The following is a 107,811-nucleotide window of genomic DNA, read 5'->3' on the forward strand; positions in this document are numbered from 1 at the left end:
CTGTGCGCCAGGCCCACCCTGAGCCTCTGACATCGCTGAATGCATTTACAGTCTTGGGATCCTTGCGGGGAAGGTGTTCTTCTGACTCTAGTCTTACAGATGAGGAAACGGAAGCACAGTTAAACAGAGGAGAGGTGATCAGCTCAACACAGTCAGCTGTTAACGGGTAACCCCACCATCCATCCCAGGCCGGCTGGCTCCAGAGTCCACACCCCAAATCACGGCTCTCTCCTGCCTTTTCCTATTAATATAATCACTGTACAAGAGACGAGTTGGAGGGGAGGGACAGGGGCATCCAGACCGAGGGCAGAGGCTGGGTAGAGGCCCGGAGGTAGGAAGCGGGCAGAAAGACTGGGGAACAGTGGTCGCCTTGTCTCCTAGCGGGGGTGGGGGTGGGGCTGGGGGCGCTCCAGGAGGGGGCCTGGAGGGGCTTCGTAGGAGTTGCAGCGGAGACCAAGGAGCAGTGGCCGCGGCCTGCAGGAGTCTTGGCCACCTCGCTGGAAATTTGGAGCTCATCCCGCAGGCTGGGGCCTCCGCAGAAGCCTCAGAGCCAATGGGCAGGTCATGCCTGGGTGGCAGAGTGGCTTGATCGGCCAGCAGCGGGGTGGGGTCCTGCAGACTGAGAGGCCAGGGGGCCAGGTCGGGGAGGGGAGGTGGTGAAGTCTCGAGTCCTTGGGCCCTGAAGGTGGGCAGGTTCCCCAGTCCAGCAGGGGCCGGGGGCCAGTGGGGGAGGGGCGCTACCTGCCCAGGCTTTGCTTGGGGAGGGTCCTAGCCTCTCCCAGGAGCAGGCCAGGGTTCAGTCCACAGCCCAGTATGAAGGAAGCCAGGACTGGAACGGGGACCCCAGTGTCCATCCTGGCCTGTGACCGGCCAGGTGACATCAGGACCTGGGGCCCCCACGTCCACTGTGGTGCGGGAATCAGACCACCCTGCTGGCAGAGAATCAGGTCCCCAGCTGGGGACCGTGGGCCAGCCCGGGTGGGGCCAGCCCTCGGTAAGGGGTCCCTGTTGCTGGAAGGGTGGGGGGCTCCCCTTCACACCTCCCAGCGAATCTCAGCAGCAGCTTCTCCTGCATTAAATGTATCACCTGGTGGACGGAGCCACGTCCTCCAGAAGCAGGAGGATGGTGGCTGGGGCGGATCCCCCCTCCCCTGGGAGCGAGGCCTTAGATTCAGCAGAGTCCAGCTGACCCACCGTCATTGCCTCCTCACTGGGCTCTGTGAGCTTCGTTTACAAAGTCAAGGACGCAGGCTCTCCCCCCGCCACTGACCTTCATCACCCCTGGAACCAGTCATTCTTGGAAGAAGTAAGTGAAAAGACCCTTCCAGAGCCCCCGTCCCCCCCAAACCCTGGTCCACAATCGCAGGCTCCTCTCCTGGGCTTCCCATCGTCAGTCTGAACTCTGGTTGCCCGTGCAGTCCTTGCTCTTTCCAAGGATTCTTCTAAGAAAAGGCTGCTGGCCAGGAAAGTGCCTGGGGAGGAGAGAAAACTGGACATCAAGCCCAGTCCACCCAGCTCTGCCCAGTGTGGCCCCGGTCCACCTGGCTGCACAGTGGGGATGCGGCTCGGAGCTGCATTTATCTGGGTTGGGAAAGGCAGAGCAGACACCCGCTCTGTGGGCATTCGGGGGCCACGATGCTTTGGCCAGAAGTTACCTGTCGCCTCCGGTCTCCTAGAGTCTGAGTGCCTCTGTTAGAGAAGCCGGGAGTAGGGGACGAACGCGTCTCCGCTTTGCTGGGCGTTGGGGCCCGACCTTGCCACATTTGGCTGTGAGGTTTCCTGGACGTAGAGGTCAAAGCCGGGGTCTGGGTGGGCCGGGGTGCAGGCTCTGTCTGGAGAAGGTGATGCCCTGGTGTCTCGGGGCTGCCTTCATCAGTTGCCACAGACTGAAATTGACTTTCTTATAGTTTTGGAGGCTCATTCAACCCTCCCAGGGACAGCCCGAGACTTGGGGGCATAGGGGCTTGCAGGGGAGGCGGCTGAGTGGGGAGCAGAGCCAGTCTGGAGGACCGGGAAGCCTGGAATCTCTCCTGCTTTACCACACGGACCTACCTATAGACCAGAATCAGGGTTCCACAAAAAAACCAAAGCTCCAATACTTTGGCCACCTGACGCGAAGAGCCCACTCATTGGAAAAGGCCCTGATGCTGGGAAAGATGGAGGGCAAAAGGAGCAGGGGGCAGCAGAGGATGAGATAGTTGGATGGCATCACCGACTCAACAGACAGGAGTTTGAGCAAACTCCGAGAGATACTGAAGGCCAGGAAAGCCTGGCGCTGCAGTCCTTGGGGTTGCAAAGAGTTCTACACGACTGAGCGACTGAATAACGACAAGGGTTGCACAACACTCTCCCGGGAGAGACCTTGAGAACCAATTGTTGAAGATGGGAAACTGAGGCTTGCCAGAGTCTCTAGTGGATGCCGGTTTGGGATCTAAGAACAGGGACGTCTCCTGGTCAGAACACCCACCCCCACCCCACCCCAGGCCTGGGATCCAGATCCAGAAGGAGGAGGGGAGGGTTCTGAGAGCAGAGGAGAGAGGCCGCTAGTCTGGGGAAGGGGGCCCCAGGTGGGTCCTGGTGGCAGCGGGGTGGGGGCAGGAGCTCTGCTGGTAGGGAGAAGGCTTGAGGGAACTGTGAACATGTCAGGAGATGTCAGATGGCAGAGCTCGATGGGATGGTGAGCACCCCCTGACAGCAGAGACCCTGGCTTTTTTGTCCCCTGCTGTGTTTCCAACACCTAATGCCAGGCATGCAGTAGGTGCTCAATAAATGTCTCCAGCATTTATTAAAGCACTGGGGAGGTGGGCTTTGTCTCCCCAGCAGTACAGCATCCCTGCCCCCATGCTTCTTAGCTGACAGCTTACGCAGGCAGCTCACCCCCACTCACCTTCACTGTCTCCATCTCTGAAACAGGGGTAATAATAGTTGGTACTGACTCTGAAACCACCAGAAGGGACACTTTTCCCTGGAGTATCTTGGACTGCAAGGAGATGCAACCAGTCCATCCTAAAGGAAATCAACCCTGAATATTCATTGGAAGGACTGAAGCGGAAGCTCCAATACTTCGGCCACCTGATGTGAAGAGCCCACTCATTGGAGAAGACTCTAATGCTGGGAAAGATTGAAGGCAGGAGGGGAAGGGGGCGACAGAGGATGAAATGGTTGGATGGCATCAGCTCAATGGACATGAGTTTGAGGAAGTTCTGGGAGATGGTGAATTACAGGAAAGCCTGGAGTGCTGCAGTCCATGGGGCCGCAAAGAACTGGACACAACTGAGCTACTGAACAGCAACAGCGATGAAGCCAGAGAGAAAAGCTCCCCAAGTCTGAAGACTGAAGGCAAAAGGAGAAGCAGGCGGCACAGGCTGAGATGGTTGGATCGCATCACCGATTCAGTGAACACGAATTTGAGCAAACGCCAGGAGATAGTGAAGGGGAGCCTGGCATGCTGCAGTCCGTGGAGTCGCAAAGAGTGGGGCATGACTCAGTGACTGAACAACAACCTCGAGGGCAGGACCCACCCACCTCTGCTGGTGGTGCCCCCACCCCAGGCTTGGCACAGGGGCGCCTCTGAAAGTCCCCCCACTCATGAACTATACACATTCTGCTTCTGATGGCCTGGTGCTCATCCAGCCTGAGGACTGGTTGTCCAGCCTTGGGACAGTCACTGAGAACCATCGCATTGCAAAGCCTTCGGAGATGACCAGTCTAATTGCCAGGTGATGCTGGTGTCACCGTGGGTGATGGGGGCTCAGGCCTGACTCCGGTCTCCTTCTGCGACTGTCAGCCAACAGTAAGCCACCCTTTGGCGTGCATTGCACAACCATGTGAATGGTCTCGTCCCACCTCCCCTCAGCACGGGGGTCTTGCCCATCTCAGAGAAAGGAGACACGGGCCAGGCACTCCCCTCAGGGCTCTCAGTGCCTGGGTGAGGCCCCTCCCAGGTGTCCAGGCCCCCAGAGTGCAGAGCCACTGGCCGGTGGGATTCCTCAGCGAACTGGAGGGATAGTCCCAGCCTGCTGTGGGGAGCACCAGCCTTTGCCACCAGGGGGCGGAAGTGCCCCTCCAAGCGGGCAGGGTGCAGCCGGCTGAGGTCAGCGCCAGCAAGAGGTCCACGGAGCTGGCGGCTGGCTGCCTCTTCTCCACTCCTGTCCTACCCCTGGTGGCCTAGAAGCCTGGAGGCCTGGGTTCCAAGGCCACACGGACTTCCTGGCATCCTGCTCCCAGGTGTCAGGCTGTCCATCTGTAAAGTGGGCACATGACTGAGCCATGCCCAGGGGTTTGCAGAGTCCCTGAGATACTTCCAAGCAACCCCAGGCGTCACCCTCAAAGATCCTGGCCGGGGTACCCAGCCCCGAAGGACTTTCTGATGCCAAGTCCCAGTGCCTTGAGCCCATCCTAAAGGTCATTGCCAGTCCTCGCACCTTGACCATGAAGACAAAACCTCCGGACCAGCCCCTCAGCACAGTCACCTCAAGGATCAAAGACACCTGGGTCGCCATCTCCTGCCACAGCTACAGGGAGCACGTGGCCCCTGAAGGGCTTTGTCGTTGTTCAGTCACTAAGTCGTGTCCAGCTCTTGGCCACTCCGTGGACTGCAGCACGCCAGGCTTCCCTGTCCTTTACCATCTCATGGAGGTGGCTCAAACCCATGTCCATTGAGTTGCTGATGCCATCCAGCCATCTCATCCTCTGTTGTCCCCTTCTCCCTCTGCCCCTAATCCTTCCTAGCCTTAGGTTCTTTTTCAATGAGTTGGCTCTTCACATCAGGTGGTCAAGGTATTGTAGCTTCAGTATCAGTCCTAATGAATAGTCAGGGTTGATTTCCTTTAGGACTGACTGGTTTGATCTCCTTGCAGGAGAAGGGTTTTATGGGATCTCAGTCCCATGTCCCTCAACCCCATCCATCTTACTGATGGGCAGACCAAGATCCGAGAGGTCACCAGACTTGATGGCAGGTCCAGTGGACCCCCGTTCTGCCCAGGGCTCCCTCCCCCAACAGAAAGAAAAGCCCTGTGGGTCCCCCTTAGTGACCAGGGTCCTGCACCAGGTACTGACCTCCCGCTGGTGGGGGAGGGGCTCGGATGAAGTTTCGCTCCTGAAGGAGGAGAGGATGTGGTTGATGCCATCAGGCCTGGCACAGCTTTTGCAGCACGGTTACTCTGGCAGCCTCAGGGGTGCATGAATGGGTACCCCTGTCTCCCATTCCCTTGAACAGAGGGCATTCCCTTCCCCGCGTCCCAGGCACACACGGGCCCAACCCAGCCCCACCCTGCCGTACGGTTGCTCAGTCCCCAACCCCTTACCTGGTGCAGAAGCCTCCATGAGTGAGTGGAGGACCCAGTGGGCACTGAGAGACCTCCTGCCTGCCTGCGGGGGCAGCATCCCAGTCAGAGTGGTCATGTGGGGCCTCAGGCCCGGGAGGCCCGGTCATCTGACATTTCCCAGGAAGCCAGAAATCAGGGCTTCCGTGTCAGTGCTCCGTTGTGAAACCCTGGCTGTGGGCAGTTTGGGTGTTTTGTTTTTCTCCCCCGCACCGCGAGCTGTGCGGAACACGTTTAGGGGCCGGACTTGGTCTTTGGCCTCCCCGTTGCCCTCTGCTTTGGGGGCTGGGATGGTTTGTCTCCTCCCAGCCTCTGCCTCAGATTCTGGCCCTGGGGGCTGCCTGCTCCCCTGCCTGTCCAGCCCCCACCCACCCCGGCCCCCTCCCTGCCCGTCACTAGCCCAAACACAGAAGACCCCTGGGTCTCCACTACACCCCCAGCACTGGGCCGTTGGTTGCAGATGGATCGTACAGAGGTCTGCTGCTGGGCTTAGGGGGTGCAGTTAAAGCATTTAGCACTGACGGGGCATGGCTTTTAAATCCTTGAGCCAGCCAGCCCCACCTCCGGCATTTCTGGCTGGCCACTTCTCCCAGCCCCTCCTCTTCTAGCCCCGCTCCTGCCCTGCTCCTTGGACTGCCCTTACCCCCCAACATCCAGAACAGTCCAGCCTCCCTCTGCACTGAGTTGGCCCCTCGTGCCAGCCAGGCCCTGCCAATGGCTGAGTTCTTCCCACCTGAGTGCGCCGAGTGCAGGAAGCCAGCGCCCTCCCCCGAGAGCCTGCCTCCAGCTCGGGAGCCCGCCCTGCACCCTGTCCACCGGGATGTGAACAGGCCCTGGTGGCTCTCTGCTACATTTACACCAGGGGCAGTGACAGCAGTTCTGCCTCTGTCCAGGGCGGCAACTCTTTTTCTATATATAATTTTATTCATTCATTGACTCTGCTGGGTCTCCTCTGCTGCAAGGGCCCTTCTCCAGTTGCTGCCAGCAGGGCCTCTTCTCCCGCTGCGCACACAGCCTTCTCATTGCCGTGGCTTCTCTTGTTGCAGAGCCACGCTGTGGAGCGTGCAGGCTTCAGTAGTTGCGGCCCGTGGGCTCAGTAGTCGCAGTTCCCCGGTTCTAGAGCACAGGCTTAATAGTTGTGACGCAGGGGCTTAGTTGCTCCGAGGCGTGTGGAATCTTCCCAAACCAGGGATCTACGTTGGCAGACACATTCCTTACCACTGAGCCACCAGGAAAGCCTCAGTGTGGCAATATTCACAGTGCATTGAATCCCTTCCCACCTGTGAGACAGATATTTATCCATCCATTTAACCAAATATTTCCCACATACCTATTGTGTACTGAGCTCAAGAATGCCGTGGTGAACTATATCACAGTCCTGGACCCCCTGGCTTAAGGCATCGCATGGAGAAGCCATCAGATGACCACAGGGAACCCTGAGCCTAACCAAGGTGAAGGCAGTCAGAAGGGGGGGCGAGGAGAGGCGGGACGGTCCTCCAAGGATTCCAGGCTCTGGACTTCATCCCCAGGGCAGTGGGAACCAGCAGGAGCTCCAAGCGCAGGAGGACGCATGGTATGCCGAGGATCACCCTGGTCACCACCTGGAGGACGGGCTTGTCCCGTGACCTGGGTGGCCCCAGGCAGACCAGTCGGGGTGTCTGTTGCCCTGGGCTGGGGAGGTGACAGTGGAGGTGGAAGGAGCAGACAGGGTCCACAGTTGTTTCTACAAGGGCGTGGAAACCACCAGGTCCCTCCTGGCCTGTCATTCACGCTGGGTCATGCAGGTCTCAGCCTTGGGGGTGATGTCCTCTGGGGGAGTCAGAGGTCTCTGACCCCTTGATTCTGAGCTCAGAGTCAGGGGGCTTGCTGGGCAGGACTCTGCCTCCCAAGGGTGAGGGTAATGCCTGGTGTGCAGTACGTGCTTGCAAAACGTCGGTTGATTTTCTCTGGACAGTGTCTCCTCCCCAGTCCATACACCTCACATGAGGCTCTCCTTGCTCCTGGAGCCACAAAAGACGCTCATTGGTTGCTCAGCCTGCACTTGGCAAATCATCCCACCTGGGGCATTCAGCAGAAAGAGCCCCAGCCTTGAGGGGGCAGGGGGTTGAGCCAGACCTCTCCTGCACCATCACCACCTCCTCCACACTGAGGTGCAGATTCCAGCCTCTGAGTGGGGACGGTAATGTGGACCTACACTGTGTCGGGCTGAATTACCAAGACCAGTGGAGTCGGGGAGGAGTGGTGGCAGGTGCTTTGGCTCTGTCATTGACAGGGGGAGGGGGGCAGGTATCTCATACAGAGAGCCTGGATGGGGGCCTGGGAGGCCCCCGGGGCTCAGTTCCATCTTCTGTACAGCGTTGGGGAAAGGGGGTCTGAGCACCCTTCCTTCGCATGCTGAAACTCTAGGCTCTGCTCCTCCTCTCCTCCAGTGATGCACACGGGACATATTTACAGGAAGACGTGAGGCCAGGCCTCTGGTGATAAAGGCCTTGCTTCGGGAAAGGCCATGGGAACGCAGGAGGGGAGCGACACTGTCTTGCCCTGCCTGATGGAGAGGGCAAGGGCCAGGGAGCCCCATGGGCATCCCAGAAGCTGGAGGGATGTTTTGCCATGGGCTCAGGAGGCCTGAGTTAGGTCCAGCTTTGCCGTTTGTTCATTGTATGGCGTTGGGCAGGTTCTTTCACCTTCTGAGCCTTGGTTTTTTTCAACTGGAAAATAGGCTGAAGACCTCGACCTAGTTAACCTTCATGAGAACCAGGGAGAAGCCTGTGTCCACATGGCGGGGTCTTGATAAATCTGTCTGGGCGAGGCCTTTAGTGGGGAGGGATGGCGAGGTAGGGGGCACTTGGTACACCAACCGCAGCAGGGGTCCTGGGCCGGGCACGAAGCAGAGCACCGTCGGCGTGTGGCCGCAGGGCCTATATCGGGGTGGGCGATTGGGGTCGGATTGTGCAGTCGTGCGTGTTGGTTTCTGGTGGGCACTCGTGGCCCTTGGAAGAACAGAGGGAACCCAAAGCGCGACTCCAGGAGGGCGGACTCAGACGCTAAAGCCTTTTACCGCTAAGGCTGCCGTGGAGGAGCCGGCCCCGCCCCCAGCTCGTGGCCCCGCCCCCAGCTCGTGGCCCCGCCTCTGCACACGCCCTCTCTGGATGCCCCGCCCCCAGCTCGAGGCCCCGCCTCTGTACACGCCCTCTCCAGAGGCCACGCCCACTCCCCGCCCCGGCCCTGCACCCCGCCCCCTCAGTCCGGCCCCGCCCCCGGGCCCCTTTTGCGCCGGGTCCGCGCGGTATCAGCCGAGCTCCGGGCGCTGCGCGCCGCGGCCGTTCGGAGCAATGATTAACCCGGCGCGGCGGCCGGCGTGGGGCCCGGGGCGGAGGCGCGGGGCCGGGGCGGGCCCCGGGAGGGCCGCCCGGCTTCCTGCTTTCGCCCAAGTTTCCTCGTAGAGGGCGCAGCGCCGGCTGGGGCCCGCGGCGCGGCGTGGCGCAGGGCGCGGCGCGGAGCGCGCGTGGGCGCGGAGCCCGCCGCCAAGGGAGGTCACCATGAGGACTCTCCGCAGGTTGAAGTTCATGAGTTCGCCCAGCCTCAGTGACCTGGGCAAGAGAGAGCCGGCCGCCGCCGCCGCCGCGGACGAGCGGGGCACGCAGCAGCGCCGGGCCTGCGCCAACGCCACCTGGAACAGGTAAGGCCGCGCCCTCGCGGCCGGCCCCCGCGGATCCCAGAGCCGGGGGGCGGAGGGGGCGCCTGGAGCGAAGGACTGTGCCCGGGGGGCAGCTCTGCGCCTCCTAGGGTGCGGAGAACTCGCTCCGCCGGAGTTATGCGGGCGGGGAGGGAAGTTTAGTGCAACGTGTTTCTAGAACGGAGGGACGAGACCGCGGGCCCAGGGCTGGTCCCAGGGACACCCCTACCCCACCCCGCAGCTGGTGGGTGGCGGGGTGGGCCCGAATCCCGCAAGCCTGCCTTCCTCCGGGGGTCTTCCCACGTCTTCGCCCCCCACGCCCCTGCTCATGGCAACCTGGGAGGTAAATAGAGCAGGAAGTATTTATCCCATTTCGCAGATGAGCTTCGCGGGCGCAGTCGATGGGTTGCTCCGCTTCCTGTTTCTGCGTTTAGGTCCCTTTGGTCGGGAGTGGGGGCGGCCGGCTTTCCCTTGAGCGCGGGGGGAGGGCCCCTGCCCTCCCAGCTGTCAGCAGGGGTGCAGCAGCAGCAGCTGCCTGGCATTCCTGAGACGACCCTCCCCCAGCGAGCCCTTCCCAGACAAGCAGGGGCCGTGGGAAGTCCCACCCCCACCCCACCAGCTTTGTTTGAAGAGCGAGGCTGAGGGAATCCGGAAAAAGAGACGATTTGTTTAGTGGGGTTTCCCACCGTGTTTGCTCAGGAGCCCTTTTCAAAAACAGATAATTTCCACCGAAAGGAAAGTGGGAGGGGAGGAGAAGAGAGGGGCGCAGGCTGTCCAGGGGGGCTGTGGATGTGAGCCGCCCCCACCACTGCACACGCCCTGCCAGATGCTCCACCGTCTGTGGTCTGGGCCACCAGGAAACCAACTGTCAGCGTGGACACTCACCTATTCCTGAGCACGACGGGAAGCACGGGGCTGCCAGCCTGAGACCATCCTCTGCGCCCTTCGCTTCTGTCTACCAGGTTGCGAGCGGCTTGAGAGTTAGGGACCGTTCGGCCTCAGTTTCCCCATGGGTCAGCGTTCCTTCTTACAGGACTGGTGTGGGGATAGGGAGGGAAGGACTCGCCTTGGGGCATCTCCTGGGCCCAGTGCCCGCGTGCAGCCTTAAGAGGCAGTTCCTCCACGCGCAGCATTGAGAGAGAAGCAGTCCCCCTCCTCGACTCTCTGACCTGATCCAGCCGGAGGAGACAGACAGAGCTAATTCACGTTCCAAGTCTGCCTCTTCCCTGCTTGAGAGAGTCACTGAGGCTCCCTGGTCCTCAGTTTCCTTGTCCTTAAAATGCCCACCTCCTAGGCTGTTGTAGGGATTAAAGGTGAAGATCTATACTCAAGCCCTCAGCGTGTGTCTAGCACGTAATAGGTGTTTGGTAACTCATGACTCAAGCTCAAATTCACTCTGGGGACATGTCAGGGTGGGCCTTGTAGGGATAGGTTTTGGGGGGCGGGGGCCTCTCATGGGTTCCCAGGTGGCACTGCTAATTAAGAACCTGCCTGGCAGTGCAGGAGACCTAAGAGACGCGGGTTCAGTCCCTCAGTCAGGAAGACCCCCTGGAGAAGGGAATGGCTACCCACTCCAGCATTCTTGCCTGGAGAAGCCCATGGACAGAGGAGCCTGGCTCCCGTCCGCAGGGTCACGGAGAGTCCAACACGACTGGAGCAGCTGAGCACACGTGCGTGCTAGAAGTCTACGTTCCTGAGCTTTCACCGACAGCAGCTTTCTCCTGCAGTGCTCACCGCTACTCGGGGGTCTCCAGGCAGAGGTGGGGGCACCCGAGGATCGGCTCTGAGTCTTCCGGAGCCCAGGGGGGGTGCCTGTAGGGAGAGGCCACATGGGGCCCCCCCCACTGTTTTTTTTTCTTAACCTAAAGGAACTTTAGGACCTCAGAGCCATTCTGTGCCCCATCCCTGGCGGACTGTAGGGTGTGGCCCGGCCGGCAGCCAGCTCCCCCAAGGCTCCTAACCACCTGGCCTTGGACCCATTGCAGCTGGACCTGCCCGGCCACACTCCTGCACCTGAGCCCCTGCAAGGGGCCCCTGGCTCACTTTGCCTGCTGCCAGCATAACCTGGGGAGGGAGATACGATTACCCCCATTTAGAGGGGAAGAACAAGAGGACCAGGAGGCCTGCCCGCACTGATGCCGCACAGCACAGTGCCTGCTGTCCTCCCCCTGGCAGAGAGAGCCCTGAGTCAGGGAGGGACAGGGTCTTCCCCACCGGTGCTCCACGGGTATCACCAGGGGGCCGGGGCCTCTTCTAGCTGCAGCCTGCCTGCTGGTCCACCCCGACTCCTTGCAGTTTTCCCCAGGACAACAGCCTCGGGGCGCAGGGCAGTGCGGGACCTGCCTTGCTGAGCTGTGGATGCCTCATTTTGAGTCCAAAGTGAACCCCCTTTCTCTGTGTGGCCATGTTAGTTTCCCAGGGCAACTGTAAAAAAATTGGCACAAACTTGGTCCCTCTAGTCAAGGCTGTGGTTTTTCCAGTGGTCACATATGGATGTGAGATGAGAGTTGGACTATAAAGAAAGCTGAGCGCCGAAGAATTGATGCTTTTGAACTGTGGTGTTGGAGGAGACTCTTGAGAGTCCCTTGGACTGCGAGGAGGTCCAACCAGTCCATCCTCAAGGAGATCAGTCCTGGGTGTTCACTGGAAGGACTGATGCTAAAGCTGAAACTCCAATACTTTGGCCACCTCATGCGAAGAGTTGACTCGTTGGAAAAGACCCTGATGCTGGGAGGGATTGAGGGCGGCTGGAGAAGGGGACGACAGAGGATGAGATGGCTGGATGTCATCACCAACTCAATGGACATGAGTCTGAGTGAACTCCGGGAGTTAGTGATGCACAGGGAGGCCTGGCGTGCTGCGATTCATGGGGTCGCAAAGAGTCGGACACGACTGAGCGACTGACCTGAACTGAACTGAACTGGTGGGTCAAAATAACAAATTCCTTCTCTCCCAGTCTGGAGCGCAGGAGTCCAAAATCAGGTGTCCACGGGGCCTCGCTCCCTCTGGAGGCTGCAGGGGAGGGAGTGTCCTTCCTGCCTCTTACAGTTCCCCTTGGCTCCTTGGCCTCCGACCACGCCGCTCCATTCTCTGTGTCTGTCTCCACCTGTGTCTTGTCCTCCCTCTCTTTCCTCTTATACAGACACCAGTCGTTGGATGTAGCGCCCAGCCTAAATCCAGACTGGTTTTGTCTCAGAGTCCTTTACTAATTACGTCTGCAAAGGCTCTGTTGACAAATAAGATCTAGGGCGTTGGGAGGACATGAATTTCTCGGAGACCCGCTGCAGTGACCTGGCCCAGTCCTCTGACCTCCCTGGGCCTCTGTTCCCTCATCTGGATGTGGGACAAAACACAGAGCATGTGCCCGTGACGGGGGCACCCACGCGCCAACTGGCCATTCCTTCCTTTGTCCACTCATTCACCCACTGGCGCTGTCCCAGCCCCAGGCATGGAGTCGGGAGTCGAGGAAGGGAGTCAGGAGGTAAACAGGGCCGCAGATAAACCCATGAGGCCTGAGCAGGTGGTAGTCAGTGCTAGGAAGGACACAATCATGGGGGAGTGTGAACACTGGCCACACGCGGCGGGGGACTGTGCTCCCTTCTCCCATGGGTGCGCAGGGGAGCTCTGGGTGCAGGGCTGGCCCACCGGGCCGCACTCATGAACCAGACACTAGAGCAGAACCGTTCGAGGCTGTTTCCTAAGCCCCTGCGGCTGCTTTCCAGGGTGGGCTTGTGCCCCGGGCCCGGCCCAGGGCTGGCCCTGCAGAGGGCTGGGCGCCTCACCTGTCACCCCACCCACAGCCCCTCGTCCCCTCCCCAGGGGCTCGGAGGTGGCATGCTCTGTCCCAGTCTGTCCTTGTGCTGGCCCCAGGTAGCACCTCGCTCGGTCTGGACCCTTCTGTGTGTGAGGGGCCGGCCGGGGGCCAGGCAGAGCCCCCCAAACCCTGGCCTGAGTCCTGCATTTGGGCCACAGGTATAGACTATTAGGGAGCCCTACTCGTCGCCCAAATGCCTGAGCCAGTCGCCTGCCTGCCTTCCAGCTGTGGGTGCCCATGCAATGCAGGGGTGGGGCCCTCTCATTCCTGCAGCCTATCTCCAAGGCTGCAATGGCGGCCTGCAGAGAAACCGAGGCCAGAGAAGCAGAGGGACTTGACCAAGAGCCCCTGCTAACGCTGGGTCTGAACCCTGGTCTGACTTGAAGACACAGCCCAGGGCTCGTGTCCACTGGGGCCAGGCCGGGCGGGGGTTGGCAGTGGGAGCCCAGAGGCTGCAGCCCGCCCTGCTTGTCCGCCCATTCCTGGTCCTGGAGGGGCAAAGCGGGGGGTGGAGAGTGTCCTGTGCCCAGCTCTCCTCCTGGGCCCTGAACGCCACATCCCTCCGATGGGGGTGCCCACCCCCAACTGGTATTGGGCCCTGTCCCAACACTGGGCATGGAAGAGGCTGCCTTCCTTCCCTGCAGCAGCCTGCAGGATGGGACTCCTGTCCCCACCTTGCAGATGAGGACACTGAGGCTCGGAGGCGAGGGGACCTGTCCAGTTCTAAGTCCAGAGCTCCTGCCACCGCTTCATGGGGGTCTCTGGGTGGCCGAAGGAGGCTGGCTGAAGCCTCCAGGGTGACGGGTGTTTGGGAGCGGGAAGGGGAGGCCAGTGGGAGCCTGTGCTTGGCATCCCCACTGCCCCCACCTACTCAGTCTGGGGCACCAGGCAGTTAAGAGGGTGAGGGGCACACCTGGCGGAGGCCTGCACTCCTCGCTTGTTTCCTGAGGCTCCAGAGGCAGGTCCGGAGCAGAGCAGGCCTCCACCTCCAGGCCTCGCCCGTGGCCCCAGCCTTCCCAGGATCCGCTGGAGACGTGTTGTGTGACCTGCCAGGGCTTTGTTGCCTGCTCACTGTCTGCCAGGGTTTCCTACACGGACAGATGAGTGACAGGGAGAGGTGTGGCCAGGGTCCTGCCCTGCTGGGCTCCCACCTGCTGGCAGCCCCACGCCAGGGCAGCCAAGGCAGGTCCCCCCGGAGCCCCACAGTCAGCCCTGACTCCCCCCGCCTGAGCACGGGGACCCCGGCCAGCCCTGAGGGCAGCAGGTCTGGGCCCCATCGTGGGGGCTGTGGAGCCTCACTCAGGGGTCCTGGGCTTCTCTCCTCGCCCTGTGCTCGCGTGACAGGTGCTGAGACTGGTTCCTGCTGTCCTGTCTCCCTAGGTGGGCGGGAGGTCTGGAGAGGGCCTCCCAGCAAGAAGAGGTGATGGGTCGGCCTCCACTCGGGCCCCTGGCCGCCTGCAGTTTCCACTGGGCCACTGCCCGTGTCCCAGCTGGGCCTGCCCGCCTTGCTCGGGGAGGCCACGGGCTGGGGTTTCACTTCTGTTTGAGGGGAGAAGTCCCACATGGGCCTTGCCTCTCCACTCCCGTCCTCCCTCCGCCACCCCACCCCCGCCCTGGTCTCCTCTCTATCCCAGCAGGGCTTTATTCTTGACCCAACTCAAAACCGTAGAAACTGCGTGGAACGTCAGCTGCAGAGAAATGGGAAGCGGCAGGACCTTGCCTGGCCGCCACCCCCATTTGGAGCAGCCACATGGGGTGGGAGGACGGTGGGCCCCGGGCTCCTTTCTGGCCCCACCAAGCATCAAGTTGTATGTCGCTGGGCGTGCCCTGGCTTCTCTGAGCCTCACCTTCCTTCTGCGGCTTCGGCTGTCGTAGTCCCCACCTCATGCCATGGCTAGAAGGAGATGGAGAAAACCCCGAGGCAGATGGTAGAGCCGTGGGGGATGCTTCTAGGGGCACCCCCTGCCCCCACCCACCCCCGCAGTCAACTCTGATGCTGTGTGTGTGACACACGTAACCCCACAGGGCGCTGTCTGTTTCCCAGTGTCTCCTACAGTGGCTGTGATTATATGAGTCCCATTGTATGGATGGGGAAACTGAGGCACGAGCGGTCCAGTCTTGGCAGAGGTGTGCAGCCGGGAAACCCAGGGCTGGGATGCAAACTGAGACCAGCCTTGGGGCTGGAGGTGGGCGGAGCAGGATCGGGGTCCACAGAGCAGGAGGCCAGGATGGCTGGGGAACTCAAGGGGGACCCCAGGGCTGGGCAGGGCGCTGCTCACATACGCATAGAGCGGTGTGAGGCCTGGGCTGCCAGAGGCAGGCAATGATCCAGACAGACCTCTCCTCTTGCAAAAGAAGATAGGGTCAAATACACTCCCCACACAGGTGGGAGGGGAGGGGGTCCTGACTTCATGGTGAGCCTGCAGGAGAGGGGACAGCAAGGATGAAGGCCTGAGGTGGGGTGGGGGGCGGTGCAGGTGATCCAGTGGGTGCTGGACCCCCAAGGGCCTCTGGAAGGCTTCCCCGAAAAGCCGGTCTTCCCATCCAAAGCCACGTGGTTAGGGTGGCCTCTGGGTGGCGGACCAGAGCGGACTGGGGTTCCTCCAGAACGTTCATTGGAGGCAGGAGGAAGGATTTGAAGAGGCTGCTGAGAACGGCAGGACCAGGCCCGGGAGGCTGATGAGGCCTTCCCTCAGGCCGTCCCCTCAGCCTGACGGAGGCCTGGGCCCCAGGGAGGACTCAGCTAGGCCCCTCTGAGCCTCCGGAGTGGCCAGGCCCCACGGGGCCCCACGTGCCAGCGCCCTGAGCTCCCGCCTCTGGCAGGATTGGGAGGGGCTGACCCCCTACAACCCCACCAGGCGCAAGTCCTGTTCGGCTGTTCAGATTTCAGGGTGGCAGCTGCTGTCCGGCTTCCTGCCGCCGTTTGACTTCCCAACAGACTCTTACTTTTTTTAGCCTGTAAATGGGGAACAGCCTGCCTGTGTCAGAGCTGTAGGCCGGGTCCACACAGGCCTCCTGCTGGAGGCGTGCGTGATCCCAGCCAGGACCACACTGAGGCTCGGGCCTGGCCAGGCTTTCATCCTCCCGGCCCTGGGGGCAGGCACGCTTGTGACCCCTATTTCTCAGCCGGGAAACGAGTGGGAGAGCATGTGGCCCTGGCCACGTGAATAAGCAGCACTCCAGCAGCCCGCCCCTGGGTGGTCGGGCCTCAGGTCAGGGGACGAGGCACCTGGCCTGGTCCCCAGGCGTGTCCCTGCACTGCTCAGAGCTGCCTTCACCCACCCGGGGCGTGGGGGCCCTGCCCCTGCCCTGCCCCTTCTAGGGTGCGAGCCGGAAGCCCTGCCCACTGCTGGCTCCACAGAAAGTAGGGGCAGCTGTTGGGTGCGCTCGGTGGCCTCCTGGAACCTAGCCGCTCTGAACCTCAGTTTCCTCATCTGCAAAGTGGGTGGCCAGTCCACGTTACTAGGAATGGTGGGGCTGGGGAGAGCAGACAAGGGCTCTGGGAGCTTGGTAGCTGCCGTCTCCTCCATGGTGTGCACAGCAACAGGTGTCCAGCTCTCCCTAAACACCAGGAAGCAGTCTATGGTGCTGAGCCTTACAGCAGCAACCGGGTCCTAAGTGGAGGGCGGTGGAGCCACCAGCCCTGGTTCTCACTCATGGGAGCTTATGGCCGGTGGCAGGAACTAACATGGAAGTAAACGGCAAAGTGCCAGGACGTGAGTCTGCAGGACATGAGGGAAAGAGAGGATGTCAGGAGGGCTTATTGGTGGCCCCTGAGCCAAAGCTCCAGCATGAATAGTTACTTGCCTAACCCCATGGACAGAGGAGCCTGGTGGGCTACAGTCCACTGGGTCGCAAAGAGTTGGACACGACTGAGCGACTTCACTTTCGCTTTCACTTTCACTTTAGTAGATAGCATAAGGACCACCCGCCCCCATAGGAGAAATGAATACAAAGACCCTAAGGTATGGCACCAGTACTCTGCTTGGTTGGGAGGAACCATTCCAGACAAGCCTTGAATGCCACATTCAGGCTTTAGGCTGTATCTGCAGGGCCCTGGGTGGAGGCGGGTGCAGTGAGGAGGCCGGCTGTGCAGTCAGAAGTCAGGTGAGTGTGAAGGAAAGACACGGTGCCGCGGAGATCTCGGGGGTAGAGATGGGCAGGGCTCCAGGGCCAGCTGGATGTGGAGGGCCAGGGAGAGTCAGGATGAATGTCACTAGCCAACTCATGGAAAAGACCCTGACGCTGGGAAAGATTAAAGGCCAAAGGAGAAGGGAGCAGCAGAGGATGAGGAGGCTGGATGGCATCACCAGCTCAGTGGACTTGAATCTGAACAAATTTCTGGAGATGGTAAAGGACAGAGGAGCCTGGCACACTGCAGTCCATGGGGTCACAAAGAGTGGGCCACGACTCAAGGACCGAACAGCATTTACCAGGCTCGCCTTTGAGCCAGGCGAGAGCACGCAGCCACTAATGGCACAAGGGCCTTGTGCTCTGAGGTTTATAGATAGTGGTGGGAACCAGTCGATGAAACAAGTCACCTATAAACACGTAGCTGCGCACTGATGGAAGGTAGACACAGACCACCTGGGACCTGAAGGAAGGACGTATGCAAAGGCCCTGCGGTGAGGGCAGCTTCCCCAGTGGGGCCAGGTGCAGACAACACAGATTCCCAGTTCAGGCGGTCAGGGGCCGGCTCAAGGGCACCTGGAAGCACAAGGTGGTTATCTTTGGGGGTGCAGGAGGCCATCAGAGGGTGTTCCCTAGTTTCTGGCCTGGGCGCAGAGTGTGTGGAAGGTACCTGGGAGCTCGGTGACTGGTGACAGGGCTGGAGCTCGAGATGGGATCTGAGGCTCTGGGGCCGATGGGGTCCCGTGGGGCAGCCGGTCTGTGTGCTCCAGGCCTGCCTTCTCTGCGAGAGGCCGTTGCCCAGCTTTGAGCCGAGCAGGCGGGGGCTCAGGACCTCTGGTCGGCAACCCTTTTCTCCCCCTCCAACCTCCCCCTTCAGCATCCACAACGGGGTGATCGCCGTCTTCCAGCGCAAGGGGCTGCCGGACCAGGAACTTTTCAGCCTGAATGAAGGTGTCCGGTGAGTGGCCGTCTGTCCTATCATGCGGGCCCGGGTCTGGGAGCAGTAGGAGGGCCGTGCTAGGAAGGGGGCACCCCAGGCAGGCCCCCCTGTCCTCTAGCCCCAGGTTCCACCCTTAGAGCTGAGGTGGGCGGTGACCGCTCTGTGACCCTTGACCCCAGCTGTGTCCCATGGCCTTCACACCCCACTCTCTGGTCCAGGACCGCTTTGCAGGGGAAACGGGGAGGGACTTGGGCAGTGGCTCAAGATGACGCCCACATTCCCAGCTGCCGTTGAGCATCGCGAAGGATATTTATTCTGTTACAAGAGGAAGGACCCACTTGCCTAATGATGGGAGTTTTGTTCCCAGAAAGGCCATTACAGCCCAGTTGAACGCCCCTTATTTCCTGCCAACGGTTGAGAACTGAACTCGGCTGCGGGAGCTGGGACAGACCAGCGTCGAGGGCATCTGAGAAGGCCGAGGCATTAGTCCTATGTTGTAGCGGAGGAGGCTGAAGCTCAGAGGTCGAGAGACTTGCCCAGGGTGTCACAGCTACCTTGTGCAAGGAGGCATTTCCCACCTCCGTGCTCTTTCTCCCTCACGCCCCAGCCGGTGCCACCCTGTCCCTGCACCCTGGGGTAAACAGGCAGCAAACTTCTTCGTCAGCTCAGGGCAGGAGTAAACGAGGGACTGGGACAAGGTCACCCCACCCCCACCCTGAAGGCCTAAGATGGCCCTTCAAAGTGTGAGTCGCTCAGTCGTGTCTGACTCTGCAACCCCATGGGCTGTAGCCCACCAGGCTCCTCTGTCCATGGGATTTCCCAGACAAGAATACTGGAGTGGGTGGCCATTTCCTTCTCCAGGGGATCTTCCTGACCCAGGGATCAAACCTAGGTCTCCTTGATTGCAGGCAGATTATTTACTGTCTGAGGTACCAGGGAAGCCCATATATGTTTGTTTTTTTTAAGATACAATTTATCCTTTTACAATGTACAGATGAGTGGTTTTTAGTGAAGTCAGGTGGGCCTTGGAAAGCATCACTACAAACAAAGCTAGTGGAGGTGATGGAATTCCAGTTGAGCTGTTTCAAATCCTGAGAGATGATGCTGTGAAAGTGCTGCACTCAATATGCCAGCAAATTGGGAAAACTCAGCAGTGGCCACAGGACTGGAAAAGGTTGGTTTTCATTCCAATCCCAAAGAAAGGCAATGCCAAAGAATGCTCAAACTACCGCACAATTGCACTCATCTCACATGCTAGTGAAGTAATGCTCAAAATTCTCCAAGCCAGGCTTCAGCAATACGTGAACCGTGAACTCCCTGATGTTCAAGCTGGTTTTAGAAAAGGCAGAGGAACCAGAGATCAAATTGCCAACATCCACTGGATGATGGAAAAAGCAAGAGAGTTCCAGAAAAACATCTATTTCTGCTTTATTGACTATGCCAAAGCCTTTGACTGTGTGGATCACAATAAACTGTGGAAAATTCTTGAAGAGATGGGAATACCAGACCATCTAACCTGCCTCTTGAGAAATCTGTATGCAGGCCAGGAAGCAACAGTTAGAACTGGACATGGAACCACAGACTTGTTCCAAATAGGAAAAGGAGTGCGTCAGGGCTGTATATTGCCACCCTGCTTATATAACTTCTATGCAGAGTATATCATGAGAAACGCTGGACTGGAAGAAACACAAGCTGGAATCAAGATTGCCGGGAGAAATATCAATCACCTAAGATATGCAGATGACACCACCCTTATGGCAGAAAGTGAAGAGGAGCTAAAAAGCCTCTTGATGAAAGTGAAAGAGGAGAGCAAAAAAGTTGGCTTAAAGCTCAACATTCAGAAAACGAAGATCATGGCATCCGGTCCCATCACTTTATGGGAAATAGATGGGGAAACAGTGGAGACAGTGTCAGACTTTATTTTTGGGGGCTCCAAAATCACTGCAGATGGTGATTGCAGCCATGAAATTAAAAGACGCTTACTCCTTGGAAGAAAAGTGATGACCAACCTAGATAGTATATTCAAAAGCAGAGACATTACTTTGCCGACTAAGGTCCGTCTAGTCAAGGCTATGGTTTTTCCTGTGGTCGTGTATGGATGTGAGAGTTGGACTGTGAAGAAGGCTGAGTGCCGAAGAATTGATGCTTTTGAAGTGTGGTGTTGGAGAAGACTCTTGAGAGTCCCTTGGACTGCAAGGAGATCCAACCAGTCCATTCTGAAGGAGATCAGCCCTGGGATTTTTTTGGAAAGAATGATGCTAAAGCTGAAGCTCCAGTACTTTGGCCACTTCATGCGAAGTGTTGACTCATTGGAAAAGACTCTGATGCTGGGAGGGATTGGGGGCAGCAGGAGAAGGGGATGACCAAGGATGAGATGGCTGGATGGCATCACTGACTCGATGGGCGTGAGTCTGAGTGAACTCCGGGAGTTGGTGATGGAGAGGGAGGCCTGGCATGCTGCGATTCATGGGGTTGCAAAGAGTTGGACACGACTGAGCGACTGAACTGAACTGGACTGAACTGAACTGAACAGCTTGTACCACTATCACCACTATCTAATTCCAGGACGTTTTCATCACCTCCCACCCCTCCCTCCCCGCCCAGACCCCTTAACAGTCACTCCCTATCACCCCCCCACCACCGCCGCGGGCCTCTGGGAGGTTCAGCCCACCTCATCTGCATGGGTTTGCCCAGATGTTCCCTAGAAGTGGAGTCATAGGATAATGCGCATGGCCTTGGCGCCTGCTTCTTACCCTCAGCCCGGTGCGCCTCCACGCCCGGGGCTTGACTGGGCTGGAGCGGGTATCAGCGCCTCACTTCTTTTTATGCCTGGATAATACCCCATTGTATGAAAACGCGCCCTTTTGTTTCCCCAGTCCTGTGCTGACAGATGTTTGGGTGGTGTGCACCTTTCGGCTGTTGGGAGCATCCGTGCAGGAGACCTCGCGTGGACCTCTGTTCCCGCTGCTCCAGGGTCTGCACCTAAGGGTGGGGTTCAGGGGTCCACACCGAACCTCAGGTCTACACTGAACCTTTTGAGGAGCTGCCCAGCCATTGTCCGCAGAGGCCACGCCGCCTTGTGTTCCTTCTCACCGAGTGTGAGGGGTCGGTTTCCCCAGCTTCTCCCCGGCAGGTGTTACAGCCTGGGACCTTGATTCTAACAGTGCCGGGGTGGGTATCGGGGTCTGGGTTTGGTTCCAATGGTGACTGGCAGTGGTCAGCCTTCCCCTGACCTGACTGATAACGTCTTCCCCCGCATTACTGGCCACTCGTCTATCTTGGAGAAGCATCTGGCCACATCCTCCGGTTTCCGGGCCGAGGGGGTTGGTCTCCCGCTGCAGGCGACCCCCACCCCACCCCCACCCTCACCAGCACCGTGGGTTCTCTGACTCCTTCTCCCCCACCCCCACAGGCAGCTGCTGAAGACGGAGCTGGGGTCCTTCTTCACGGAGTACCTACAGGTGGGTGTGCTCTGCTCCCCGTCCGGCCCGGGGTTGCTTCCTGAGTCGGCCTGAAAGGACGGGGTAGGAAGAGGGTGCCTGCTCCTGGTGGGCGCGTGGCGCGCTGGGCTCGAGGTGTCTTCCTGGGCGTGACTCAGTTTCCCCAGCCAGCCAGCTTGGGTTGTTGGGGCGCTTATGCGATCAGAGGCAGGTGAGGACTCAGAACCCTGCCTGGCACGGGGCTCGAGGTCACTTTTGTGACTGGTTGTCCGCCTCTTCCTGGAAGATCAGGGTTGGTTTCCAGAGTCCCAGTGTTCTTCATCTACAAGCCCTGGGCCGTGTCGCCCTGAGCCGTGTGGTGACAGTGTTAGCGTGGCACCGAGGTCACGCTTTCCCAGGTGCTGCAGAAGCCACAGGCCTGCAAACAGAATGAACACACTGGGCCCCGGGGCCCCCGAGGTCGCACAGGCAGGAAGGCCAAGGTGGTGCATGCAGGGGTGTCCTCATGCAGGCTCCCCAACACCCCCCGGGAGAGGGGAGGTGAAAACCAGCCTGGGGCTCCTCCCCATCCTGTGGGTGTAGGGTTGGTTTTTCACTTAACAGCTTTATTGAGGTGTGAACTGATACATTGCATGGCCTGTCCTCTGAACAGTGCGCAGTGCGGTGGTGTTCAGCATACTCACAGCTCTTCTCGGGGGCACAGACAGCTGTCCCCACTGTCCGATCCCAGGGCTTTTCCGTCACCCCGAAGGGAGACCCTGTCCTCGACCCCTTTCCCTTCTCCCCGCAGCCCCAGGCCACCACTGATCTGTTTTCTGTCTGGACCCGCCTGTGTGGACATTTCACGTCGGTGGGACTGCATAGCCGTGGCCTTTTAGCCTGGCCTCTCTCACTGAGCACGGCGTTTTCGAGGCTCCTCCACGTCGTGCCTGTGTCAGAGCCCCGTCCCTTTCTGCAGCTGAGTGACGTGCCCTCGTGGGCCGGGGCTGCTCCCGGGTCCTCGGCCCCCGGACTGTTCCCGCCCTCTGGCTGCTCCAGCTGTTGCGAAGGCCACCCGGTGTTGCTCGAGGGGTGGTCCCGGGGGCTGCCGTTTGAGCCTCAGGTGGACCATGGCCACGCTCACGCCATCCTTCGGTCACGGAGCCCCTCTTGCCTGAAAGACCCTCCTTCCACGTGGGGTTCAGGGGCGGCTACCTGCCCACCCGCTCAGCCTGGAGCGAGAGACCCCGGCCTGGCCTGTCTCTGGGGGGCAGGTTGGGGGTTCCTTACCCACTTCTGTCTCAGAACAACCTGGTTGGGTCAGTCGCCCGTGTCCACTAGGGGAGCTGAGATCCCAGCTCTGGGGCAGGCGGGCTGCGGGTCGTCAGTGGGCCCCTCCCCCTCGGGGCCTCGGCTGCCTGCTGGGAAGTGTTGGGGGCCCTGGGTCCCCCCACCCCGGGGCGGTGACGGCATCTCCACGTGTGCCTTGCAGAACCAGCTGCTGACGAAAGGCATGGTGATCCTGCGAGACAAGATCCGCTTCTACGAGGGTGAGTGTGGCGGCTCGGGGCCAGGAATGGGTGCCGGCTGCTTGAGGGCGTGGCGCCTGGGCACCCTGGCTTCACCTGGGCTCCACCTAGGGCTCTGGGGAGGTGGGGTGGCCCTCCCAGGCGAGGGGGCTCAGAGGGGCAGGAGTGATGCCTCAAGGGCAGCGGGGCCAAGATCTGATCTTGGGAAGGGACCTTGATGGGGCCCTGGAGGGCCGAGGGATGTCAGGGAGAAGCCCTCTGCTTCACCTCACTGCCCACGAGGCTCTCTGGCCCCCAGGGACCCCGTCCCAGCAGCCTGGGAGAACCGCCATCAGGATCTTTGAGGACCAGACGGGGAGTGGTCTAGACCCAGGACATGGCAGAGCGGGTCGTCCCCAGCCAGAGGAGCAGCTGACCTGGGCTCCCGGCCGATGTTTGGGGCCCTGTGAGGCCTCTGGGTCATCGTACCCATTTCATAGCTGGGGACAGGGCAGCGGTGGCCCTCAATTCATCCAGAACCATGGTGTGTGTAAGAGGTGGAGGTGGGATTGGAACCCAGGGCATCCGGGTCCAGAGCATATCTCCTTTGCCCTTCTAGGGACCGGGCCAGGAGTCACAGCTGGCCTCTCCACCCATGGCGGCCATCAGCGAGGAGAGGGGGGCTCCTGACCGGGCTCAGAGCTCTGGAAGGACAGGCCAGGTCCCAGAAACCTTGGGTTCCCCATGTTTGTGGGCTAGAGGGTGATAAATGCAGGGTGTTCGCCTCCTGGTAGGGGTGACTTGGCATAGAGATGAATCGAGTTATGCAGAGAACCCAGCTCAGGCTGACTACGTGCTGTTGCGGGCCTGCTGTGTGCCCCGCCCCATGTGGGACAGGCCCCTCTGTGCCAGAGCCAAGCCCCACACACGCCCCCCTGTGCTGAACTCATCCCAGCAGTTTCCATCGCCCAACTCACCCGACAGACCCGTGCAGAAGGTTCCATCGTTGTAGCCAGTGAACGCTGGGGACACTGAGGCACAGGGGGGCTGAGTCACTCACCCAGGCTACACGGCCCCTCCCTGGCAGCCCGGTGCCCGAATCTGCACTCCTCTCTCTGCTGCTCCAGGTTCCCACTCGCATCCTCACTGACCCTGGAAAGCAAGGGCCTCAGCCCATTTCACAGAGATGGAGACTGAGGCCTGGGGCACTCAGCATTAACTCAGAGCTGTGTCCTCTGTCCCTTCTGCACCAGCTCTGCGTCTGTTGGGTGGAAGCGGCCAAGGCAGGAGCCTGAGAAGGGCCGTGAGAATCACAGATGTGGGGACAGGAGGCACAGGCCACTGGGGATCTGGGCGGCCTTCCTGGAGGAGGTGCCACCTGAGCCGGCAGGAGGATTTCCTGGTGGAGGGGCCCTCCCACACCCCTCTCCTGACTCGGCACATTCCAGCAATGCCTGCCCTCCCACCAGCTCCGGCCCAAGGGAGCTAGGCCCTTTGGAGAAGAGGCGCTTTGTGCAGCTTGGTGGAGTCTTGCCCATGGTGGCTGTGGCCACCAGGCCACCCATCAGGGAGCACTAGCCCCATCTAACCTCCCCTGGCCTCGGGGACCGGCACGGAGCTCCAGGCTGGGGGCCAGAGGGCCGGGCCTCCAATCCCCAGCTAGCCACAGACACGTCATTTCCCTGTGTCCCCACCTCGGTGCTGGGGATCAGATGGGCTCCATCAGCGCACTCACTACAGGTCAGGCCCCGGGGGGAACCTCTGGGGAGCTGGAGGTGGACCTGGGCCTTGCCTGGCAGGGGCTAACAGCCCAGCTGGGCACACAGACATGGAGCAGACAGCAACAGTCCAGTGTGATCGGTGTCAGGAGGAAGGGAGGCCCTGGGGAAGGGAGGGTTGGCTCTACCTGGCAGTCAGGGAGGGCTGCATGGAGTCAGGCCTTGAAACGTGGTCTTTTCAGGAGGACATGTGGCCTCCTTCAGCCCATGCGGTGGGGACAGGGGCCAGCCACACCCTGAGAGGCAGCCTTGGGAGCCCACCCCACCCCACTGCCTTCTACCCCAGTTTAAGTCCCAAAGACTGCTCCCTGTGGCCAGCCATGTCCTCAGCCCATGCCTCTGCTGGGAGGCAGGTGGCCCCACACGGGGCAGCCCCAGGATCTTGCCACCTGCCCACTCCAGCCTCCAGTGAGGCCTTGAACGTTGCTCCTGAGCAGACTGATTCCTGGAAATGTGGGAAGCTCCAAGGGGCCTTGAAATGGCAGCCTCCCTCCAGGGAACACATTCAAGGTGACAGTTCCAAGGACTCAGCTACAGCTGGGGTCATTTCTCAGCAGGCAGACACTCAGGGTCTCAGGGGGACCCAAGGGTCTTGCGTAGGCTCCAGGCCTTGGACTCGGCCTTGTCCTGCAGGAATCCCGGCCTGTTAGAGGTCAGGCCACCCACCTCTGCTACAATGACCCTCACACGCTCACCTCTGAGCCCCTGCAGTGGCCTTTCCAGCTGCCCTGGGGTCACTGCTGTCCCCGGGCTGCCTCGGACTGAGACCTGAGCAGAGGTCAGCCTGGCACATCTCTGTCTCCGAGGCCTGCATGATCAAACCAAAGGAAGGTAAACAGGCTGACCAGACCCCCATCCCAGAACCGGCTCAAGGGCTGTCCAACCCCTGGGCAGTCCAGGTCCTGCTGGGTTGGTTGCGAACCACAGAGGTCCACCGGTCAGCGTCAGGCTAACAGCGAGTGCCTGCTACGTGGCAGCGCTCAGCCTACTGAGCGTGGACACGCGGATCATGCCCATTTCACAAAGGACCATACTGAGGCTTGGGCTGATGGGGGCTTCCCGGGGCCAGGCTTTAACGCCACGTGCCTGCCTCACCGCTGACAACCCCAGCGCCCCCCCGCCCCCAGTCCCCGGGCGGCAGAGCGCCCAGCCAAGAGACGGGGCCGAGCCTCCTGACCCCTGGTCTGCGTGCTGCTCTGCCTGGGCCCGTGCTCAGTTTTACAAGGTCTCCTTTTCCCCTGCATTTCCGCCAGACGCGGGCCTGGCGCGCGCCCAGAGCCGCCCCACGGCCACCTGGGAACTGAGCTGCCTTTCTTCTCGCCTGCGACGGCGGGGACCTCAAGGGACCTTTGTGTGCAGGCCAGGCTCCTCAAGGGGTGGGCACCCACCGTCCTGGGTTCCATGCAGCCCGCCGTGGAGCCCCCGGGGAAGACCAGGAGCTGGCCACCAGGCAGACGGGTCATATGCAGAGACCCCCTCCTCCCCACGGTCACCCTCCCCCTGCCAGGCTGCCCTCTCCGAGCCTGGCACCTCCACAGACCAGGGGACTTTACAGGTGGGGGGGGCACCCCCAGAACGCAGGGAAAGGGAACTGAAAAGGAAGGGCCCTTCACCATCCTGGTTCCCAGGGAAACCTCCAGGAGCCAGGTGTGGGTGGTGTGGTCTAGGAGGCTGGCCAACCTGCAGTCTGCGGCCCTGGCCACTCGGCTCCCAGGGACACTGACCCACCACGCCCATTGTGTCCCCAGCCAACAGCTGGTCTGGCTTCCCGCTGGGGGTCCCGGCCAGCAGCAGAGGCCTCAGCGACACACCCTGGCAGCCTGCTCGTCCTGAGCCGGCAGCCTTCACCCCAGCTGTCCGCTTGTTCCAGGCAGGAGGGCTAAGGGTTCAGCACTTGGCATTTCCTGGGGATGCCCAGAGCCAGCGCAGGACTACCTCAAAATGTCCCTCCCCTGAGGGTCTGTCCACCCTGTGGCTGGTGTCGCTCCTTCCTGTTGTCCAGATGCCTGCTTCCCATGTGTCTGCCTCTGCGGTTTCTGTGCCGAGGGTGTCAGCTCACCAGGCAAACCCTCGGCTAGCACCTCCTCCAGGAAGCCCTCCCTGCCTGACTCCCTCCTGCCTGGGACGGGTTTCAGCTGTTGAAGGCCGTCATCCTGGCTCCCCAGGGCCCACCCTAGGCAGCCCCAGGTGGTGGGGACAAGGGCCCTGAAGCAAGAGACCCTCTCCGAAGCCCAGCTCTTCATCTGCCTGGTGGGGTCACTCCCCGCCCCCCACCACTCCCAGCCCCGATTGCTGCTGTCTGTCAGCGTGGTGGGACTCGGGCAGTTCAGGCTTAGCTGGGTCCCTGGTGCCAGGCCTGGCACAGTGTAGGTGCCCTGCGAGTGTCTGTTGGGGGAGACAGACAGACAGGGTGGCGGGGGGCAGTGGATGAGACGAGGTGTGAGTGGAGCACCCGGGGGCTTGTGTGTGGTGCAAACAGGAACACACACACCCATACCCTCTCTGCCCCAGGCCCTGCTTTGTCCAGTTTCCTTCTGTCAGCTCTGGGAGAGGAGTATTAACAGCGGCGCCCGCCCCCCGCACCGCACAGTTTGCAGATTTTAGTTCCCCAACCAGGGATAAAACCCACGCCCCCTGCAGTGGGAGCACGGAACCCCATCCCCTGGGCCACAGGGCAGCACCCCCCACACAAACCCCATTGTTTTTGTGGGGAAACTGAGGCACCAGGAGGAGAAGCAAGGGGTCCCGGTCTATCGACCCTGCCAGTCCGGGGGTACCTCCAGGGCCCCGCGTCAGCTTCGGGGACCGAACCCTCCCCGGGTGCGAGGAGGTGATGCGTGGCTTGGGAAGACAGAAAGTATCTGCCTTTGCCCCTGGGGTGGTGGTGACGGTCCCTGTGCCCACAGGACAGAAGCTGCTGGACTCGCTGGCGGAGACCTGGGACTTCTTTTTCAGCGACGTGCTGCCCACCCTGCAGGCGGTCTTCTACCCGGTGCAGGTGAGCGGCCCGGACCTGGGGGTGGGCGCGCCTCCACTCTCCGTGGGCCGTCTGCGCCTGCGCATGCTGCCCCCTGCCGAGATGGACGGAAGGCAGCCCCCTCCCCAGGACCCCAGGAAGACCTGAGCAATGCTCGGTACCCCACACAGGAGGGTCTTTGTGTGTGACAGTCACCCCTCCCTCTCCCAAGGAAGCTGCGTGGGGCCCTCTCTCCTCGGAACAAGGGTCGTCTGGGGAGGAGGGCAGGGTGGCCGGGGGCCTGGGGGTCAGCGGGTTTGTCCCGGTGTCTTGGGGGCTCTCGGTGACAGAGGTGGCCGCGTGTCTGCAGGGCAAGGAGCCGTCGGTGCGCCAGCTGGCCCTGCTGCACTTTCGGAATACCATCACCCTGGGCGTGAAGCTGGAGGACGCGCTGGCCCGGGCCCATGCTCGTGTGCCCCCCGCCATCGTGCAGATGCTGCTGGTGCTGCAGGTGGGTGGGGCCCCAGGCACGGGGGCAGGCTCCCTGGGGACAGAGCCTGGTTCTTGTCCATGTGAGACCCATCAAGCAGGGACCCTCGGGAAGAACCTGGGAGGGGGAGGAAGCTGCCGGAACAGAGGAGGAGGCTGGCCTGGAACCCTGCGGGAAGCCGGGGTGTGTGGACAGAGTGTCCCCGGGGCTGGGCCCCAACATGCCCCCATCCAGCGGTGGGGCTGGCGACCACCGCTTCCCACTCCCTACAGCAATTCTAGACCTTCCTGTTGGACCTTTCTGCAAACCACCACACCCTGTCATGAGCACGGCACCCTACAGTAAGCCAGCTTACCTTGCTGTCACAGCTTGGGGGGAGCACCGTCAACCACCCCACCTCACAGGCTCACAGGGAAAAGAAGAGTCCTTGCTTGCCCGAGGCAGACAGGCTCCAAACCCAGTTCACTGTCCTGAACCCAGACTTGCATGTGCGAGTCCTCCTAAATTAGGGTCTGTGAGGTTGGTCAGCGGGGAGACCCAGGGCAGCTGGTTGAAGATTGCAGAGCAAGGAAGGGGCCGATGAACCTTGAGGGCTGAAGGGTCCAGAGGCTACTCTCGGTGGGAGCTGGTTGTCCTGGCAGTGAAGCAGGGTGCCAGGCCTGCAGTGGACATTTCAGAGGGATTTAAGTCCCGACCTGGCTGGGTTTCTGTTGATGGACAGGGCTGTTGATCCAAGGGGACAACAGAGGATGAGATGGTTGGATGGCATCACTGACTGGATGGACATGAGTTTGAGCAAGCCTCGGGAGTTGGTGATGGACAGGGAGGCCTAGCATGCTGCAGTCCGTGGGGTCGCAGAGTTGGACCCGACTGAGCGACTGAACTGAACTGGCTGGGTTGCCCTAGGTCAGGGAGGGGCAGGGAGCAGCTGGAGGGACTTTGCATCTCGGCCTGCCTCCTCATCTGTGTGATGGAGTAGGACCACCTCCCTGGGGGCAAGTTCAAGGATGATGGGAAGAAACCAGTGCCGAGTCCTCCATGGTGCTTGCTCTTGGGGGCAGGAAGTGACAACACTGGGATTTCTAACTGAGGAATAAGGTGTCACCTTGATCCCAGGCTTCCCTGGTGGCTCAGTTGGTAAAGAATCTGCTTGCAATGCAGGAGACCCAGGTTCGATCCCTGGGTTGGGAAGATCCCCTGGAGAAGGAAGTAGCAACCCACTCCAGTATTCTTGCCTGGAAAATCCCATGGACAAAGGAGCCAGGCTGGTGGTAGTCCATGGGATCTCAAAGAGTCAGACGTGACTGTGGGACTAACTTTTACTCTTTTTTCTTTTTGATCCCAGGAGGGCTTCCCTGGTGGTTCTGACAGTAAAGAGGTCTGCCTGCCTGCAGTGCGGGAGACCCGGGTTCAATCCCTGGGTCGGGAAGATCCCCTGGAGAAGGAAATGGCAACCCACTCCAGTTTTCTTGCCTGGAGAATCCCATGGATGGAGGAGCCTGGTGGGCTACAGTCCACGGGGTGGTAGAGTCGGACACAACTGAGCGACTCCGCTTTGATCCCAGAGCAGCTCCTGGGTGGGGGCCAAGCCAGGGCAGTGCTGACTCCTGGTGGTCCCTGTGCCTCGTGCAGCTTCTGGGCTTGGGCCCGTTTTCCCCCAGCATCGTCCTGCCCCGCCTGGCTGCCATCTGCACACCAGCCTCGGCGCTTTGCCCTTGCCTTGGCCTCCACTTTGCGTGGCCTTGTCCCAGCCCCGCGATGAACTTGACCCCAGTTTTCAAGCCCCAGCTGGACCCGGTCAGCGTGTGTTGAGGGCCTGCTGTGTTCTCCAAGCGCACTGAGTTCCCCAGCCTGCTGAGTTCCACCTGTGGAGTCACAGTTCCTTTTCATGGGGTCCTGGAAGCTGAATAGCAATCATGTCCGACTCTTTGCAGCCCCACAGACTGTAGCCTGCCAGGCTTCTCTGTCCATGGGGATTCTCCAGGCAAGAATACTGGAGTGAGTTGCCATGCCCTTCTCCAGGGGATCTTCCCAACCCAGGGATTGAACCCAGGTCTCCCACATGGCAGCAGATTCTTTACTCTCTGAGCCACCGGGGAAGAAGCCCTGCATCTGAGCTCACCCAAATAACCCAGCCCCGGGGCCCCGTTTCCTCACTGTGCAGTGGGGAGCAGAGACCAGGCTTCATAAACAAGTCCTGGGAATGAAGGGACATACGGTTTGTGCACTGGCCAGCGCAGCTCAGCAGTAACATCCTCACAGTGCTGCCGTTGGGGGCGGGGGCGGTTCCTCCGTGCTCATCTGGATGACTTCTGGGGGCATCCATAGGGCTTCCCAGCTGGCCCCGTGGTGAAGAATCCTCCCAAAGCAGGTTCCATCCCCGAGTCGGGACTGTAGCCTGCCAGGCTCCTCTGTCCATGGGGTCGCAGAGAGTCGGACAGGACTGAGCGCAGTCCCTCTGGGGTCTGTAATAAGATGTTCCTTCTTTCATTTCTTTGTTTTGTCTGTTTATTTGTGGGGGTTTCTGTTCGTTTGCTTTGGGTTGGGTTTTGGCATGCAGAACCTTAGTTCCCCAACCAAGGACTGAACCCATGCCTCCTGCCTTGAGAGCACAGAGTCTTAACCACCGGACCCACCCGGGAAGTCCTCCCCTCTTTCATTTCTGATATTAGTCATGTTTATCTTCTCTTTTGTTCTTCAGTAGCTTGGCTAGAGGCTTGTGGATTTTTTGATCTTTTCAGAGCTTTTGGTTTTGTTGGTTTTCTCTACCCATTTTTGTTTTCCATTTCACTGACTTGTGCTCTGTTTCTTTTTTCCTGCTTACCTTGGATTGAGCTTCTGCTTCTGCTTCTAGTTTCCTAAGGTGGAAGCTTAGACAATCAATTTTAGACTTTTTTTATTTTCTAATGTATCCATTCAGTACTTTAAATTTCCCTCTAAGCACTGCTTTTGATGCAGCCCATAAGTTTGAATGTTACATTTTCATTTAACTCAAAATATTTAAAAATAGGTCTTGAGATTTCTTCTTTGACTCATGTGTTAACCAGAAGTGAGTTGTTTAAGCTCCGTGTATTTGGAGATGATCGGTTATTCTGTTTCTGGTTTAGTTCTTCTGTGGTCTGAGAGTAGACATTGATTTCTGTCCTTACAAATGTGTCGAGCTGTGTTTTACGGCCTAGAATATGGTCTGTTTTAGAGAATGTCCCATGTGAGCTTGAGAAAAATGTGGATTCTGTTGTTGGACGAAGTTGTCCATAGATGTCGATTGTATCGGTTGATTGATGGTGTTGTTGAGTCCGTCTGAGTCCTTTCTGGTTTTCTCTGCTGGATCTATTTCCGAGACCAGTGCTGGAGCCGCTAGCTGTGGGAATGGATTTCTCTGTTGCTCCTTGCAGCCCCATCACTTTTGGCCTCCGTAGTTTCCTGTTCTGTTGTTAGGTGTGTGCACATTAGAGATTGTTGTATCAACTTGGAGAATCAATCTCTTTATTGATAGCTAATGATTTTCCTTACTCCTGCCAAATTTCTTTGGTCTGAAGTCGGTCCAGTCTGAAATTGACATGGCTTTTCCTGCCGTGGTGGGTGAGCTGTGATCTGTTAACACATTTAATCTCTTGCCTTCCCTCACTTCTCCTGTGCGTGCGTTTGTGCCCTTTAAGTGGCTTTCCCATAGGCAGCATAGAGCTGTATTCTGTTCCTGTTCTGAACTATCATTTAACATTAACTTGGGTGTGTCTTGTTTCTTAACTGCTGGTAGTCCTTTGAGAATGATCCATTCATTCGGAAACATTCTTCATTCAGCAGCGCTCACTAAATCCTGCTGTGTGCCCAGCCCTCTGCCGGGGCTCACAGCTGGGTGGGCAAGACCAAGGCTGTCCCGTGAGCAGCCTCGTTCCTCAGGCCTTGGTTCCAATGAAATGGGAGCAGGTGGAAAGCCCTTCAAAGCTCCGGGTGAGGGGAAGTGTTGGGAGGAGCTGGACAGCACCTGGCAGCGTGGGAGGGTGATGGATGGTGCTAACAGATGGGAGGGGCTTGACCGCCCAGCTTAGATGCTGACCTGGACCTAGGCCCCGCCCCTGGGGGCAGCCTTGCCTGCCTGCAGTGCTCCGTGGGACAAGTGAGTGAGGTAGGGGGCCCCGGCAATGAGCTTGGCCCCAGTGACTGCCCAGAGCCTCTGGGAAGCCAGCTCACAGCTGTCCGGGTCGGGGTTCAGGGTACCTGGCCTGATTTGGCCTCAGAGCCTTCTCCATGGACATCGCAGCCTCCCAGCCACGCCGGCTGCTGTGGGCAGCGGGCCCCCACGAGAGCGTTGAAGCAGGAAGAGGCTCAGAGGTTCCAACCGGAGAGACGCCTGGAAAGGGAGGGTGCAGTAGCCCCTGCCATGGGGGCCAAGACCGAAGAGAGGGGGTGGGTCGGGCCATTTGTGGTGGCCTCTGAGCTGCACCCGGCTGGGCTGGGAGGCAGGGGATAGGCTGACCAGTGACCTTCCTGCCCTCTCCCTCTCGCAGGGGGTGCATGAGTCCCGGGGCGTGACGAAGGACTACCTGCGCCTGGAGACGCTGATCCAGAAGGTGGTGTCGCCCTATCTGGGCACCTACGGCCTCTACTCTGGCGAGGGGGCCTTCACACACTCCTGCATCCTGGGTAGGGGTCGCCTGGGCCTGGGGTGGAGGGCGGGGTGGCCCCTGGCCCCATCCACACCTCTGCCTGGGAACCCCAGCCTCCAGTGAAAGGCCACACCAAACCAGAGGTGCAGACGCAGCAGGTCTGCCCCGAGTACCCACTGGCCATGTGGCGTGCGGATCACTGGGAACACAGGGTGGGTCACCTGGGGGTCCCTCCTTTAAGGGCTGCCCTGGTGGGCAGACAGCATTAGTGGTGTTGCTTGTGGCTCCTCTGAGAGCCCCCCAGAGGCCCCTGCATCCGCCACAGAAGTCACGTCCGTGCTCAGTCCTGGGGTCGGGGTTTTGCTAGGACCTAGCACGTGCAATGACCCAGAGCCCAAGAAATTCAGGCTTATTTGGGGGCTCCTGAGGTGTGTGGAGGGATTATGGGGTGGGCGTGCCTGGGCGTCCTGGGGCTGCTGGCCCCCTTGGTTCAGTCAGCAGTGTCAGCTGAGCACCTGCTGGGTGCCAGCTTCTGCTGTTGGTCCTGGGGTTCAGGGGGGACCACACCCCACTGTCAAGGGTTCTTGCCACCAGGGGAGGCAGACAAGTGAATAAACCATCCCCAGATGAGTGCCCAAGGTGACCCCTGCCAGGTGACATGAAGTGACCCACGCCATGGGTGAGGCGCTCAGGGAAGGCCAGGCCGGGGGCTCAAGGGCAGGGAGGACCTGGGCCTGGGACGAGGTACGTGAAGAGGACCCGGGGGCCAGCTGTACATTGTATGTCCAGAGGGCCCATCCACCTGCAGGTCTGAAACCTGCCCAGCAGCATGCCTCCGCTCAAGTGGGCCCCAGCAGCTTGAGGAAAGCTTTGAGCCGCCCCGGCTCCTGCGGCCCTGGACCCCGAGACCCCTGCCAGGCCAAGAGGGAGCCTGTCTCCCGTGGTCCAGGAATGGCCCCTGGGCCGCTGGCCACGCTCATCCCTGCCACCTGGTGGTCGCTGCATGGAACCGCAGGTCATGAGCTGGGGAGCCTGCGGCCCGCCCCCATGGCCGTCCTCTCCCCGGGGTTAAGAATAAACCCCAGCCCTGCCCTCATCCTCTGCCCCATTTCAGCGCTTGCCACTGCCTGAGCTGTGGCCCCCAAAAGGGGTTTCTAGTCTCCCCCGACACACACACACAGTAGGACCGCAGCTCTGAGGGTAGGGACTCTGTCCACCTAGGTAGGTGCCGGCATGTAGCAAGTGCTTGGGCCTGGTGACTTCCCGCGGGTCGGAACAAGGAGGCCCGTGCACCAGGTGCTCGTGTGCGAACGGGCGATTCCGTCGAGCCCCACCCCGCCCAGGCTGAGGGGGTGGGCCGCGGAGAGGAGGAGGGACCCCCGCCCCCGGGATGGCCGCAGGATCCGTGGGTGCGGGGCCCGGACTCCCTTCCCTGGAGCGGCCGCTCGGTGCAGAGCCGGGCGCGTGGTGGCTGCAGGAACCGGGGTTGCTCCACGCCCGGCCGGCCGTGCCTGCTGACGCCCTCTCCGCCTGTCTCTCCGCAGAGAAGCACTACCTGCGGCGCTCCCGCTCGGGGGACGTCCTGGCCAAGAACCCGGTGGTGCGCTCCAAGAGCTACAACACGCCGCTGCTGAACCCCGTGGCGGAGCACGAGGCCGAGGGCGCGGCGGCGGGCGGCGCGGGCATCCGGCGGCACTCGGTCTCCGAGATGACGTCCTGCCCCGAGCCCCAGGGCTTCACCGACACGCCGGGCCCGGGGCCCGCTGGTGCCTTTGGCACCTCCCCGTCGTCGCCCCCGTCGGGACCCTGCCCCAACAGACTGTACCCGCCGGCCCAGCCCCCCAATCCTGGCCCGGGCGCGGCCCGCGGCTCCCCGGCCTCTTCCAGCCCCGAGAACCTGGTCGACCAGATCCTGGAGTCGGTCGACTCGGATTCGGAGGGGATCTTCATTGACTTTGGCCGGGGCGGAGGCTCAGGCACGTCCGAGTTTGAGGGGGCGGGGGGCCGGCAGAGCGTCGTGTGACTCCAGCCTCACGATTCTACCGAATCCGCGTGTGTGTGCAGTGCGTGAGCGCGAGCGTTTTCTACTCTCCCGTCCGGACCCCTGTCGACCTCGGCCACTTTGGCATTCCTGTCTTTGTCAGAAAGACTGTTGCCAGATTCCCCCACCCACCCCCAGCACCTTTGTTCCGGGGCGTTGGGGGCCCAGCAGGTGCCTGGCAGCCTTGTGTGCGTGTCTGGGCATGGCCTGCACCCCAGCCCTCCAGCATCCACACCACGGAGACTGTGAACCCCTCAGCTTGGCCAGGCCCCTGGAGCGACACCAGGGTGGATGGCCGACCCACCTTCCCTCTCTCACTTGCCTGGGGCCACAGCGAGACCACCTGTACTCCACTCTGCCCCAGACCCTCCAAGCAGCCTGCCCTTGCTCTGCCCAGGGCGGCTGTGGGCAGGGATTGGGTGGAATAAAACCTGTCTACCTGGCTCCTGAGCTGTGTCTGTGACATCAGGCCCCGCGGACATCTCTGCAGGGTCTTCAGCCCCAGGCCACTCACCGGCTCAACAGGGCCTCCCCTTCCTGTTCTTGGAGGGGACGGGCTCCCAGGTCAGCTCTGAGCCGCTGGATGGGGGCCTTCTGGCCGGGGGTGGGGGTAAACCGTGACCCATTCCAAGGGCTCCACTCCTGTGGAATCAGTTTTTGGTTGGACGTGAGGGCTGGGTGACGTATGAGCAGACAACAGGATGGACCCAGGGTGGGTGAGCCGGTGTGATGGGTACTGCCACATGGATGCCTGGTGGCAAGCATCAGCCTCTGGGGGTCTGCACGTGGAGCTGTCGGGTGCAGTGTCTCCTGGTGGGAGAAGCCAGGAGCCCCTGCTCCAGCCCAGGGTGGGGTTCCCAGGGGGCGGCCGTGCAGGAGCTCAGCTTCGCGGTCTGATCTAGGGATGTTCTGACCACACGGGGCCTCGTGACCGCTCCAGCACCAAGAAGGTCCCTGGGAGAAGTGGCCAAGAGAGCAGGCTTGGGAGATGGGGCCAGGAGCCTGTTCCTGGTCCGAGAACCAAGAAGGATGTAGCCACTCAGCTTGGCTGGTGGGGCTGAGATTGCTGAAGCAGCCCGCTTGGCTCCCAGCTCCCGTACGGAACCCCGGCCCGGGCCTGGGACCTGCTTGGGATGGGGCAAGTGCATCATGGGACGGGTCCCCTCTAGACTGAAGGACCAGGCAGAGGGCGGTGGTCGAGGTGGGGAGCTGGCTGCCTTCGCTCTGCCCTTGGCGGGGAGGGCCCCTTAGGCCCTGTTCTGCCCTCACCTCCCCAGCACTGGAGGTCTGAGCACCCCAGGCCCATCTGATCCCTGGGGGCTCTGACACCGGCTAGCACATGGCCCCACGATCAGGCGTGACCTTTGTCTGCAGGAGCCTCTGAGCTCTTTGACAGGTTGCTCCACCTTGGGAGGAAGGGCACCCCCAGACACCTGACGCGCATCCACGGCAGTAGGGAAACGGAAGCCCAGGGGGTGTAGGTGCTGAACCCAGGTCCCACAGCAGCTCTGGGGCACTCAGGCGGGGCCTCCAGCCTGGGCTGTCCCCAAGCCCCCCATTAAGGGGCAGGCTGCCAAGGGGGGCATTGAGCATGTCCATGTTCTATATCCAACCTTGTTCAGAAAAAGTTCAAGGTGCTGTGCATCAAAGTGTCTTGCTATGAATTGGTAAATTATGAATGAAAACTCGGGACCAGGGAACTCAGATTCAAAGACCAGGTATTTCTGGTGCCTCTAGATCCACAGAACTATCACAGACACGTGGGCCTTGTCCAAGGTGAAACCCAGGTGTCCCCTCTGAGAACCAAACCCTGCACCCAAGGTCTCACCACAGACCATGTCTCACTTTGGCCTTCAGGAGCTCAGGCCAGGCTCCAGACTAGCTGTGGCCAAGGCAGGCCTGTAGCCCTGTGTCTGCTCCACCTGCCCGCCTCCCACCCCCGAGCTGTGGTCTGCTCTCCCACTCCTCCCCTGCCACCCGTTTCCCCACCGATTCACAACACTGGTCAGTCTGAAATTCAGACCTGAAAACAGGAACTGTGGGATCAGAAGCTTACATGTGGTTGTCTTTAAGAGCAGAGTGGAGAGAGACTGGAAAAACTATTAATATAGCTGCCTGGAGCCCGAGAGAGGCACTAAGGTTTTGCTTCATGAGTCCTTAGGAGATCCTCCTGCCAAAATGGGTTCATTATTAACTTGTCTCCCCACAAGAAGGCAGCCCCGCACAGCAGGAAGGCCCCCTACCCTGTTCCCACTGAGCCCTCGGCCACAGCTCAGTGCCCGGCACATGTTGGTTCCATCGTTTACTGAAGGTTGATTAGCATGGACCCTTCTTCAGTGGATCATCTGTCTGCATCTCCAGGGCTGGGGTTCGAGAGACCGGCTCACTGTTTTTGTGTTTTGTTGGTTGGTTGGTTGTAGGTTTTCTAGGGGACCCTCCTGACCACGCTACCCTTTGCTCTCAGATGCAGAGTCTCAGACCGGCCCACACCAGCTGATGCTGGATCTGCGTTTCAGCCAGATCCTGGGGGCCTGTGTGCTGTGAGCTACACCCAATACCAGCTGCTCTCGGGTTCCAAGCACACAGAAGGCCCACACTTCCCAGTCCCCTTGGGGCTAGGTGGTGTGCTGTGACCAGCTCTGGCCAGCCAGTTCTGAGCAAAGGGGCCCTTTGGCACTGGATCTTTTCGTTGCCAGGCAGAGATCCTCCAGAGCTCTCCTTTCCTCTGCTTGGAGATCGGCAGTATCCAGATGGGGCTGCTAGAGTAGACCGGTTCTCAGGGGGCTGTGGATGGGCAGCATGCATGAGAAGTAGACCCAGTGGTGTAAGCCCCTGAGACCGGGGATGTTTGTTACTGCAGCATACCTGGCGTGACTGACTGATACACTCCTCTTTCCCAAACACTCCAGAGGAGGGTGGTCTGTGGATGTGGAGAAGGCTGATACTGGGTGATGGCATTTTATATATTTACGTGTGCTGCATACCCCGTCGTGGGCAGAGCCAGGACCCAGGGTACTGATCCTGAATTGGTCATGACCTTGCTATGTCATATTGGGCCGAGTTACCCAACCTCAGCTTCCCGATCTGTAGTGAGGGTCTTCCCAGATGTCATATCCTGTGACTGGCTCATCTGTGCACTGTGGACGCACACAGAGCAGGGGCTGTAAGATGATGAACCCCGAGTTACCAAGCGTCCTTCACGAAGAAGCTCTGTGCAGTTGACAAGAGTGTGCAGCCTAGCAAGCACTTAATGGGTTTTGACCTGAAGGTGATAATGGGTGAATGAACTGATGGTTTCAGCCCCAAGACCCCTTCTCATTGACGAATGTGTTTGCAGAGTGCTCAGAATTGCTTTAACAGCTGTAAAAAGCTATAAAAAGGTAAGGTATCATCAACATCGTCACAAAAAAAAAATTCTCATGCTGACATTACTCTTTTCACCGTGGGAATTTATGTCAGCCTGTGTTGGGCAGGGGAGGGGGGACAGGGTAGTCTGAAATAGGAGGGTGCAGAGCCAGGCAGGGCTCTTATTTGCAAGCCGTGGAAGCAGACTCTGGCATGTTACACAGAGAAGGAGTTTGTCATAGGATGTTGGGAGTTCCTAGAGTTGTCGGGACTTCCCATGCAGCACAGTGGTAAAGAACCCGCCTGCCAATGCAGGAGACGCAAGAGACACGGGTTCGATCCCTGGGTTGGGAAGATCCCTTGGAGTAGGAAATGGCAACCCCTCCAGTATTCTTACAGGGAGAATCCCATGGACAGAGGAGCCTGGCGGGCTACAGTCCATGGGGTTGCAATGAGTTGGACTTGACTAAACGACCGAGTGCAGGCATGTAGTTGTCAGGAGGTGGGGAGGACCAAGCTAGAGGCTTTCTTTCCAGGAACAGTGCCTCAAACCATCGCATATGACAGGCCTGGTGGGAAAGCTGCCACTACTGTGGCCACTGCACAGGGATGCTCACACCCCATAGAGATACTCCCATTGTACAGGGAGGCTGCTAAGGCACAAGAGATGCTCCTACCACAGTGAGATGCTCCTACCACTGAGAGATGCTCCCACTGCACAGAGATGCTCCTACTGCACAGAGATGCTCCTACTGCACAGAGATGCTCCTACCACAGTGAGATGCTCCTACCACACAGAGATGCTCCTACTGCACAGAGATGCTTCTGCCACAGTGAGATGCTCCTACCACTGAGAGATGCTCCTACTGCACAGAGATGCTCCTACTGCAGAGATGCTCCTACCACTGAGAGATGCTCCTACCACACAGAGATGCTCCTACTGCACAGAGATGCTCCTACCACTGAGAGATGCTCCTACCACTGAGAGATGCTCCTACCACTCAGAGGTGCTTCCACCACACAGATGCTGCTACCACTCGGAGATGCTTCCACTGCACAGAGATGCTTCTGCCACAGAGAGATGCTCCTACTGCTCAGAGGTGCTCCTTCCACACAGATGCTTCTACCACTCAGAGATGCGCCCGAGGCAGGAGATAGATGGGCCCTAGGCTGAACAGCTGGAGTTTGTCCCCTGTGGATAGACACTCCAAGATGAAGAGGAGGAGCTGAGCCCTGCCCAGATGAGACACCACGTATTTCTCATTCTCAAGGTCAAGGAGACATTCCCAACCATACATGCACAGGAAGGCTTCTTGGCGGTCAAAAGGGAGCGCTGTCAACCTACTCATAGGCTTTTTCGCTAGAATCTGTCTTAGCTAAGAGATGTGTGTGCAGACAGGGGAGGACACTGGGATACGCTGAATAAACAGAGCCAAGCAAAGGAGGTGCTTCCAGCTACCACGAGGGCGCTGGTCTCTCTCTCAGCCCACCGTGTGTCTATCCACACACACTCTTCTAATAAAAGCTTTGCTTGTTTCACTATTCTCCATTTCTTTGCGGAAACCCATTTTCTGCAAAGCCATACGGGCACGGCCTGGCCACCGGTCTAGTGGCTGGGATTCAGTGTTCTCACTGCTGCGGCCTGACTCCAGTCTCTGGCCAGAAGCCAAAATCCTGCTTCAAGTGGCTGCAGGCTGAAGCTCCCCCCACCACCTTCCCCCGAATCACTCCCACTATATGGAAGTGCTCTCACCACATAACAATGTACCAGTTATCCTGGGCCAAACCCACAACTGTCACCAGCACCAATAGCAATCATGTCCCAGGTACTTAACCTGTATCCACTACAGGGCCCCTCCTCCCTGGCCCCTGCCCTGGCTGAACATCGGAGGCTTCCCTTTCCCGCAAAACATTGCAGGGCCGCCTTCTTTCTCATGGTGCAGGTCACAACGGTGGCGTCTAGTCCGTGTCAGGGTCCTGGTTGCAAAGGACTCTGGGTAAAGCCCTAGGTCTGGCCACCTCGGGTGGAAAGACTAATACGGTGGGGAGTCTGCACACAGCAAAGGCATTTGAAACGTTCAGGGTGTCAGAGGACACAACCAGCCTTTCACCCTGGTGCCCAAAAGGCATCAGGAATGAGAACTGCTCAGTTGTAAATCAAAAGGGTTTCGAGAACTAGGTCCAAACAGTGGCAGCAGACATCAAGGGGCGTGGGCTGTGTGCAGTCAACACTAACAACCAAACGCATTTGCTTAAAATTTGGACCGGGGCACATGCCAGGAGGGCAGACGTTTGGGAAACCTCGCTTGGGTTCCTGGCTGGGCTGCACGGCAGCAAATAAAGCCCTTCACCTCGCTGGTCTCTGCCCATAAAGGGGAGGGTTGGAACACGAACTCCTAGACGCCTTTTGGCTCAACTTGGATATCACGCCTAAGCCCACACTTAGTGGGGAAATTTTGGTTTCATGGTTTTAGTAGGATTCAAAGCAGACCGCATCTTGGCTCAAGCAGCTAGCAGGGAGAGTTAAAGTTGGGAAAAAAACAAACCCAAGACCACTGACGAGGGGTCTTTCTTTTCTCATTCCTTTCAAGCTCCCATCCCCCAGCACTTATTAATGTGGAATTTGCGGCTCAGGGGAAAAGCAACTCTCCGACTTCATAAACATTTGTACGGAGCAAATTTAATAAAGCTGGGAATAATACCAGTCAGATGTAATTCCTTCATTTTGCATTATTATTCGTTCTTTTTGATCGCAAAGCATTTGAGATGCAAGGAGTCATTGTTACAGCTACAAAAGGGAATGACTAACTGGTGGGTGACTGATTAGACGTGCTTGGGGGAAAAAACAGAAGAAAGAACCGAAAAGGGAGGCACTGTGGGTCTCACAGTTTCTTTCTACTTCTTTTGCCTTTTATTATGAATGGCGGGACACACCTGCATTCTTTTCCCAGAATCATTCTGACTGCTTTATTGTATATGTTTTAATATCACCAAGCTGTGGTTGTGGAATTTGTATGAGATTTTCACAAAACACAGAAGCGAGGAGGGCAGCATTCCCCCCCGACACAATCTTAATACCATGAAATTACATTGCTAGTCAGACCAGCTGGGAAGGGGAGAGGGGTGTTTTCTCTTACTTCCGTCCAAAGTCGCTTTTTGAACCAGAAAATTGTCCGTTTCATGAGACTGATCTTACCTTGATAATAAAAGATGCTTATATTCCACAAAAGGAAAACAGAAGGCAGCATAAACACTAGCTGAAACCCATCAAGCATGTAAGTCATCGGGCATCTCCTCCATTTCCTTGTCATGTTTTGAGAAGGAAGAAGAGTTTTGACCTAGAAATAAGGCCCCCTTCTCAGTCCATCCAGGGGCTCATATGTGCATGTGACTTCGAGGTCAGGCAGCACCATGGACCCCTCCGTCTTCTCACCTCAAAGTCCTTTGGGAGCAAGGAAGGTACCAGTAATAACATACAAGTGTTTCCCTGGTGACAGATGGCAAAGATTCCACCTGCAAAGCAAGAGACCCCAGTTCAATTCCTGGGTCAGGAAGATCCCCTGGAGAAGGGATAGGCTACCCACTCCAGTATTCTTGCCTGGAGAATCCCCACGGACAGAGGAGCCTGGCGGGCTACATACAGTCCATTGGGTCACACAGTGTTAGACACGACCCAGCGACTTAACACTTTCACTTTCACTTTTCGGGATGTGTGAGGTGAACAAGCCCACATGCCAGGATGGTCACAGATTCTTTGCACAGAAAAAGGCAGCTGCTTGGGGAACAATAGAAACTGTTGTCATTCATTCATTCATTCATTCATTCATATTGAGAACGGTGACTACCATGTGCTGGACGCAAGACTGGACCCTTGGAGATACTGCAGTCAGCAAACAGCCTCGTAGTGCTGGCCTGCCTCGGAAAGGTGACAGCTGAAGTTTAGAGCCAAGCACTGGTTCCCATTAATATTAAACCGTATTCACTTATTTCATGCTTACCGTTAGCACAACTGGCATGAAGCTGTCTTTTGCTTTATATTTATTTCTGTTGATTTGTCTGTGCTGGTTCTTGACTGCAGCACGTGGGGCATTGCCCCACGCAGGGTCTTTTAGCTGTGGCATGTGGGATCTAGTTCCCTGATCAGGGATGGAAACTGGGCCCCCTGCATTAGGGGCTTCTTAGCCACTGGGCCCCCAGGGAAGTCCCTAAGCTGTCCTGACCTTGGGGAGGATAAAGTTCTGGTCTGTCTAACCCCCTTCCTATCCCTGGAATGGTCATGCATCTCGGGCTCAGCCACCCAGGTCTTCCCTAGGTTTTCTTCTGCTAGCGCTATAAGGAGAGAAACTCTTTGCAATTTGGTTAAAAAGCATAACAATATTTTATCAGAGGATACTTTTGGTCATAAGAAATAGAAAGTCCAAACTAGTCTGAACAATAAGAAAATCTATTGGTGCCCAAGGAAGTGTGGGCCTCAGCCAGGTTTGATCCAGGGGCTCTACAGGGTCACCAGGAACCCAGTTCCCTGCCATCTCTGCTTTATCCCAAGCCTAGATCATTTGCAGTCCCAGGATGGCTGCTTGCTATCCCAGGAACACCATGCTTCTTCATCTAGGGTTGGGGAGAGGAAAAGATAGAGCAGGAATTGTTTCTTCCTCAAATTTCCAGGCAAAGTCCAGTTCATCCCACCAACTGGAGTGTCCTGAACTGCTCGCTGTACCCTGGTGAAGGCCCGCGTGATTGGACCCTGCACCAGTCTGTGGCAGAGGGTGATACCATAGTGTGGCCTCTGCAGTCAGATCCCCTCGCCCCCTTGAAATGGGGAGGGTCAATACACCCGATTATCTTGCCTGCTGTACACTGGCCACTGGGGACCACAGAGCCCCCACACGCAACCCCAGAGCTACTAGCAGCCACACCACCTTCCGCGCATGGCAGCCTGGGACTGTGCCTGACCCCTCCCCTGAGAGGAGGAGAGGGGAAGAGGGGGCGGGACAGCTTCTCAGGAAGGACGACCCCCCACCCCCCGCCCCGAGCTGCTGAGTTGATACAGAAGGAAAGGGGCGAGGACAGAACCAAGACAGGGGTCAGGAGGCCGCTGCCCTGGGCCACGTGATAGACGCTGGCGGCCTGAGCCACTGGGACCAGCGTGGGTGGAGAGAAGTGTTGGCGTTGTGACTCGTCTTCAAGGAAGAGCTATCGGGGCTCATCCTAGGCCTACACGTGGAGGGTGAGGGAACAAGGGGGGCCAAGGAAGCGCCCTCGGTGTGGAAGGGGCTGGTGGAGAAGGAGGTGGGACACCCAGGAGAGGAGTCCAGATGGGCGTGTGGAGCTTGAGCTGCCTTCGAAGTTTTGCACGGGCAGATGTGAAGTGGGCGTCCAGAGACAGAAGTCTGCATTCAGGAGAGTTAGTTGGTGATCACCATTTAGTGGGTGATGGGCGGTTTTCAAAGCAGGAGGCTGGGGAGCAGGTAGAGATGAAAAAAAATGCACACTCAGCCCTGTGGGGGCACTGACCTTCAGAAACCAGGGAGACTGGGGGGCGGCGCAGACAGAGCTGCAGCCAGAAAGGTGGGCGACAGACCCCAGCCCGATAGGAAGACCCACCTGTAGAATGCCGCTCCTGAACCTCTCTCTGGGTGAGAGTCAAAAGCGTTAGGGACTCAGTCGTGCCCGACTCTGCGACCCCATGGACTGGAGCCCATCATGCTCCTCTATCCACAGAATTCTCCAGACAAGTATACTGGAGTTGTCACACCCTTCTACAGGGATCTTTCCCACCCAGGGATCAGAACTCCGGTCTCCGGCATTCCAGGCATTTTCTTGACTGTCTGAGCTACCAGGGAAGCCCTCTGCATTCTAATGCGATGCTATCAGAAGACCAGTCCTCCCCTTGCCTGGGGCCCCGGATTCTTCAACGGCACCTTCAGGGCTAAGGGGCCTTTCCTGAGTATATGACGCCCTGCCTAAGGGGGTCAATAGGTACCTAGAGCCAGACATCCTGGAATGTGAAATCAAGTGCGCCTTAGAAAGCATCACTACAAACAAAGCTAGTGGAGGTGGTGGAATTCCAGTTGAGCTATTTCAAATCCTGAAAGATGTTGCTGTGAAAGTGCTGCACTCAATATGCCAGCAAATTGGGAAAACTCAGCAGTGGCCACAGGACTGGAAAAGGTCAGTTTTCATTCCAATCCCAAAGAAAGGCAATGCCAAAGAATGCTCAAACTACCACACAATTGCACTCAACTCACATGCTAGTAAAGTAATGCTCAAAATTCTCCAAGCCAGGCTTCAGCAACACGTGAACCGTGAACTCCCTGATGTTCAAGCTGGTTTTAGAAAAGGCAGAGGAACCAGAGATCAAATTGCCAACACTGCTGGATCATGGAAAAAGCAAGGGAGTTCCAGAAAAACATCTATTTCTGCTTTATTGACGATGCCAAAGCCTTTGACTGTGTGGATCACATAAACTGTGGAAAATTCTGAAAGAGATGGGAATACTAGACCACCTAACTCTTAGGTAAAAGACGACCAGGTACACCAAAAATGTTTAATGGGCTTTAATGGCGAAGCGCTCCCGGGCGGTGTTCCCGGACCTGGCAGGTCGAGGATATCCGCGCGCCCAGACCGCGTTGGAAGTTGTTTATATATGCACATTGCGAGGGATGGCTGGGCTAGCGGAGTGTGCTGTCATTGGTCTCTGGCATCTGGGAGGCTCCCTCCGTTAGGGACTTCCCCCGCCGGCAGGGGAGAGGAGGGGGCGGGTCGTCATGGCAACCGGCGAAGTGTGCTGTCATTGGTCCCTGGGATCTGGGAGGCTCCTCCTTTAGGGACTTTCTCGCTGGCGGGAGGGAGAGGAGGGGCGGCCCATCATGGCCCCTGGGGTCCGACCTTACACTAACCTGCCTCTTGCGAAACCTATATGCAGGTCAGGAAGCAACAGTTAGAACTGGACATGGAACAACAGACTCTCAACTCTTGGACCTTGTTCTGAATTATCCCCGAGGCATTAATGAAAAAACAACAGTCTTCCCCCAAGAACTGACAGGTTCCCTCTTTTTTGGCCGTTAGCAGGTCTAGGGCCCTTCGATTTTGGAGAGCTACTCCTGCCAGAGAAGTTATCTGAGTCTGTAATGCCATCAAGGAGTCTGCCACCTTGTCCAGGTCTCGATTGAGGTCTGCGGAGAGCTTATAGTAAAAGTGTGTGGCTGATCCCAATCCCCCTGCCCCCAGTCCTAAGGCTGTGAATAAACCTCCTCCGAGGAGCAGGGGCGCTGCAGCCAATGCCCTTCGTCGGCGGTGGGTTGGTCAGATCTGGTCTTCCATCGCCTGTGGTGTCAGAATGGTCAGATAGGGCGTAAGGAAGACGGGTGCAAGGCTGAGTCCAGTTGGGTGGAAAACGTAGTAAGGTGGTCTGATTACAGAGAAAGAATATCCCGGGTTTTCTGCATATTGGAGGGTTTGGGGACAGGGGGCCTCGTCTCGAGCCATCATAGGCCACTGTGGTCAATGAGGTGTCGTTGGCCAGAACGCAAGAGGCATTGGCTGGTAGATACAATACCTTGGTGGTCATGGGCCCCATTGGCCAGGTTACTTTTGTGGCATTTCGAGTGAGATTTTGGGCCTCTATCCCTTTGCTGGGAATCGGTTGGGCAAGGAATGGTCGGGGTCTCAAGGGAAGACAGAGCCAACATGAGAGGTTTGGTGAGGTTTCAGTTAGGGTCTGATAGGTGTCATTGATGCTGGTGAAAATTTGGGATGAAAAAGCTAAGGGTTTGAGCGCCTGATGAAGGTGGTCTAGGAGTTTGTTGGGCTCATGGTGTGGATTAGAGGCTTCAGTTGCTAGCTTTATGAGGTCTTGCTGGACCTTATGTTGGATTTGTTTTCGCCTCTGATCTTGGGCCCCTTTCCCGTCTGTCATTCCATAATGAGTTTGCATGGTGAAACAGAGATCTTTGCCTCTAGCTTTATGGCAGTCAGAGGCTGAACTTGATTTGGCCGTCCCTAGGCTCTTAGCCGTCCAATACCATTTACCTCCATGAGAGCATGACTGGGCAGGTGGAGCATAACAGTCTCGGTGGACATAAGTGTAGGCTGTGAACCCAGTTCCCCAGGGGCTTCGTTCTGTGCAGCCCTTGGGGCAGGGTGTAGGTTGTCCAGCTCGTATTATCATGGCCAGGAGCAATAGTGGCAAGAACATGTTTAGTTATAATATTAAAAGGAGAGTGATAAAAGAGAAGAAGTCAATTTGAAACTCCATGAAAAAGAGGAAGGTCCCCTGTAAATGTAGATCAAAAATTGCCTGAAAGAAAGAGTCACAGTTGGTGATCGGGGTGGCTAGCCAAAGGTCCTGTAGTAGGGCCAAGATGAAGTCCTCAAGGCAGGCTAGGGTGAGAGACATATGGCCAGGTCAGGGTACCCCAAGGGAATAGCACCCCGGGAGTAGGGAACAGATGGCAAGGTAAGCAAGGGCCAGTGAAAGTTGGAGTGTGGGCGGCCAGTCCGGGGGGGGGCGGTGTGTGACAGCCAGTCCAATGGTGAAGAGTATAGCCAAAGTTGTGATTGGCAACAGCCACAGCAGATGAGGCCAGTCAAGCATTGGACAGGGCGTGTCACTCACTGGCAGGAGGTAGGGGTGTCTTAGTAATGGTGAATTGCTGGAGCTGAGAGTCGCTAAGGTCTGACAGGAATGTGGAAACCAGGAGGTCAACCAGGCGGTGTGGTGAGAATATAGTTAGGGGTCGATCTAGAATTAGCTTTTTGCATCTGCGTATAGAGAAGCTGCTGCTGCCAGGGCATGTAGGCAGGGGAACCATCTCCGGGCTGTGGGGTCTAACTGTTTGGAGATAAATGCCTCTGGCAGCATTTCAGGGCCCGCAGGCTGTATGAGGGCTCCAAAGGCTATGCCCCTTTTTTATCAGCATACAAGTGATAGGGGAGATTGTAATTGGGCAGGAAGAGTGGGGAAGAGGACAGCAAAGCTGAGCGGAGGTTGTAGAAAGCCTTTTTGACCTCTGTTTCTGAAGAGAGTGGTCCAGTAGGGGTGTCTTTTGCGGCTGTGTAGAGGGGTTTAGCCAGTGAAGCATAGTTGGGGACCCAGTGCTGGACGAATCCCGTTAACCCCAAAAAGGATAAGATTTGTTCCCCAGTGGAAGGGGGGCAGAGGTCTCGGAGAAGACTGAGTCTGTCAGTAGTTAGAGCTTTAGTTGTTGGGGTAATTTTTAGACCTAGGTAGGTTACAGAGGTCTGGGTGAGTTGGGCCTTTTGTTGAGATGCTCGGTATCCTTTAGAGCTAAGGAAGTTAAGAATAGAGGTATGTGTCTGAGAGAGAGCTTGTGAGGGGCTGCAGACCAGAAGGTCATCCACATACTGTAAGAGGACATAGGGGCCAGCGGGCATGTAGCCAGATCCCGGGCCAGAGCCTGCCAAAAATGGGGGCTGCCTCTAAGCCCTTGGGGGAGGACTGTCCATGTTAGCTGGGAGGACTGTCGGGTTTCTGGGTCGGTCCATGTGAAAGCAAAGAGGAACTGGCAGTCTGGGTGTAAGGGAACAGTGAAAAAGACCTCTTTGAGGTCTGTGACAGTAAAGTGAGTCGTACTGTTAGGGATGTCAGAAAGCAAGGTGTAGGGATTGGGGACAATCGGATGGGCAGGGGTCATGGCCTCGTTTATCAGTCGAAGGTCCTGGACCAGTCGGTAGCCAGCAGCAGGTTTCTGTATCGGGAGAATGGGGGTATTGCAGGGCGAGGCCGTGGGGATCAGGAGGCCCTGGCCTAAGAGATGGTCTATGATTGGCTTAAGACTGCATAGGTGAGTCTGAGAGATGGGGAATTGAGGGTGGCTTGGGAAGTGGGAAGGATCACGTAGTTTGATCAGGATGGGGGTGTGATGGGTTGCTACCAGAGGGATTTCAGTGTCCCAAATGGTAGGGTCGACGATTGGAGCCTCAGGGGAGCAGAGGAGGAGTAGGGGCAAGGTGAGAGATTGGGAAAGTGGAAGAGATAACTGAATGGTGGCCTTAAGTTTAGCTAAAATGTTTTGCCCTAGCAGGGGAGTGGGGCACGAAGGGATTATCAGAAAAGAGTGAGTGAACAAGAAGTGGTCAAGCTGACAGGGCTGTGGCCCAGTCTGCAAGGGTCGTGAAGACCTGCCATCTATACCCACCACCAAGACCTGGGAAGGATGTAAGGTGCCCCCGAAGGAGGGAAGAACCGAATAAGTAGCCCCCGTATCTATCAAAAAATTGATAGACTCACCTGCCACTTGAAGCATTACCCTGGGCTCGGCTTGGGTTATGGGGATCCCCGAGTCTGGGTGCCATCAATCTTGATCAAAGGAGAGAAGTTCCAAGGCGGGGTGTGGAGAGGAAATGTCCTTTTGAGGGCCCAGACCTCGGCCCAGTAAGGTCGGGGTCTGAGTCGCCTGGGGACAATCACTCGCCCAATGTCCCTGTTGTTTGCAATGAGGGCATGGCTTTGTCGGGGGCGGGGGTTTGGGCATTGGTAGGCCCAGTGGTCATCTGAAGCAGGCTCCTGGTGGTGGCTTCTGGGGACCCATCTTTTGTCCCATGGCCAGCCGCAGGGCTGCTACCAGTGCCTGGGTGTGTCTCTCAAGGAGGTTAGCCTGGAGTTTGGCTTTTTGTTTAAGCCTTGCCTTGCGGCTGGCTTCGGTGGCTTCTTCCCGGGCGTTGTAAACCTTAAAGGCCATTTTTACCAGGTCTCGGAGAGGGGTCTGAGGCCCATCCTCAGCCTTGGAAAAGTTTTTTCTGATGTCTGGAGCTGATTGGGATATAAAACGGTTGGCTAGGGTAGTAACCCCCACCGGAGAATCTGGGGCAATCCGGGTATAGGTGGTGAGAGCCTCTGTCAGCCTGTTAAGAAAGGCTGCTGGGTTTTCATTGGGGCCCTGGGTCACTTCATCTAGTTTAGGTAGCTTTACTACCTTAAGGGAGGTGGTCTCCATTCCCTCTAATAGGCATTCTACCATGTATTGAATATTGGCCCTTCCCTCTTTGTCCCTCTTGATAGTCCCAGTCTGGGTCTACGTCTGGAATAGCAGCCCCTCCAGGAGGCCGAGCAGGGTCAGCTGGGTTGGCTAGATGATTCCGGTCTGCTATCTCCCTTGATGCAGCCCAAATGGCCTTTCTCTTTTTCTGGGGTAGTAGTGGACCCCAGGATGACAAATATGTCTTGCCAGGTGAGGGCGTAAGATCGAGATAGCTGGGTGAAGTTTTTGAAGTAGTTGGAGGGGTTGGCCAAGTAGGAGCCTAGCCGTTGTTAAATATGGGCAAGATGTTGGAGTAAAAAAGGACACGTGGACATGGGTGAGACCCTCTGGGCTGGCCACCTGGTGCAGAGGAAGCAGGGGAGCTGGCGGCAGATTGGCAGGGGTCTGCGACCTTGTGTGTGAGCTGACTGGTGAGTCAAAAAAGGGGGGGCATGGAGGAAGGGGTGGATATTGAGGTGGAGCCACGGGAGCGGCGGGAGGCGTAGTCACAGAAGAGCTGGGCTGTGAGGACAGTGGGGGGGAGACGATAAGGGGGACGGGGTGGATGGAGAGACGGAGCCAAGGACGGAACCAAGGACGGAGCCGAGGGAGCGGCGGGAGGCACAGTCACAGAAGAGCTGGATGTGGAGGGAGTGGGTGAGGGCGATAGAGGGGAGGTTGGTGTGGGGGAGGTCGGTGAAGCCGGGCATGAAGGGAGGGGTGGATATAGAGGCGGCTTTGTCACAGGAGGGCTGGGCTGTGAGGGCAGTGGAGGAGGGGAAGACATGGGAGAGGTTGGCAAGGGTGATAGAAGAATTTCAGAAGGGGAACAGTGGGTATATAGGGTGGGACGGGAGCACAACAGCCAGAAAGCCCGTTTGTAGGGTACCTCAGACCACTTGCCCATCTTTTGGCAGTAATTATCTAAGTCACGGAGGATGTCAAAATCGAAAGTTCCGGTTGGCGGCCATTGTGAGCCGTTATCTAAAGAATATTGGGGCCATGCCTCAGAACAAGGAAGGTTAAGCGTTTGGAACGAATTTCTCCGGAGATATGCAGAGTTCTGAGGTTGGCAAGTAAACATTCTAGTGGTGCAGACCAGGGCCGGTCGGGCTTGGAGGGAGCTGCCCCCATGGCGACTATGAAACGAAGGTCCTGGACCAGTCGTTAACGGGGCTGGGAGAGGTCCGGTCAGGTGTCCCCGAACAGGCCGTCAACCCAGCGAGGAGAAGGCCACTCAGCCAAGATGGACGGCTCCAAACTGACAGGCGGCGAGGAAGCAAGCCTGGCTTGCGGAGGAGGGGTCCGGACGCGGCCGCGATTTACCGGAACCTGGACACCCTAGGGAATAATCGCCATGGAAGCAAAAACCCCCAGAGCCTGACCGATGGAACTTACCCTGTATCCTGCCAGACGGTTGAATGGTCCCGGAAGGGTGACGGGATGACCTGGTTCGGCGCAGGCCAGACCCAAGGGGGGCCGCAAACCCCGCTCTCAGCGGGATGGGCCCTCGCCTCGAGCCCCACGTTGGGTGCCAAATGTTAGGTAAAAGACGACCAGGTACACCCAAAAAATGTTTAACTGGCTTTAATGGCGAAGCACTCCCGGGCGGGGTTCCCGAACCCGGGCAGGTCGAGGAAATCCGCGCGCCCGGACTGCGATGGTAGTTTGTTTATATATGCACGTTGCGAGGGATGGCTGGGCTGGCGGAGTGTGCTGTCATTGGTCCCTGGGATCTGGGAGGATCCTCCGTTAGGGACTTTCTCGCCGGCGGGAGGGAGAGGAGGGGTGGCCCGTCATGGCCCCCGGGGTCCGACCTTACACTAACCTGCCTCTTGAGAAACCTATATGCAGGTCAGGAAGCAACAGTTAGAACTGGACATGGAACAACAGACTGGTTCCAAATAGGAAAAGGAGTACATCAAGGCTGTATATTGTAACCCTGCTTATTTAACTTATACGCAGAGTACATCATGAGAAATTCTGGGCTGGAGGAAGCACAAGCTGGAATCAAGATTGCTGAGAGAAATATCAATAACCTCAGATATGCAGATGACACCACCCTTATGGCAGAAAGTGAAGAGGAACTAAAAAGCCTCTTGATGAAAGTGAAAGAGGAGAGTGAAAAAGTTAGCTTAAAGCTCAACATTCAGAAAACAAAGATCATGGCATCCGGTCTCATCATTTCATGGGAAATAGATGGGGAAACAGTGGAAACAGTGTCAGACTTCATTTTTGGGGGCTCCAAAATCACTGCAGATGGTGACTGCAGCCATGAAATTAAAAGATGCTTACTCCTTGGAAGGAAAGTGATGACCAACCTAGATAGCATATTCAAAAGCAGAGACATTACTTTGCCAACAAAGGTTCATCTAGTCAAGGCTATGGTTTTTCCAGTAGTCATGTATGGATGTGAGAGTTGGACTGTGAAGAAAGCTGAGAGCCAAAGAACTGATGCTTTTGAACTGTGGTGTTGGAGAAGACTCTTGAGCGTCCCTTGGATTGCAAGGAGATCCAACCAGTCCTTTCTAAAGGAGATCAGTCCTGGGTGTTCTTTGGAAGGACTGATGCTGAAGCTGAAACTCCAGTACTTCGGCCACCACATGCGAAGAGTTGACTCATTGGAAAAGACTCTGATGCTGGGAGGGATTGGGGGCAGGAGGAGCAGGGGACAACAGAGGATGAGGTGGCTGGATGGCATCACCGACTCGATGGACATGAGTTTGAGGGAACTCCGGGAGTTGGTGATGGACAGGGAGGCCTGGCGAGCTTGCAGTCCACGGGGTCGCAAAGAGTCGGACACTGAGCGACTGAACTGAACTGAACTGAGGGCTTCCCTGGTGGCTCAGGCGGCAAAGCGTCTGCCTGCGATGCAGGAGACCTAGGTTCCATCCCTGGGTCAGGAAGATCCCCTGAAGAAGAAATGGCACCCCACTCCAGTACTCTTGCCTGGAAAATCCCATGGACGGAGGAGCCTGGTAGGCTACAGTCCATGAGGTCGCAAAGAGTCGGACGTGACTGAGCGACTTCACTTTCACTTTAAGGGGATCATGGCGTCATCTACACAATGGACATGGGTTTGAGCAAACTCCGGGAGTTGGTGATAGACTGGGAAGCCTGGCGAGCTTGCAGTCCACGGGGTCGCAAAGAGTCGGACGCGCCTGAGCGACCGAACGACGGCAAAGGGCTGGGGCAGACGCTCTGCCCATGCGCAGAAATGGTAGCTCGCGGTGACCCAGGGTCACTCCAGTCCTGAGCTCCAGGGAGACGGCGCCGGAGGGGCGGCGCGAGGGGCGCGGCCTCGCGGGAGCCACGTCCGGGGCGGGGCCAGGTGAGTCGCCGGGCCTCGCGGAGCCCAGGTGAGGCGCCCGTGGGGCTGCGTCAGGTAAGGCGGCGGGGTGTCCGCGGGAGGGAGCCCGCTTGGGCCTGGGCGGGCAGGCGGCGCGGGCTCTGGGGCCCGGCCCATTGCTCGGGCGGGCACGCCGAGGCGGGGCGCGGTACCCGGAGGGTCGCGATCGCCCCAACCCGGCCCGGCCCGCCTTTTCTTGTTTGGGGTTGTTCTGGTTGCTTGTTTGGGTTTGTTCTGGTTGGGCCATCTCAGCCCAAACTTTCGCCGACCTCCCTGTTTTTCCTTCCCTCATTCGGGGTCCCGGATCGCCCGCACAGCAGCTCCCTCATCCCGAACTTGGGAGGCATCGACCTGCTTCACAGATGAGAAAACTGAGGCAGGGCATGTGCTGAGTCTCTTCAGACTCAGGGGCTCCAGCTGGAGGTTACTGCCCGCTGGTCACAGGGGATGGACCACCCCCCCCCCCCCCCCCCCCCCGCCCGGCCCCCCGCAACAACACGACTTAATATGCCCCGAGGTTAAATCAACCTCCCAAACTGCCAGTTTCGGAGAGAGCCCCGGGTTACCTTCCCTTTTCGCAAACCCTGGCCCAGGGCCACTGTCCACAGCGCTGGCTTAGGGGTTCCCCAGGCCAGGCCAGTTGTGTGGAGAGCTCCCGGGGAGAAGGAAGCAGGGTGGGCGGGGAGGAATTCCTGAGTCTTGGGCGGGGTGGGACCTGGCTTTGACTGCCTGGAGCTCACAGACTTGAGGGCTGTGACAGAGGGCTGTGTGGATTCCAAAGAGCACGGTGCTGCTTGTCCATGAAATGCGGTTTGTCTTGGTGAGAACTCAAAATCTAAGACCACCAGGTATCTTTCGGTCGGTCTGTGTCGGCGGTTTTAGGCTCTTGTTTGTGAGTTTCTGCTTTAACTCGGTGACTTTAAGCCATTTCTCAAGCCAGCGGCTGAGCAAGGGCCGAGGGGTGAAGATGGATACAGTGCACAGGCCTGAACCTGTCTAGTCCTTGTGGAAGGCCGCCTCTGCAGTCCCTGCCCAAGGGGGACTCAGAGTCAAGCCTCTGTGTGACATAGGGAAGCCAGAGGTTTGTGGGAGGTCTCGGAGGGCTTCCTGGAGGAGGTGACCATTAAGTTGGGAAATGGGTGAGAGGTAGGCAGGAAAGAGTGCGCACGCAGAAGTTAGGGGGCTGTGGTTGTCTGGGGATAAGTCATAGGTGGGGGTAGACATACCTGGGCAGTACCTGACAGGTGGTCAGGTGCAGGCGGCAGGAATGCACTTGGATGATATCACTGAGTCACTGAAATGCAACCTCCGAGAGATGCTTGTTCATTTGTTGTATTCGTTTGCTATTTAGATTCCGCAAGTAAGTGAAAACAAAGTATTTGTCTTTTGTTCTGACGTACTTCACAAAGCAGAATGCCCTCCTGGTCCATGCGATGTTGCAGATGGCATTATTTCATCCTTTTTATGGCTGGGTGGTGTTCCATGCCACAGCTTTAGCCACTCCACCAGTGAGCGCCGTAATGAGACGTTTTGAGGTCTGGAAACTTGACTAAACATCCCATGGATCTTGGCATCTCCCTGACAAGCCAGTGCCATGTGAGGCTGTCCTGGGCACACCATGGATGGTGGCTTTCAGAGAGGCTTTCAGGGATGGTTACAGAGAGGAAGCGAGAGCTCCGCCACCCTGGAGGTGCCTGGCAGGCACACCCGCTTCCTGATCTCACCCTCTTTCACCAGTGGGGATGCCGAGGCACAGGATGGGGACAAGGAGCCCCAGGCGGAGTCAGGGACCTAGGTTTTGAGCAGGTCACTTTCCCTCCTGGGGACTCAGCCTTTTGACCTGTAAGTGACACCCTTGACCATCCTTCCCCCAGAAAGTCACACTCACCTTTGCTGCGGCTCTCAGGCCCTACCTGCATGCCTTTTTTTTTTTTTTTTGGCTGCCTCGGGTCTTACTTTCGGCCCACAGGAAGGATCTCGTTGCAGTGCACGGACTCTGCAGGTGTGGTGCGCAGACTTAGTTGCTTCACAACTTGCAGGATCTCAGGTTCTCAACCAGGGATTGAATCCACGTCCCCTGAACTACAAGGCAGATTCTTAACCCCTGGACCATCAGGGAAGTCCCCTAACTGCACACTTAATTGCCTTATTCTTCACTCACACATGCCTCACGAGGCCCGGGCTGTTACTGTCCCCTTTTACAGATGAGGAACTGAGGCAGGGAGGTTTAGATGACTTTCTGAGGTCACATGGCCAGCCAGAAAGTGGAGAGCCAGACCTACCCTGCGGTGACAGCAGAGTCCACGCCCTCCCCAGCGGCAAGGGGGTGGGAAGGGAGAGGGAGGGGCAGTCCCAGGGCTCTGAGGTCTGCCTCCTGGGGGACGACATTCCAAGCCTTCCAGTGACTTCTCTTCAAGTCTGTGTGAGAGTAGCTTGGGGATGAAAGAAATGCTTTCAGTTTCCTTTCAGGTAAATTAACTTTTCCTTCAATCCTTTGACTGAAACTGATGCTCAAGGAAGATGTGAAGGTGTATCCAGGGGCTTCCCTGGCCACCCAGGGCACATCGGCGGGTTTCCCTCTGCGCGAGGGTGCCCTCGGAGATGCCCGGGGGAGGGCACCGCCCCAGCCATTGTCCTGAAGGCTCCCAGGGGTGCTGGCAGCTGGATCTGGCCTCTGTCCAGTTTCCTGGGTCCCCACCACGCAGGAGACCCGGCTGAGTCAGGTCCATTTCCACCCCTCCCGGGCGGGCAGGGTGTCCTGAGCCTCAGAGCAGGCAGGCTGCGCTCTGGTCAACAGTTGCCGCTGGTGCCTGCCTCCCTGAGCCCTCACCCTGGCCAAGTGACCGAGAGTTGCTTGCCAGGAGCTGGTCACCCCGCACCCTGGTTTCCCCATAAAATACGGGCAGTGCTGTCACTCAGGGGGTTTCTGGGAGGAAGAAACAAATGTAATTTGTATGGAGTGCCTAAAACAGGGTGTGGCAGCTTTACCCCTCTTAGGACTAGTCTCCACCCACACCCAGGGAAGACTGTGGGGACCAAGCTTGGTTGGAACCTGTTCCCCAGCCGTTCTTTCTGCAGTGACCCTGGTCAGAGCAGGGCACAAGAAGTTGGATGGCTGGAGCCAGTGGCTGTTCCATAGAAGGAACTGGTTTGGCAGGTCAGGAGTCCAGAACCTTCTGGGAACCTGGCCACTCTCTCCCCCTACCTGGTTATAAAATGAAAACAAACAAAGGAAGCCTCCTGGGGACTGGGTCAGGGCATTTATCATCCACAGAAAAGCTGCGGGTGGTTGAAGCCAGAGGGCCAAAGATTTGAACCTGCGGGGCATGTGTGGGGCTTGCAGAAAGCACCTCCTCCCGGGGCCATGACCCCCTGGCGTCAAGTTCTAGGGGCCTCTGCAGGCCCTGGCCTCTGGGAGGGGCTCTGCTCCCACCTTCGTCAGAGCTCCCAGGTCAGGGGGCTGTGTAACAGCTTGCATTGTAGGTGGGAGGGCTGATGGATTACTTAAGCATTTGTGATGTTCCCTGACAGTTCAGTTGGTAAAGAAGCTGCCTGTAATGTAGGAGACCCTGGTTTGATTCCTGGGTCGGGAAGATCTGCTGGAGAAGGGATAGGCTACCCACTCCAGTATTTTTGGGCTTCCCTTGTGGCTCAGCTGTTAAAGAATCCACCTGCAATGCGGGAGACCTATGTGCAATCCCTGGCTTGGGAAGATCCCCTGGAGAAGGGAAAGACTACCCACTCCAGTATTCTGGCCTGGAGGATTCCATGGACTGTATAGTCCATGGAGTCGCAAAGAGTCGGACAAGTCTGAGTGACTCTCAGTTTCACTTTCATGGAATAGCAAGGAGAGATAAGAAAGCCTTGCTCAGTGATCAATGGGACAAGACTGAGCGACTCTCCCTTTCACTTTCATGGAATAGCAAGGAGAGATAAGAAAGCCTTCCTCAGTGATCAATGCAAAGAAATAGAGGAAAACAATAGAATGGGAAAGATTAGAGATCTTTTCAGAAATTACCAAGGGAACATTTCATGCAAAGATGGGCTCAATAAAGGACAGAAATGGTAGGGACCTAACAGAAGCAGAAGATATTAAGAGGTAAGAATACACAGAAGAATTGTACAAAAAAGATCTTCATGACCCAGATAACACGATGGTGTGATCACCCACCTAGAGCCAGACATCCTGGAATGCGAAGTCAAGTGGGCCTTAGGAAGCATCACTACGAACAAAGCTAGAGGAGGTGATGGAATTCCAGTTGAGCTATTTCAAATCCTGAAAGATGATGCTGTGAAAGTGCTGCACTCAATATGCCAGCAAATTTGGAAAACTCAGCAGTGGCCACAGGACTGGAAAAGGTCAGTTTTCATTCTAATCCCCAAGAAAGACAATGCCAAGGAATGTTCAATCACCACACAATTGCACTCATCTCACATGCTAGCAAAGTAATGCTCAAATTTCTCGAAGTAAGGCTTCAACAGTACATGAACTGAGAACTTCCAAATGTTCAAACTGGATTTAGAAAAGGCAGAAGAACCAGAGATCAAATTACCAACATCTGCTGGATCATTGAAAAGGGAAGAGAGAAAAACATCTTTACATCAAAGCCTTTGACTGTGTAGCTCACAATAAACTGTGAAAAATTCTTCAAGAGATGTGGATACCAGACCACCTGACCTGCTTCTTGAGAAATTTGTATGCAGGTCAAGAAGCAACAGTTAGAACCGGACGTGGAACAATGGGCGAGTTCCAAATTGGGAAAGGAGTACATCAAAGCTGTATATTGTCGCCCTATTTATTTAACTTATATGCAGAGTACATCATGAGAAATGCCGGGCTGGATGAAGCACAGACTGGAATCAAGATTGCCGGGAGAAATATCAATAACCTCAGCTACGCAGATGACACTACTCTTATGTCAGAAAGCAAAGAGGAACTGAAGAACCTCTTAATGAAAGTGAAGAGGAGAGGGGAAAAGCTGGCTTAAAATTCAACATTCAGAAACTAAGATCATTGTATCTGGTCCCATCACTTCATGGCAAATAGATGGTGAAACAATGGAAATGGTGAGAGACTTTACTTTTGGGGCTCAAAAATCACTGCAGATGGTGACTGCAGCCATGAAATTAAAAGATGCTTGGTCCTTGGAAGAAAAGCTATGACCAACCTCAGTTCAGTTCAGTTCAATCGCTCAGTCACATCTAACTCTTTGAGACCCCATGAATCCCAGCACGCCAGGCCTCCCTGTCCATCACCAACTCCCGGAGCTCACTCAGACTCACGCCCATCGAGTCAGTGATGCCATCCAGCCATCTCATCCTTTGTCGTCCCCTTCTCCTCCTGCCCCCAATCCCTCCCAGCATCAGAGTCTTTTCCAATGAGTCAACTCTTAGCATGAGGTGGCCAAAGTACTGGAGCTTCAGCGTCAGCATCAGTCCTTCCAAAGAACACCCAGGACTGATCTCCTTCAGAATGGATTAGTTGGATCTCCTTGCAGTCCAAGGGACTCTCAAGAGTCTTCTCCAACACCACAGTTCAAAAGCATCAATTCTTCGGCACTCAGCCTTCTTCACAGTCCAACTCTCACATCCATACATGACCACAGGAAAAGCCATAGCCTTGACTAGACGGACCTTAGTTGGCAAAGTAATGTCTCTGCTTTTGAATATACTATCTAGGTCGGTCATAACTTTTCTTCCAAGGAGTAAGCGTCTTTTAATTTCATGGCTGCAGTCACCATCTGCAGTGATTTTGGAGCCCAAAAAAATAAAGTCTGACACTGTTTCCACTGTTTCCCCGTCTATTTCCCATGAAATGATGAGACCGGATGCCATGATCTTTGTTTTCTGAATGTTGAGCTTTAAGCTAACTTTTTCACTCCCCACTTTCACTTTCATCAGGAGGCTTTTTAGCTCCTCTTCACTTTCTGCCATAAGGGTGGTGTTATCTGCATATCTGAGGTTATGGATATTTCTCCCAGCAATCTTGATTCCAGCTTGTGCTTCTTCCAGTCCAGCATTTCTCATGATGTACTCTGCATAGAAGTTAAATAAGCAGGGTGACAATATACAGCCTTGATGTACTCCTTTTCCTATTTGGAACCAGTCTGTTGTTCCAGGTCCAGTTCTAAGTGTTGCTCCCTGACCTGCATACAGATTTCTCAAGAGGCAGGTCAGGTGGTCTGGGATTCCCATCTCTTCAAGAATTTTCCACAGTTTATTGTGATCAGCACAAAGGCTTTCGCATAGTCAATAAAGCAGAAATAGATATTTTTCTGGAACTCTCTTGCTTTTTCCATGATCCAGCGGATGTTGGCAATTTGACCTCTGGTTCCTCTGCCTTTTCTAAAACCAGCTTGAACATCAGGGAGTTCACGGTTCACGTATTGCTGAAGCCTGGCTTGGAGAATTTTGAGCATTACTTTACTAGCATGTGAGATGAGTGCAATTGTGCAGTAGTTTGAGCATTCTTTGGCATTGCCTTTCTTTGCGATTGGAATGAAAACTGACTTTTTCCAGTCCTGTGGCCACTGCTGAGTTTTCCCAATTTGCTGCAGTGAAATTTCCCAATTTCCCATATTGAGTGCAGCACTTTCACAGCATCATCTCTCAGGATTTGAAACAGCTCAACTGGAATTCCATCACCTCCACTAGCTTTGTTTGTAGTGATGCTTTCTAAGGCCCACTTGACTTCACATTCCAGGATGTCTGGCTCTAGGTCAGTGATCACACCATCATGATTATCTGGGTCATGAAGATCTTTTTTGTACAGTTCTTCTGTGTATTCTTGCCACCTCTTCTTAATATCTTCTGCTTCTATTAGGTCCCTACCATTTCTGTCCTTTATTGAGCCCATCTTTGCATGAAGTGTTCCCTTGGTATCTCTGATTTTCTTGAAGAGATCTCTAGTCTTTCCCATTCTGTTCTTTTCCTCTATTTCTTTGCATTGATCACTGAAGAAAGCTTTCTTATCTCTTCTTGCTATTCTTTGGAACTCTGCATTCAGATGCTTATATCTTTCCTTTTCTCCTTTGCTTTTCGCCTCTCTTCTTTTCACAGCTATTTGTAAGGCCTCCCCAAACAGCCATTTTGCTTTTTTGCATTTCTTTTCCATGGGGATGGTCTTGCTCCCTGTCTCCTGTACAATGTCCCAAACTTCATTCCATAGTTCATCAGGCACTCTTATCTATCAGATCTAGGCCCTTAAATCTATTTCTCACTTCCACTGGATAATCGTTAGGGATTTGATTTAGGTCATACCTGAATGGTCTAGCAGTTTTCCCTACTTTCTTCATTTTAAGTCTGAATTTGGTAATAAAGAGTTCGTGATCTGAGCCACAGTCAGTTCCTGGTCTTGTTTTTGTTGACGGTATAGAGCTTCTCCATCTTTGGCTGCAGAGAATATAATCAGTCTGATTTCGGTGTTGACCATCTGGTGATGTCCATGTGTAGAATCTTCTCTTGTGTTGTTGGAAGAGGGTGTTTGCTATGACCAGTGCATTTTCTTGGCAAAACTCTATTAGTCTTTTCCCTGCTTCATTCCGCATTCCAAGGCCACATTTGCTGTTACTCCAGGTGTTTCTTGACTTCCTACTTTTGCATTCCAGTCCCCTGTAATGAAAAGGACATCTTTTTTGGGTGTTACTTCTAAAAGGTCTTGTAGGTCTTCATAGAACCGTTCAACTTCAGCTTCTTCAGCTTTACTCGTTGGGGCATAGACTTGGATTACTGTAATATTGAATGGTTTGCCTTGGAAATGAAGAGAGATCATTCTGTCGTTTTTGAGATTGTATCCAAGTACTGCATTTCGGACTCTTTTGTTGACCATGATGGCTACTCCATTTCTTCTGAGGGATTCCTGCCCACAGTAGTAGCTATAATGGTCATCTGAGTTAAATTCACCCATTCCAGTCCATTTTAGTTCGCTGATTCCTAGAATGACCAACCTCGACAGCATATTAAAAAGCAGAGACATTACTTTGCTGAAAGGTCCGTAGTCATGGACCATATTCATAGCCAAAGGTCCAGAGTCAAAGCAATGGCTTTTCCAGTATGGATGTGAGAGTTGGACCGTACATAAGTTCTTTTTTAATCAGGATCTGAATAAGATTAATCTTGTCTTCTGATCACTGCCTGGCTTGCACAGCCCTGCTGACCATTACTTTACACCTGCCTCTGGAGTGCCCAACCTTTCCGAGTGATGGCGCATCTGGGCTTTACATGATCCTCACTGTGGCACTGGTGGAAGGCAGGGTTTGTGCCCATTTCACAGATAGGGAAGTAGGGTCTGAGGGGGCAGACTGGCCTCACTGAGGAGGAATGACCCGGGCTGGAACCCATCCCCCTGACTTCCTCCGTTCTGCTTGCTCACAGTGCCAGCGCAGGGGCTGGGGGTCAACACTTCAGGGTACAGAGGGGTCTCTGGACCGGACATAGAGAGGGCAGAACCAGGTCCCTGGATCTGGAAAGTACGGGTGGGCTGATCATCCCCCGGGACTTGGGGTGCTTTTCTCTCTGGCTTCATTGTTGTCTCTGGCTTCAGTTGCTCAGTTGTGTCCAATTCTTTGTGACCCCGTGGACTGCAGCACTCCAGGCTTCCCTGTAATTCGCCGTCTCCCAGAGTTTGTTCAAACTCATGTCCATTAAGTCGGTGATGCCATCCAACCCTCTCATCCTCTGTCTTCCCCTTCTTCTCCTGCCCTCAAAATTTCCCAACATCAGGGTCTGTTCTAATGAGTCGGCTCTTCGCATCAGGTGGCCAAAGTATTGGAGCCTCAGCTTCAGCATCAGTCCTTCCAGTGAATATTCAGGGTTGATTTCCTTTAGTATTGACTGGTTTGATCTTGTTGTCCAAGGGGCTGTCAGCAGTCTTCTCCAGCACCACAATTTGAAAGCATCAGTTCTTCCACACTCATCCTTCTTTTTGGTCCGATTCTCACATCTGTGCATGACTACTGGAAAAACCATAGATTTGACTATATGGACCTTTGTCAGCAAAGTGATGTCTCTGCTTTTTAATATGCTGTCTACGTTTGTCATAGCTTCTCTTCCAAAGGGAAAGTCTTTATTTGACCTGGCTAAACTGTAGCCAGATCTTCCCATACAGAAGGATCTGAAGGTGGAGGGGAGGTTTCTCCCTGTGGATCCCACCTCCAAGGGGACCAGTGAGGAGGCAGATTTGAATTCAGCCTGAATTACTGACTTGGACTTGAGCCAATGGTCATAACAGGAACCATATGGATCGCTCACTCCCTGCGGTCGCCGTGTGTTGCAGGGAGAGGGGACAGCAAGTGCCAAGGCCCTGACGCAAGAACAGCCTGGTCTGTTTGAGGCCCAGGCCTGAGGCCTGTGAGGCTGGTGCAGAGACAGCGGGGGTGGAGTGCAGAGGTATGAGATGCGCTCCTGAGGGCCGTGCAGGTGAGAGGTGCACACCTGAGCAAGCACCTGGGCACCAAGGGCAGGGCCACAGGGATGCTGGGGAGGGGAGCGGCTCCCAATCTTGAGGTTGGTGTCTACAAGAACCGCGGGAGGGAGTGGGCGGCCCCAGCAGTGCTCAGCAGACCCCCACCCGACCCCAGCTTGTCTTTTCAGCCCAGCACCTCGGCACTTGCAGGCAGGCCTCTGACAGCGTCGTGCAGCAGGTCGGAGCTCGTTTGGACCTAACTGTTGCCACCTTTGGGTGTTTCATCCAGCTGTCATGCCCGGTTCCAGCGGCTTCGGGCCCTGCTGCTTGTGAGAACAGTCTACATCTGCCTTCTTGCCAGCGTCCGGGTGGTGTTTGTGATGAAGAGTGGGTAGTGGGGATCTGTGTCTGTAAATCTGTGACATCGCTGAGACCCAAGGGTGAAAATTGCTCTTGATGGGGTGTACCCCGAGACCTTGGGGTCCCAGCTTAGTGATGGCCCCCTTCTCAGCCCCTCCCCTCACGCCTGGACTTGCACCCCTGCCCTGATGGGACCCTGTCAGCCCCTTTCTCCCTGGGTGCCCTCCCTGTCGATACGGGGTCAGCGCTGGATGGCCTCGAGCCCACCCAGCCCTCTGCACAGAGCCTCTCATCAGCGGCCCCGTCCTGAGCGGGGGGCGGGGCTGGGCAAATATGGGGGTAGGCTCTCACTCTGTGTGCCCCACACATCGCCTGCGCCACTCAAATTAGGTCTGGTGCTGATTTGCCCGAGCTAAGTAGGTGATAATTTGTAACTACAGCATTAGGGTAATTGCTGCGAGGGTCTATTTGTGTAATGTGCAAATATATTTTTATAGCAACAAACCACTTTGCTATAATTAGAGCCGTCAGGTGGTCAGAAGCCTCTTTTGCATGCTGGTGCCCCTGGTCTGCAGCTCCAGCTGGCACAGCCTCGTGATGCTGGCAGCACCTTGGCACCCATGTCCCCCAACCTGGGGCTGTGATTCCTGGCTCAGAGGGAAAGGGCTTGGCAGTGAGAGGCCCAGGGAGGAGATGAGACATGTGTGGACCCAGGTGGAGACACGTGTGGACCTAGGTGGAGGGTGAGGGAGGGTGCTCTGACGCCTGCCCCCGAGGAGAAAGGGTCCATTTGTGAGGTTTGTTGTTCAGACACCAAGTCATGTCCAATTCTTTCTGACCCTTTGAACTGCAGCACACTAGGCTCCCCTGTCCTTCAGTATCTCTCAGAGTTTGTTTAAACTCATGTCTGTTGAGTCAGTGATGCCATCCAGCCATCTCATCCTCTGTTGTCCCCTTCTTCTCCTACCTTCAGTCTTTCCCAGCATCAGGGGCTTTTCCAATGAGTCAGCTCTTCGCATCAGGTGGCCAAAGTATTGGAGCTTCAGTTTCAGCATCAGTCCTTCCAATGAATTTTCAGGACTGATTTCCTTTAGGATGGATTGGTTTAATCTCCTTGCAGTCCAAGGGACTCTCAAGTTTTCTCCAACACCACAGTTCAGAGGCATCAATTCTTCAGCCCTCAGCCTTCTTTACGGTCCAACTCTCACATCCGTACATGACTACTGGAAAAACTATTGCTTTGACCAGACGGACTTTTGTCAGCAAAATGATGTCTCTGCTTTTTATTAAGCTGTCTAGGTTTGTCACAGCTTTTCTTCCAAGGAGCAAAGATCTTGTAATTTCGTGGCTGCAGTCACCATTCATAGTGATTTTACAGCCTAAGAAAATAAAATGTCACTGTTCCCACTTTCTCCCCATCTATTTGCCATGAAGTGATGGGACTGGATGCTGTGATCCTAGTTTTTGAGTGTTGAGTCTCAAGCCAGCTTTTTTACTCTTCTCTTCCCTCCATCAGGAGGCTCTTTAGCTTCTCCTCACTTTCTGCCATTACTGGTCTCATCTGCATATCTGAGGTGGTCAGTGCTTCTCCCAGCAGTCTTGATTCCAGCTTGTGATTCACCCAGCCCGGCATTTCGCATGACATGCTCTACGTAGAAGTTAAATAAGCAGGGTGACAGTATACAGGCTTGGCGTACTCCTTTTCCGATTCTGATTGTCAATGTTAATCATATCCACAAACACCTTCACAGCAACATCTAGGCTGGTGTTTGACCAAACAGCGGGGCACCGTAGCCCAGCCAAGTTAACGTATAAAACCAACCATCACAAGGCTGGTGCAGAACCCTCAGCTCCAAGGGCCTTCCTGACCCATCAGAGCCACGTGGGGCTCCTGGGCCTGGAGAGCAGCTTTGCGGGGCCTGATGGGAGCAGGACGCTGGCCTCCCTGAGGATCGCCTGGGCAGCATAGGGCGGGGTTGGGGGAGGGTCTTCCTTCCCCTGCCCTGGCCGTGTGTCCGTCCCACACCGGGTGGGGTCCCCCTGAGCACATGCAGCAGGGGGCCAAGGTGGGCCCCCGGGCCCTGATCCAAGCCCGGGGAGCAGCCCACGATGGCAGGTAAGCCTTCTATTTCCCTCAACTATGGGCCTGCGGGGCCCGCTCAGCCCGACAGTTACCCTCCCCCCAGCCCTCCGTCACCACAACAAAGCACGGATTGTGTGTGACACGCTCAGGCCCTGGTGCACAAACTTCAAAACAGATAACGCTGCCTGTGCTGTTTGAGATAGGCAGCCGGGTGAAAGTTTTGAGCTTGCAAAGGGAAAAACAGGAGTGACAGGCACTCTGGGTGTTGGGGCAGAGTCTGGAGTTAAAACAAAGGCTTCTTCGCCTCGGAGGGTCGGGGGCTTCAGGCTGTGCTCCTGGGTTGGCCAGAGCTCCCGTACCCCACCGCTCGGGCGGCCGAGGGGGAGGCCTGGGGCCCCTTGGTGGCTCACCCTGGTGTCTGCCTCCCACAAGGCTTTGAAGCAAGAATATTCTGGATGTGTTTTCCTCCCCTGGTGGGCCGGCCCCCAGGAAGCAGCCCCTGTGTTTCCAATCAGGCACCCCTGTGCCCGGCTTCCCCCCGGTGCCCTCAGCTGGTTGCTCTCAAGCTGTTTGTAACAGGCTGGCCTGCCAAGGCAGACACGCAGGGCTGGGAGCTCAGGCGCTCAGTGTGGGCTGCCGACAGGGTGCCCCCCTCCCATCTTCAAACCTCGGGAGCCCCTCCCGCTTGTCATGAGCTGTCGGTGGAATGAGAGGGTGGCCCCAAGTCCCCCACAGGACGGGCTGCAGCCCCCCAGGCCCCTGTGCCAGGCAGCCGGGCTCTCTGGTGACCAGGTTCTCCCCGCCAGGGCTCCCAGCAGACCGACCGCCCTGGCGGCCCAGAGCTGTGGGTGTAGACGATTGAGTTTCTTTTCTCACTTTCGCTGCAGCTGGCGGGGCGGGGGGCCCTGCCCGGCCTGGGTACAGGGGCTCAGGCGTGGGCTCACCCCTGCTGCCCTCCCAGCCCCTCCCCCCACAGCTTGGGGAACGCAGGATTTGGAAGGCAGCCCTGGGTTCCTGACGTGGAGAGGGTGGGCGGGGGGCCCAGGTGAGGCTTCCCTGCCTGGTACTCCGTGCCCTGCATGATGCCAGGAGAAAACCCCATCCCGTGTGCACACTGCACCCCCAGCCCACCCCACCTCCGGAGCTGTGGCATCTGAAGAAGGCAGGCAAGGCAGGCCCTGGGCAGCGGTGCAGCGGGGGTCTACAAGCAGAGGTGGAGGCAGGCCCAATCACTGGTTTAAGTGTGGGCTGTTGGTGGGGCTGATCTAGCATCTGGACTGCTGGTGTTAAAAGGGGCGTCACAGTGAGGCCCCCCTGCCCCCCAGAACTGCAGGCACAGAGGAGCCAGGACGTGTCGGGGGGCGGGACTTGTAGAAGGGTGTGCCAGTGACCCATGAACCCTCACCCCCCTGATCCTGGGTTCTCTGCCCCTCTTTCCCACCCCTCCCCCTCTCGTGGGCTCTCCCCCTGTGCCCTGCCCAGGGTCTTCCACCCGCAGCCAGCCAGGCTCTTGCAACACCTCAGCCCAGACAGGGCGCAACCCTTGGCAAAGCCACACAGCCATCTGGGACGGCAGAGTGCCCCCCCGCCCCCAGGGGAACAGCTGGCAGGGTTCACAGTAGCAGGGGGCAGGGAGGAGGCTGGTTGAAACTGGATGCCAGGAAACAGGCCCTGGTGATGTGGCCCCCAGATCGTGGAGAGCTCTCAGAGGGAAAACGCCAAAACCCCAGGCTCACTGGTGTCAGGAGAGAGAAACTCTGAGTCAGGAGTCCTGGGAGGCGCCCTGAGGATGACGCTGTGTGACCTTGAGCCACTGCACCTCACAGGCCTCAGCTTTGTTCTTTGATAAACAGGGTGATGGAGCCAGGCAAGGGCTTCCCCCTCCTGCCTTCCTTCCGTCTCCAGCTGTTTTTAAGAAAATTGTTCCGAGTGCAGAAATGTAAGAAAACACCTGCTTTTCCCCTTGATTTGGAAATTGGTGCCCTCCGTTATGGGCTTTCTCTGTCTTTCTCTCTCTCTTAGCTGAACTCCTAGAAGGTGGTACAGCCCTCCTGCCTCCTCTGCTGACTGTCTCAGCATCTGAGCATAAAGACGTTCTCCTACATAACCCGACACCATCCTCACCCCTGAGACGCACCGTCCACACCAACAGCTCCCTTCACCATCTGTGGACACGGGTCGTTTCCAGTTTGGGGCTGTTTCAGTGCTTCAGCTCAGAACACTCCAGCCCACGTCCTTTGTCACACAGATGTACACATTCTGCTGGGTGTGTGGAACTGTGGAGTTTGGGGCATACAGATTTTTTTTTTCATTTTAGATTAGATTTCAGTGTTTGAACATTGGCAGCTGTGGCAGACCAGCACGGACTCTGACTTCTCCCCCAAAGTGGGCAGGTGCAGCCTCACTGAGCTGGCTCTGAGGGGTCCCCCTGGAGCGGAGGCTGGCCTCTCCCTCCTTGCCCCCCACCCTGACCCTCTGCTCTTTGTATCTGTGGCCATTGTCCTGGAGTCCCACAGCACTGCCCTTCAGGGGCTGGCTCCCTGATCTCTGCCTCAGTTCTCCCATCTGTAAAATAAGATGGAAAATGGCACTTAGCTACTAAGTGCGTTGTTTTTTTTTAAAGACGTCAAGGTTTAAAATGTTTTTGTATTCATAAAACTTTATTAATTTAGTTTATATGACTTAACCTTATATTAAGTGTAATACAGGCTTTTGCAAAAATGAAAAAGGGACAAACATGGAAAAATAAATGGATTTATAAATCCTAATTCTAGAACTCACAGAAGCCAGCATTTTAAAAACAATGTTCTGAAGACTCCCCTGGCAGTCCAGCGGTTAGGACAAAATATAAATAAATAAATAAAAGCAATGTCCTGTGTCTCTTCAGTACTCAAAAGCTAGACCAAGCTGTATGTGCCATTTTCACCTGGCACTGTTCATTTTAAAAAACACCTTTACTAAGATATAATTCACACAATATGTAATTTACGTTTATAGCTCTGCAGTTTTTAGTGTGATTGCAGGCATGGGCAGCCATCGCCATAGTCAATTTTAGGGCATTTTCTTCACCTCCGAAAGGGTCCGCTCTGCTCTGCTGTCACCTCCCTAATCTCTGCCCGCCCCCCCCAACTTCCTAGTACCCAGTGGCTACCCTCTGTCTCTGTGGGCCTGCCTGCTCCAGACTTTTCTAGAATGGACTCATTCTGTGGACTCGTCATCTTTTGTGGTCTGGCTTCCTTCACGCGTGCAAAGTTGCTTCAGTCATGTCTGACTCTATGTGAGCCTACAGACTGTCGCTGGCCAGGCTCCTCTGTCCATGGGGATTCTCCAGGCGAGCATTCTGGAGTGGGTTCCATGCCCTCCTTTCACTTAGCACAATATTTTCAAGGGTCATCCACGTCGTACCAGGTGTCCATACTTCATTGCTTTTTATGTACCACAATATTCCGCCGTTTGGATAGTAATGTAAAGGTCTGCACAGGTTTTGCGTCAGCCTCCAGGGCCCAGAATAACCAGGTGGCAAACTCTTAGCTGGCGGTGATTACCTGCTGTGCAGCCATGCGCCACTCTAAGTGATCTTTGCCGGCCTCAGTTGCCCTCTCCGTAAAGCGGGTACAGGAGTGAGTGTGTGAATCTGTGAGACGGTGGTGAAGAAGCAAAGATGCTGTCCTCGAAGTGTGTTGGCCCTGGAGGCACTGTTCTCTCTCCACATCCCTTTCCCGCCCCACTGCCCTCTGCCCTGCTCTCCTGGGACAGGGGCCTGTTGGGCAGGGGGTGCCCCGTCCATGTGCACTCATCAGTGGGCAGGGCCTGCAGAGGATGAGGTCAGATATAGGAGCCCAAACATGGGGTGGATGCCACCGTCCAGGGGTCCGGCTCCCAGGACCTCACGTGGTTCCTCGAGGGGCAAGTTTCCCATGGGTCGGGGGTGTGCTGGGCAGGTTGAAAGCCAAACACGAAAGTGACCTGAGGTCCAGGCGAATCGGAGGTGGCTGCTTTTTCTTTGTCAAGGAGGGAAATTGAAGAGCAAGCAGGCCACGTGAAGGGCGCTCCTTTATTCCTCACGTTAAACGTTCGCCGATTCAATGTGCTTCTCCCTCAGGGTGTCGGAAGGACCCCATGCCTGGATCCTCGGGAGGCGGCTTCCGGACGGTGCCTCCGGGCCGCCCTACGCCCCAGCAGAGCATGTCTGGGCTGGACCTGGAGGAGCTGGCCGAAATAGGTACAGTATGCTCTCTTCCAGCCCCATCCCGGGAGGAGACTGGCGGTTTTCTCTCCGGGGCTCTGTGTCCTTTCCTCTTCTTTTTTTTTCCAAAGATCTATTTGTTTTGAGTCTCGGCTGTGCTGGGTCTTCACTGCTGCTCCCAGGCTTTCTCTGCTTGCGGCAAGCAGGGGCCACTCCTCGTTAGGGTGTGTGGGCCGCTCGTTGGGGTGGCTGCTCTCGTGTGGGGCACAGGCTTAGGCACGTGGGCCTCGGCAGGTGCGGTGCAGGGGCTCAGCAGCTGTGGGGCATGGGCTTAATTGCCTGGAGGCACGGGGGACCTTCCTGGAGCAGGGATTGGACCTGTGTCCTCTGCACTGGCAGGAGGGTTCTTAACTGCTGCACCGCCAGGGGAGCCCTTTTCCCCTTCTTGTAAGGACATGGCATTGGATTTAAGGTCCACCCTGATCCAATGTGACCTCACCTTAATTCACTTCGTCTCTAAAGACACTGTTCCCAAACGAGGTCCCACCATGGGTTTCTGGGTAGACTTAAATTTCATGGTCACACTATTCATCCAGTGTATCTGGAAACTGAAGTCTAACCCTCACCCGAAATGTGAAGTTCCCACTCCTTTTCCAACTGAAAACATTTCTGAAGGAACCTGGATTTGTTTTGTATGAAGGAACCTTCTGTACTAAAACTAAATTTCAGCAGGCAGCCCTTTCTTTCTGCCTTGTAGTACAGGGACCCCAGCTACTGCCCTTCACCCCAGCCACGGCCTCCTGCCGCCCACCGGTGTCAGCATCTCTCAGGAAGGGTCCAAGTCAGAATTCGGAACTGGGAAATCGGGTTCAGGCCACACCTTGTGACCCCAGGGTCATTCTCTCCTCTGAGCCTCAGTTACCCCTGCTGTCAGTGCGGAGGGACAGTATCCAGCCCCCGGGTTTGTTTTACCCATTTTACTCTTTCTGTGGGGTGTACACTGAGCAGGTGCATAGTGGGTGCACAGCAGAGATGGGCACATAGTGGGTGCACAGCAAGTGGGCAGGTAGCGGGTGTACAGCAGAGATGGCGTGCAGTGGGTACACACCCAGTGGGCGCTTAGTGGGTGCACAGCAGAGGTAGGCATGTGGTGGGCGCACAGAGTGGGCGCATAGTGGGTGTACAGCAAGGCGAGGTGTGTGTCCTGTTAAAAGGCCTCAGGCAGCTCCCTCGCTGTCCTCCTTCCTGAGGAATGCAGTGACCCTCCCCTGACCCTGCCGTCTGCTGCAGAGCTGCAGAGAGATGAGGAGGAGGCCGCTGCCCTGGGTGCTGCGAGAAGGCCCTCAGCTGCACCCTCTGTGGCGCCCCCAGCTGGCCCGGACCCCGAGCTGAGCACGAACCACCCCTTCTATGACGTGGCCCGACACGGCATCCTGCAGGTGGCAGGTGAGTCCCTGCGGGGTGGTTGGTCCCCGGGAGCACTGCTGCGCCAGCCTTCCTGAGGGCTGCGGTGTGTGGCGGGCTCACAGCGTGGAAGCCGCAGCAGAAGGGACCCACTAGTGTTTCGTGAATGCACATGGCGCAGCTGAGAGCTCATCATCCAAGTGCTCTGAGTAGCCACCAGGCAGCGTCTGTAGAGAGCACAGGCCGGAATTAAGCGGATTGCTTTACCAACCGACGACACGATTATGCTGCCGCTCAGCAAACGCAGCAAACCTCTGCCAAACGCAGGAGCGAGCGGCCCCACACCCAGCAGCTGGCCAGAGGGGAGTCTCCTGCGTCACGTTTATTTTCCCTGAGGAATCAGGGCCATGCCACTCACATGCACGTCTCACATAGGCAGCGTGTTGGTCAGGGTCCCCAGAGACACAGCCGATAGGCTGTATGGAGATACGCATCCGAGGACATTTCTCGTAGGAACCGGCTCTCACACAGTGAGGGATGCTGAGAAGTCCCATGACCTGCCCTCTGCAAGCCGAGACCAGGCTGTACCTGCTGTTAAGTCCTGGTCTGAGTCTGGGTGAGCCCGTGGCTTTTCCAGTTGGGGCGCCCAGGGAGAGCAGACCTCGGGGTTCCCTCCCTGAGGACCAGCCCTCTGCCCCCTCCTCCCAGGCCTCACCTTGGCGTCCAGCTGTGTCCCCTCGCCCCATCTCAGGTCCACTCTCCTCTTCGGCCAGAGGACCCGGGGGACACAGCTCAGGACATGGACACTTCTCCTGCTCCTCCAGCAGGTGGCATGTGACAGTTCAGGCCTGCCACCCACCAGGGGGCCCACATCAGGTATACCAGACATCCCCCCACCAAGCTGCCTCCTAATTCTTCTCCCGGGGCTGCCTCCCCCACCTGCTGAATGTCAGGACCATGCCCAGAACCAGAGCGTCTTGTCAAAAGTAATTGTTGAATGACCTCTCATTATTACTTAAAGAACTATGTATTTGGCCAAATGGGAGCTTTGAAGACTTTTCAAGTCTCAAGATAGCACTGATTTAAATATTTTAGGGAGGGACTTCCCTGGTGGTCCAGTGGGCAAAACTGCGCTGCCAACGCAGGGCACAGGTTGGATCCCTGGTCGGGATCCTCCCGTAAGATCGTATGTGCTGCACAGCACGGCCAAGACTACATACATGCATACAGAAATATCTTAGGAAATTCCCTGGCAGTTCCGTGGCTAGGATTCCATGCTCTCACGGCCGAGGGCCCAGGTTCCGTCCCTGGTCAGGGAACTGACAAATCCCGCAAGCCAAAAATCAGAAATAAAAAATGACTACGGAGTGGTCACCTTCTGAAACTGCAGTCTGGGTCTGGGGCTGTGAGCTCAGGGGTGAGATTAGAAGTTGGAAAGCAGGGTGGGCAGAGCGGAGGTTCCACCCGAGGGTCAGAGGTGAGCGGCAGAGAAGAGAGAGAGGCAGACGCCAGACCTGGCTCTGCTGGCGCCCAGTCTGCATCCTCAGGGCTGGAGCACTCCTCACAACCCTTTAGACCCTGGCTGGGCTTTTCCTGCAGCACACAGACAAAATGAGTCTGCGAATCCCCTTTCACTCCCGCAGTAAAAGGTTAGCAACCTTAAAACCCAGACACGCTCCCTCGTTGGTCCTGGGGAGGTCGCCGCGCCTTTATGGGGCATTTTAACCGTCCTTCTCTCTCAGAGCTGGTGATGGATGGTGGCGGGCATGTCACGGGTCACGGCACGGGACTCATTTCTTTCTGCAGAAACGGGGCTTCTCTGTCTTGGAGACCGTGAGTGATGTTGTGTTGTGAACCAGCGAGGGGAGAAGATGGGGTCGTGAATTAAACCGGTGCCTTGTAGAGTTTGCATTTTATTGATAGTTTTCATTTCCTCCCATATGACAATTTCGAAGCCCGTTTTCCGTACACTGGCCTGTGTCACTGGAGAGCGGCAGGGCAGTGACTCATCCTGACGGGGGTGGTGAACGCAAATGCCCCGTAACTGCTCAGTGGGCGGGAGCCTCGGGGTCCCAGGGGTTCCTCAGGGCTGCGGGGGCTTTGGGGCTGTGACGGCCTCCTTGTTGGGAACACTGGGAGCAGAGGAGGCTGGCCTGGGGGCGCTGCCCCGGAAGCCAGCCAGCCGTGAGCAGGAGCCCAGTTCTGATGCTCAGCTGGCGTCTCTGGACCTCAGTTTTTCTCACCCCCGATGAAACAGCACATATGCACGCACCCACCATCCTTCCGGCGTGTGGTGACTAATGGGCCACCTTTATGGAGCGCCTGCTGTGTGCCAGCTCGGCAAGGCTTTATTCCAACTATGAGTGCAGGCCTTCCTGTTCCCCCCAAAGTCAGGTCTCATATCCCCACATTGCAGAGAGGCTGGCCCAGGGCTGCCCGACTCCCCGGTGCGTCTCCCCTCTTGCCTGGTTCTGACTTGTATCCTTTATAATAAAGGTGATTGGATGTCTAGTGCTTTCCAGAGTTCTGTGAGCCAATGAGTGATCAGTTGTGAGGCGGGTGGTGGGAACCTCGGAATCTATAGGCAGCTGGACAAAAATAGGGAGGCCTGGAGACCCTTGACGCATAGCTGGTGTCTGAAGTGAGGGCCAGCATCTGGGAAGTCCCTGCGGAGGTGGATGTGGCTGCTGGAGCCCTTGAAGGTTTTCAGAGAGGGGATTGCAGAACTGAGCCAAGACCCCCAGCACCCTATCACTGTCCTTTCCCCTCGACCTTGGGTCAGTGGGGACCATGTCTGGCCTTTTCTCTCCAGAGCTGGGTGCACGGTGAGCCCACAATGAGTGTGTGTTGGCCTGGCCTTCCGTTGACCAACCACTCAGCACATCCCCAAGACTCTCCACTTGGTCTGGTTCCTATGCTGACATCTCAGTGTGGAGGTCGACCTTCTCTTTCAGCACCAGGGGCATTTAATTCCCTATTCCTCCAGTCGCCACACAAAACAATTCACATCTTCAGAAGCAAAGTCGTCCCTTTCCCTCCCTCTCGCAGGCGGGCATAGGCTCAGGTGAGCCGTGGAGCCTGGCCGCCTCAATGCTAGAAACATCGTTCAGGATAAACACTTTGTGCCTCCAGGCACAGCCATCGAAGGTTTTGTGCCCAGACGGAAATGCCCAGCTGGCAAGGGAAGCAGATAAACGCCTGGGCCCCCGGCAGTCCTTTCAACAAGCGCCTTCTAAACAAACAGAAACCATGACCAGAATTCTCAAGGAACCTTTGAAAAGGCCGCTGTCTTTGGGAACCAAAATGACTCTCACATTCTGAAGGTCAGAGTGGCTCGCGGCTCCCAGGAGAAGCGGATGTGCCTTAAGTAACAAACAGCCGTCCTGGCCGGGCGTGAGAGCTTGACGCCTTGCCTTTCAGAGCTGGGGTGGGGTGGGTGGAGGAATGAAGGTGCTCTGCTGTCGTTTCTTCTTATTCTAAGTAAGCATCTGACAACAGCTGTGAATGCTTGTTTATGGTGAGTTACGGCGAGTTCCGAGTCACGAGCACTTCTGCAAGGGCGCCTTTCTGTTTCCTGATGCTCTTCCTGTTGGGCTTCCCGGGGGCTCAGTGGTAAAGAATCCACCTGCCTGTGCAGGAGATGTGGGTTCGATCCCCGAGTTGGGAAGATCCCCTGGAGGAGGAAATGGCACCCCACCCCCCGTACTCTTGCCTGGAGGATCCAGTGGACAGAGGAGCCAGGCGGGCTACAGTCCACGGGGTCGGACACGGCTGAGCGCACACGCACAGCCTTCCTGTAACCAGTCAGGAAGTGACTGTGGGACCTCGTCTGAGTCCCGGGCTCAGCAGTGGGCTCTGGGGCGCAGGGGGTGGTGACGGCGACCTTGGCCGAGGCACCCAGAGCCTCAGGTAGCAGCACCCATCTGGCAGGTGCTCACCCCGGCTGCCTGCGCCTCTTAGCTCGGGTGGGCTGGACAGAGGCCGTCTTTGGTGATGGCCGGAGGGCGTGGGGGGGAGACGGCCACCTCCGGTGTCAGGCCGGGACCGGGGCTCACACCCGTCTGCCCCGCAGGGGAGGACCGCTTTGGAAGACGCGTCATCACGTTCTGCTGCTGCCGGATGCCCCCCTCCCACGAGCTCAACCACAGGCGTCTGCTGGAGTAAGTCTGTCCTGTGCCCCCTCCATGCCCCCCCGCCCCACCGTCCTTCTTCCGTAGGCACCCCCCCACCCATGTGTGTCCCTCTCCCTGGCAGGTGCCTCTCCATCACTCTCAGCATAGACAGGATGTTCAGGGTCAAAGGTTAACAGACACTGATGGACGCTCAGGTCCCCGAGGGGGTGTCGTCAGTGCCAGGTGACAGTCCCACCGCAGGACTGATGCCTGCGCCCCTCCAAGCCACGCAGGCCGCCCTCTGCGTCTGCTCAGGAGGCAGCCCTCCCCACTGCCCCTGACCTGCAGTGGCCTCGTCCTCCGCCCTGTCCCTGGGGGCTGTCCATTTGCTCTGTGTGGCCGAGCTGACCCCAGGCCCCCCTCCCCGGCTGGACCCTGAGAGCATCAGGAGAGCTGGCACGGTCCCCATTGCAAAGCTCCCGCCCGGCGTCGCCCCGGTGAGTAGGCGGCCTTCAGTCTGGTGAGAGGCTCGGCCCGGGGAGGAGAAAGCTGTGTGCCGAGGCCACCGAGGCTGCTTGAAATCAAGTGAAGTGCCGTCCCACCCAGCAGGTCCTGCTGGACTGTCCCCGCCCAGGTTGCCTGCTGGGCCCGTGTGACTTACCTGGACACCATGTCCCGGGCATTTCCTGCTCAGCCGTTGGATTCTGCTCTCCAACCACGTGCCAATGGCTCTTCACTCACTTGGTCAAGCCCCAGCCCAGTGCTGGGCATCCCTAGGAATGTCTGTGTCCCCTTGTGAGGGACAGAGGAGCGAAGTCTGGCCCAGGGCAGACTCACCCGCTGCTGGGACGGCTCGGGGGCCTGAGCGCTGCTGTCACTGCTTCTAGACCCACCGCTTTTCTCTCGACTACGAAAGCCCAGCCATAGCTCGATGCCACGACTGTGGCCTGGAGCCCCACACTCCCAAGTGAATGAAGGCACAGTTGGATCGTAGAAGCATCCGGAAGCCTTCGTGCTGCTTGCTTTGTGAGAATTCCTGGGACCCCAGGCATCCGACTAGTTTGCTGGGTCCTCCACCAGCTGCTGAAGACAGAACAGCCCCTGGGCTCTGGTGGGCTGTGTTTGCCAGGCTCCCAGGGAAGGCGGCTGCGGTCCCACCACCAACTCAGAGAAGCCGTGCCTGCATTCCTGGACCGCCGGGCCGGATTAATCACAAGCTGCACTTTCTAGATGACGAATGGCTCAGCCCACCTGAGGTGCAAGAACCTGGCCGAACCAGCTGTACGTCGGGAGCCAGATTGCTGACGGGGTCAGGAGAGCTCCAGCTGCAGCTCAAGCGCAGGTGGCTGGACAAGGGCCTCTCAGGCAGGTCACGTGCACGTGGCCAGGAAGGAGCACGCGCTGCAGCCCGAGACTGACCACGGGATTTGTAGTTTGTCCCGTGGAGTGTGGGCACATGACGGAAGCGGGTCTACTTTCCAGGAAAACGAAGATGTGCAAGTGCACGCTCAGTAGTGTCCAACTCTTTGGCCCCAAGGACTGTAGCCCGCCAGGCTCCTCTGTCCATGGGATTCTCCAGGCAAGAACACTGGAGTGGGTGGCCACTTCCTCCTCCAAGGGACGTTCCCGACCCAGGGGATCGAACCCACGTCTCTTGCACTGGCAAGCGGATTCTTTACATCTAGCACCACCTGGGAAGCCCAAGAGAAAGCACGTTAGGAGCAGATCTGAAAAGGAGGAACTGCTTGCTTCTAGACAGACAGCTGGACAGCAAGGCATCTGAAGTGGAGGGGCTGAGTTAGTCCCGGGTTTGAATCCCAGTCCATCCTCGGTGTCAGTTTCCTGTGGCAACATTGCAACAAATCACTGAATCACCAAACTCTGAGTGGTGTAAAGCAGCACACTGATTCTCCCCCAGTCGTGGGGGGCCCAGAGTCGTGTCAGTGGGGCCACAGTCCCCCCAGAGGAAGCTTCGCCTCCAGCAGAGGAACATTTCTTGCCTCTTGCAGCTTCTGGTGGGGTGGCTGTCGGCGATTTCACACCCTCCTGGCCTGGTGGCCGCATTGCTGTCTGCTCTGCCTCTGTCTTCATGAGGCCAACTCTGCTCTGTGACTTTCCTCTTTCGAGCCTTCTTACCAGGATGTGAGAGGCTGCATTTAGTGTCCCCCCTCACCCCAGATATTCCACACAGTCAAAGGCTTTGGCATAGTCAATAAAGCAGAAAGAAATGTTTTCCTGGAACTCTCTTGCTTTTTCCATGATCCAGCGGATCTTGGCAATTTGATCTCTGGTTCCTCTGCCTTTTCAAAAACCAGCTTGAACATCTGGAAGTTCACAATTCACATATTGTTGAAGCCTGGCTTGGAGAATTTTGAGCATTACTTGACTAGCGTGTGAGATGAGTGCAGTTGTGCGGTAGTTTGAGCATTCTTTGGCATTCTTTTCTTCGGGATTGGAATGAAAACTGACCTTTTCCAGTCCTGTGGCCACTGCTGAGTTTTCCAAATTTGCTGGCATATTGAGTGCAGCACTTTCACAGCATCATCTCTCAGGATTTGAAACAGCTCAACTGGAATTCCATCACCTCCACTAGCTTTGTTCGTAGTGATGCTTTCTAAGGCCCACTTGACTTCACATTCCAGGATGTCTGGCTCTAGGTGAGTGATCACACCATCATGATTATCTGGGTCATGAAGATCTTTTTTGTACAGTTCTTCTGTGTATTCTTGCCACCTCTTCTTAATATCTTTTGCTTCTGTTAGGTCCATACCATTTCTGTCCTTTATGGAGCCCATCTTTGCATGAAATGTTCCCTTGGTATCTCTAATTTTCTTGAAGAGATCTCTAATCTTTCCCATTCTATTGTTTTCCTCTATTTCTTTGCACTGATCACTGAGGAAGGCTTTCTTATCTCTTCTTGCTATTCTTTGGAACTCTGCATTCAGATGCTTATATCTTTTCTTTTCTCCTTTGCTTTTCGCTTCTCTTCTTTCCACAGCTATTTGTAAGGCCTCCTCAAACAGCCATTTTGCTTTTTTGCATTTCTTTTCCATGGGGATGGTCTTGATCCCTGTCTCCTGCACAATGTCACGAACCTCTGTCCATAGTTCACCAGGAACTCTGTCTATCACATCTAGTCCCTTAAATCTATTTCTCACTTCCACTGGATAATCGTTAGGGATTTCATTTAGGTCATACCTGAATGGTCTAGTGGTTTTCCCCACTTTCTTCAATTTAAGTCTGAATTTGGCAATAAAGAGTTCATGACCTGAGCCACAGTCAGCTTCTGGTCTTTTTTTTTTTTTTGCTGACTATATAGAGCTTCTCCACTTTGGCTGCAAAGAATATAATCAGTCTGATTTCGGTGTTGACCATCTGGTGATGTCCATGTGTAGAGTCTTCTCTTGTGTTGTTGGAAGAGGGTGTTTGCTATGACCAATGCATTCTCTTGGCAGAACTCTATTAGCCTTTGCCCTGCTTCATTCCACATGCCAAGGCCAAATTAGCTGTTGCTCCAGGTGTTTCTTGACTTCCTACTTTTGCATTCCAGTCCCCTATAATGAAAAGGACATCTTTTCTGGGTGTTTATTCTAGAAAGTCTTGTAGGTCTTCATAGAACCATTCAACTTCAGCTTCTTCAGCATTACTGGTTGGGGCATAGACTTGGATTACCGTGATATTGAATGTTTTGTCTTGGAGACAAACAGATCATTCTGTCGTTTTTGAGACTGCATCCAAGTACTGCATTTCAGACTCTTTTGTTGACCATGATGGCTACTCCATTTCTTCTAAGGGATTCTTGCTTTGACTGTGTGGAACACAATAAACTGTGGAAAATTCTGAAAGAGATGGGAATACCAGACCACCTGACCTGCCTCTTGAGAAATCTGTATGGAGGTCAGGAAACAACAGTTAGAATTGGACATGGAACAACAGACTGGTTCCAAATAGAAGGAGTACATCAAGGCACCCTGTTTATTTAACTAATATGCAGAATACATCATGAGAAATGCCGGGCTGGATGAAGTACAAGCTGGAATCAAGATTGTTGGGAGAAATATCAATAACCTCAGATATGCAGATTATGGCAGAAAGTGAAGAGGAGCTAAAAATCCTCTTGATGAAAGTGAAAGAGGAGAGCAAAAAAGTTGACTTAAAGCTCAACATTTAGAAAGGTAAGATCATAGCATCTGGTCCCATCACTTCATGGCAAATAGATGGGGAAACAGTGGAAGCAGTGTCAGACTTTATTTTGGGGGGCTCCAAAATCACTGCAGATGGTAACTGCAGCCATGAAATTAAAAGACGCTTACTCGTTGGAAGGAAAGTTATGACCAACCTAAACAATATATTAAAAAGCAGAGACATTACTTTGCCAACAAAGGTCTGACTTGTTAAGGCTGTGGTTTTTCCAATGGTCATGTATGGATGTGAGAGTTGGACTATAAAGAAAGCTGAGCACCAAAAATTTGATGCTTTTAAACTGTGGTGTTGGAGAAGACTCTTGAGAGTCCCTTGGACTGCAAGGAGATCCAACCAGTCCATCCTAAAGGAAATCAGTCCTGAATGTACATTGGAAGGACTGATGTTGAAGCTGAAACTCCAGTACTTTGGCCACCTGATGCGAAGAGCAGACTCATTGGAAAAGACCCTGATGCTGGGAAAGATTGAGGGCAGGAGGAGAAGGGGACGACAGAGGATGAGATGGTTGGATGGCATCACCGACTCAATGCACATGAGTTTGAGCAAGCTCCTGGAGTTGGTGATGGACAGGGAGGCCTGGCGTGCTGAAGTCCATAGGTTCGCAAAGAGTCGGACATGACTGAGCGACTGAACTGAAGTGAACTGAACTGGATAATCCAGGATTAACTGCTCTGAAGAGCCTTTCCTTAATCACGTCTACTAAGAGCCTTTTCCAAGTAAGGCCACGTTCGTGGGTTCTGGGGATTTGACCCTGGACAGCTTCTGGGGGCCACTTTCAAGCCATCATATCCACTTCCTGGCTGTGGAGGGAGGGAGAAGTTAGGTAAGTTAGTTAATATCTCTAAGCCTCAGTTACCATCTAAGAAATGAGAATAGGGGACTTCCCAGGCAGTCCAGTGGTTAAAACTCCGTGCTCCCAATGCAGGGGGCTTGTGTTCGATCCCTGGTTAGGGAACTAAGCTCCCATATGTCACACAAGAGCCCGCAAGCTGCACAGCACAGCCAGACGAGAAAGAGGAAGGAATGAGGAACAGGCCGCCTGCAGCTGGATTCTCAGCGTTGACCTGGAAGCGTCCCCCGTGGCCTGGTGTTGGCACCCGCTGGGTGACCACAGCTCCGTTACGGGGAAGGCATATTTGGTTTCGATCAACGTGAGATGCTCATAACCGTGTCCTGCGCTCTGTGCCCAGGTATTTGAAGTACACGCTGGACCAGTACGTGGAGAGTGACTACACCATCGTCTACTTCCACTATGGGCTGAACAGCCAGAACAAGCCGTCCCTACGCTGGCTCCAGAGTGCCTACAAGGAGTTTGACAGGAGGTAGGTGCCCTCCAGCCTTGGGTGGGGTGAAGGGGAACCTCAGGTTCCTGGCTGAGTGAGGGGGGAGCTCGGGCGACAGGAGGGGTCCCGGCTGTGCAGTAGGCGAGGGCGGGACCCCGAGGGCCAGGTGGGGCATTAGGGTGAGCACCCCTCAGGGTCAGGGGCCTCTGTCCAGCACTGTCATTTAGGGCTGGGTGCACAGCCATGCAAGACTGTTGGTGCGTGCCTGCTTAGCCGTGTCTGACTCTTTGTGACCCCATGGCCTGGAGCTGGCCAGACTCTTCGGTGCATGGAATTTCCCAGGCAGGAACACTGGAGCGGGTAGCCATTTTCCTTCTCCAGGGGATCTTCCTAACCCAGGGGTCAAACCCATGTGTCTTGCGTCTCCTGCATTGGCAGGTAGGGTCTTCATGACTAGCGCCACCTGGGAAGCCCCGTGATTCTTGAGAAGAAGCAAATGACATGTTCAAAGCGATCTTTTCCAGAAGCTCGGGCTGACAGTGGAAGGATATGCGTGTATGCCTGTCTTGAGCTAAAACAGATACATTTTCAAATGGAAGGTAGTGAACTTCTTTTGTTTCTCCCACTTCTCTCAAAGGTGGACTGGGGGCAAGAGTAGGATTATAGATCTTGGCTTGATGGAAGCCAAAAGGAGGGACATCCTAGGCCTCAAAGCCACCTGATAGTCGAGTGCCTGCTAGAGGCAGTGAGTTCCCTGTCGGTGGAGGTATGTAAGCAGAGCTCCAAGTTGAATTGGATGCAATTTATACAGCAAAGACTTTTCCGTCCACCATTAACCAACACCACTACAAAGGTGCAGTGGGTTTCCTGCGTCTTTTTCTGTTCCCTCTGCTTTTGACTTCTCATCTTCCAAACTGTTCTGCCAGGTTTCTCCTTGAAGCCAGAACCATCCACCCAGGAATGTCCCTGACCGCCTTCTAGGAGCGCCGGTGCTCCTGCCATGGAGAATCCACGTTCCTATAGCGATGGACTTTGTAACTGTTAGGTAAAGACGACCAGGACGCCAGGAGTGCCTAACAGGCTCTTTAATGGCGAAGCGCGCCCGGGCGGGGTTCCCAGGCCCGAATGAGGCAGGTCGAGGAAGTCCACGCCTGGACCGTGTTGGGGGTGGTTTTTGTACGTTCGTTGCAAGGGATGGTCAGGCTAGATGGACGGGGGTTTGGATAGGTCGCCAGGCCGAGGCGTCGAGGGCTGACAGGTCCTTCTGCGTGGCTGGGGTGGGGCGGCTTTAGCGGGTGAAGTGTGCTGTCATTGGTCCCCGGGATCTGGGAGGCTCCTTCCGTTAGGGACTTCTCCCACCTGCGGGAGGGAGAGGAGGGGCGGCCCATCATGGCCCCTGGGGTCCCGCCTTACAGTAACAGCTGAGTTCTGGGTCCTTGGACCACCTGAAAGTCACTGCAACGTCCTCCTTTCGAATCGCAAGACTGTTTGTTTGTTTTTTTCTGGTAATTAATTAATATTCCTTCAGGAGATACTCTGAGACTGTATAAATATCAGTTTCATGTGCTAGCTTTTGCCTCCCTTGCCATTTCTTGGTTAATTATTATTAAGATGGATGACAAATGGTGATTGGGGCTCTTAGTTGGCATTTTACTATGCCGAAGAGCTTCCTTTTTCAGTTTATTTGTATTCGTACGGGCTTGGGATCTCCCATTTTATTCAATAGTTTATAATCCATGAAAATATTTATCCTAATGCTCAAATTGTTAAAATTTGGCCAGGTGAGCTTCAGCCTGGCTCCTATGTCCCACAGACACGTCCCTGTCCCTCCGAGCACTTCCTTTACTTTCTAGGACAATGAGGTGCTCCAGGCACATCCCAGGTGGCACTAGTGATAAAGAACCCGCTTGCCACTGCAGGGGATGTCAGAGATGCAGGTTTGATCTCTGGGTTGGGGAGATTTGCTGGAGGAGGGCATGGCAACCCACTCCAGTGTTCTTGCCTGGAGAATCCCGTGGACAGAGGAGCCTGGCGGGCTACAGTCCATGGGGTCGCAAAGAGTCGGACACGGCTAACAGCAGCTTAGCACACATGCACGCACGCCCAGCCCAGGAATCCGCCGTTTCTCTGGCCCATGGATCCTCTTAAGGGAGGACGCTCCTGGGAACCCGGGCCTGGAAGCAGCGTGTTAGTTGCTGCGGGGCTGTTATGGCTCGCAGGCAAGTCAGCGGACTGTTGCGGTGTGTGTGTGTGTATGACTGTTGCGGTGTGTGTGTGTATACATACATGTAGACACATGTACACGCACACGTCGACGTGGGTCTTCGTGCTTGCACTTGCCTGTTGCTCCTGGTACCTGTGTGTTCACACCGACATCTATGCTAGTTCCCGTCCTTCCCCACCAGGGCTCATTCTGGCTTTCTCCCTTTCTGCATTCGTGACATCTCTCCTCCAACAGTAAGAGCCTGGCTCCCATTGCCTTTGTGCATGCTCAGGCACTCAGTGCGATCTGACTCTTTGTGACCCCATGGACTATAGCCCGCCAGGCTCCTCTATCCACGGGATTTCCCAGAAAGAATACTGGAGTGCGTTGCCATTTCCTCCTCCAGGGGATCTTCCCGACCCAGGGATCAAACCCACGTCTCTTGTGTCTCCCGCACTGGCAGGAAGATTCTTCACCACTGAGCCACCTGGGAATCCACCGCTGTTACTTGGCCTGCCTCTGACTAATCGTGTGGCCACCTCTCACTCGCTGGGGCGCTGTTACCATGTGGCTGCCCCACCCCCACAGAGCTCCTGCCAGTGTCCCCTGGGCTGATGCCCGCACCAGGCCGCCGTGGCTGCCCCCTTCTTGCTCCCACAGTTGGTTGCAAATGTCGGGTCCCTTCTCAGCCCCCACCGTCCTCTGCCTGCCTGGTCCCAGACACCTCGTGCTGGACTTCCTGTCCACCCCCCTGCCGTGTCTGCCTTGCTAATCAGCTCGCAGGGCCTGGGGAGGCTGATGGGGATGTTTGCAGAATCCTGTGCTGTCGGCCCTGCAACTGTGGCCAGTTCCAAGTGGCCCACGTGGCCCCGCTGGGCACGGACCTGGGAGGAAATGATGGCCATCCCTTCTTGTGGGTTCTCCCACCCTGGGATGTAACAGGCGAAGGAGCCCAGGGGCGCAGCAAATAGTACAAGTCATGGGGTGATCAGTGAGGGAGTCAGTGAGGTCGGACCATTCATGACCTTTGTGTTTAATATGATTTACTTCATTGTGAGTTGATACTGTTGAATAACGGCTGTTTTTCACAGCTGATTCCCTGAATGGCTGAAATTCTGGCAGTCGGCTCTTTGAAGGGCAAAGAGCTGGCTTGAGGGTGTCCCTGGCTGACCTGAGTATGGATGCCCTTCTCTCTCTGGGACACCCCCTCCCCACCAGGCTGCCAGCCCCTTGCTGGCGTCACAGACCCCAGCGGGCCCACCCCCTTCCTCCAGCCCTGGGTGGACGCCAGCCTTCTTGGCTCAGCCCGATGGCTCTGGACTGAATTAATCACCAAAGAGGAAGGGAAGTCGGCTAAGAAACATCTCGTTGAAGGGGGTGCCTAGAGCTGTCGTATGGTGTGGATTGAGGGGGTCACGGCTCCACCCTCGCCCAGGTCAGTTCCCTGCAGAGCGGGGGTTGCTGCCAAGTTGCCAGTGTGTCCCCGCCCCCAGCCCCAGTGTGAGCGCCTCTAAGTTGGGGCTCTGATCTTGCAAACTGTAAAGTGCTGTGGGCACACTGCCAGTGATGAGCCTGGGGACCTCTTCCTCTCCTTCTATGTCCTTAAATCGACTGTCCAGAAACGGAAGGTTGGGACTATCCTGGTGGTCCAGGGTTAAAGAGTCTGCCTTCCAAGCTGAAGGTCTCGGGTGTGATCCCTGGTTGGGGAACTAAGATCCCACGTGCCATGGAGCAACCCAGTCTGCACGCTGCCGCGAAGACCCAAGGCAGCCGAATAAGTAGATAAATAAAATATAAAAAAGAAAAGAACAGGAACGGAGGGCTCTGAGGCTCGCCATCGAGGCCACCACGCTGCAGCTCTTTCCAGCCCAGGGTGTCTCCGTGTGCGTGCTCTGAGACCCCCTCCGTCTCCCTCCTCAGGTACAAGAAGAACCTGAAGGCCCTGTATGTCGTGCACCCCACCAACTTCATCAAAATCCTGTGGACCATCCTGAAGCCCCTTGTCAGGTATGAGCCATTCTCCACGAGGGCCTTGCTGGGGTCAGACAGCCCGGCCCGCCTGGAAACCCAGGCAGTCCTGCTCTGGGGTACCTGCCCGCCCCCCGGCTCTGTCGGATCACAGGGCTGACAGTCATGAACAGGAGCCTTGGCTCACGCCCCCAGTGAGGTCGGCTCCAGCGTTTTATAGCCCCCTTTTCCTGAGCACCCACATTGTGTATACACGCCCGTGTCGGGGTCCTGAGACCGCCTCAGGTTAGGGACTCCCCACGAGGACTCCCAGAACTCAGGAAAGCTGCCATACTCATGGTTCCAGTCTTTACAGGGGAAGGATGTGGATAGGATCTGGAAAAGGCAGAGGCGTGCCGGCAGCCCAAGCCCAGCCCCCTGCTGCCTTCTTCAGGGCAGGGAGGGTTTGTGCAGGTCAGCTCGGTCCCCTGGCCTCGGAGTGCCGCTCAAGATGAGTGTCACTCACCCCAGAAGCTCACCTGAGCTCGGTGTCCACTTAGACAGACCCAGTGTGGTGCAAGACCTCGCTGTAAATCACATCGTTGCAAAGATGCTGTCACCAGCGGGACCGCCCAAGCCGTGAAGGTCACCTCCCAGGAGCCGGTCAGGGGTCGTCCTCTCTTTGGGACCAGCGGGTTTGGGCAGCCCGTGCCTGGTGAGCCCTTCCTGGCCTGTCACGTCCAGCCAAAGGCCTGACTCTTCAACAAAAGAGCGGTGACTTCAGCCCTCCTCCTCCGCATCCAGGCTCTCCCTGCGGGATGATTTCTGCCTCAGTGCTGGGAAGCAGAGGCCAGGGGTGGCGAGGGTGGAGGGGCTCTGCCAGGGCCACACGGCCCCTCTGCTTTGCCCTCATGTGGACTGCAGGCACTCAGCACACACTGTGTGCACAGGGCCACGTGACGGGGTAGACAGGGCGAAGGCCCCTAGACATGGCTTTCATGCAGCAGCCCCAGCCCCATGCCTGCCGGACGGAGGGGCTCCCAGTGCAAGGGGCCCTGGGTGGGACGAGGGAGATTGGGACCCTTGGGTGAGACCTGTGTTGGACTTCTGAACCCCAGACCTGCAGGATAAGCTAATGTCGTTTTAAGCCCTTAGTTCTGTGATCGTTTGTTACACAGCGACCGCCTGGCCTCGCGGTGAGTCGCTCTCACAGCATTTGTACTGTGGCACCTCTCAGGGTCCCTCCAGCCCGCTCGCTTCTCACTTGGCGAGTGAATAAACATGCACAAGTGCTCACCTGTGTGCACAAACCCTTCTGTGACCCCAGGTCGCTGTCTGAGGCCCCCTCCACTTTCCAGGTCAGCTCTGGGACTTGAACGAGGACTTCCCAGTGCGACTGGTGGTGAGAGGCTGCTCTGAGGGGAACCCTGTGCCTGGCCCCCACCACACAACCCTCACCCTCAGCATGCAGAGTCCTGGGCCCTCCCAGGCGAGCAGCTGTGTGTTTTCCAGGCTGTGCAGAATCACCACTTGGAGGAGGGGCTTCTGGGGAGCTCTGAGATCCTCTTCCTGGTAATAAACTGTGCCACCCCTCAGACCAGATCGAGAAGCCGTGAAAGGTTTGAGTCTGATCTCCTTTGGAACTGAAGCTTCTTAGGAGGTGGTGCAGTCCAGGTCTGGGGGCTGCCCTGCCATGGGTCTGAGCCCTTCCTTCCCATTAGCTGCCAACCTCACCCCAGAGAGCCTGGCCCGGAGAGGAGTAGTGTTAATCGCCGAGTTGTGTCCAACTCTTTGTGATCCCCCATGGAATGTTGCCCCCTCAGGCAGGCTCCTCTGCCCATGGAATTCTCTTGGTAAGAATACTGGAGTGGGTTGCCATTCCCTTCTCCAGAGGATCTTCCTGACTCAGGGATCGAACATGGGCCTCCTCCGTTGCAGGCAGATTCTTTACCATCTGAGCCACCAGGGAAACCCCGAGAGAGGGTCACGCATTTTCGGACCTACAGCTCCGCTTGGGACAATTCCTGAAACAGTGGACTCAAGGCAGCACCCATTTAAAAAGCAAGGGAGCGATTTTTGTGGCCAGAGAGCTCCTTTCATTTCACTGAAGTTTCCCGCCAGCCGACTGGTGCTGTAGGTGCTTCAAAGCGAAGAAACCAGTCCTAGTTACCCTCCTGCCCAAGAAGACCGGTCAGATGCCCTGCTTCCTGGTGCTGTCCTTCACCTTAGAAAAGCTCTCAGAGTTCCAGAAGCCTCTAAAGTTCTTGGAAAAAGCCCACCTGCTCTTGCTGTGTTGCAGTGGGGCAGCCTAGGTGATGTGGGTACGAGCCAGGAGGCCTCCCGGGCTTCCCCTTGACCATCGTCACCCTGGGCAGTAGACGCCACCTATCTCTGCCTCGGTTTCCCTTGAGGCTGACAATGCCCCTTAAGTCACCCTGTTGCTGTAACGAATCAGCGATGTAATACATGTGGAGTGTTTAGAGCAGGGCCTGCTGGCACTAGTCAGTACCAACTGTTAGCTGCTAGTGTGATTTAAAAAACTTTCTATTATCCTTTTTTGATTACTTAATTGTAATATGTTATGTACCTTATGTGCCAGGCACCTCAAAACAATCCTATGAAGTCAGCTGTCTCTCTTCTATTCCAAAGAGGAGGAGTTTGGTGCTCAGAGAGGTTATAGAGTTTGTCTAAGGTCACACAGCATGTCAGGGCTTGGCTGGAATTCTAGCTCAAGCCTGTGTGGTTCTGTCCCGGTCCTGCCTCAGGCATGGACGTAAGCGGGTGTCTTGAGCGGACTGCAGGGGTCAGGGCTGGGGAGCCATCTGAGCCCTGGAGTCCTCAGCTGCCAATGGACAAAGTGGACAAGCCCAGTGGCTCTCCAGGGCCCACGCACTGCCTGACTCAGACCCTCTGGAGGCAGGGCCTGGCAATTCCACTGCACCCCTGCTTTGGGGTCCCGTGGATGGGCCCCCGAGAGGCCCTTTCCTGGGAATGAGAGGCAGGAAGGAGTCCTGCTTGCATCGGTGGAGCCTGGTGTCCAGCCAGTACCTGGCGGCCGGAGGGGGACAGGCAGAAACACTGGCAGAAAGCCGAGGGGGCTCCTGGGTGGGCTGAAGTTGGCACGAGGGGGGCTCCCTGCAGCCGTGAGGCCAACACCTTTGTCCTGCAGGCCATTCCGGAGAGGCCCTGTCCATGGGTACGGCTGAGGGCCTGGCACCTGGTCGGCCTCCTCGTCCTCCTCCACTAGGGGGCGCGCGGTGCCCGCGGCTCAGCCTCCTGTGGACTCCGGGCTCCAGCGGGTCTGGGATAAGACAGCTGCCTGGGTTATCGGAGGTGATATTCTGGGCTGATGGCGTGGTGTCATCTACTGGAGAAGTCCTGGAGAGGGCACACCTCGGGGCGAGCACGCGCACGCGCACACGCAGCCAAGGGGCCCACCTCCGGGGCAATGGTCACCTTGTTCGCTGATTGTGGGAGGGTTTTGCCGTGCACGGCGTGTCCAGGCTCGTCGACTCGTGCACGTGGAATCCGGCCAGCCGAGCGGGTGTCGGTGACACGGCAGTGAGGCTGTAAACAGTGGAGCAGGCGGGTGGTCGCACAGGGGGTCGGCTGGGCCCAGCAGTGACCTTCTCACCCAGCCCAGCCCCCTGTGCTTCTCCTCACTTCGCGGCTGGGGAAACAGGCTCGCTTTTCTCAATCGGCTATGTGTTTTCGGCAGTGCTGGGCCTCCCTCCTGCTCCGGCTCTCTAGCTGTGGCGGGGGAACTGCTCTCTGTTGCGGTGCTGGGCTTCTCGTTGCTGTGGCTCCTCTTGCTGCGCAGGCTGTAGGGTGCGTGGGCTTCAGTAGGAGTTGCAGCTCCCGGGCGTTAGGGCACAGACTCAATAGTTGTGGCGCCGGGCCTAGTCGCTCTAAGGCATGTGGGTTCCTCCCAGATTAGGGACTGAACCCGTGTCTCCTGCATCAGCAGGTGGATTCTTTACCACTGAGCCACCAGAGAAGTCCAATATATATATTTTTAAATTTTAAAACTTTTTTTTTCCCCCAAGCCGCGAGGCGTGTGGGATCTTAGTTCCTGACCCGGGGATCGAACCGGGGCCCCCTGCAGTGGAAGCTCAACGTCTTAACCCTGAACCGCCCAGGGAAGTCCTGAGTCTTGTTATTAGTAATGGTCCCAGGCCGCGACGTCCACCAGGCATCAGACAGTGGGCTGGTTCATGTAGACATCCCCACTGTTTGCAGCGGGGAACCCCACTTCGAGGGGAGGCGAGTGGCTCCGGTCAGGGCTTGTCTGCGTCATCGTGCTCAGGCTATCGTGCGCCCCAAGAGTGACCGTCCTGAACGGAAATCGGAGGGTGTCTTGCTTGGTCCCGCAGTCGCGGGGATGTGACTCCCACTTTGTAGAGAGAAGCCCGGTGGGATGTTCGAAGCCGAAGCCACCGCCGTCCCCAGAAGCCAGGCGCCGGGACCCCCTCTGCGTGTGGCCCACAGGTTCCCAGCCGCTCACCCTGGAGGCAGATGCTGGTCTTTATGCTGCTGAGGCTCTCCGGCGGGCCGGGTGCATCTGAGGTCTGATGAACGCAGAGCATCTGCCGGATGTGCGCTGCTTCCACTCTGCTCTGTGTTTAGGTGGTGTCAGCGTTTACGCTTCTTCAACATGAAACACGCCAGCGCTGTTTGCTCCAGGGCTCCCGGCGCCACCCCGCTCTTGCAGGCCCCCTGGCCTCTTTCCTGCCTCCTAATCTTTTTTTTTTTTTTTTAATTTTCTTCTGTCTTTTTTCTTTTTCAGTCACAAGTTTGGGAAAAAAGTCACCTATTTCAACTATCTGAGCGAGCTCCGTGAACACCTCAAATATGACCAGCTGAGCATCCCCCGGGAGGTTCTGCGGTGAGTGAGACCGCTGTGCCCTCCACATCCGCCCGCCCCACCTCCCCTCACGTTGAAAGCTTCATTTCCATTTCCATTCGTGTGCTCAGCCAGATCCGGTTCCTGAATCCGCTGCCTCCACAAGGATGCACGCGGTAAAAGATGCTGACTGCTGACTCAGAGAGGCGAGGCGGGGATGACTGTGTACACACGCAGAAGAGATGTTTCTCTCACCCGCCGCTCCAAAACTGATTAAACAAATAAGCCGCGCTGGCAACTGCTGTTTGCTGCCGTGGTGTCGGCCAGTTTCGCTTTGGAGCGGAGGATGAGGGGGACTCTTGGGGTGTGTGGATGACGCGTATGTGGCGTGAAACACTCCCAGGCCGGGAGCAGGTGTCCTCAGAACCGCCGGCCCGGTGCTTCTGGCTGGAAGCCTAGCTGATGGGTCTGCTGCTTTGTTTTCTAGGCAGCGGTCCCCTCCTCCGACAGGGGCTCTGGTTGCGGGAGGGAGCCCAGGAAGGTGTGTGGTCAGCCCCGGGCCCCTCTGTCAGCTCAGATGGAGCCCAGTCTCTGAGCCCTGCCCCATGCCCTTCTGCCCTTTGCATCCCGCTCTCTGGGGGGGCTCCTTTGAGGAAGCCCTGCAGGGGGAGTGGAGGTAGCTCCCTCCCTCTGGGCCCCAAGTCCCGTAGCAGGCGCTGGGGATATAGAGCTCCGTGGAGAGTGTGTCCACCCTCAGGACGCTCAGGTAATGAGGCCATGAGTCCCCGAAAGAGGTGCTGAACCAAGCTGGGGAGACTTGTGAGGAGGGAATATCAGAGGAGGCTTCCAGGAGGAGGTGACTCCTAAAGTGAGTTTTGAAGGGACCATTGTCTAGATCGAGAGCCCAGGGAAGAGTCCTTTCCAGCAGAGGGAAGCTCTCGGTTAGACACGTGGGTAAATTGTTGGCTAAGGGTTGGCAGGAGAGGATGGCTGTTTGCCAGAGGTTGGATTTCTCTTGCTGGCTTTTGTGTGAATGCCCATGACTACAGGGGCTTGTGAGAGTGCGTGTGTCTGTGTGTGAGTGTGCAAGACTGAGATATGGGCCTGGAAGGATGGGACGCCCAGGGTCCCATCCTGCAGATGCTTGAGGGGCGTGTGACCCGAGATGCTCCCTAGAGCATCAGGGAAGGCTTCCTGGAGGAGGTACCGCTATGATGAGTCTTAAAAGGGATGAAGATGCTTGTGGGACGTGTGACCCGACAGTGCCTTGGGGCCTGAGGCTGCGCCCCTGCCAGCTGACAGCTGAGCTTCTGTTATGGCCACAGATACGACGAGGAACTTCGGAACCTGCATGCCGGCAGGCTGCCCGCTCCCACCAAGACGCCCCCGCCACGGCCCCCTCTGCCCACCCAGCAATTCGGCGTCAGTCTGCAATAGTAAGTGAGCGGGGATGGGGTCTGCCTTGTTTCCTGGGATGCATCCGTGTGCCAGTGGTAGTGGGGTTTTCCCCAGTCCTCGGCCTCTGCAGCCAAGCTTAAGCCTTCAGGGAAACTGACCTGTGAGCTTGTCACGAGGCCAGAGTGCCCGCCACTGTGTGTGTCTGTGTGCTTGTGTGCAGAGCACCCAGCCATGAGCCAGGGGGGAGCTGGGGGTGGGGGTGGTGGGGTCCTCGCCTCAGTTTTCCTCATCACTGCTCAGTGGGCAATTCTGGTTCTGTATCCCCAGACCATGGCCCAGACGCCTCCCATCACTTTCCACATGAGGCTTGGCCACGTGCTTTGCTCTGGCCAAGGAGACAGGAGCGGCCACGGGGCAGGTCACGTCCTGGAGGGAACCTTAGTGGCTGGTTCGTAGCTGGTCTCTTGTGGTGACAGAGGCGGGGTGGAGACGGCATCTGGCTGGCCCGCGTTCTTGGGTGACCACAGAGCCCCTGCCACTGACGCCCAGGGCGTGGGGCTGCCCGAGTGGGGAGTGAACCCCCGTGGGGCTCAGCCACCCGGCTGTAAGGACTGTTGCTCCCGCGGTGTGTCCTTCCCGTCCTGCCTGTCTCAGCCTTGTTGGCCGCGTGAACCTTGAGCTCACGCCCCTCTCAGCTTGGTTCCTTGTCTCTAAAACCAGCGAGTTTCTGCATGATGCGATCGTCAATCTTTACTCCTTGGAAAGGATTCTGGGCCCCCACCCAGGCCAGCTTCGTCCATTCTGAGACTCATCATAGTGGTACCTCTTGCAGGAAACCCTCCCTGATGCTCTAGACTGCATGTAAGGCCTCCCTCCGTTGCAGCCCCGATCTGAGCAGGCGCCGGGAGGAGCCCCTCAGGCTCTTTGCCCTGCTCAGAGGCGAGCTCTCTGTTCTCCTCCTAGCCTCTGTCTCCGGCACCTGGCCAGATGTGAGGCAGCTGACATGATGGAAGACGAAGGGGCTGTTTAAACCGTTCGAGCCCCGTGGGGCAGTTGGGTCTGAGCCGCGTGACGTGTAGGAAAACCAGGGCCTGGAGGGTGGTGGATCCGGGGAGCAGTCTGCCTGGTTTCATTTGTTAGTTGTTTCTTGTTAGAAACATGCCGTGTGATCTGTCTGTGTATAAAGATCCCATGATCTTTAAGAGCCGTGCTGGATGTTAAGACAGTGAAAGGTCAGGAGCTGAGGAGGCTCTGGGCAGGGCCCAGGCCGGGTAAGGAGGCGGAAGTGGCACCTTCGGTGTGACCCAGCAGCCGAAAGGGACTGTTGTTTTCCAGAACTTTCTATAGTCGCAGCCATGGTCCGTACTGTCCACTGGCGGTTGAGCAGGGCAGGTGAGGCACCGGATTTATCATCTCATTTGCCTTGAACTGCTTTCAGCTCAGGCAGCCGCTCGCTGCCTGGTGGACAGGGTGGCCCCAGACGGCGGGGTGTCAGCACCCCCTCAGTCAGACACACACCCAGCAGCGCTCCCTTGACTCAGGTTTTTGTGAGCACTTAGTGACCAGGAAAGGTTGAAGGCAAGAGGAGAAGAGGGCGGCAGAGAATGAGACGGTTAGGTGGCGTCACCGACTCAATGCACGTGAGTCTGAGCCAATTCGGGAGATAGTGAAGGACAGGGAAGCCTGGCGTGCTGCAGTCCGTGGGTCGCGAAGTGCTGGACACGACTCAGCAACTAGACAACAAAAGTGAATATACCGTATGTTCATATATGACCTCCATAAATACATCTGGAGCAAAGTTCAGCGAACAGCACTTCCTTTTCCGCTTTTAAACATTGTAAAGATGTGCTGGTGTGGCCCCCACCACCCCCTACCTGCCCTCAGGAAGGCAAGACCTGGAACACGCCTGCTGTGACTCCAGCCGCTCTGGGGGAGCGCTGGTGAGAACTTGGCTCTCAGAGCAGAGCCTAGTGACTGCTTTACCGAGGCTTCTGCTGTGGGCTCTGTGCTTTCAGCCCAGCCCTGAGTTTGCTGGCCCAGTCCCGGCTGGGTGTGAGCTGATACCCGGGGTCCAGGGTGGGCATGCGGGGCTGCTGGCTTTGGCATCGTCAGCACCTTAGCCTGAGGAGCAGGAGCACCTTCTGGGTTGCCCGTTTTGTTGTTCAGAATCACTCCTTGAAAAGTGCAAGTGTCAAAGTCTCAATCGCTCAGTCGTGTCCGACTCTTTGCGACCCCACAGACTGTAGCCCACCAGGCTCCTCTGTCCATGGGATTCTCCAGGCAAGAATACTGGAGTGGGTTGCCGTGCCCTTCATCAGGGGAGCTTCCTGACCTCAGGATTGAACCCCGGTCTCCTGCATTGCAGGCGGATTCTTTATACCATCTAAGCTACCAGGGAAGTCTCCTTATCATCTGGGCTTCCCTTGTGGCTCAGAGGATAAAGTGTCTGCCTACAATGCAGGAGACCGGGGTTTCATCCTTGGGTCGGGAAGACCTGAAGATGGAAATGGCAACCCACTCCAGTATTCTTGCCTGGAAAATTCCACGGATGGAGGAGCCTGGCAGGCTACAGTCCATCAGATCATAAAGAGTCACACACAGCTGAGTCGTACATGCCCTCCTTCAGGGGATCTTCCTGACCCAGGGATTGAACCCAGGTCTCCTGCATTGCACACGGATTCTTTATACTGTCTGAGCTACCAGGGAAGTCTCCTTATCATCTAACAAAGCTTTAAAAATGAAAAACCAAAAGCAAAACTCACTCAACTTGTGGACTTCTGAAGCCATCTGCTTGAGTACAATGTGTGTGTGTGTGTGAGGTCTTTGTGATTTGGGTACCGCTCAGCCTATGAAGTTCACCAGGGCACCTTGGCCTTGTGTTTCGAGCAGGTGCCTTTTGGAAGGTGCTGATGCAGCATTTCAGCCTGGAGCTACCAGCAGATGCTGGGGATACCTGGTGTAAAGGCTGTGGTCCAGCCCCTCTCCAGAACCAGTTGTTGCTCTTCCTGTCAGTTCGTTACATCTTTAGGGAATGGTGACTATTGCTGGGCAACCTCTGAAAACCATTCTGCACGTGCCACTTTGAGAGCTAATCCATGCGATTGCCTCTTTAAATTAATATTTTATGCTGTTTCATTGCAAATGACTGTAATAAAATGGCAATAAACATATTAAATAAAGCACCAAATATGTAATTTGTTTGGACTGTGAATGAATGAAAGTCATTAAAATTCATAAGCAGATCCTATTCACAAGTGTTAATTTGCTGAGTTACGTTCAAAAACACACAACAGAATGCTATCACCTTAGCACGAGCTAATTAAGTTAATATATTAAGGGGAAGTCAGAGATTCAAGAAGTCTTTGCCTGCCTGCCATGCCTGAAGAGGGACAATGGAAACAGCCCTGAACTGGGCAGTTGTGAAGCAATGGAAAAGGGGAGGGGCCTCTGGGGCGGTCAGGGAGGGAGGCAGGTTGCATCCCAGCTCTAGCCTTTTCCAGCTCTGGGAAGGCGAGCTTGTGATGTAACTTCTCACCCTCGCCTCTTCCCCTCTAACCGTAGGTGAAACCCTGCTCTCTGTACCCTCCGGGGCCATGGGGCCCTAATAGGATGCAGGCAATGTGAGCAGTTCCTGCTGCCCAGTTCATCGCCTACTCTTATTCCGTCTTCTGATCCCCTCCTCCAGAAAGCCTTCCCTGATACTCCACACAGGCAAGAAGCATTTGTTGAGAAGACTATTCTTGCCCCCATGGAATTGCCTTGACACCCTTGTAAGGAACTAATTGAGGATGAAAGTTATGACCAACCTAGACTACATATTGAAAAGCAGACACATTACTTTGCCAGCAAAGGTCCGCCTAGTCAAGGCTATGGTTTTTCCGGTAGTCATGTATGGATGTGAGAGTTGGATTGCAAAGAAAGCTGAGCGCCGAAGAATTGATGCTTTTGAACTGTGATGTTGGAGAAGACTCTTGAGAGTCCCTTGGAATGCAAGGAGATGCAACCAGTCCATTCTGAAGGAGATCACTCCTGGGTGTTCTTTGGAAGGACTGATGCTGAAGCTGAAACTCCAGTACTTTGGCCACCTCATGCAAAGAGTTGACTCATTGGAAAAGACTCTGATGCTGGGAGGGATTGGGGGCAGGAGGAGAAGGGGACGACCGAGGATGAGATGGCTGGATGGCATCACTGACTCAATGGACCTGAGTTTGGGTGAACTCCGGGAGTTGGTGATGGACAGGGAGGCCTGGCGTGCTGCGATTCATGGGGTTGCAAAGAGTTGGACACGACTGAATGACTGAACTGAACTGAACAGATGAGGGTATATTTCTGGACTCTTGATTCTATTCCATTGATTTGTAAGCTGGTGTTACATGATCTTTATTGTAGATTTATAGTAAGTTTTGCAATTGGGAAGTGTGATTCTTCCAGTTTTGCTTTTCTTTTTCAAGATTATTTCAGCTCTTCTGAGTCCCTTGAATTTCTTTACTAATTTTAGAATCAGCTTGTCAATTTCTGCAAAAAAAAGCAATTGGAATTTCAATAGGGACTGTGCTGTGTCAGTAGGCCAATTTGGGGGCTATTGCCATTTTAATAATGTGCTACATGCTAAGTTGCTTCAGTCGTGTCCAACTCTATGTGACCGCATGGACTGTAGCCCACCAGGCTCCTCTGTCCATGGGATTCTCCAGGTAAGAATACTGGAGTGAGTTGCCACGCCCTCCTTCAGGGGATCTTCCCAACCCAAGGATCCAACCTGAATCTCTTATGTCCCCTGCATTGACAGGCAGGTTCTTTCCAATTCAAAAGCAAGGATGTCTTACCATTTATTTGAATCTTTAAATTTCTTTCAAAAATGTTTTATAATTTTCCATGTAGCAGTTCTGTACTTTTTTATTAAATTTATTTAGTTTTTATTCTTTGTGATGCTATTGCAAATCAAATTGCTTCTTAATTTCATTTTTAATTGTTCATTGCTAGTGTATAGAAATACAACTGATTTTTGTATGCTGATTCTATCTCCTGCAATCTAGTTGAACTCATTTATTCTAATAGATTTTTTTGGTGAATTTTTTTCTTAGTATTTTCCACATCTAAGATCACACCATCTGCAAATAGAGATAGTTATACTTATCCTTTTCCAACTTGGGTGCCTTTTATTTCCCTGTCTTGCCTGATTGCACTGGCTATGCCTCCAGTACAGTGTTGAATAGAAGTGACGAGCACGGTCACCCCTGTTTTGTTCCTGATCTTAGAGGGGAGCTTTCAGTCTCTTTATCATTAAGTAGGAAGCTAGTTTTTCATAGATTCCCTCAGTCAGGTTGAGGAAAATCCCTTCTGTGGCTACTCTGTTGAATGTTGGTGTTTTTTTTTTTCTTTCATGAAAGGGTGTTAGATTTTGTCAGACCTTTTTTTTTGCTCTGTTGAGAGCATCGCATGACTTCTGCCCTTTATTCTGTTAATGTGATGTTACACTGATTGATTTGCATGTGTTGAACAAACCTTGTAGTCTGAGGATAGATCACAGGTGTTCATGGTGTATAATCTTTTCATATGTTGCTGAATTTGCGTGGCGGATATTTTGTTGAGGATTCTGTGTCTATTCATAAGCACACTGGGTCCAGGTCTCCATCCGTGAAATGGGCCCTCTGTGTCTGGCCTGGGATGTCACCCAGCTCTCAGCATTGCAGTGATTTTAATTATCAGTGTCTTTGACTTACAGCTTACAGCTTTCCCGTCGTTCACTGTTTATGACTTGCAGCCCTCCCTGGAGGGAGGTTGCCGGCAAGTCTCTTTCTCATGTGGGGAGGCTGGGGAGGCTCAGAGACAGGCTGCGGGTCACCCATTTCCTAGGACTTCTGCAGATCTGTGTGGTTCCCAAAGTAAATGGAGGAGGGAGAGCGCCTGCAGCTTTGGAATGTCCTGGGAGAAAAGGGCCCATCCACCACACTCCTCCTCAGGGTGCAGCGGGGACACCTCCTGGACACTACTTGGGCCTCAAGCCTCATCCTCCCACTCAGAGGGGACACACAGGGAATCAAGTTAGGGAAGGGGTGGGGAGTATCCAGCTTGCATTCCTGCGGTAGCATGACCTCATGACAGCAGAGACCATCCCCCGGGCCCGTTTGCCAACTGGACTATTGTTTGGAGTCCTGGTGGGACAAGCTTCAGTTGAAGCGAAATCAGCAGTAAACCCAGCTTTCTGCAGCGATCAGGGCCTGCAGAGGCCTGTCACTGCTGGTGACGTGGTCCTCCTTGTGCCCGTGCGTGTGCTCCGCCACCCAGTCGTGTCCAGCTCTTCGCGGCCACATGGACTGTAGCCCACGAGGCTCCTCTGCCCATGGAATTCTCCAGGCAAGAATACTGAAGTAGGGTGCCATTTCCTCCTCCAGGGGATCTTCCTGACCCGGGATTGAACCCGCGTCTGTTGCGTCTCCTACATTGGCAGATGGATTCCTTACCACCAGCACCACGTGGAAAGCCCACGTGTTCATGTTTCGGTCCTCTGTAAATCTCAGAGGGAAATGGAAAGCAGGACGGATATCATATCTGCCCAGTGAATTGCTACTGAAGGAGCATGGGTCTGGGTCGTGGCCGCCTTGCCTCCAGCTCTGCCATCTCTTGGCTTTGGGACCTCGAGCTGGTCACCTGGACTTTCCCAGTGTCCATCTCCCATCTGATTGGGGCCAACAAAAGTACAATGGAAACTAAGTAGATAATATTTCAGAGCAAGGGCTCTAGGCTCAGACTCGTGGGTCTGAGTACCGGCTCTGTCCACTTGTGACCATGTTTTCCCCTAATCTGTGGCTGCGTCATAAGTTCCCCCAGAACCTAGCTTCAAACAACAACCGTTTTGTGGTGTATCCTGATTTCTGTGGGGTAACAAGGAACGTTTTGTAATAATAAAGAAGTTAATCTTAAGAGTTTATTCACTAGTAACAGCTTTAAAATACATGCAACAAAATCTGGGGGCACCAAAGAAGCAGATACACCATCCTGGTAGGAGACCCCAGTACCCTGCTCTGTATAGGTGATGGAACAAGCCCACAGCAAGCTTGAGCCGCACATCAGTCAACTAACCCCACTGAAATTTAAAGAACAGGCATCCTAGGAACAGCAAAACATATTCTGCTCAGTTAAAAAGTGTCAGGGCAGGATTCCAGCCAGGAATGTCTGACTTCAGAGCCCTGGCCCCTCAGTCTAGCTGGGGCTTCCTGGTGGCTCAAACGGTAAAGAAACCGCCTGCAGCGCAGGAGGCTGGGTTTGATCCCTGGGTTGGGAAGATCCCCTGGAGGAGGAAATGGCAACCCACTGCAGTCTTCTTGCCTGGAGAACCCATGGACAGAGGAGCCTGGCCCAATGTAGCCCAGTCTCTCAAATATGCTGCCTTTTGGGCAAGAAAATCCAGCAGATGAGGAAAGAGAGAAACAAACATGTTTAGAGGGAGCCCAGGGGTCTGTAGAATGGGTCAGTATAGGCAGCTCTGGCTTCAAATTTCTGACTGCCACTTGAGTAGGGGTGTGGGGAGATGGGGCTGGAAGGGCCATTCGTATGATTGTACCTGTGTTTTAGTTTCCCTGTCTTTAAAGCATTTAAAGTTTCCTGAATCTCTGTATCAAATTACCACTTAAGAGACTGTTAATAGCCTGTCCAAGGCAACATACTTGGTTTTCACAAAGCATCTCTTTTGATTGATTCGGTCTCCTGGTTCTGCTTTCACGGCCAGATCTTCTCACACCTCTGGGCCTTCTTCTGTGTGTTTCCTTCTGCCTGGAATGCCCTTTCCTCTTTTGTCCTCTGCAAGCTCCTACTTGTCCCTCAAAACCTAGCGCAGAAGTTGCCCCATGTGGAGCCCTCGCCAACCGCAGATCTCCTCCGTAACATGTGCACCCTTCTGGGGGAGCGCTCGGATAATGCACTGTCATTTTTATTATTTCTGCTTCTCTTGGCCACCAGACCACTTGCCTCCTTGGGGCCCAGGCTGCCTCTTTCTCTCCCTGTATGGCACTTCGGGCCCATGTTTTCTCATAGGCGTGGTGAGGACCCTGTGCTTATCACGATCACCTACCACACCCAGGTGAAAACTGTTGCCCTCTTTTCTCTCCCCTCAGCCTAAAAGACAAAAATCAAGGTGAACTCATCCCCCCAGTGCTGAGATACACAGTGACATACCTGAGAGAGAAAGGTGAGTAAGAGCTGGCTCCAGCCAGGGGAGGTGAGGGGTGCCAGGGACTCCTCTCCTGGAGGCCTCTCTGGGATCCTGAGTGCCGCACAGGCCAGAGGATGGGAGGAACTGGAACCTGGGCCCAGGGGGGTGACCGGGATGGGCAGGCCCGGGCACAGTGGCTCCAGCCTCCTGGCCTCTCTGGTTTGAACCCTGGCTCCGCTGTGTGCTAGCTGTGTGGCCTCAGGCGAGTCACCTTCCTTCTCTGGGCCTCTGTTTCCTCATCTGTCCGGTGGGGTAATAACAGTGCCTGGTGCACGGGGTTGCCGTGGAGCCTAAGTGAGGTGATGTGCATGGTGCTTCACACACCTCTGGTCCTTTATCACGAGACACACGCTTGGTTTGTAGACGCATTGCCAGTGGGGTGGGTGTGCTCAGTGACTTGGGGGTGAGCCCTGTGGCTCCTCCTAGACTCCGGAGGCTAGAGGTCAGATCCACAGGAAAGGTGCGTGGAGGTGTCTTTTACCCTAACGGGAGGAAGACCATTCTCGAGAGAAAGGGCTGCCAGCGCGGGGTGGTCCCCAGCAGACTCAGATGCAGCAGCTGTGGGGGTCCGTGCATCAGAGGGGAGCGGGGTCCCTGGGGTGGTTCCCAGCGCACCCCAGGAACTGCCCGCTCAAGGCGCCCAAAGCTCTCTGAGACCGCGGCTCTCGGGCTGGAGGGCCTGTGGTTGGCCACTTGGCGCTCTGTCTCCTTCAACATTTCTTCTGCTCTGTCATTAGCAATACTGCCCTTTCCATTATGTATTTCAGGAATGGACAAAAAAACTTGAGGATAAAAAAGTTTCATAGAAACTGTGGAAGGGAGTTTTCCTTTTTTAAAAAATGTATTAATTCCCCTTATTAAAAAAAAAACCTTAACAAAACAAACAGCCCATAGTAGGACAGCCCATAGTAGGAACTCACTCTGCATTTGATGAAGAATATGTGGATTAAACGTGTATTCGTTGAACACTCAGCTGCAGTCAGCCCTGGTCTAGGCTCTCGGGTTGTCATGGTGACCACAACACACAGCCTGTGTCCCTTCCAGGGGCTGTAGCTATGACATCTACAGACTGACACGACAGGGATGAGCCGGTCATAGAGGTCAGGGGAACCTGAGCTCTGACACGCGGGCGGCTACGTAGCAAATAGCCACAAATTTAGGAGCTTAAAATGTATTATAATGTCTGAGGTCAGAAGTCTGGCCACAGGGGTTGGGTTTTCTGCACAGGGTCTCACCGGGCTCAACTCAAGGTGCTGGCCAGGCTGTGCTCTTTTCTGGAGGCTCTGGGCAAGACTCCACGTCCGTGCTCATCCAGTGCGTCAGTCAAGTTCAGTTCTTGCAGTTGTAGATCCAAGTTGCCTGCATCTTTGCTGGCTGTCAGCCAGGGGTCTCTTTCTGTTCCTAGAGGCAGCCTGCTTTCTTTGCTGTGTGACCTCCCCCTGGAGAAACCCCCACACCTCAAATCCTTGCCCCACATGCTTTGAGTCTGTGTTGCCAGGAGGAACCTGGGTCCCTCTTATGAGGCTCACCTGATTAGGCCAGACCCACCCTAGATAATTTCCATACCTTCAGCTCAGCTACGTTGGACCTGAATTCCCTCTCCAGAGCCCCTCCACTCCAGCATCTAGATTAGTGTTTGAATGAGTACGTGGGACCCCAGGGCCCAGGAGCCTGGGGGCCATGTCAGAATTCTGCCTATTATAGTCGCTCAGCAAGAAAGAGAGGAGGGGCCCCTAGGCAAGGGGAACAGCGGGTGCAGAGGGTGAAGGCAGGAAGGAGCGTGGAGCTGGTGGGGGCTGGACAGAGGGCTTAGAGGGGCGGGCGGGGGGCGCTGGGCAGGAGAGCTGGGCAGCAGTAGGCAGACCCGTAGGTCTGTGGTATGGGTTCGCAGGCAGCTCTCCCATCACTGATGGAGACAGGAAGACCTCTGTGCCAGAGCCAATGAGGTGTGGATGTAGGTGTCAAATAGCTTACCCAACTTCAGCATGGAAAGAGACTGGGGAGGGGGTGAGCGGCGAGCATGGGGGTCTGGGGCCCGGTGTTGTCCTGGTGAGCGTGGACATGCTCTTTGTCTGCACTGTCCAGGATGGTAGCCACTGGCCATATGTGGCCGTCATCCAATGGAGCACTGCGTGTGTGGCTCGTGTGCCGAGCCTGGGTAACTTGATTTTTTACTTGATTTAATTTTAATTTCACAAATGTAAACCACCATGGGCAGCTAGTGGCTGCCATATAGGCCAGGTCGGCTCTAGACACTGGGGAGAAAGGGGAGCAGCATGTTTGGGGGTGTCCTGGGGGCTGGGCTGGGGCCATGCGTTACCCCCGTTCATCCTTCCCGCAGCCCTTGGAGGCAGGCTCTCCTGGCTTACTTGGCAGAGGAGGCAGCTGAAGCTCAGAGAGGCTGAGCACTTTCTCTGAGGTCACACACCTGGCCCGAGGCAGCGTTGTTGGGCAGACCCCAGCTGTCTGCCTGAAGCGTCAGCCTCTTCCACTCTCCCTTTCTGGGGTCCACAGAGGTGGGGAGTCAGGGGGGACTGGGGGGGACTGGGGAGTACGGAAAAGGTTTGATTTAAGAGGAATAAACAAAGGTGGGTGTGGGGCTAGCGGGGAGAAGACGAGCCAGGCTGGAGAGTGTTCCCTGCCAGCCGCGGTGGGGGGATGCGTGGGAAGGGGAAGTCATGGAACGTTCCAGAAACCTCAGATGCTGGGCCCTGTGAGATGCCTGGAGACTCTCCCCACAGGACTCCACACCGAGGGCCTGTTCCGGAGATCAGCCAGTGTCCAGACGGTCCGCGAGATCCAGCGGCTCTACAACCAAGGTGAGTGGCTCCCCAAGACCCTCCCTGTCAGTCTCTTGCCCGGCCAGCCTCACAGGGGCCTCTGAGGCCACAGCGCCCACACTCGAGCCAGCGGAGCTCCCCCAACCCCTGACCCCAGAATAGCCCAGACTGGGGGGACAGCTGCCCTGGTGAGTCTGTGCCTGTACCCCAAGCCTCCCCTCTCAAGCCTGGGGACAGTGGAAGCCAGGCCTGACCTCAGGATGCTCTTGTCCAGGCGGGACTGGGTCATATGGCAGAGAATCAATACTGTACCCCTGAAATTTCCATGGTGGTCCAGTGGCGAAGACTCCGCACTCCTCATATGGGGGCCTGGGTTCAATCCCTGGTCAGGGAGCGAGATCCCACATGCCACAACAAAGATCAAAGACCCCACATGCTGCAACGAAGACCCGGTGGTGCCAAATTAGTTCATTAAAAGCCCAGTGTCCCCAGCCTCCGCCGGGCACCGTGAGAGGCAGGGGAGGGCAGGTGACACCATCGGCAGGGCAGGACAGTGCTGTGTCCTGGCGTCGGGCTCCTCCCCTCAGGAGGTTTCAAGCCATTTCAAGCCCGAGCCCGCTCTGCAGCTGGAGTCCCCAGCCCAGCGTCAGAACTCAGACGCACGCCCTTGTGTGTCCAGGGAAGCCCGTGAACTTCGATGACTACGGGGACGTTCACCTTCCAGCCGTGATCCTGAAGACCTTCCTGCGGGAGCTGCCCCAGCCGCTGCTGACTTTCGAGGCCTACGAGCAGATCCTCGAGATCACCAGTATGTACGCGCTGGGGTGCTGGCCAGGGGTGCCCAGGGTGCCCCCCGAAGGCCAGGTGGGTGGGGGCGGGGCTGCTCGGCCTCCTGCTGTTTCCCTCCGGCGCTGCAGGCCAGGAGAGGAGCTGTCCCTCCCGGACCCCCGCCAGCCTCGGCCAGGCCAGCCCTGCCCATGGTTGGGGGACACGGGGTCAGGGGTTATCAGATGCCCCTGGGCCCAGAGCTGTGGTCTCGGAGGGCATCTCTAGATCTGGGGTGCGTCGCCCCGGTCAGAGTGCACCCCCCTGCACTGTTCCACAGGATCTCTACTTCTAGCACCTCAACTTCCTCGTCTAGAAAGGGGGGTAGCCACCCCCGCCTGCTGTTACAGAAAAAGCTATGCATGGCCCTTGAGAGAGCACAGTGAGGCACCCGTCGTGGGGCAGGGGGGCACCGTGAGAGGTGTAGGGACCACTGCAGCGGGGAGACAGACTGGGCTCAACTCCAAATACTGCAAGCAGGAGGAGGAGCTTTACAGCCGAGGAGCTGGCGGGCGGGCGGTCTGTGGATGGAAGGTTACTCGGAGGAAACAGGCATGGGGGTAGGCGGGGGGCGGATTCTGACTACACTGATCCAACAGGACTCTTGCTACCAGCAGACCAGGTGGCCCAACATCCCCTAGGGGGTGGGGGACAGGGGGATGAGGACCCATCAGATGGCAAGGGTGAGCAAGGTTCCCGTTACACTAACTTACGGCTCTTCGTAAAGCTGGACAGTGCAGAGACAAAAAGAAGCCTGAAACCAGAGGCTTTGTTAGTAAAGGAACTCAACAAAGCCTGACTAGAGTTTGAGCAGAGAGTCTCCCCAGATCGGTGGAGAATGCCGGGGAGACGTGATGTGAGCAGCAGCTCTCGGGAGTGGTGATGCCGGCGTTCTGGAATGGACCAGGTGCACTGAGGGCCGTGGCGCTGATCACTCCTAACAGCCAGTGAGGGCACGTCAGGGCTTCCTATGTGGCTCAGTGGTAAAGAATCCGCCTGCAAATGCGGGAGACGTGGTTCTTTCCCTAGGCTAGGAGGGTCTTCCCCCTGGAGAAGGAATTGGCAACCCACCCCAGTATTCTTGCCTGGAGAATCTCATGGACAGAGGAGCCTGGCGGGCTACAGTCCATGGGGTCGTAAAGACTCAGACACAACTTAGCAACTAAACAACAACGAGGGCATGTCAGAGATGCTGGAGGATGCTGGGAAAGCAGCGTAATCAAACATTGTTGCTTTCAGTGCTTTCAATGGGATGACCTCTGCCCCCAGTGTTCTCCCAAAACTGGATTCGGCTCCTGGTGGGTGTCAAGCCATAGATACAGCCAAGCCCCAACTTCCTCCCTGCCCCGCCCCCCCCCCCCCCCCACAAAGAGATTTGAACAGGCACTCTGATCGTTTCTAACAATGAGAGTTAGCGGCTTGAGGCTGTACCCCTAGGACGGTGACTCCAACCCAAACAAAATCCTGCCCGAGAAAGTACTTCTCATTCCAGCCAAAACCTGGTGATAGACAGAGCTGCCTGGCCCCATCTTAGAGCAGTTCCTGTGGAAAGTTTGCAATTATGAGCTGCTTCTTTCCTCTTCGTTTGCACCTCTACTCATTCTTTTTAATAGCTGCCTATCTTTCTATCAGCTTAGCTATTCTGAAGGCTATGGACCCTGTCGGCTGTCATTCAGCAACTCAGCTTGACTGAATTGTGACTCAGGCATAGGGTTGCCAGATTCAGCTTTTAAAAAACACAGGACGTCCAGTCAAATATGCATTTCAGGTAAATAATGAACTCTTAGTATAAGCATGTATCTATGTGTAAGTAAGTATACTAAACTCTTTAGAATAAGTATGTTCCAAATATTGAACAGGATATACCTGCACTAAAAAAGAATTTGCTGTTTATCTTCAATTCACATTGAACTGGATATCCTCTATTGTATCGGCAACCCTGCCCAGGTGGGGTGTGTGTCTTCTTGGAGTGAGGCAAGTAGTCCTTGCAGAGAATGCTCTGGAGGAAATGGGCTGCCCAGGTGGCCTGTGGTGTCCAGGAAAAAAAGCCAACTGCCATAGGGATAGTCGCCAAGGTATAGCAAGGTTTAGAGCACCAGCTCATAGCTGAACAGAATGGGACTCAAGTCTGGGCTTCAGCACACATTAACTGTGTGACCTTGGGCAGGTCACTGAACCTCTCTGAGCTCACTTTCCTCGTCTGCATAAAATCGGGGTTGCTTTGAGAGTGAAAGGTCATACACTGCTTGGCATGATTCCTGGCACACGGTAAGCGCTTGGTTCATGGTGGCTTTGTGACAGCAAGCTGCTCCTTCCTGCTCACTTCCTTCTTTCTTCAAGGAACCATAGTAAAACCCAGGGGTGGACGATGCTCCATATCTGTTCTGGGACCACAGCTCTTAGAAAGATGTCGAGTCTGGAAAACAGAGATCCAGGGCAACGAGACTTGTTGGTTCCTTGGAAATAATAACTCCAAGGGAATTCCTAGTCTGCTCAAATTACCCGGCAACCACTTGAGTTCATGGAAGAATGACTTCTGTTGAAAAACCAACAAGAACGTTCACAGCAGGGAACTCTGCGTCTTTCAGCAGAGGCTGTGTTAGTCCACAGTCACTGTGCCCAAGGCTTAGTGGGAGGAGGTTTAGGGTGCTGGGAGCTCAAGGTGTGTCCGTGTGTGCACGTGTGTGTCAGCAGCAGGAGCTGGGCGAATGTGTGTTGAGTAGCACGTCTGCACTCGCAGTTTATGGAGCTCAGTGGGGTATGTGGTGGGGGGCCACTGAGGGCACTTGGTTGCTTGGCTGCTTCCAGACCCCGCTGGGTGTGGGGCCCTGAGCTGTGGATGGGAAATAGGTTGAGTTAGTCCAGAGCAGGGTCCATGTGCTTCTGTAGAGTCAGATAGTAACTATTTTAGGCTGTGTGTGCCAGACTCAGCCACCATGCAAAAGCAGCCATGGGCAAATGAATGGATGTGGGTCTGCGCCAATAAAGCTTTCCTGGCCCTCGGCCTGTACTTTGTATCGACCATCCCATCCATAAGGTGATCTGGCTCCCAGGGGTCATGGCGGGGAGCAGTCGCGGTGCCTGAGGTGAAGAAGTGGGCAGAGCTCGGAGCAGAGCTTCCTTGGGAAGTGGGACCCAAGGCCCAGGCGTGGGGCAGCCTGTCCCCACCTCCCCACACCCCTGCCCATCCTCGGAGGGATGGGATGCAGGAAGGGGACGCTCAGGAAGGATCCTTGGGCCATGGCAGGTGTGGAGAGCAGCCTGCGGGTGACCTGCTGCCGCCAAATCCTGCAGAACCTTCCAGAACACAACTACGCCGTCCTCAGCTACCTCATGGGCTTCCTGCACGAGGTGAGGGGCCGAGCCAGTGCCCAGGCAGACCAGGCCTGGGTTCTCACCTCCCTCGACCCTGGAGCCCAGGCTGGGCCCGAAGGGCCTCCTACAAGGCCTGACCGGGCCACACCTCTGCCCAGCAGGTCACGGGGTGGGGTGCGGACGGGGTAGGGGGGTTGTGTGCCCAGACCAAGGATGCTGAGTCTGCAGCCGGTATGAGGCCTGAGCAGGAAGTGTCCTGGGCCTGCTGCACCATGAGCCACACACCGAGGGCCCTAAGACAGTAGAAATGTCTCCTCTCCCCACCCTGGGGTTGCTCTAAGTGTTGGCCGAGATGAGGGGGCAGCCCCTTTGGGGAGGCAAATTCCCTACACTCTCTCGTTAACCCTCCAAGAGCACCTGCATGCCAGGGCCCCACTCTGTACCCATGGTGCCAGGGCCCCACCCCCTGAGTCCTGGGAGTGGAGGAGGAGGCTGGGATGGAGTGTGGCGGGGATACTGCGGACATTCTGGAAGGAGATTAAGAGGCCAGAGCCAGTGGGCCCCCGGGGCGTCAAGGCCCATCCCTTCTGTTTTACAGACAGGCGACTCCAGCCCTCCTCCGGGCACAGAGAACGCCCAGTCACACCTCTTCTCGTCTCCACCGTGTTCTCACCCCAGGTGTCCCGGGAGAGCATCTCGAACAAAATGAACAGCTCCAACCTGGCCTGTGTCTTCGGGCTGAATCTGATCTGGCCGTCCCAGGGGGCCTCCTCCCTGAGTTCCCTCGTGCCTCTGAACCTGTTCACCGAGCTGCTGATTGAGTACTACGATAAGGTCTTCAGCGGCCGAGAGGAGCGCGGGGCCCAGGCCGGCGAGCAGGGTGGTCCCCGCGCCAGAGGCTCCGTCCCTGACGGGGGCGCTGGGGGCGCTGCAGGAGACAGACCCGCCTCCGGCCTCGCCAGACCCCCGCTCCCTCCACGTCCCCTGACCACGGCCTGGAGACCCCTCTAGGGCTGGAAATGTCAGTGGTGGTCTCTGCATCTGTGTTTTGTAAACTTGCCATTAAACGATCTTCTAGGGAACCGACCCTCCCTCCAGTGAAAATTCTGTGGTTCTGATTCGTCAGCCCCTCTTGTTGGGTAATGGCAGGCAAGATGATGGATCTGTTAGGATCAGGACTCGGCCGGGCCCCCTGAAAATGGGAATGTGGTGGCTGGGCCTGGTACCAGGCATCTCCTGCTGCCACGATGCCACGTGACAAACCGTGCAGACCCAGTGCCTTAGAGCAGCGGCCTCTGGTCACTGCCTGCGAGTCGGTGGGTCAGCGGGCAGCTCTGGTCCCTTCAGGACTTGCTTGGCAGGTATCAGGCACCAGGGTGGCTGGGGAGGCTCCACCCTCCCGCAGGCGCTGCGTTTCCGTTTGATGAATGGGCACGCATTCCCTGGACACGGGCCGAGCCCAAGCAAGAGCACCAGCACGGCGGCTTCCAAGCTTGGGTGGCGTCACTAACGCTCACACCCTGTCAGCCAGAGCTGGCCTCGGGGCCAAGGCCAGGGTCACAGCGGAAGGGCAAAGGGTGAGGATAAGAGGAGGGGGAGAAACGGGGCCGTCGGCTGCCCGAGGGCTGCAGGACGTGTCCTGCCGTGGGCGTTGCGGGCCGGTCCTGTGTTCCCAGCGCCCCATACAGTGAGGAGCCCTGAAAAGTCACGGCTCCACGCTCCCAGCAAAGAGCCCCCAGTGTCCCTGATTGGCTGAGCCGCGGTCTCACCCTGGACGGGCGCTGTGTCCGGGGCAGGCACCGGTGGGCTGGCCTGGGTCAGGTGCCCCACACAGACCCCCAACAAAGGAGAGCTGGTGCCCGGTGGGTCAGTGTGGGCAGACCCCCACAACATACACCGCTGGCCAGGGTTTCAACAACAGGCCCTTCTTTTCTTGCCGTTGTGGAGGCCAGAAGCCCAGGGTCAGTGTGCCAGCTGGCTTTACTTCTGGTGAGGGCGCTCCCCCTGACGTGCAGACGGCCACCTCCTCTCTGTCCTCAGGAGCCAGAAGGGCCAGCTCTCTGGTGTCTCTTCCCGTAAGGACACACGACCTGTCGGGCCCGCCCCGCACTCGTGACCTCATTTAACTTTAACTACTCTGTGAGGAAGGCTTCCCTGGTGGCTTAGACGGTAAAGAATCTGCACAAAGCAGGAGAGCTGCGTTCCATCCCTGGGTGGGGAAGACCCCCTGGAGAAGGGAATGGAAACCCACCCCAGTATTCTTGCCTGGAGAATCCCATGGACAGAGGAGCCTGGCGGGCTACTGTTCACGGGATCGCAAAGACCTGGACACAAGTGAGCAACTAACACTTTCGCTTTATCTTCCCAGGTGGAGCTAGTGGTGACGAGCCTTCCTGCTAGTGCAGGTGACACCAGAGATGTGAGTTCAGTCCCTGGGTCGGGAAGACCCCCTGGAGGAGGGCACGGCAACCCGCTCTAGTATTCTTGCCTGGGAAATCCCATGGACACCTGGGGCTACTTCCTGAATGCAGAGGGTGTGGGCGCCGTGCTCACCTCCTGCCTCTTCTCACCTCCACATTCACTCCACTCACCCGTGGCTGCGGTCGCCTGCCTGCCTGCCTGTCCTCGCCTCTGTAAGGGAGGGGACGTGTGCCCACTGAGCCGTCTCCCAGCCTGTCCTCGTCTCTGTAAGGGAGGGGACGTGTGCCCACTGAGCCGTCTCCCAGCGCCCAGCAATGAGTGGGTGACACCTCGTGTCAAGGATCAAGCAGACTGAGAGCAGGGGAGCATCCTCTTGTTTCTCTGACGCAGGTTCCATGTCGTGTCCAGGCCAGAGCACAGCGTCCCCAAGTCCTGGCCATTCAGGTGAGGAGGACATTGGTCCTCCTGTGGCTTCT

General features: G+C 56.2%; 2 protein-coding genes across 2 annotated transcripts; both read left to right on the forward strand.

Annotated features, from left to right (window-relative positions):
* Positions 1 to 8,863: 8,863 nt before the first annotated feature.
* PRR5 (proline rich 5) lies at positions 8,864 to 35,127 on the forward strand. Its single transcript, XM_052640196.1, has 8 exons — positions 8,864 to 9,003; positions 17,823 to 17,903; positions 21,298 to 21,346; positions 22,797 to 22,854; positions 27,497 to 27,588; positions 27,917 to 28,057; positions 32,545 to 32,680; positions 34,188 to 35,127. The coding sequence occupies exons 1-8, from the start codon at positions 8,864 to 8,866 to the stop codon at positions 34,664 to 34,666; spliced, it is 1,176 nt and encodes a 391-aa protein (XP_052496156.1). The 3' UTR covers positions 34,667 to 35,127.
* A 33,198-nt stretch (positions 35,128 to 68,325) lies between these two features.
* Positions 68,326 to 105,925, forward strand: ARHGAP8 (Rho GTPase activating protein 8). The gene is made up of 12 exons (XM_052640195.1): positions 68,326 to 68,428; positions 69,683 to 69,838; positions 73,869 to 73,956; positions 79,302 to 79,433; positions 83,518 to 83,604; positions 88,331 to 88,429; positions 89,713 to 89,823; positions 97,897 to 97,970; positions 100,736 to 100,813; positions 101,454 to 101,582; positions 104,847 to 104,950; positions 105,593 to 105,925. Exons 1-12 carry the CDS (start codon positions 68,326 to 68,328, stop codon positions 105,923 to 105,925), a joined length of 1,494 nt encoding a protein of 497 aa, XP_052496155.1.
* Positions 105,926 to 107,811: the final 1,886 nt, after the last annotated feature.

This window comes from Budorcas taxicolor, chromosome 5 (genome assembly GCF_023091745.1).
Source record: "Budorcas taxicolor isolate Tak-1 chromosome 5, Takin1.1, whole genome shotgun sequence".
Taxonomy (NCBI): domain Eukaryota; kingdom Metazoa; phylum Chordata; class Mammalia; order Artiodactyla; family Bovidae; genus Budorcas; species Budorcas taxicolor.

What these genes read in the sequence shown, in the direction of transcription:
- ARHGAP8 (XM_052640195.1), top strand. Translation starts at nt 68,326, where the DNA reads ATGCCTGGATCCTCGGGAGGCGGCTTCCGGACGGTGCCTCCGGGCCGC. An exon ending in TTCGGCGTCAGTCTGCAATA is followed by an intron (nt 89,824 to 97,896) that starts GTAAGTGAGCGG and finishes CTCTCCCCTCAG; the next exon opens with CCTAAAAGACAAAAATCAAG. An exon ending in GACATACCTGAGAGAGAAAG is followed by an intron (nt 97,971 to 100,735) that starts GTGAGTAAGAGC and finishes CTCTCCCCACAG; the next exon opens with GACTCCACACCGAGGGCCTG.
- PRR5 (XM_052640196.1), top strand. Translation starts at nt 8,864, where the DNA reads ATGAGGACTCTCCGCAGGTTGAAGTTCATGAGTTCGCCCAGCCTCAGT. An exon ending in CGGTCTTCTACCCGGTGCAG is followed by an intron (nt 27,589 to 27,916) that starts GTGAGCGGCCCG and finishes GCGTGTCTGCAG; the next exon opens with GGCAAGGAGCCGTCGGTGCG. An exon ending in CACACACTCCTGCATCCTGG is followed by an intron (nt 32,681 to 34,187) that starts GTAGGGGTCGCC and finishes GTCTCTCCGCAG; the next exon opens with AGAAGCACTACCTGCGGCGC.